The sequence below is a fragment of the Hydra vulgaris genome, chromosome 03 (genome assembly GCF_038396675.1).
Source record: "Hydra vulgaris chromosome 03, alternate assembly HydraT2T_AEP".
Lineage (NCBI taxonomy): Eukaryota > Metazoa > Cnidaria > Hydrozoa > Anthoathecata > Hydridae > Hydra > Hydra vulgaris.
The window spans coordinates 68367832-68512010 of NC_088922.1; the positions used below are offsets into that span (position 1 = coordinate 68367832).

General features: G+C 28.5%; 3 protein-coding genes and 1 long non-coding RNA gene across 10 annotated transcripts in view; 2 read left to right on the plus strand and 2 right to left on the minus strand.

Annotated features, from left to right (window-relative positions):
* The first annotated feature begins 13543 nt into the window (after positions 1-13543).
* LOC136078363 (uncharacterized) lies at positions 13544-78617 on the plus strand. 4 transcript variants are annotated; one of them, XM_065794081.1, is made up of 6 exons: positions 13544-13680; positions 46966-47038; positions 56099-56164; positions 70562-70658; positions 75699-75835; positions 76575-78617. In XM_065794081.1, exons 2-5 carry the CDS (start codon positions 46972-46974, stop codon positions 75796-75798), a joined length of 330 nt encoding a protein of 109 aa, XP_065650153.1. In that variant the 5' UTR covers positions 13544-13680; positions 46966-46971; the 3' UTR covers positions 75799-75835; positions 76575-78617. The 4 variants fall into 4 exon arrangements, with proteins under 4 accessions (XP_065650153.1, XP_065650152.1, XP_065650154.1 ...); XM_065794082.1 differs by lacking the exon at positions 76575-78617 and adding an exon at positions 36381-36469 and having other exon boundaries at positions 13551-13680; positions 75699-75924; XM_065794080.1 differs by lacking the exon at positions 76575-78617 and having other exon boundaries at positions 75699-75924.
* On the minus strand, positions 20787-21680 carry LOC136078868 (uncharacterized). The gene has a single exon (XM_065794684.1). The coding sequence runs from the start codon at positions 21678-21680 to the stop codon at positions 20787-20789; it is 894 nt and encodes a 297-aa protein (XP_065650756.1).
* A 56016-nt stretch (positions 78618-134633) lies between the features above and the next one.
* On the minus strand, positions 134634-138186 carry LOC136078364 (uncharacterized). The gene is made up of 2 exons (XR_010637766.1): positions 138112-138186; positions 134634-135002 (listed from the first exon to the last, which is right to left on the minus strand). It is a non-coding gene; the product is annotated as an uncharacterized LOC136078364 (long non-coding RNA).
* Positions 138187-138310: 124 nt separating this feature from the next.
* Positions 138311-144179, plus strand: part of LOC136078365 (matrilin-2-like) — a 102443-nt gene continuing 96574 nt past the window's right edge. For 2 of the 4 annotated variants that reach the window (XM_065794085.1, XM_065794087.1), the window contains exon 1: positions 138345-138559. In XM_065794085.1, the coding sequence (XP_065650157.1) occupies positions 138490-138559 (70 nt within the window). In that variant the 5' untranslated portion in view covers positions 138345-138489. Of the gene's footprint in view, positions 138560-144179 lie in introns of all 4 variants that reach the window. The other 2 variants (XM_065794084.1, XM_065794086.1) reach the window with 2 other exon arrangements.

The following is a 144179-nucleotide window of genomic DNA, read 5'->3' on the forward strand; positions in this document are numbered from 1 at the left end:
ATTACTAGTCTATCAAGTCTTATTCTTTTACTGTGACTCTTCCTAAGTGCTCTAAAAATTCTTATTTGTCTAGTTTAAAAAAAAAATTTAAACCATATAAAATATGTTTTACCAAAAATTGCACTAATTAGAGCTTGGTAACAAAATCAACATGTATCACTCGTCAATATGTGAGGAAAATTGTTTTTTTTAAATATTAATATGATTGCTTTAACTCGATAAGAACTTATTCAAGAATTCGAATTTTTTTTGTTTCATTAATTTAAGCATGTTAAAAAAACTAATTGGAAAAACTAAAGGCTGACAAAGATGCTGCACAAAACAAAACAATGTTTAGGTAAAGTACCATATAAAGTTTACTATTTTGAGGAGATTCTAAACTTATAACTTTTGAATGCCAAATGAGTTTTTTATGAAGCCTTAAATGTATTTAAAAAATGTAGTAACTAATAATTATATTAAAAAAATATGGTCTAGTCGCTTGCCTTTTAAAAAAAATTAGTTCCTTGTTATAAAGGCATGAGGAAGTTGTGAAAAACCCGCCTTGCAAAATGTTTTGTCGTCCTCAATTATGCACATACATTTATCCCCCATTATTATAACCAACTTGTTTGCGCGTCAAATTTCTTTCATTTTACTATTGAAGCTTCTCTTAGATGTATTCCTTTTATGAAATGCTTTAATTCCAGCCTTTTCTAAGTACTTTTTTATATAAATACTCAAAGTCTTAAATTTTCTTGATAGATCTTGCTGTGACTGGTTGAAATTTCCTGCTATTAAACTATGAATTGACTTTACCTTTACACTTCCAGGTTTTCTTTTGAGGCTTTGAGTAGTCTTGAACTTTTTTATAATTTCTATGACTGTAGATTTCGGGACATTTGTACGTTTAACAATCAAGCGATACGAAGTCGCACGGCATTAATTTCTTTCCAAAAATCTTATATGCCATCATCAAAACATCTACATTAGCATCTAAAACGCATATATATATATATATATATATATATATATATATATATATATATATATATATATATATATATATATATATATATATATATATATATATACATATATATATATATATATATATATATATATATATATATATATATATATCTATATGTATATAAATATATATATATATATATATATATATATCTATATATATACATATATATATATATATATATATATATATATATATATATATATATATATATATATATATATATATATATATATATATATATATATATACAGTGGTTCATAAATTTAGACGCACTCATTTCTTTTTACATATATGTAAGAAAATACTTAAAATAAAAATAAAAGGAAAGTGCTACCTCTATGTTTAACATATAATTTAATAGAGGCAGTGAGACTCTATTATAGAGTACCTTAACTTTTTTTATAGGATGTTTATTACTCATTCTATACCAATTAACACAAAAAAGTTAATTGATAAGCTTGATTTTATTTTATTCATAAATTTAGACGCCCAATGAAAAAAGTCTTATATCTTGTTAATTGATAGTTAGTTAGTAGTTTTTTCCCACTATTTCTCATTAATAGGCCTAAATTAATTGATTTTGTCCAAAAACCTTATACAAATTTGAGTTACCTGGAATTAGTTAATCATTATTTAATAAATAAACAAAAGTTAAGTTAGTTTTGCACTAAAAAGACTCAAAAAATGGGAAAAAGACGTATCACTTAAGGTGAAAGATGGCAAATTATGCTCTCATCAAAGAAGGAACCAAAAGTAACAGAGAAATTGTCAGGTTAATTGGAGTTTCTGAGAAATGCGTTCGGAGAACGAAGCAAAACTTTTCTTCACACTGGTGGTGCCAGCGAGAAAACGAGGTCAGGTTGACCCTTGTCAACCACCAGAAAAGACGATAGTGCCCTTTTTAGAGCTGTCAGAGTTTTTTCAAGAATTAGTTGCAAAGAATTGACCACAGAATTCAATACAACGCGAAATACATCTATTTCTCAAAGCACAGTCCACCAAATACTTATCAAATACAATACTGGAGTCAACTTTGCTTTGAAGAAACCGCTCCTGCGTCCATATGATAAACAAAGGAGACTAAAATGGTGTCGCGAAAGAAGGTACTAGACAATAGAACAATGGAAAAACATTATGTAGAGTGATAGATTAACTTTGAGCTTATCAATCGCAAATCTAACATAATAGTCAAAAGAATGGCTCATGAAAAGTATTGCGCTAGGTACATTAGACCAACTGTACAAAGTGGAGGAGGTTCGATAGGTCATTCTTCAACTGCAAAGGTGTTGGTATGTGCCAAACATACACCGGAAGAATCAACTCCAGAATATACGTAGAAGTACTGGAAAACAACCTAATTCCATCAATTTACCTGCTTATGCTCAATGATAAACCATGGAAACTTCAACAAAATAGCGCTACTGCACATAATGTATACTATATATAAGGAGTATACATAATGTATACTATATATAAGGAGTGGTGCAACGATAATAATAATCAAGACTATACCGTGGCCTCCATACTCACCTGATTTGAACCTGATTGAAAACATTTGGACTTGGATTGACCGTGAATTGGCAAAGATTCAAATTTCCACACTTTGCCAGCTGAAGGACGTCCTTAAGGAAACCTGGTATAGGGTCCCAGAAGCGATGTGCATAAATCTTGTTGAGTCTATGCCTAAAAGAGTTCTTTGTTGTATTAAAGCAAAAGGTAGATACGCAAAATATTGATTGGTTCATAAATTACGCTTCCAAATGTATCGTGCGTCTAAATTTATGAAAAATTTTTTTTGTCTTATTTTTTTAATACCATGTAGTTGAACCTAATTATTACTTAGTAGTTGTATTGTTTTTGTAAATTTTTTTTAAAATTTGTATTCTGTATGTATTTATATAATAAATAGAAAAAAAAGTAAAGCGAAATCTTTTTTCGTTATTGTTTTATCGTTAAAAAACAGAAAAAAAGTTCTATTCTCAAATATGAGTGCGTCTAAATTTATGAAAACCACTGTATATATATATATATATATATATATATATATATATATATATATATATATATATATATATATATATATATATATATATATATATATATATATATATATATATATATATATATATATATATATATATATATATATATATATATATATATATATATATATATATATATATATATATATATATACATATATATATATATATATATATATATATATATATATTTTTATTTATTTATTTATATATTTTATTTATATATATATATATATATATATATATATATATATATATATATATATATATAAATATAAATATATGTATAAACATATATATATATATATATATATAAATATATATATATTTATATATATATATATATATATATATATATATATATATATATATATATATATGTATATATATATATATGCATATATTTGTATATATATATACACACATATATTTATATATACATATATATATATATATATATTTTATTTTTATGTTTTTTATTTTTTTATTACATTATAAACAAGCATTTTGTTACAATATTTAAAATACAAATATATAATAATAAAAACATATATATATATATTCATAATATATATATATATATATATATATATAATATATATATATATATATATATATATATATATATATATATATATATATATATATATATATATATTTTATATATATATATATATATATGTAATAACTTCAAATACGAGAGGTCACAACATGAGGTTTCATAGACAATTAATTAAAAATCCAAAGAGGTACTATTTCTTAACAAACCGTGTCATTAACAGCTGGAATAATTTAGATCAAAACATTGTAGTGTCTAAAACACTTAATCAATTTAAATCAAAGTTAGACTTATTTTTAACATAAATTGGCTGTTAAAGCCTAGATTACCTAGGCTCCGTACATTGTACATTACACAGTTATTATTAAATAAATAAATAAATATATATAATAATCGATTATTAAATATATATATATATATATATATATATATATATATATATATATATATATATATATATATATATATATATATATTTAATAATCGATTAATTAATAAAAATTTTTCGACAATACAAACTATGGAAAGAAATAGGGGATGAATTGGTTTTATATTTAAACATAAAACAAAGAATATTAAAAATGTTAAGCTCATATATATTAAAAACTTTCATTTCAAATAATAGAGGCTTAGAATGAGTATAACGGTCTTTAAAATATATGAGACGTGCTACATGCTTCTGCTGACAATAAAGAGGTTTAAGTTTAATTTTCATTGCACTACCCCAAGCAATGTTTGCATAGTTTATGTGACAATAAATAAATGAGTGATATAATTGTACTAAAGTACGTTTATTTAAAACATTTCTTGCTTTGTACAATATTCCTATACTTTTTGAAATTTTACTTGATAAGTTTTTAATGTGAGTTTTCCATGTAAGATTTTCATCTATCCAAACACCTGGAAAGTTGCTTACTGTGACCTGTTTAATTTGTATATTGTCAATAACAAGATGAGGCATGTTAATTGGCAGTTTATGTTTTTTGATAAGAAAAAAAACCCATTTAGTTTTATCATCGTTAAGAGATAATTTGATAGTCTTAAACCAGCCAGATATTTTGATTAACTCGATGTTCAAGCAACTAAATAAAGTAGGAATGCTTTTGTGTGACATAAATAAATTGGTGTCATCAGCAAATATAATTGTTATCCGAGGCTTTGTATAAATCATTAATATAAATAAGGAAAAGAAGAGGTCCTAATATGGATCCTTGCGGAACTCCACATGTAATATTTAATAAATTTGATGATAATGTTTCATCGGCGTGATCAAATTGTTTGCGACTAGTTAAATAACTTTTTAACAATTTTAAAACATTGCCTGTTATACCACAACATTTTAATTTTTTAGCAAGAATTTTATGATTAATGGTATCAAACGTTTTCGCTAAATCAATAAATACTTCCAATGTGAATTAAGAATTATTAAATGAGTCTGATATACTTCTTGTAAGCTGAATAATTGCATGCTCTGTTGAATTATTTTATTTTAATCCATATTGCATGTTATATAATAATTTGTTTGATAAAAGGTGATTGTATATTCTGTTGTATAAAATTCTTTCTAAAATTTTAGAAAAAACAGAGAGGATAAAAATTGGACGATAGTGTTTAACATTAGTTTTTTCTCCTTCTTTAAATATAGGAATAATTTTTGCTATTTTTAAATCATCAGGAAAAACTCCCTGATTAATAGAATAATCTTTTTAAAATATTTATTACCTGGCAAACAGTTTGATTTCTTAGTGTAAATCAAATTTTGTGGTGTTAAGAAAAAATATATTATGGAGCAATGTTGACTTCAAGAACTATCGTATTGCAAAGTAGTGACATTTACTGATACCTATATCTTTTAAGAGTAATATTATTGGGATAAAAAAAAGAGCAGTTATACATCAATAATATGCAATTTGATATAAGAGAGTAAAGTTTCAAATGATTAGGTATCAGTATGTAGGACGCTAATACGCTGATGGTGATGCAACTCTTGTGCCAACTACTAAGTTTTCACTGTACTGCAAAATATAATCAGGACATAAAACATTCAGTACATATAACTTAACTAGTTTGAGAAAAAAGCAGTAAATACATATTTTTCTGCCTTTGCATTGGTAAACCTAAAAAAGTAATCATTAATAAGAGAATATAGCAAAACATTTAGGGGTGTTGTTACAATTCACTTAAAAAAAGCCGTAAAAATACTTCAATTTACCAATTAAATCTAATCAATAATTTAATAAATAGATAATTTCAGCAAATTATTCAGAAATGAGATTTACAATCATTCAAATTCCATTAAACTCATGAACTGTTAATATTACTCTGCAAAAACTCCAAGCTTACTATTTAGAAACCAGATTATGAATGCGATCCATAAACTAATATAAATCATTGCAAATTATAATAAGAATAGAAAATGTAAGAAACTTGTTCAACTAATAAATTCTAAACTAATAATTATATGCCACTAAAGTAAAGAAAAAAAGCGACTCTAAATTTTCTATAATTAAACAGATTTAAAACATAATTAAACACAATTTGGCAACCCAAAAAGTATTAAAACTGCATACAAATATTGCTACTTAACCATTTGCAAAAATAGTTGTAAAACATTTAAAACAGATCAGATACAAAATAAAGTAAAACATTTAGTACCAAATCAAATTAAATAAATTATAATTGCACATTCTTAAAACAATTTAGAAAAAATGACAAAACCAGTATTTTTAATTTAATAAACCACACCTATTTCTTGCCAACACATTTTTTGTGAAACCACTAAAGGCAGGAATCACACGCTATTGAGCCCCTAATGTCATTGCCCATGGATATACTTTTTTGGCACACTGCACAAGCCCATTTTTGTTGGTAAGACTTGATGTCAATTATTTCATTGAGCACTTTCCACCCATCTGAAGTAAAATATGGTTGCAGAGAAAAAAGAGATCCAAGTGCAGTTTCATCAAGAATTACTGAAGAAATACAATTCACTCTTTTTTCTATACAACTACTCTGTATAAGAATGCCGGAAATGGCTTTCTGGACATCATCCAGTTTCAAAGACCAACCCAGCATCAATAAATCAAAAATATATAACTAGTATTATTAGATTGGCAAGAAGAAAAAAGTTTGCTTGTACATAAGGAAATATCAATGAATAAAATAAACTACAAGCTGTAGTCTACAAAATTGGTTAAACATAATAGCATGCATTTAGACGGATGAAGTTTTAAAAAAGGTACTGGCCCTTCATGCAACTGACGTTGTTGTTTTTTTGGTAACCTAGTATAGTATTTAAAGTGGAACCTTTAGGACGCCAACGGTGTATAACATGTTTAGGCATGTGAATCTGTGCCGAGCAAGAATCTACAATAAAATATTCTTGAAGTCTAGAAATCTTCTTGAAGTCTAGTTCTTGAAGTCTAGAAATAGTTCTTGAAGTCTAGAAATAGTTTACTTCTTGTTTTACATATATTATCCTAAACACATAGTTACAAGAATATTGGAACAAATTTATCATTCAGTCGGCATCTGCATCACTTTTCCCAGATGTCAACTCTTCTTGCTGATATGGTACTTTTTCTGTAATTTTCGCTTACTCTGATAAAAAGTTGTTATTTAAAATTTCATATTGGGTACCTATCTTTGCTATAGATATACTTTCTTTATTGAGTACTTTGGAGCTACTAGAGCGACTTCCCTGTTCACATTTGCTATACATCTCAATGAACTTATTGAATCTGTGTAGGCAACATTTTTAGATGCACTCATTATAGAAGAAGTATTTGTTGAACAAATACTAGCTGGTTAGGTTGATACATCAATACTAATAGTTGAGTCAATTGAATTGCCTGTTCCAACTGCAGAAAATGTTGTTAAATTAACAGCATCAAAAACAACTAATTTTGTTGGTATTAATGATGTTCCTGGTTGTTTGGATATTTTTTTAGATGTTACTAAATCATCTTCTTCAATAAGTTCATTAACTACCATAACCTTTCCATTTGCCCAACCTTTACTTAAAGCTCACAAAAGACTGAGACGTTGTTCAAGTGTCTGACCCGTGGTAGCAGATACAAGAGTAGCAAGAAGTGATGCCTCTTGTACGGCAAATTTAAACTTCTCATGCTGAGAATACACTTTTACTTTTGTAGCAACATAAAAGTCTACAGTTGCAGACTTTTCAACCATTACTGGGGTATCAAAGGCTCTTTGATGTCGACGATAGGACTGTAATGCCCACCTCTCGGAACACAACTTATTATCAAGCAACTTTATCGCAAGCATCTGGCAAGCTGCAAATATATGGCGGCATGGTAAATTCATTGACTTTCGAAACATGCAAAAACAAAAATTTGAAGTCACTGTATGAATACCTTCATGGCTGTTCGCTATGAAAATAGCAAATTTCAAAAATCTAACAAAAAAAAGACAGCAGTAAGCAAATTCAAAATTTGTAACTAAAGTTATATAAATAAGTAATCAAAACTTACCAGCTTTATCTTCGCATAGCAGAATATATACTGGCTGAAGAATTTCTAATAGTTTTTAAGTTGCATCCATGCATAAAAATTCAGAAAATGCATTGAAGCACTGTGCATTGAAGTATCTTGGAAGAAAAGCCCTTGTAAATTATCTTCTGCATTTGTTATAACATCTACATTAGCATTTAAAACGCATATATATATATATATATATATATATATATATATATATATATATATATATATACATACATACGTATATATATATATATGTATATATATATATATATATATATATATATATTTATATATATATTTATGTATATATATTTATATATTATATATATATATATATATACACATATATATATATACATATATATGTATATATATATATACATATATATGTATATATATATATATATATACATATATATATATATATATATATATGTAAATTATGTTAGTGTATTTTACAAATAGAGTGCTCAATGTTCTTACAGAACAGAGCAATAATAAATTAGTAAAAAACACTTATCTAACTTTTATCTTCGACTTGAAGTTTCACCATTGCTGGATCATCACTCTTCCTGATGATCCAGCAATGGTGAAACTTCAAGTCGAAGATAAAAGTTAGATAAGTGTTTTTTACTAATTAACTAATTTATATATATATATATATATATTTATATATATATATATATATATTTATATATGTAACAATATGAAAATCAAAAAACGAAAATAATGATAACTATAATTCTTTACAAAAAAACTTTTGTTTTATGACTTTCTTACTATATTTTCCCTTTAAAGTCTCAACAAAACTTGTTAAATTATTTGTGTATCACTTTTGAGTGCAGAAGCAGCAGTATTTGATAAGTCACGAAGAGTTATCATTTTTTCAGTCTCCTTTGACAATTCACGTTGAAGTGACTTTTTGTTAGCTTTTAGGCGTAACAAGTTTTCTGTTTTTGCAATAGCATAATTAGGAAGTCTTCTTTGATTTTGTAAGTGCTTACACAAAATCTACTTTTAAAAGCAATTATTTTATTCGTTATAATCAAAAAATACCTACAACATATAATCTAATATGGTTTCTAACCACAATACTATTCCGGAAAATGTCAATCACAAAATTTTTTAAATTAAATTGCAGGATATTTGAAGAGTTTAATTCACTTATTTTAGGACATTTTATCATAAATGTTATAAGTAATTATAACTTACTTCAGATACTTCATGATTATTTTCATTGTTTAAATCTTGCAAAATTAATGTTTGCCCATCTTCTGATGCTTTAAAACTTAAGAAGAATGGACGCTTTTTCTTATAAGTTCTATTATAAACATGTTTAAAATCGTTTATTTTTTCATGAAATAAATATGCTATTCTTTGATGAATTAAGGCATTTAAATTAGAGCATTGTTTATTTCATATGCATAAATAAGTTATCAATTTATTTTTTAAACCTTTATTTATAATAAATTCTTCATTAATAGTAACAAATTTATAAAATAAAAAAAGTACTAACGAAGTTTGACATTTTTGATTGCCTTTAATTGTAAATTTCTTTCCACCATGTATACATGTATACAGTACTTTATATTGTTATACTTTATCTGTGGAGCTATTATACCAGTTTTCTTGGAATGGTTTTTCTAGCAGCTTCAATTGTTTTAGCGTCACGAATCCACAACTGCACTAAATGAGAATCTTCATATTTCTTAATAACTGATTTTAAATCTTCAAATGATAAAAAAGTATCTTTGCCTGCAAAACTAGTTGATATCTTTTAAGTATAAATGAAATTTTTCAAATATATGGTTTAAATATTTTCCCAATGATTGGAATTTAAAATATATGAAAACGGAACTTGTTTTGACACATGACTTTTCCAACCAATAAACGGGCTTCCGGCACTAAAAGCAAATTTCGTTGGAGTGCCGACTTTCGGCACTCTATACACGGCCCTTTTTTTTTTGCATGCTTGAATTGTAATTTCATTAAATATTTTTATGAAGGATAAATGTTTTACTTGGTTACATATTATTAAGTTATTATTAAGTTTATAAAGAAAATTAATACATTTTTTTTATTGAAAGACCTCCAGGAATGTAAAGACTGGTACTACTGTAAATAAAATGTATAAACAGCTACAAAAAAGTGTTTTAGGAACTATAATTAGTATATTCAAACGACTATTTGAATATTTTACATTATATAAGTAATGAACTAAAATGTTCACAAATTTTCTATTTTTAAAGATTTAAATATTTTATACTAAAAATTTTTTATACAAATGTTGGTGTATGTCTTAAAAATCTGTGTTTCTCTCATTTATATTCATAATATTCATTTATATGTTGCAAGTTCAAAAACAAAAACATTTTCTAGTTTAATTTTCTAAGTTGATAAACATCTGATACAAGGTATTGGATATACTTTGTATGAGGTTATAGTATTCTGATACAAGGTATCAGATTATTAAAAACCTTGATGTTTGTGTTAAGGTTATCTAAGTAAAGCCATGATCTAAGCAGGGATGCGGAGTTCCAAAGTGACTCCGGATTTGTTTGTCACAAAAAGATTACTTCAAGTATTGTGAATTTTAAAATAGGTATCACTGATGTAATGACTTGCAAGGTTGCTAAGTGTTATGGCTTTTTGTTAAAAAGTTTGTGCTGACAAACATCAAGAGTATGTATGTATAATGTATAAGCAGCAATTTTTTTGGTTTCGTTATATTTTTTAAAATCCTCTTGCATTTTGATTATTCCTCTCAGAAATTCCATTTCAGAAATTATGTTTGTTTAAATTAATTAGTATATTTTATTTATTAGTATATTTTATTTATATCAATTCAAGTTATTTTCATATAATTAGTATATTTTATTTTATTCAAATTAATTAGTATATTTTATTTATATCATTTCAAGATATTTTCATATAACCTTCATAAAAAAGATAAGTTATTCAAAATATGAAAATAATTTTATTTCTATTAGTTTTTATAAATATTACCTGTTACAAAATATAATAAAATAACTCAATATATTACAGACTCATTTGAAAAGTCCAAATTTACTTTAAGCATTTTTGTTGACTTATCAAAAGCGTTTGATATGATTGATCATAAAATCTATTTCAAAAAACTAAAGTATTAAGGAATCACAGGAAACTTTCTTAAGCTAATAAAAAGTTATTTATACAATAGAAAACGGTTTGTTCATGGTTTGTTATTTATACAATAGAAAACGGTTTCTTGCATGGACAATAAATTAATGAAAGTTTCTCAATGGTTTGAATCAAACAAACTTTCTCTGAATATTGAAAAAACAAAATGGTCTCTTTTTCATTCTAACTCTAAAAGATGTCTACTTCCAATCGAGCTTCCTCCTCTTCTTTTTGATGGCGTTCTAATTAAGAGAGCAACATGTACAAACTTTTTAGGAGTTTCAATTGATAAAAATCTCACATGGAAAAAACATATCGAAAACATTACCTGCAAAATTTCGAAAAGTATAAGTATATTATATAAAGCAAGAAGCATGTTAAATAAACATATGTTTTAACTCAACTAACCACTCATTCATTCATTGCCACATAAACTATGCGAATGCGGCTTGGGGTAGTGTTAATAAAAGTAAATTAGAACCTCTTCATCGCCAACAGAAACATGCTTCACATCTCATTAATTTGAAAAACCGTTTTTCACATGCTAAGCCTCATTTTATTGAAATGAATATTTCAAACATATTTTAACCAAATATTTTTAATGTACTTTGTTTTATGTTTAAATGTAAAACTCGTACAGCTCCGGTTTCTTTTCGCAACTTATATTCCTTAAAAGAAAAAAATAAATATAATTTGTGAAATGATAATTTCCTTCTTCTGCCAGTTTTCAAAACCAATTTAGGCAAGTTTTGTATTTCTTTTTGAGGGGCGTTTTTATGGAACAATAAAGTTTTGAAACATTTTCATTTTTCTCACGACTGGAACCTTTTCGCATTTAAAAGGAAATTAAAAAATATCATTCTCTCTATTGAAAACATACTTATATAATTTTAAATTTAGTTGTTTTGATTTGTTTATAATGTTTTTACGAATTCTTTTATGAAAAATTTTTATATGACTTTATACTTGTATACTTAAATTTTGTTTAATTAACTATATATTTGTGTATCATGTTAATTTAATTTATACATTTTATACCTATCAAGTCTTGTATTTTAAGTATTTATATAAAACGTTAATTTTTACATCCAACTTTCGTTTTATAAACTTTATTTGACTGCCTTATTTATTTTATACACATTATAAAATTGTTTTAACACGTAACGAATGTAAGCGGTTCTTAATGACAAGATCATCTGATCTTCTGCAAGTCTCCGCGTTCTTGTTTTATATGCAACAAAATTTGTAATTTTTTATTTATATACATTTTCTTCCATTTCATTTATTGTAATAGTTATTGTGGAGAAATAAAAGAACAAAAATATCAATAAGAACCTTTCTTAATGTTATGCTTTTCATATATTTTCGTATAAATTAAGGTGTAGATGTATATAGTAGTTCTATTGGTTTAAAGTTAAGTAAATATATTAGTTTAAAAATAAATTATTCTATTGGTTTAAGATTAAGTTAAGGTTAGCTATTTAATCCGCAACATATCTAAAGCTAGGCTGTTCAACAAGCTATGCAAATTTCAGTGTGTGTAGATTTATGAAATAGAATTTACAAGCTGAATGAAGATAGAACATATATAGTAAATTGATAGGGCAGTAGTAATTTTTTATTTTTGTTTTTTAGGTAGTGGCAGGCTGTACTTGACGACTTACTTTCCTGCAACGAAATCAAAAGAGCCTTCAACTACAAACCAATTTAAAATAATTGTTATAGCAGCATTTTCTTAGAAGAATTTCCCCTTTATTTTATTTACTAATTAGATTACTTATATTTTATAAGTTCTTTAAATTATTTTTGGAGATTTTAATTTTGGTGTTTTACAAAGTTTCAAGTTTAAAAAATTGTTTTACATATAGTTTGATGACTGTAAGTGTGAAAACAATTAAGATGCGAAAAAAAAAATTCACGACTTTTTTTTGCGCATCTCAATTTGTTTCCGAAACATTTTGCAAATCATTATTTTGTAAACAAAAGTTTATCAACACAAAAGTTTATTTTTATAATTTTATTTTTTATTTAAAGTTTATTGGATCAAAAATCTTTAAAATCATTAAAAGTACAAATAATTGTAATTATATATAGTAACTACATACATGCCACAATTCTTTTACTAGATTGGTATAAAATTGTTTTTGACAGTTTTAATAACTACAAGTAATTTATTTCATTTAAATAATGGAATGCTTTATAATAGAATAAATTAGCTGGTTACAATTATTTACAAGCTTAAAAAAGCTAAAACATATTTTTTCTATTTGTCAGTCGAATCGTGGATTAGTTCATTATAATGTTTTTTGTTAATTTAAAGTAATTTTGTATACTATTTAAAATTTGTATAAAGTATAAATATAAACAACAAAATCTTTAAACGTCATCAAACAAGTTCAAAAAGTAAGTTAAAACCTGTTACTACTTATTGCTCAATTTTAATATTTTTTATAAAAAGTTATATTAAGCTATAAAATATCAAAAACAGAACCGTTTTTAAATTTTTCTTTTTTGTAATATTTCGATATAATTTGTATAGACCATCATCAGACGTAAAATACCAATTGGTATTTAACGTCTTAAAAATGGACTTACTGCATTTCCCTTGTATACTGATGATATATATATATATATATATATATATATATATATATATATATATATATATATATATATATATATATATATATATATATATATATATATATATATATGTATATATATATATATATATATATATACATATATATATATATATGTGTATATATATATATATATATATATATATATATATATATATATATATATACATATATATATATATATATACATATATATATATATATACATATATATATATATATATACATATATATATATATATATATATATATATATATATATATATATATATATATATATATATATATATATATATATATATATATATATATATATATATATATATATATATATATATATATATATATATATATATATTTATATAAATATATATATATAATATATATATATATATATATATATATATATATATATATATATATATATATATATATATATATTCATATACATATTTAAAATAGAAATATTTATTAAAAATATGTATATTATTTTTTAGTGTGGTTTTGAGAGGTAACATTTTAGCCACACAGAGGCGATTCTAGGAATAAAATGAGAGGGGGCAAGTTCTTGAAAAGTAACCATTGCTATTTAAAAAAAAATTCAACTATATTTTTCAGAAAAGCAACTATAACTGGAAAATCGTATTTTTTTTTTTTAATTTGGTTAACAAGTTAATTAACAAACTTCAATTTATGCCAAAGTATTAATTTACAGGAAGTCATAAATGTGTTAACTACTGTAATATTTCATTTATAACATATGTAAAATATGTTGACATTAATATAACATTTGTAAAATATGTTGACACCATTATTAAAGAATTTTTTAGAACTAATTAAAAAGTTTCTGCATTTTTAAAGATTTCTTTACAAAGGATTTTTTAATTTTTATTTTGTTAGCTCATTTTTATAGTTTTGTAAGAGAAACTTTTTTTTTGTTATTAAGGTGCTCTAAAAAGTGTTAACGGTCTTATCAAAGAGCACTGTGGAATTACATTTAACTAGGAAGTTTACGACTCTTTCCTTACCAATGATGCATATATGGTCAAAGCCGGCTTAAAATCTCCAATTCTTAAATTATAACCACTACATTATGGCTACTACTTTTATGCCTGCGTTTTTCATGCTTGAAGTTAATTCTAATTTCTATTAAATAAACATTTTTGGTTTGCATGTAAAACTATTCAAAGTTTTTGTTAAAGGCATAATTTTTTTTGAAATGTTGTTATTTAGTATAGTAATAGTTATATTGTTAATATAGTGTAATAGACTATCTGAAGGAAGAAAATGGCCGAAAATTGTTTAAAATTGTGCTACAGTATTATATTTATTCCAAGTTAAAAAGGGAAGTTCACTAAGTGGCAAGATAAAATGGCGTCTTTGCGTTGATTAAGGAAAATTTTGAAATGTAGTTTGTAACCTTTGATTAGTATTGTAACCATTGCAGCTGTGGCGCAGTGGTAGCGCACTTGTTTCAGAAAGGAAAGGATCCGTGGCTCAAACCCCACCTCTAGGCAAGTTCTGCGACATTGGTTAGGAAGGAGGCGTGAACTTCCAATTAAATGCTCATCTGCGATGCTTTGTGATAAGACCGTAAGGACTTCTTGGGGCACCTAAATAAAAAAAAAAAAAAAAAAAAAAGTTGCTTTTTCAAAATTTGATATATAATTCGAAATTTGATAAACTATTCGAACTATCAAAGAGTAATTACAACAAAAATCACGACTTGCTTAAAGTAATCGTTTTTTGAATGCCTCGATACTATGTACAAATATCTAAATTTTCGACAATCTCTACTACTTGTTTGAACTATTTATTTTGCTTTCCCGTTTAGCTTTAGTTTTATTACGTTCTTAAAGTAAGTTTTTTGGCAAGGAAGCTATTATATCTCCCTAGGATTTTATTTTGTGTTCATGTTGTTTTTTTTGGACTTAAAAACAAGTTGCTTTACTTTAAATATAGGGGTATACCATTTTATAAATCCAAAAATTTTTATAAATTTACAAATACCTTTTTATAAATCCAGCAAAAAAACTAGCAACTGTTATCTAAACATTTATGATTTCAGTTCTTAAAAGAAAAATTTAAGAAAAATTGTTTACGAATTTTTTAAAACTTTTATCATTTTTTTGCAATTATTTGATTGCTTATGACATATTTGAATAGCGATTATCAATGAATAGTTTTTTTGAAGTAAAATGTGATTGGTTAACTTTAAATTATGATAATTACGCGGTATTTAGTTAAAAATTATTTTACTCCTAGTAAAGACTATTCCTTGAAAAATGATGTATTATAACTACGTTTTCACACCAGCAATATTATAACTCTTTGATATAATCATCAAGCATCGTGAAGCATTCGTGGTGCAGTGTTTAGATTTCTGGCTTCAGAAATAGAGTTCCGTGGTTCAAAACCTGCTCTGGCCATATATGCATTATTGGTAAGGAAGTAGGAGCAAACATCCTGATTTACAGATCACTAAGAATACCATATAAGCAAAATTAGAATACCTATATAACTAAATAACCTAAAATAACCTAAATAACCTAAAATAACCTAAAATAACCTAAATAACTAAAATAACCTAAAATAACCTAAAACAAAAACTTTAAAAAAAAATAACTTTTCATTTCTCATATATGGAAAAAGTACAAACACGTATTTGCACAGGATGTGTCTTTTAAGGACATTTTTATTTTTTTAAGGCTTGCTTATGATTTGCAAAACGTTTTTTTTTTTCCCATTCATCCTCTGCTAAGTCTCTATTAAGTCAGATTATTAGGTACACTCTTTGAAGGAAAAGCATATTTATATACCACGTTTTTTTGATAAATATTTTCCACTTATTAAGCAATTATTTTTTTGTTTACAATTACAGAGAAGGGCCAACAACGCCGGGGCCCCGGGGGGGCTCATTGCACTACAATGTCTCCTCATTGTATCTCCATTTAAACGGTTTTAGATGTGATATTATTTATGCTGGTCTATTATCTTAATTATTTGCTAATGACACTTATTTTGGAGTTCATGATCGGTTCCATATTGTCTCTATATTAACTGATGCATTGCTGGTTATTTCATTGACTTTATCATGTCTAATATGACCATCAGATGTCAATTTGTTCAAACTGATATAAGTTTTTCATGAATGCATTTTCATGCATTCGTTCAACGTATGCAGATGCATTTCATAGATGAGCATAAAGGTTTTACTAATTATTTGTAAAACATTTATGCTTATCCAAAAAATAAGATGCAAAATACTGTGCATATACTGTTATTGCAACTGAGTTTTAGAAGAAAGATAACAAATTTAGAAGAAAGATAACAAATTTTAAAAATTTGAAGTAAAAATCACTGTCGACTAAAAATCCCTAAAAATATAGAACCTTTTTTAAGAAGTAGACATTATTATTTTTACAAGTACAATACTGTTTTTATTATTGTTATATAAAACTGTAGACTAATATATTCGTCTGGAGATACCAATATTCTCATATATCATATAGTATCTCAACAAACCTTAAAGCTTTGAAATTAAAGATGTGCTGCACGCGTAGTTTAAAGCATGGCTCTCAGGAAGGCAGCAGAGAGAAATTGGAGAACACGCCTAAAGCCTTTTCAGAAAACGCCTGCAGTTTTTCTTCTTGAATGTCCGCGCATAAATATTTTATTTTAGACAACTAGGACACGGTTGTTTGCAAATTTTATTATACTATGCGTTGCAGTAGGGATGTGACTTTTTGGTAACTCCAGTTTCCACTATAAAAAACAAATGAACTTTGGTTTGAAAGTAACTGAAAAGTCATTTGGTTTTATTTAATTTTTGAAAAAAGTCAATCACCATGACCCTTGATTATACACTGGCTCCCGTATACCAGTGAACTTTTTCTTCTTGAAAGGTATTTCAACCTGGATCTCAAATGAACCAGAATTTCATAGAGATTTCAGAAACAAAAATGGTTTCAAATAAAAATGAATTGCATTAAATTGAAATTAAATTTTATATACAAATAAAATAAAAACAAAACAAAAAATAAACAACAATTTTCAACTAAAAAGTAAAAAGGTCGTTTTTTATGACATTTTGTTTGCAATATTTAAAGAAAAAACTATCAGTAGAAAAGATTATGAATTTTGAAATCACTATAAAATTCTGGTTCTTTTGAGAACCATGTTGATATGTTTTTAAAGAAAAAAAAAATCTATGGGAACCAGTGTGTAATCAAGGATCATGGAGGGTGACCTTTTTTAAGAATTAAATAAAACCAATGACTTTTCAGTTACTTTTAAACCAAAGTTCACCTGTTTTTATATTGGAAACTGGAGATACCATAAAGTTACCAAAAAGTCACATTCTAGTGTTTCAGTTTTTAAAAACAAAGAAAGCAAAACTAACGAAATAGGAATTTAAAATAAATTTAAATAGAAAACAAAAAAAAATTGATAATTTAAATAAATTGCGGACCATTTTTATTTTTGTTTATTTAGAGTGGTTGCTATTATCAGCAACAAAATTTGATAAGTTAAAGAAAGAAAAAAAAAAAAATTTTCCTACATTTTAATTATTTATTTTTAAATGAAAAGCGGAATTATAAGTTGCTACCTGTTTGTAATATATATTTGTAATTTTAATGTAACAACTATCAGTGACGGATAAAAGGGAGGGGGACGGGAGGGGAATTGATGAAGGGTATGCATCCTTCCTCACCCCCTTCCTTTTTCCCCCTCCCTTCCCCACTCCTTTACTAGTATATGAAAGTCCTAAAATAACTTTCCGTCACTGACAAGTCTATATGGATGGTTAAGCACCAAACCAGCCTATACAACAAAGTTGAAATAAATTAATTCATATTAAAAAATGATTTATGTAGTGTTTCTTTACAAACACCAAAATACTATTATTAAAATTTTCAAGTGCTCTGAACTGCAATTACTTTTATTTTTTTCAATTTAGTGACTTTTGTTAAAAACTATTAAACTTTGCTTCAAATTATCTCATTTCAGCATATTCGTCGTATAGGCTGATTTGGCGCTAAGTCACCCTATATTGTCCCTATATAAAAACATCTACGTAATGCATGTGTATACTTTTATGTAAAATCTTTTATTATTATTTTTATTTGCTCATATAAATGCGCGCGTTTAGCTTATTTGGATAAGGCGTTTACTTCGAATACGGAATGTCTCCGGTTCGAATCCCACCAATGCATAGCCTTCTGTACTACCTGGCGTCGCAAACACGTTTATAGAGGCCTGGGGCAAGAGACCAACAAAATTCTAAAGTATTTGTATTTAATAATTGCAAGCGACGTCTTGTCTAATTTTTTAATTAAAGTACAATTATTATCTAGTTTATAGATAAAAAAAAATGCTTAAAAACTGTTGTGGTAATTACAGAAAGAAAAATAAAGATAAGGTTTTCCGGGTTCCTCATGAAAAAAAAGAATATACTCGTTGGTTGAATAATATACCACGAGTCAATATACCTGACAGTTCAGATACAGTTGTTTGCAAAAGACACTTTCCATCTGGATATCCAACAGTAACCAAATTTGGCTATAAAAAGCCTTGTGATTCTCTATCAGTTTTTACTTGTGTCAAACCTAGTTTAATACCTACTCTTCCGTAGCCATTAACAACAACTTTAAAAGCATCTTCTTCTATCTGGAAAATTATTCCCGATAAATTTGATATATTTATAGTTGCTGATAAAATTACATTCTTTAGCTCATTACATCAGAAGTTACAAAGTAAAGAAATTGATTTTGGTTCAGCTAATGTAACTTGGTATTTAACTGGAAAACAGTTACTGATTATTCAGTCAACAGACTTTGAAAAAAACTCTTTCATTGTCAAAATTATGCTTAAGATCAAGAATGATCTTACTTTTGAGGAACATTTTTGTGGGATTAAACATAAAAATAAATCTCTATCTGAAAACAGGATTTTTATAATCAAACTTTGCTCAAAATTTTAAGAAGCTATTAATTTTTTAAATAACTTAATAAAATCTAATAAAATAGAAAATCTTTTGCAATACATCCATGGTATAAGTTCTATTACAGTTGGGAAAAAAATACACCTCAAAAAAGCAGTAAATAAACCAGACTCTTAAGCAACTACTAACTACTACGTTTTAAGTTTTATGTTAGTCTTGCTTTATGGAAGATTACAATACCTTAGCAAAGTTATACCAGTTTGTGAGCTTGATTTTAAATTTCTATTTGAACAAACTTTATTCCCTCTAAAATTTGTTTTAGAGGGAATAAAGAGCGCTGTTGGGATACCGGTTGCCATTATATGTAATAATAATCGTGTAAATCAAGCGCTATTTAAAATGTTTGAAAGTGTTGATCCATGGTTGACCAAAGACAATATGTTTTTGTTATATGACTTTGTGTATCTACTTAAATCTGTTCGTAATAACTGGATTACAGGAAAAAACCAAAAGCAACGTTATGAATATAATGGTGAAACTAAATATGCATATTGGTCTAATATCTTAAGTTTGTTCAGAATTGAAGAAAATAATATTGTAAAATTGTCTCAACTTACAAATGTGTCTGTTGCACCAAAACCTATAATAAACCAAAATCTAAAAATAATATTAAAGAAGCAGATGACCACATATCTTTTATTGAAATATTTGCGAAGTTCTGAAAAATTGTCACTACAAAAGGACTGTATCATCCATATAAAGCAGTGTAGTTTTTTCTCGTAATCAACAAATCAATAAACAGATAAATTAAATCAATAAACGATAATCTTTTCTCCTAACTAAAACTCTGCTATTTACAAATTTTTCCTCAATATATATACTCTATGCTTTTCCTAAAATATCCTTCAAAACACCGTCATAAATCACCGCAAAAACATATTTACAATTATTATTGGTAAACTCTTGATCGTACGGTGGTTTCTTTCTACAACTCCATTTGCTTCAGGATAATAAGCGGCTCTAAATCTAATTTGTACTTCCCAACTATCAAGGAAACTCCTTATCTCTTTAGTTTTAAATGTCGGCTCATTGTCAGTCAATTTTTCAGACGGTGCTCCACGTTCACAAAAAATAAGACGGAGTATTCGGACTATGGCAAGACTTCCGTATGAGCTTGATAATTGTCGCCACAACGCGTATTTTGAAGGTCCGCAATCAATTAGACTCAAAAACTTGTCAGTGCCATAATGCGTGATGTCCATGGCCAATCTCTCCCAGTTTCCTTCAACATCCAATTTCCCTTTTTCCCACCGTATTGGCGCTGGATCTATTGACTGACATGGTTCGCAACTTTTTATCACATTTCGAACATTGTTTTCAGTAGCAGTCGGAATTGCTTTACAAACAAAGTTTAACGTTCGATTCACTCCGAAATGTCCAGTTCTTTGGTGTATATCGGAAATAGATTCAGCCTTCGTAGCTACGATTCCCATACAACTATTCCGACACTCTGGCACAGTCAGTTTGTTGAGCCATCTGCTGCGACCTCTTGGTAATGCGTCAGCCAAATTATCTTTAGAAGGAATGAGTTTTACCTCAACGCTAACGATGTATTCTTCAATTAGCTGTTGCAACACGCTCAGTCTTCTTCGAATCAGCATTTCACCCGTCGCTTTTGATCTCAACCTTGGTTTTCCTGTAAGGGCGTCAGAAACCCAGTGGAAAACTGTCACGGAATCGGTAAAAACAGTCACTTTCTTCAGCTTCCACATCAGAGCCATATTCATTCCACGTATCACAGCGTCTAATTCTGCCATATTATATGAATATCAGACGTTTCTTTTCGCAGCCATGTTGCATCCTCCACAGTAGTTTCCCCATTTTGAATAAGAGCACCCATCGCTAAAGAACTGGCATCAACCCACACTTTTCCCTCATCACCACACACAGCCCAATCACCACAACCAGGCTAGCAACGTTCCACCTCAACAAATACTTCTTTAAGCACCCACTTAACATTCTCATCACAAATTTCATCGTCCCAACCCTTCGTCAGACTGACAGCTTTCCTCTTCAAGAGACTACAAATTACTCGCAGCCAACCACACACGGGTAAATGTCCTACCAACTGTCCACGGATTGAAAACACAACTCTCCTGGTTAACTTTTGCGAGATAGCATCAACTCGATTTCCTCTGGACCACATCAGTTTGTTACCAACCTTGCGCACACACAATCCTAACACACGAACTCCATCATTACCAATCTGCTCACCTTCTTTACTTTCTAAACCATATTTTAAAAAATGCCTCTTGACATAATCAAGACTCACCACACTTTCGTCTACGAAAATGTCGTCCACATAAGCGGACGTTCCACTCTTCACTAATTCGTCTTGATTAATGAGCGCACTCACAACGGATTTCATGATCATTGGCGCAACGTTCAATCCGAAACCAAAAGGAAGGACCAAAGAGATTTATCAGTTTTTAGTTGAAGATAAGCGTTGCGTAAATCAATAATTGCTGGTTTGTTACCCATTCTTCTCCATTCTCTAAGCTTTTCAACACACACATCTGCATCTCTCATGTATGTCTCAATGAAATCGTTAGCTTCTCTCCAGTCCAGAACAGGTCGGATTTTGTGGTCTTTGTTTCTCTGAATGACAGCCATTAAAGGAATCTGCTTATAATTGTAAATATGTTTTTGCGGTGATTTATGACGGTGTTTTGAAGGATATTTTAGGAAAAGCATAGAGTATATATATTGAGGAAAAATTTGTAAATAGCAGAGTTTTAGTTAGGAGAAAAGATTATCGTTTATTGATTTAATTTATCTGTTTATTGATTTGTTGATTACGAGAAAAAACTACAAACTAACCGGGCATGGAACCAATTATGAGATTATTTGATATGTTTGAAACGTATGATGGCACTTCGGATGCTGCTGTATGGATTCAACGAACGAAAGTGATTGCTGAAATTCAGAACTTAAAGCTTGAACTACTTTTTCCGATTCTTCTCAGAGAAGCTGCTTATGCAGTGTACGATGCTTTAACCGCGGAAGATAAAAAAGATGTTGTGGAAGTCGATCGTGTGTTATTAGCGGCGTTTTCTGTAGATGCCTATACTGCATATGAACTGTTTACAAAACGAAAATTATGTGACGGAGAAAAAGCCGACGTGTTTTTGGCTGATTTAAGACGATTAGCCTATCTTGCTAAATTATCAGAGGAGTCTGTGCGTTTGGCGTTTGTTGTTGATTTGCCAGAAGTTTTATCATCAAGATTTCGAGCCGTAATGGACCCGATTGATATAATGTTACCCAGAGTGAGAGCTGCTTTGAACTGTGCAAATGTGATTGACAGCGACGCTGTTGGCGCTGTATCTAGACGCCATGCTACAAAAACCGCGTTAGTGTGTTACAACTGCAAAGGTTTGAATCACATTGCAAAGAATTGTTTGCTTGCGAAGAACTTGTCACCGAAGACTGTTAGATGTTTTAAATGTGGCGAGGAAGGACACATTGCATCGAAATGCTGGAAGCTGCAAGGAAACAATTATAGGAGCGAGGAATCTGCGCTACCTCGCTCCTGAACAACGGTGGAATGAGCGCATTATCTCTTATTCGTTTAAAAGTTAACGGTATGGTTGCGACAGCTTTAGTGGACACAGGATGTTCGAAGACGATTTTGAATAAAAAATTCCTGCCCAAAAGTCAATGTAGGTACTCAAACTCTCAAAAGGTAGTAACGTTTGAAGGAAAAGTTAAAAAAAAATAAAATGAAGTGTTATTTTATTAAAAATGAAAAACGAACATTACGATGAAAGAAAAAAAGATTAATAAATTTCTTAAAAAACTGAAGATATGGATGTGTAACAACTAAAAATAATTGTGACTTTGTACAAAATTATAATCGGATATAAAAACTCGAAAAACAAATTTCTAGCTAAAGACACACAAGTTCTGAAAGTAAACATTTTCACCACAAACAAGTTATAAAGATAAAAATGTAAGCTATGTAAACTTTATTATGGAAATATAATAAATAAAAACTAAAAAAAAAAAAAAAAAAAAAAAAAAAAAAAAAAAAAAAAAAAAAAAAAAAAAAAGTTCATCAGTGCACTGGGTCAGCGGTCGTGATTCTTGAGGTTGATGGCATTAAAGCACGTGATGAAGTTACTTTAGTGGACTTCCAACCGTTTGGAGTTGATATGATGCTCGGAATGAGTTCCATTAAATTACTATGAGGAGTATCCATTTCTCCTTTGGGAAAAGCGAAGTTCGGATTGAGTTATTGTGGAGCATCGGCTTTGAACAAGGACAAAGTTAAGAAAATCGAAATAAAAAAGAAAGATCACGAAGCAGTTTTTAATGGTGTTGAATGGAGAGTCAAATGGAAACGGAGAGATGGAGAAAGCCCCGACCTATTGCGCAATAAAGTGGCACAGTACGGAATTCCACAACACGCTAGAGCAGACTATGAAAACGAACTACAGGATTGGATTGATCGAAAGTGGCTGTTAGAGTATGGCGAAAATGAATTGGGGCCGCAAAAACATATTTACAATTATTATTGGTAAAAACTATTAAAGCTATTAAATCTCTAACGTCATTAAATGTTCTAGAACTTTCCGGAATTACAAGCAGTTGTATCAATTTCAGAAGGATCCAGATAAAGCAGTTATATCAATTTTAGAAGATGCTAGACTAACGTTTTTACTTAGTCTACAATGGCAGAACAAATGATTAGCAAACTAGGAGGCAGACAATTTCAATTAATCAGTCTTACAGATCCAGCCTTAGGATCTGAAGGTACATATTTTATCAATGTGCAACAAGTCATTGAAAAAGTAAAAACTCAGCAAGAAAAAATAAGTCTCCATATCGGTACCCAGTGGGCACCTGGCCAAAAAAAGACGTCTTTTGAACGTTCAAAAAACGTCCGAAACGTTTAAGAGACGTTCAAAAGGCGTCTTTATTATGTCCCGTGCCCACTGGGTATAGATATTGATTTTTTATTTGAAGAAAGTGGACATGAAATGCTTATGCTTTCTTAGAAGTAATAATATTGATATATTTGACAACTTACCTGAGCTAGAAAAGAGTGCGCAAATAGATACAAAAGCAGGATTAGTTTATTTAATGTATATATCGCACGAAATAAAGTTTAAGAAGAAGAAGAAGAAGAAGCTGAATTTCATTATGAAGAATTTGGCGATTATACTGCTAAAATTAATCGCGTAGGTTTGAAAATACCAAATGATAGTTTGTTTGTGGACCATATTTTCTTATAATTTTTTTCATGAAATTGGTAATAATGTCTGCAGAACTTCACTCTGCAATATTTTAATATTAATATAATCTTTTAACTTTAATATGGAAAAGAAACATGCTCTCACTTTCAAACATTTTTTTTTAAACTATGCTAACTTATATGCACCAAGGTCATCTAAAACATCACAACAAAAGATTTTAAAGCTTTTAAAGTATACCTATTGTGTGAGTACCTATTGTGTGAGTACCTATTGTGTGTGTACTTATTGTGTGTGAACCTATTGTGCGTGTACCTATTGTGTGAGTACTTATTGTGTGACTACCAATTGTGTGAGTACTTATTGTGTGAGTACTTATTGCGTGAGCACCTATTGTGTAAGTGTTTTTTACTTATGACAGCTTTCATGTTACTTATATTATCTGTCTGTTTAGTGATTTTGGTAAAAAATTAGGCATTTTAATCTATATCTATGAAACATTTTTAAAACTTTGCCACAAACTTTGTTGAAACTAAATATTTTCAATTTATGGTTTTTTTGAAATTTGAGTATTTTAAAATATACTATATAATATTTTTTTTTGTGGCCTCTGATTATGTGATTTGGTACAAGATTTTGCATCTTATAAATGAATAAAATTTTGTTTTTATAGGCAATGTTTTATAGCTAAGGAATGTTACTTTATCTTTCTAGTAAACTTGTTATGAATGAATGAGTTTTAATTATTAAGTAAAATAAATAGGTTAGCTGTAGTTCATCACACTAAATGAAAACGTTTTTTTTACGAGCAAATGTTCATGCTACACTTAACTTTTCCCAAGTTGTTGTTGTTTTTTTATTAGCCCCCGGCTACAATTTGATATTTTAAATAGGTAACTTCCAGACATGGAGCTCATCTCCATGTCTGTCCATCACCATGGAACTCATGTCCATGTCTCACTTACTTCCAGACATGGAGCACAACTCTAAACATTTGTATGTTTACGCTTATGTCAAATAATGATGCTTGCAAAAAACTGCAATGAATGGAGTCCGGCAACAAAAAGCCTTTTAACTTCATCTAAAACGTGAGGGGCATCAAGTTTGTAAAATGGGTGTATCGAAAAACAACTTTTTTTGAATTTGAAATTTTAACAGGGCGGAAAGGTTGCATAATGCTATAAAAAGTATTTGCGCCGAACTTTTTTGTATATTTTTTATGTCTTCAGTTCGCGCTAGGGTTTTATTTTTCTTACAAAAACACGTTTTCTGACCTTTTTTACAAAATAAAAATAACAAATTCTATGCATATACTAGAATTGTAATAGAGTTTAAACATTACAAAATGACTAAGTTAGAAATGGTTACAATTTTTAAGAAAACATTTTAGTTTCTTCAGTTGCCGCTAGAGGGCTTTTAAGAAAAAACACAATTTTTATTTAAAAAAAAGTAATTTTAATTATGTTGTTGATGCTTTCACTTGTCGTCACTGTCACGATAATTGAGTAAAAGTAATTAAAATGTAATAAAGCAAACATTCTATGCCAATTGTTACACCGGTGATTTTTAAATGACATTAAAGTATGTAAAATGTCATACGTTATTTATTACCATTACCGTCAGCATAATTTACCACAAATTATGTCTATAATCAAAACATTTATTTAATAAATATTCAGACAAATAGCAAAAAGCACAGGTTATAATTTATTAGTTCTGATTATATCTGTTTCCTATTAGAATAAATTGAAATCAAAGAAAGTATTCTTTGATTTAAGATCGATACCTACTGTGTCTCATAAACACATTGTAAAAATGTTTCTTGATTACAATTAAAAGTATAGAAATATTATGAAGTCTGTTAACAAAACAAAACATACAGACAAGTTGAAGTCCAAAATAATAACATTTTAAAAGCATGCAGAAAATATTTTATTTGACGTTGCAGCATGCAAATGCCTAGATTTTTCTAAATGCGTCTGTGAAAAAGTAAAGAAGGTACCAGAGAAAGAACGTGATTTTTTCAACGATTAGAGATTTATGAGAATTATGTATATGGAAGGACTCGATATTCAAAGTACTTTAAGATTACGGCGAAAAGAAGCAAGAAAAAACATAGTAAATAGCCCCTTACTGTCTGACCCATCAACACAGTCTTTAGCTATAACAGGTATTGAAGCTCAAGCAATATCATCAAGCCGCATTCAGAATTCAATTTTTTATTCTATATCTCAAGATTCTGACTCTAATGAAACTGTGATTTGGAATACTGACTCAGAATCAGATGCTGATTATTTAGACACAGCTAAAAGCCGCAAGCGATAATGGAACGGAAAAGATAAAACTGAAAAAGTGAGATCACCGTTACTATCCTTAGCACAAGCCTGCGATAGAGTAGGTGTTTCAAGTAGAGGTGCTGCATTTATAGCGTGTGCTGTGCTGGAAGACATGAACATAATTTCAAAAGGAAACCAATCTAAAGTAATTGATAAAAACAAGATTCAAAGAGAACAAAAGAAAAGCAGACTTAAAATGTTAGAAGGTTTGTATTTTGATGGAAGAAAAACTATAACATTAGTAATTGATACAAACAAGGAGAAAAATATTCGAAAAACTATAAAAGAAGAACATGTAGTTTTAGTACAATAACCAGGTTCAAAGTATCTAGGGCGTGGAGACTGCACCAGGGCATAGATACAGCATTAAGACAAGTATAAAAACATTTTTAACTCAAAACAACATTGATACATCTAAGTTAGTTGCCATGGGTTGTGACGGGACAGCTATCAATACCGGATTTTTTAATGGTGTTATTACTTTGTTCGAATTAGAACTAAAAAGACCTGTCCACTGGTTTATCTGTCAAATACATGCTAATGAACTGCCTCTACGGCATCTGATTCAAAAACTAGACGGACCTACATCAGGACCTGACGGATGGTCTGGATCAATCGGAAGAGAAATTAAATTGTCTAATACCTTGCCAATAGTCAACTACATTCCTGTCAATGTCACATTGCCAAAAATAGACAGAAATCTTTTAGTTCTGACCAAAAACACTTACTTAATATTTGCAAAGCAATATCTACAGGTTATTGTCCAAACGCTTTGGCTAATCAAAATCCTGGAACACTTAACCATGCCAGGTGGGTGACCAATGCAAACAGAATGTTAAGATATTATGTTGGATGTAGCGAACCGTCACACAGGCTGAGAGAAATAGTTGAGTTTGTTATTAAAGTTTACTGCCAAATGTGGTTCAATATAAGATGTAATCCCACGTGCACGGAAGGTGCTAGACATTTATAGCTAACCATCAATTTATCCAGGTATGCCAGTAGTGAAATAAAATATTTTCAGTTATACAAAGGAATGGTTTTTTTGCGCATCCAGAAAGCATGCTTCTTGCTGTGATATCGGATACTCGCCCAAATGTGAGGAAATTGGCATAACAACTGATAATGAAACCAAGATCAATGAAAACAAACAAAGTCCGAAAGTCCTCTATACCAGAAATCAATTTTGAAGCAAAAGACTATGTAGATCTAATTGATTGGAAAAAAATGTGAACTGAATGAACCTCCGATTATCACTCATATTTCAGATGAAAATCTAATTGAAATGTTAACAAATGTTTATCTTCCAGATGAGCAGCATTTTCCATGCCATACTCAAGGAGTAGAGAGATGCATCAAACTTGTAACCTAAGCTTCAGATATAGTTTGGGGTTTGGCTAATAGAGACGGCTTCATTCGTGCAAGACTTGCATCGCAAAAAACAATGCCTTAATTCAACACAAAAAGACAGTTTGCGACAGATCCAAATGGATCAGATAGTTGAACTTTATTACAGCTAAACTTTAAACATTTTTCAAAAATATTTTCCACATTAAATTTTTTACAAAAACAAGTCAGAAAACGTGTTTTTGTAAAAAAGATAAAACCCTTGCGCGAGCTGAAGACATAAAAAATATACAAAAAAAATTTGGCACAATTACTTTTTATAGCATTATGCAACTTTTCTGCTCTATTACAATTTCAAATTCAAAAAAAGCTGTTTTTTGATACACCCTATTTTATATGATCATAATTTTTAAACGCTTTGAGATAATATCATGAAACTTAAAATTTATCAATGAATATAAGTCTAGTTGAGAATAGTACAAAATATATTTTATTAACTTTTTGCCCCTCCTTTAGGGGGGTGGGGGATGGGGAAGTAAAGTTAATGGCTTTTTCGTTCGCAGACTTTATTCATTCCAAGTTTTGGCAAAGCATCATGAATTGACATAAGCATAAACATGAAAAATGTCTGGAGTCTGCTCCATGTCTGGAAGTTAGCTATCTAAAAGTCCTGGACTTGTCACTCATAAATATATTTATATAATAAAAAAAGTAATACATACAAGTATACGCATGCACTTAGTAGATGTTTCTATTTAGGGACAATATATATTTGTTACATTAAAGTTATATAAGTTATTTTTATTTACATTAAAGTTATATAAGTTATTTTTACAAAAAGATAGTAGTTTATCTTAAATAAAATACTTATTTGGACAGGACGCAGACTGTCTTCAAGTAGATATAAACAAAGTTGTAGAATGATCATAGCGATAACTTATGAGTTCTGCCTTGATCTGCCATGCCTAATCAAGTTTTAATATATATATATATATATATATATATATATATATATATATATATATATATATATATATATATATATATATATATATATATATATATATATATATATATATATATATATATACATATATATATATTTTTTTGGGCATTTCAAAAAAAGGTTGTCTTAAAAAAAGAGAGCCCTCGCTTATCATCTTCCCAAACCATGATTTAGCACTAAAATATTTTTTTTAATTTTTTGAAAATCCTTATTGGGTTAAAAAAGTAAATTTTAGAGGCGTTTTGAATAACTTTTAAAACCGTTTGTAGGAAGTCTTGGCATTAAAATGTTTTATATTTTTTTTATATTTCTGTTCGTCAACACTTAATATGTCTGAGAATAGAGCTTGCAATGCATGAGAGCCAAGTGAATTCCATGCCTCAAACTTTTTTATTTACCAGTAAGCTTTCATATTCTTATAAATAATATTGTTTAACATTTTGAATTACTTCAATCAATAATGAGCACCCGTGAAATTTAAACCTAACTTTGATGATACAACCGTTAAAGTAAGTTCAGCTAGCTCATGGTATTCTTTTTTTACATTTTTGTCCTAAAAGGTTTTTGATATATTATAAGTTTGTAATTAATGTTACTTTTTAAAAATTAGAATTAATAGAAATTAATAGAAAAAGTTAATAAAAATAAAAATATCATCTTTTTACTGATCTTTAATCTGATCACATTATGGCAAAACTGAGCAGCAGCGAGTTTTTGATTATTTATCTATGTTCCAGGTGGTATTATTATTCTTTTCAGTTCCTTAGTTTAGGCATCTATGCTATTCCAGTTTTGTTTTAGAACTTTAAATAGCTTGTTTTCTGGACTGGAAGTTTCGCTGCTTGAGTAAATCTTCCAAAAATGGGCTATGTTTATGATGTCTACATGCAATCATCAACAATGGACGTTGAACTTGTTAAATTTATCTCATGCAAGTACCTTGCAATTTTCCTGTATTTGCTAAAGTTGTGTCAAAACAGAGACATTTAACCTTATCTTTTAATCCAAAAAACTCCATCAATTCTAGAATAGCTTGCTTTTGATTAACCCCAGAACTAATATCTATTGTAGGAATGTCAAGTAGTTCTGTTTTCGCATCAATCTTTACCAAATCTGATATTCCATCTTTTTAAATTGCTTTCCTTCTGTTAATTCATTAACTATTCAGTTTATTCTGTTAGTTAATTTTCCATCAATGTTTATAGTCATTATAGCATCTGATGATATTACAGTGTTTTTTATGTACTCTTTTATTTTATAGCCCTGAGAGATACCATGTTCTCTGCGGCTCTCTAAGATGTGGATTTAGAACAATTAAAGTTTGCAACAGAGCCACCAGCGAAGACAATAACACTAGTAATCAATGCTATATGTTGGTGGGGTTATACCTTTATAGGAATATTTTTAGAAAGAAGAACATAACTTTGAACATTGTGATGCTCGTTAAAATCAACGTCAACATCTGTTTCCTCGCCTAATTTATCGCTAGCGTAGAACTTTGATAATTTAAATCATTCTTATATTTTGCTGATGGAATTCTATTTAACTTAGATGTGCTTCTTTTACTTCTTACTACAAAATACTCATATTTTTTATCTCTACCTCCAAGACATTCTTTCCTTTCACTAAGCTGGTCTTTTAAGAAAGCAATATCTTCCTCTTAGTCTTTTACTTTTCTCATTTTATCTTTTAATATTTCTTCAAACATAACATGAGGATGTTCTCCAATCCAAAATAATTTATTCATTTGCTCTTCAAACGAATACCTTTTTTTTTAATTCAGCAGGATTTGTTCTGTATCTTTGATCTTTTAATTTCATCCACTTCTTCAACGATTTATTAACTTTAATCCTGAAAAATATTATTTAACAGCGTAATTATAGATTAAACATGGATTATAATAATTTAAAACTCATTGAAAATATTACTCTAGCTTTTGTATTGTACCATGAATATGTGTTTAAACAACATCTCTGACGTCATACTGAAATAGCTTGAAACTTACTCAATAAAAGGTTTTAAAGAAACTTATTACACAACATAATGGAGTCTTTGATTAAGACGCTGAGAGAAAAAAAAAGACAAATATGTTAAATTCTCTGGCTCAGAGATGTTTTTTTATATTTATGCTAGAATTGTTAAGAGGAGTTTCAGAAAATTAATGGATATAGCTTTAGAGGATAACATTAAGTTTGGTAAAAAAAAGTCAAAGAGGCTGTTCAAATAATACGTGATTATTTGAACAGCCTCTTTGACCTCTTTGACTAACACCCCCTCCCCTATGTGACATTTTGTGGCATTTTGAAGAACCCCCATCCCCCCACCCTGTGTGACGTGGCAAAAAATTTTTTTTATAAGTTTATATTTTAATTGTAATAGTTTATTTTTATAAAAAAATACAATTGATGAATATCTGTCTAAACCTAAATTTGTTCCCAAATCGGACTTTGACATTCAGGTATTGGAGTTCCAAGTTCTTCAATAATTTTTAAAGGCCAGTTGAGGTCAGAGGTATCAACATCATCTTGATCATACCACTCGATTGTTTCTTTGTCCGAATTTAAAAAGACACACATGAGTTCAGATAGAAGTTAAGCAACTAAGCGTTGAGGTCTAACTTTTTGAATTTCATTCGAATATCCAATACTTAAGCAAACTGTTTTGTGTTGTTTCATTGATTTGATAGTTGCAAAATATAAACTGCAATTGGTACAAACTCTTTTTGGTAAGGAATTTTGAATGCTTGGACATAAGTAGTCGTATGGCAATCCATTGGGATACTTTTTTGTAACTGTCGTGGGCAAAAATGTTTTGCAAAGTGATAAGTTTAAAAAGAGAGATACAAAGTTGTTCTTTGTATTATTGCATTCAAGACCATCTTCTCCTTGGAATAAAGAAATTGGTGGTGGCAGAAAACCAGTTGGAATAAGATGAAACAGTGAGCTGCGACGATGACCACAGCATTTTTGATCATTACATTTTACAATTTGAAGGAAGTATTGACTTTCTCTGACATGTTTAGCATCCCACTCTGCTCCAAAATATTTTAACTGTACACCTTTTTCACTATTTGGTTTCATGTACTCGGCTTTAGTTTCAAATCCATCAATGACTGTGCTAGACCAAATTTGTGCAAGAACTTCACCTGCTTTGGCAAAGTTTGCCTTCTCCATAACTTTGTCTGTTGTTTCTCCTCTTGAATTAAGATGGCTTCCAAAATGATCAAATGGAAGTATAATTCCTAGGTCATGGCTTAGCGGAGCCATTCTTCTCTCAACCCTGTTAAAGGCACTTCTTCCAGGAGCATTAGTGGCCACAAACATTGCATCAAGATCATGTTCTTTGAAATAAGTCTTGGCACAAAGTTCTTTGAAATAAGTCTTGTTTTTTCATATCTTGAATTTTTACCTGGTTAGTATCACAGTTATAATCATGATTGGTTTGCTAACTCCATCTTCAGTAAATAAGCTGCTTTTAAATGTAGGAAGATGGTTTATTCTGTTCATGTATTCTAAGTGACTAAATGCTGTTGATGAATCATGTTTTGCAGTTCTGATTGCTATGTATGTTGGGCCAGAGTATGTGACTGTTTGTTTTTCCATGCAATCTTTTTTAATTTCTATGGCTGCAATTACTGAAGGAATAAGTTTGTGTTGAGAGGCAATTACAAAATCATGATCAGCTAAAGTTACCTTGTACTCAATATGCATCATCATTGGTGCTTGTTTGCTTGCAGCTGTCAATCCAATTGGCACCCTAGCTTTATCATCCTGGGAGTGAAACGTCACTTCTTTAGGACCCAAGACTGCCGCAAGTTCTTTAAGGGCACTAATGGATGATTTGGCAAATTTTGTGTCTGCATGATATTTATGCTCAGAATTTTGTGCTCTTATTAACCGGACAGGTTCCTTACAACCATTACGTTAAATATGTATATAGTAAAGATATTATTAATAATAACATTAATAATAGTACAACTATTTAATAGTAGTACTAAAATTGTATATCATAGTAACTAAATAGCTTAACATATAATAAAAATGATAACGTAACTAAAGTAGTTCGACAAACTCATTAGAGTGACACAAAACATTAAAAGTAATAATAACAATAACATTAAAAATTAAAGTATTGTAAAACTAAAACATTTATAGATCAGATGACGATCAAGAATAATATTTATGTTTAAAGATCAAATTTTAAACAACTATTAATTTTAAAATTTTTAGTATATTTATACCAATATTCGTTAAAAAATAAAATTAGATTTTTAACGGTAACTTAAATTGCTTTTAAATAATCGCCCACTATCTGGTTTTTCTTTGTTTGTAGAATAAAAATTTCTTTTTATGTCTGCAATTACCACAAGTAACTTAAAAAAAAGCTAATTTAATTTTTTTATTTTCATTTTATAAGAATCCGTTAAACAATAAACGCTAGCTTGTGAAGTCGTTGCATAGCATTTTTCTTGAAAATTTTCGTATTGTATATAATTATCTCGGAGTTCGCAATTTTAAAAAATTACGCAGTGATAAAAAATTTGATTTAAAAAGTTATTTATCACGTCACACTGTAGCAAACCACCACCCCCTCCCCCATGTGATATTTTGTGACACTTTCCATTACCCCTCCCCCCCCCTCCCTAAGACTGTCACGTATTATTTGAACAGCCCCAAATGAATATATTATATTCATACTGCTTGATAAAGGGGAACTATTAAATTATGTTGCAAAGTTCTTTATAAAATATACCAATATTTAATATGAAATTTTTTCAAAACTTTTATATTGAACGATAAATTTTAAATGCAAATGACATGCTTATTGGTAAATACGCGTTAAAAATTAAAAATTTTATTATTTATTTTAGACCTATAGGGGTTATTGAAGTTAAAGACAATAGTAATTTATATAATTTATATTCCTCTTGTTTTTAGGACTTTTTATCTCTCAATAGAAATGTTTTTACAAAACTGTATATAAAATGCTTGCTTTTTGAAGTTTATTGCTGTATTATAATAATGACTTACTTACTAAATTTTAACATATTTTTTAAAGACTTCTTTGTTTTCTTTTATTAATGCCTCTTTTGTAAATACTCTTTTGTCAGAATTGCCAACCAATCCAGCAACATCATGTATGTGAATAAATTTTTCAGAATTGAATAACATTCAATCATTCATTGTTTGTTTGTGGTGGCTTATGTATGGGTCAGGAAGTTGAGCATCTATGATATTTATCACAACTATGCATTTATCACAACTATATAAAAGTTATTCTCTATGCATAAACAACTATGCAAAAATCACCATTTGTGCATAAATCTAAAACTTGAATAGTACTTTTGTTTTCATGTTTATCTGGAGTTAGAAGAACTAGTTTCTCCTTTATCAGTTTTACTTTTAAGAACTAGTTTCTCCTTTGTAATGCTTTATTTTTATTCTAATAAGTGTCTTCATTTTACTACCTTGTTGTATTTTCATATATTATATCGTAAAACAAACAATTATTTCTAGAAAAAAATTTAGGAGTACCGTTTAGTTCAAGTTTTCATCATTCATCAAGGTTTCATCGTTCACGATTTCATCATTCATCAAGGTTTCATCATTTATCAAGCTTCCATCTTTCTAGATTTAGTTTGATATAAAGGTGTGATATTTTAGGACTAACAATATAATAATGTGTTTACATTAGTTTTGTTGATGTTAGTTATCAAGCATAAATCATAGCTTTAGGTTTGCATAAGACTTTGGATAACGTTTTTTTAAGCCACGTAACAAATTTAGCATTAACTCATTCATTGAGAACTTGCATTATGTCTTGAGTTTTTTTTTCTGAGCTTTTACATGTTGGAATATTAGTTTTTAAAGTATTTTTTTTGATACTGTTCGGCAATATTAGAGAAGTGCTAATTATTCTGAATAATTACCTAACATCAGTCCTTTGTCATTTATAAACCCTTTTTTTACAGGATATTTTTGACTACTATAGGTGAAATAAGATTGTTCTTCTAATGTTCTTCTTTAGCTCTAATGTATATCCAGCTTTATATTGTCTACTTACAATTGAGTTGTTCAAGTCACATGATTCCTTATTGAATTTATGTTTTTCCAAAAGTATTTTCCTTATAATAAACACAAAAATGAATTAACTTGTTTTTGTTTTTAACAATTAAAACTTTTTTATTGAATGATCATATTTACAAATAATATTATTTAGAAACTGATCTCAAAGATGAAAATTTAATAATTAAAAGACGTCATTCAATGTTCATTTTTTTTTTACCTTAGAAAGTCCTGAGATTTAACGATTTTGTTGGGGTTAGTTAAATAGATTAAAAATCTATCCCATTAAAAAAAGTAAATTTCAAAGTTTAATACAAAGTCTAAAGTTTTGACACAGAATAAAGAAACATAAATAGAAAAACAACAAGAACGAACAGCAAAAAATTACCTACCAATGATAAATTTTCTTTTATCACATCTTGTAATAAAACAATAATATGATATAGATAAATAATAAACAATTTTAAATTTTCTTTTATCAAATTCTTCCACAAATTTCTCTGAATAGATGCAAGTTACACTAATCTCTAGTGATAAAAAAAAAAGTTTGTTTGGTCTACTACACACAGATCGCATAGCAACGCAGCTTGTCTCAAGGTAAAACTATTTAATGGTACAACACTCTCTCCTATGCATAGTTTTATAAAATATATAATAATATATGCAATTAGAATTTTTTATATTATTTAAAATAACTTTTACACTCTTTGGATGTAAACTTGGCAATAATTTGAGCGAACTCAAATAAAGGAAAAATAAAGGAGAGTTAACTCGTGATGAGTTATCCACATATTAGGCATTTAATTCTCTTCCAACATAATAGAACAAAATTAATTGTTCTCTTTTGATATAAGCAAACAGATTGGTTGAGAGGTGACAAACGGAAATATTAAGTGTAAGTGTATGCGAATGTGTGTGGGTGTGAAGGAGGGGGGTGGGGGAAGGGTAGCTAAAATGTTTAGAAAATTTTATAAAAATTTTAATTTTCAGTTAATCTTAAAAGAAAACCACATGTATTCATTTTCATTAGTATATAATATCAACTACAAACATATTTCACTAAAATTTACCGTCAAAAAAAATTACTTCAAACAAAATTAAAATAAAAAAAATGACGTTACTTAAGAAATATTTTAAATTTAAAGATTTCCAAAGTACAATATTATGGTGTCGTTACTTTTGGTGTTGTTACTTTTCGGGTCATTAATTTTAGTGCTGATACTGTTTTGCATTTATAAATTTTTTGCAATGGTTTTTATATCATTTTCTGCGGTGTTCGATTTATAAAATTGAAAAAGTAGATAGTGATAAGATCAACTATGTGACTTCATCATTTTTAGATCGAAAAAAAAATTGCTCAACTTTGCAGGTTGCCATTAGTATTTCCAAGAAAACTTAAAAAGTTTTGAAATATCGGAAACATTATTGAGACTCCTTAAGTGTTATTCAACTTATCACATACAGTTACTATTGGTGTAAGCAGCCGTGGCGCAATAGTAAAACATTTGCCTCAGAAACAAAGGAACCGAGATTCAAACTCCACCTCTATGCAAGTTTTGTGACATCGGTTAGGAAGGAGGCGTGAACTTACAAGTAAATGATCATTTGCGACGCTCTGTGATAAGACCGTTTGGACTTCTTAATTATAAACCGTAAGGACTTCTTAAATGTTACCTGTTTAATGTTCATTTTAAACGTAATATTACAAGCTTCTAATTTATCATAAACTTTATCATTTTTTAGGAAATATTTTAAAATAATATTATAAAGGTTTTTGTAAAAATATTAAAATATTTCAAAAAGTGTTATGGAATCAAATATTGCTTAAGAAAAGTTATTATTATTCTCTACAAATGATGAACCAGGCATAAAAGCTTTAAATATTATCTAAAGCTTTTACTACTGTATCACCATTTTTAGGAAAAAATAATAAATTTTCTTAAAAGATTGATGATACCATTGAATTTTCTGGAAACCGATGTTTTAAATGACTTTCTATAACGTCAAGTACCTTATAATACTAGACTCGGTAATAATCCATCATGTTCAATTTGTAATTGTTTCTGAGCATTTGACAGAGTTTTTGAACAGAAAATTTGTCAGAATAGAACCATATGATTTGGACCAATTGGTCGCCGTGAAGCGAGTTGGACAATCAATCAATTAATCAGTATAATTTCGATAAAATATCTTACAATCGAGGTCATTTACAAATAGTTAAAAACTAATCTTAAGTAAATACCTTGAAAAAGTATTTATAATACAAATAATAATGATAATTTTAGGGCCGACAACACGGGTTTTGAAGTGGGGGGAAGGGGGTGGGGAATAAGCAATTATCAATTTGTAAGAAATGTCCTCCATATCTTGATTTTTCTTTAAAAACAAAAAAATAAAAAGATCTTTTCAAAAAAAGTGTGGGTGTGTGTAGGAGCAAGAGGAGGGGGGTTAAAGGCAGAATACGTGGCCACCCGTGTCGTCGGCAGTTGAATATTATGCACAGACAGGAAAGTTGCTAACATATATATACAACTACTGCAAAAAAAGTAACAATGATTTAATAAATCTTAATATCAATAATCATAATAAAAACAAAAAAAGTAATAAAAATATTTTATTGAATATAACAATAAATAAACAAAAAACTTTAAAATAACAATAAATAAACAAAATTTTTTTCCATAATACTCACAAATTAAAACGTGTCACAAAAACACAAATATTAAGTCACAAAAAGTATAGAGTTTTCATAATAAATGAAAATACCCAGCAAACGCATATCGTCCCTCAAAATTAATAAAGTTATTATTAATAAAAATTATTATTTTTGTTTCTTCAAAAACAGAACAATTTTTATATTTTATTTCAATTCATTTTATTTATTTTATTTTATTTATCCATTTTCGAATGTTTTTTTTCTTTTAACTTTGGTTTTTGTCTTTCTTTTTTCTTTTCTCGTTTCTTTTTTTCTTTTCTTTTTCATTTGTTAGTTTGTTTGACTTGGTTATTTTATTTTTGTTTATGTTTTTTGCTTTATTATTTCTTTCTTTTTCTTTTTTCAATTTCTTTATCTTTATTTTATTTATTTATCTTATTTTATTTGAATCTTATTTTTTTAGAATCTTTTTTTAGATTTTTTGATTTGCTTGTCACCAGAGGCGAATCCTGAGAAAGTCCCGACTGGCTTCTTAAAAAAAAAATTGGTCTTCAAAAATTAAATTTACCCTACTGAATTGCATCAAATACCCGACTAATTTCGTAAGAAAACCGGCTATAACTTGAGAATCGCCTTCTTGGGGTGGAGGGAGGGGGTGGGGTAATTCATCTCACCCGTAAACCGCCTCAGCTTGTCACCATCGTCAAGTATATCACATTGTAATTTTCTAAGTCTTACCAGGCTCATTGAAACTAAATAAATAAAGTTATGCAATTGCTAGCACAACTCCTGTCCCTCGTTTAAATATCTAACTTATTTACAAGCATTTTGGAGATGAAGGTTGAGCTGATATACGTAAAAATGTATAAAATTGCTTCATTGACATCATCTTTCATCAAAAGGTTTTATCGCGCGTTAGATTGATGAAGAGAGGCTAAACCTATTGCTCTGGACATTTCTAAAGCTTTTGATAAAGTTTGCCGCGCTGGTCTTCTCCAGAAGCTTTTTTCCTACGGAGTATCTTGTAACTTCTTTAAGATTATTGAATCCTTCCTCACCAATAGTAGTGTAAAAGTTGTTCTTAATGGACAACAGTTTTCTTCATATTCTGTAACTTTAGGGGTTCCTCAAAGTTCTATCTTTGGCACTAAACTTTTAAATTTACGTTAACAATCTCTCAGAAATTCTCACATACAACATGGCATTGTTTGCTGACAATACTGCCATTTATTATTGTCTTGATAAGAAGCCAACACTCTCTGATTGCTTGGAGGGAGCCACTTTCTTAGGCAGGATTCTATTTCTTATCTCTATGAATTTGAGAACCGTCCTTGTACAGAATACTGTTGCCTTATCTGGGGCGGTTCTTCCAATGATACCCGTTCTCTTTTATACAAGGTGCAAAAACGCCATGTAAACATATTTGAACCTGCTCTTGCAGCCAACCTCAAACCATTATCGTAATGTAGCATCTCTTTCTCTTTTTTAAAAATACTGTATTTGGCACTGCGTTAAAGAGCTTATGTCTCTTGTGAAATTCATTATGGTGTTACTCATCGTACAAAATAGTCTTATCCTTTCTTTTTTGACTGTCCCTAAAAGCTCCAAAAATTCTTATTTGCCTAGTTTTTGTAAGTTTGGTGCAGAAAGTTTAAGAACGTTATATGATAATTTCGTGGTTTCTTTTCGTGTTAGTGGCTTTTAATTATTATAATTGTAATTATGTATTTAGTGGTTTTTGTAATGGAGATCTTTGTGGATAATTATTTGATTTAAGTGGATGTAAAACTCTCCTAGAGATGAGTTGAATTCAGATAAATAAATAAAAATTTGGAAAGAAAAGAAGTTTTGTTTGAACGAGAAAATTAAATGCTAACCGGGCATGGATTCAAGTATTAAATTGTTGGATCAGTTTGAAACGAAAGATGGAACTTCGGACGCTGCCGTTTGGATACAGAAAATCAAAGTGATTACAGAAATGCATAATGTAAAATTGAAGTTTTCTCTTTTCAATTCTTCTAAGGGGAACTGCTTATTTAGTGTACAATGCTTTAAACGCTAAAAACAAGAAAGACGAAGAAAAAGTCGAGCGTGTCTTGTTTGCAGCATTCTCTGTAGATGCTTATACGGCGTACAAGCTTTTTGTTAAGCGAAAATTAAATGTTGGAGAGAAAGTTGATGTGTTTTTGGCCGACTTGAAACAATTGGCTTATCTCGCTAAATTGTCAGAAGAGTCTGTGCGATTAGCATTTGTTGTTGGATTACCTGAGGATTTATTATCAAGATTTCGAGATGTTTTGGATCCAATTGATGTTATGTTGCCCAAAATAAGAGCTGCTCTAAATTGTGTATGCAAAGTTGATGCTGTTGGTGCTGTGTTTCGAAATTAAGCTACAAAAGTTCCGTTAGTGAGTTACAACTGCAAAGAGTTAAATTATATTACGATATTATATTATAAACTGCTCCTTTGCAAAGAGTCTTGCTCTGAAGAAGATGTTCCGATGTTTTAAATGTGGGAATAAAGGACACGTGGCTACAAAATGCTTTAAGAAACGTGGCTGCAAAATGTTTAAAGACGCAGGGAAACTAGAGCAGAAGCGAGGAATGTGCGCTACATCGCTCCTGAACAAAAATGGAATTAGCGCATTGTCTATTATTCATCTAAAAGGTTATGGTATGTTAGCGACAGCTATGGTAGACACGGGATGTTCAAAGGCAATTATAAATCAAAAGTTGGTGTCAAGAAATGAAAATAAATCCTAGAATCCTCCAATGATAGTAACCTTTGACGGTAAAGTTCATCAATCTTATGTATCATTGCTTGCCACTATTGAGGTTGATGGTATCCAAGTACGAGACGAAGTTATTTTGGTAGATTTTCTACCGTTTGGAGTTAATGTAATGCTTGGAATGAGTTCCATTAAATTGCTAGGAGGAATTTTTATTTCCCCGTCTGGAATGGCAAAGTTTGAGTTGAATTTGTGTGGAAGAGCAGTCTCAAAGAAAGATAAAGTCAATAAACTTGAAATTAAAAAATAAGATCATGAAGCAATATTTAATAGTGTTAAATGGGAAGGTAAAAAGAAATGGAGAGATAGAGAAGGCCTCAACCAATTATTTAACAAAATTGCCAAATACATCATACCAAATTATGAAAGAGTAAAATATGAAAACGAACTTCGGGATTGGATCAAACGTAAATGGTTAATTAAATATGACGAAAATAAGATGGGACCACCCTAAGGCTAAATTCCTTTAATGGCTGTTATCCAACGAAATAAAAATAATTAAGTCAGACCCGTTTTGGACTGGAGAGAAGATAACAGTTTTATCAAGATGTATACAAGAGATGCAGATGTTATGCAGATGTTACCAGTAATTATTGATTTACACAAGGCTTATATCTAGTTAAAAACTCAGGAATCTCTTTGGTCATTCCAAACAGCGGTTTTTCGAAACAAAAGGTATTGTTTGACATAGCTTGGTTTTGGATTAAATGTTGCTCCAATGATGATAAAATCTGTTGTGAGTACCATTGTTGATCAAGAAGAATTAGTAAAGAGGGGAGCCTCTGCTTACGTTGACAAAATATTTGTCAATAAGGAAGTAGTGAGCCTTGATTATGTCAGAAGACATTTCAAAAAATATGGTTTGGAGAGGAAGGAAGGTGAACAAATTGGATGCAATGGGGTTTTTATATTAGGACTACGTGTGAACAAGGTTGGTGGCAAGTTGATGTGGTCCAGAGAGAATTGAGTTGATGCGATTCCGAAAAAGTTAAACAAAAGAGTAGTGTTTTCCGTTTGTGGACAGTTGGTAGGTCACTTGCCAGTCTGTGGTTGATTACATGTAGTTTGCATTTGAAACGAAGAGTGGTTAGTTTGCCAAAAGAAGTTTTCACAGATTCTGTGACAGTATTCCATTGGATCTCTGACGCTCTCACTAGTAGGTCAAAATTGAAATCAAAAGCAATGAGCGAAATATTGATTCGAAGAAGACTAAGCATTCTGCAACAATATATTGAAGAATATGGTCTTAATGTTAATATAAAACTTGTTTCTTCAAAAGATAACTTAGCTGACGCATTGACAAGAGTTCGAAGTAGATAGTTGAATAAATTGACAGAGGCGGAGCATTTGAGTAATTCTGTTAAAATAGTAGTTGCTGAGGCCAAATTTATTTCTAGCATGCACAAGAGAACTGGGCTCTATGGAGTAAATCGAACATTAAACTTTGCTCATAAAGTAATTCCAACCGCTACCGAAAATGAAGTTTGAGATGTATATAAAAATTGCGACCCATGTCAGTCAATAGATCCAACACCTGTACAATGAGTCAAGGAAAAATTAAGCGCTAAAAAAAATTGGGAAACAGTAGCCATGGATATCACGCATTTAGGTACAGAATAATTTTTAAATCTAATTGATTGCGGACCTTCAAGATACGCCCGGAAGTATTGCCATCACTCGAATATTACGCCTTATCTTTTGTGAGCGCGGAGCGTCATCTGAGATTTTGACAGATAACAAAGCAACTTTTAAAACTAAGGAATTGATAAGGTTTCTTGATGGTTGAGGAGTGCGCATTAGGTTTAGAGCTGCCTATTATCCAAAAAGAAATGGAATTGTGGATAGAAATCATCGTACAAGTAAAAGAATTGCAGAAAGATTGAAAATGTTAATACCGGAAGCAGTATATTGGTAAATGTCTCAGCCGACAAAAACAATGCAAGTCCGATGAAGAAAATATACAGGTATCGAATTGACGTGAAAGGATTGAGAAAAGATAATCTTCCGGCAAAAGCTGGCATTAACGAATTGTTTAAAAAAGGTAATAACGTATGGTTGAAACCACCGAATGCAAAGTGCCATACTAAGTGGCAGCCAGCAAAATTAACTAGAAATATTTCGAAACAATTTGTAAAAGTTAATGGAGTTCCGCGTCACGTAAAACATATACAATATTGAAATGACACTCGAACATGCAATATTCCTATAGTCGAAGTAGAAATGAAAGCATACAGTGGTCATGATAACGCGGAAAACCATGTTGCACAAATTAAATGTATGTTGAAGACGAGTCAAAATGACGTACAACAAACGAACGGTGAAACCAAGAATGGATTTCAAGAAACAGAAGTGCCGTTGCCACGAAATACTCGAGGATAATGCATGCCCCAAAAATACGACGAATACTATTTGTATGATCCTAAAGGACCAAGAAGGAGTGTAAGTTTAGTGCAGGAAGTTCAAGAACATTCTATGACAATTACGTGGTTTCTTTTTGTTAGTAGTTTTTAATTATTTTAACTGTAATTATGTATTTAGTGGTTTTTGTAATGATGATCTTTGTGAATAGTTATTTGATTTAAATGGATGTAAAACTTTTGTAGAGATAAGTCGAATTCAGGTGAGTAAATAAATATTCGGAAAGAAAAGAAGTTTTGTTTCGAGCGAGAAAATTACTGTTTTTTCCCTCGAACATCAGTCCTTTGGAGTTTGCTTCCTTGATTGCTTTACTGATTTATATAATCTTTAAAGTTGTCTGTTGACGGTTATCTTGCTCTACAAATTTTATATTTTATCTTTAAGTAACTTCCATTTCAAATAGTTGTAATTTGCAGCCTTGTTGGAACTGAAGATGTTGATTTAAAAAAAAAATCTTTATATAGTTGAGGAGTAATACTTAGATGCCTTATTATGTAAGGGGCATCATAGTAACTTTGCCCACGCACCATTTTATTGTCTAACCTACATCCTCTAGGTGGCATCAACTTCATAAAGACCACGAAAACTTTTGTGAATTGGAAAATTTTGAGAAACAGATTCAATTCAAACAGACATTTGCTCAATACCAAAAATGTCTTGAGTTTCATCACATGTTTTAGCAAAAATATTTCTTTATTTAATAGTACTAAATACACTTCTTTGTACATAGTTTTTTATTAGTTCTATCCTCTTGTTAACAATGTAGTAAAAGTTACTTTCTGTTTAAAAGCTAACTAAGTACTCATTTAGAGTTAGTGGTTAAGATGCAATCAATTTCATTGTCAAGTAAAAAATTTAATGCGAAGATTCACAAAATCCACATTCTAATGCTCATCGCAATGCTTATCATGGATTTTGCATATGATTTGTTGCATATTTTTTAAAATGATGCACGTAGTGTCATTAATTTTTCCTATCGTCTTATGAAATGAGAATAGGTCATGTTTTTGCAATACTTCTACAGCTTCTACAGCTTCTACAGTTGTCATAAATAATGACAAAATAATGTCTTTCTGGAATGACACGGATGGATTCAAGGGTAATCTATGATTCATTTTTCATTGAAAGTTTTAAATTGTTTGATATTTTTTGTGGTCGTTACAAAATCGGCAGGATTTGCTTCTATTTATTTAGTATTCCACTCGCAGCAGGAACAAGCAGGAATAGATTTTTCAAAACCTTTTTTTCTCAATTAATTTCTTCCATTAATACATTTGCATAGAAAGCAGTGTCCTTTGTTTTTTATGAGATGATCTTTTTTGTTACTATCCGAAATAATCAACAAAGCAAAATCATATACTCAACGTACACATTTACTGTGTAGGTATTCTTAAGTTTCCAATTGCAAATTTATTTTTTATTTATTGGGTAACTAAAAATGAAACCTCTAATTAAATTAAAAATCTCATTAATGAAATCTGTAGTTAAATCAAAAATCTCATTAAAATCACTCTTACAACTGAAAAAAGCATTGGTCCTATATTCATAGCTTTCCTACATTCCTTCTTAAACTTATTACAGATATTATTTTTTAGCCTCTCAGCACTATTATGAATACCTCATTTCAATATGGTTCATTCCCAGATGCTTTCAAAGTTGCCAAAGTCATACCAATATTTTATATACCGACCGGGAGACGGGTTCTTTCTAACCTAAGCAAACTTTTGAAAAAGCTCTACATATAAGGCTCTACAAATTCTCGGATAAATTTAAATGCCTTCATAGACACCATTATGGATTTTGTGCTACTCACACCACAACCCACTCAATTATTGAACTCATTGAATCAATTAGAAAAGCTAATAATAATAAAAACTTTGAATGCGGTGTCTTTGTCGATCTACAAAAAGCTTTCAATACATTTGATCACTCTATTCTACTCAAAAAATTAGAATATTATGAAATCAGAGGAATTCATCTCAAATGATATACTTCCTATTTTCATAATAAATAGCAGTTTATTTCCAGTAATGACTCAAAACTATTCAAATAAATTGTTCTATTGTTGTCCTCTGATAGAACCTCTGCTTTTTCTTCTATACATTAATGAACTTACTAACTCCATTAAGTTTGCAACCGCTTGTCATTTCGCTGATAATACTAACTAGCTTATTATCAACCAAGTCTTAAAAAGAAATTAAAAAAAGCATTAATCATGATCTTGCCAATCTAGTTCAGCGGCTTCGCTCAATTAAGCTTACTCTCAATTGTAGCAAAACTGAACTGGTTTTATTAAAACCCAAAAAATCAAAAATCAATATAAACTTAATAAAGAATAATAAAGCATATCAATAATTAACTTATTAACCCATATTAATGACTTAGCCACAAAATTAAGCAGATCAAATGGAATGCTGGCTTAAGTTTGCTAATATGTCAATCTGCAAACAATCTTTAACATATACCATATATCCTTAAATATGGTATGTTTTAGCTCTCATATGCGATATGGTTGTCAAATATGAGGACAATCCCAACAGCAAGCTAGTATAAGGATATCTCATCTTCTAAACTTTGTATTTTCAAAATTACAAATTTAATCTTAATGTATTTTATCTTATTTCTAAGATTCTTAAACTTTGTAATCTTGTTCAACTCTTAAATTGCCAGTTTGTCAGGAATCACCAAGACAAAAACCTAACTCTTACCTTCAACACCTTCTTCCTTAAAAGTGCAAATAAGTGATACTTTTGTCAATCCATTAACAATTTGAACCTAGTAGTATTAAAACATTGTTCTGCTACTTATGGAGATAAGACCATTAAATATCAAAGTATACAATCTTGGAATAAACTTCCGTATGACGTAAAAGCTTTCCAGTTATACTTTTTTTTTTAAAAGCAAGTTATTTTACTTTTTCCTAATATATTTAAAGTATTTCCTTATATATCCTTTCCTAATATATCCTTTTAATATATCCAAAAATATGTGTATGTATACAAGTGTGTGTGTGTGTGTGTGTGTGTGCGTGTGTGTGTATGCGTGTACTTTATGTATGTATATTACTAGTATTATTAAATAACATTTTTTTTTCATAATTATTGTTATTATTATTATTAATTTTATGGCTGCTTGCTTTTAATTCAATATTTTGATCTGGGATCTAGTTCTTATAATTGTTATTTGTTTGCGCTTTATTTTATCGTATATATTTATTATAATATCTTTAGATAACCATGCTGGTATCAAATAAAAATATAAAAAAAGTACATTTTTTATTAATTCTCTTCACACAACTTCAAGGTCAGTTTTAAATTATTTAAATATACATGTTACAAATTATATAAAGTTTATAAACTATAATATAAAGTATAAAATATTATTTCTAGTTTAAGTGTATATACCAAATATAAATGTAGTATAAATATACAGAAAGACTGAAAACAGTTGCATTGACACTTTTCCTGTTATTAAAGATCATCCATACCCAGATGTGATTCTACAAATAAAATGAGGGGGTGGGGTGGGTGAATCCTTTAAAAGTACCCGATTGGCTTCTAATAAAAAGGTCCTCAAAACTACAATTTACCCAATTAAATTGTGTCAAATACCCAACTAGCCGACTGAATTTGCAATAAAACCGACTATAACTTAAAAATCACCTTCTTTAGGGGAGGGTAGGAGGGGGGAGGTTTAACAGCGTAACAAAAGACGTTGTATAGATGTATTTTTAACGTTTTAGACGTCTTTCGAACGTTCAAAAATTTTCTTTTTTATTTTCCGTGTCGACAGGAAGACTAAAGATTTCTACCCAAGGGCCATCACGAAGAAAATCGCGGAAAGAATCCCAGTCAGCTTTACTGTAGTTGTAAGAGGTACAATAATAGGGGGATTCAGGTGACGAAGAAGCATGAGATATTAGTTTTAAAGAGATCAAACTGTGATCAGGAGCACCAAAGAGTGAATGTGGAGAAACTGAGCATGACTAAAATCAGAAACAAGGCATAAGTCGACTAGAAAAGGTAAATGATTTGGGTTGTCAGGAAAGCGAGTTGGAAAGTTGACTATTTGAGTTAGGGATTGAGAAAGGCAAAAGTTGTGGGCTTTAAGGCCTGTAGAGTTACTGACGCTAGAGCCATGCCATTCAGAGTGGTGAGCATTAAAGTCACCGACAACAACTATATTAGCTGATAGATAAAAAGAGAAGGCTTGGTCAATTAGATCAGAAATAACATCAAAAGGAGTGCAGTCTTGAGATAAAGGAGAGAAATATAAAACAAAGAGAAAGGCAATAGAGTGAAGTGGTGCTAAACGAAAGCACATGAAAGAATAATCTCTGGATTCAAATCTAGTTTCACGACAAATGGGTGAATTCTTACGAATGTAAATGCCCAGGCCAAGCATGTGACTATTGGAGTCTTTACGAATTATAGATAACTATCAACACTAAGATCGGAAGATGAGACAGCTGAACTCAAATTAGTTTCACAAAGAGCAAGTAGGTCTGGTGAACTTTGCGAGAGATAAGACTCAACAGAAGAAAAGTTACTTCGAAGACCACGAATGATAGTGAATGATAGGTTTAGAGAACTTGGTGATAATGATGGTTTTTTGTGTTTTATAGTTTTTGGTACTCTAGTCATTTTTAAATTAGATTGAAGAACTTGACTCAGAACTCTGTTTAATAGCCCAAGCAATTGCCTCATTACTACTAATAAACTCTAAGCCGTAACAAAGGGCTCCAAATGTGGCCTCCGCAATGCACACAAAAAGTACAAACAGGGACACTATTCATGCGCAACATGGCACTGTTAAAATTTGATATTTTTCAACTGTTGATGGAATCAGCTTCTCTGAGAGCTACCACAGAGTTCGGGAAACCTGACTACCAGCCAGCCTCAGAACCATAAAACTGAGTTTTAGAGCTGTACCCTCATTAGGAGATAATAGAATGAGTTGCCTAGTCATAAAAACAGAGACACAAGCAAAACCCATGCATTGAGTCAAGAAGATCCAGCATTCAACATCATAAAGTGGAAACAATGTATTAAAAATACATCTTAAAGTCACAAGAAATATTTCGGTATTATATAAAATTAAACCATTTCTCAACATTTCATCTATGAAAAAAAATATACTTTTCATTTTTTCATAGTTTTATCTTATTTATATTGCATGGGGTAGTACGAGTTATGGTAAATTAAAAAGCTTTATAGTAAACAAAATTACGCATGCAGGATTATATTTGGTACACTCAGAACTTTTCATTGCGAACCTTTTTTAAAGAAGCTTTGTGCATTAATTGTTTATAAACTTAATATACGCCAAGTTCTTCAGCTCATGTTGAAAACAAAACAAGGACTTTCTTTTATGGTATTTAACTCAATTTTCAGTTAATAACGTTTTTGTTCCAAAAACTAATTTAAAACTAAGCTCTTATCAAATTCAATGTCGTGTACCGTTTATATGAAAACATTTTTTAAAATTTATTACTAAAAAGAATAATGTTAAAAATATTTCTTTAAAACAGTTTAGGAAAGGACTTAAGAATAATGTTAAAAATATTTCTTTAAAACAGTTCAAGAAAGGACTTAAGAATAATGTTAAAAATATTTCTTTAAAACAGAATATGGAATGACGGAATTGGATTAGTAAGGATATAGAAATATAAATAATATATAAAGCATCCTGGTAAACCAACAAATGTTTAAAGGTCCATCAGTTGATCCAGCCACATGGAAAATATTTTCATCAAGCTTTTGAATGAATGGTTGTTTGAGTTGAAATAATATGTGGTTGAACTTAAATCTGAAGTTGAAAGTCTTCGTAGCAAAAATTAAAAAATTTAACAGTAAAATGTTAAACTTTTAAATACTACTCAATCAACGTGACCTTCTTATCTGGGTATTGCCTCGTCATTAGCAAACCTGGCACCCCCATAAATCTTGCAATTACAAAAGCATATCAGTAAACTCAAAAATTCACGAAAATAAGTCCAAATAAGCCATATTTATTGTCATCTCATCAAACAAAAGTAATCTATTTGTTATTAATTATTAAAATCACGCTGCGGTTAGTATATGCGAATAGTATAGTTTAAAACACCTTTCGTCTGCATTTTAAGCTTGCAAATACAGATATGGTATTTTTTAGGTCGATGGAATCCAATACCCGGTTTTTTATTTGAGCAATAGAAAGATCTGTCAGACATTCCTGAAAATCAGCTCCAAAATGAAGACATTTGTTTAATAAGTGAAAGCTAAGATCAGTAGGGTATTGGTCAACAATTTTTTGTGCATTGCAAGTAATCTTCAAGATGTCCATGCTACCGAGATTCAAAAGAAAACCAAACAGAGAATTCGATCCAAAATAGGCTTTCTTTCTTTTATCTAGATTACTCATTAGTTTGTCCGTGATCTCATTAACGTCAGCAAGCATTTAAGATCGCCAGAAAACACTGTAGTTTCCACACTGTTAATTTCATCATTGTAATGCCTCTTACGTGCTCTTGGGAGCCTTTAAACATAGACATATTCATCGCAAGTAAAATATGTTTTTATTTGATTTTCTAAGAAATTCTTAATCACCTTGGAAATAGAATAAAAATTTTTAATCGCTAAACAAGCATCAGCACGAGCTAACCAACGAGTTTGTTAGAGAGTCTAGGAAACCTTAACTCGTATTCCAGCAAGGAACTTTGACTTTAAGATTAGTTGATGCGTTGATGCAAGGAACTTTGACTTTAAGACATTGATGCGTTGATGCAGAAAAGAAGTTATAAATTGAAGAAAGTGGATTCATTTAGCTTTCTTGAAGAGAGCTAAATAAATTCACTTTCTTCAATTTATGATGTTGGATTCCACGGCACTCACTCCTACGAGGTTTAAATTGTGAGCAGCACATGGAATGTATTCGGTGAGAACGTTGATATCTTTAATTCTTGATTTTAAACCAAAGTATTTCCAGACATATTACTAGCATAGTTGCGTGGCTACGGTAATTTTGAATGTTGATTGCATACTAATCTAACTTTTTCAAAACAATTTCAAGCATGGAAACTGCAAAACGATTATGCATGGGAATGAATGCTAAGAACCGCTCAATTGGTTTTCCGTTTTGATAATCCTCTGAAAATGAACAATAAATAAATCATCCAATTATTTAAAGTTTTTTTTTTACCATTATGTTATTAAATTTTTTTAAAGCTCTTTTTTCATCATTATGTTCGAACTAAAAAGTTCTTTTAAGTCGTAAAAAAGTAAAACGCCCAGTTTGCAATACGTCGTATGCTTTGTTTTTGCAAAGATTAAAAATCTCTGGGAAATAAGATAAAGTCAAGGGTAGAGGCCAATAATGATTTTTCGATCAAATTATATACCTCTCAAAAATTCACTTAGATGCTCTGGCCCCTTGACCTCCGTGGTCTCCCGGCATGTGTCTAGTGTGTCCGTTGGTTAAACCGGCACTGGCAACCAACAGTTATAGTTGAGTTTGAAAATAAAAATGCACGCAATCAAGAAAATGCAGCTGCCAAATTCCTTTGTAAAGGTATATATGAAAACTTCCATATTCGACCTGAAAGAACTATAGCTGAATAAGCTGAGTTTGTTAAGTTATTCAAAGCAAGACAGGAGGCTAATGAAGATCTATGCAAAAATAGTATACTTGATCAGCCCTTTAGATTTGTCATCCGCGGTGAACGGGTCCAATGCGTAGATATCTCACAGACCCTTTTATTTAACGGAAAAGAAAAACATCTATTCACTAATACCTAAATAGCAGCTGATGCTCAAAAACCTCAACAACTACAAAACTGTTTTTTGGGACTATTTCTCACATGCAACTTTAATTATCCAAATATTTTTGGAATGATGACCATTTGAAAAACTTAAAAGGACCAAGCAAACCAATAGAATAAACTTTATTGACACACTTAATAATTCGTTTTCGTATCAATGCATACACTCACCAACATTTATATTTAAGAAAGATAAATGCATTAACACATTGGATCTTGTTATAACATACTCTTCAGACAAAATATGTAAAATAACCTTTGATCTTCCTCTCTGATGTGCAACGCAAGGTCATTTACTGCTTAATTGGAATCTCAATATTGAAAAATCAATTTACTCAACCCCATTTTTCTCTCAAAATTATGTCATAAAAAAGGTCATAAACTGTCATGTCATAAACTATGCAAAAATAAATGAAGCTTATAATAGTTATGATTGGATTGTTATGTTTAAAAATTTGAGTATTAATGGTTCCAACAAATAATGGTCAGATATATATCATAAACTACGTGTTAAGTTCAAACCTCCTATATCAAAACACACAAAAAAAGAACATCAACCTTGGATCACAATTGACATTATTAAGTTAAATAAAACATAAAAGCAGCCATGGTACAAATATAGAAATACATAGTGGAAAGTTCCATATTTAGTTAATCTTTTTAATACAGTTCGTAATCAAATCAAAAGGTATACTCGTTCAGCAATTAGAATCTTAGAAGAAGATTTAGCTAACGATAAATGAAATCCAAAAAGGCTTTTCAAATATATTAGTTATAAATGTTTATCATCAAGCCCTGTTAATGCATTGATCACTGAATCAGATATTAGCATAAAAAAATTGGATATAGCAAATGCACTAAATTTGCGATTTCAATCTGTTTTCACAACCGGAAATGTACACACACTGCCGCATTTTCCTAACAGAACATCAAACACAATCCGTTCATTAAAAACAGATTATTAAACGCAATCGTTTCATTAAAAATAGACCAATCTCTAGTAGAATTAAATTTACTCAAACTAGATTCAAACAAATGATTTGGTACCGACGGCGTATATCCATAAGTTCTACAATAGTGTGCAAAACCATTAGCCAAACCATTATCATTTATATTTCAACTATCAATTAATCAATCTGAATTACCAGAATTTCGGTTAGAAGCTAATGTTACTCTATTATATAATAAAGGCTTCATGTATCATAACATTTACCACATAATAATCTTATATCTTCTTTTCAACACGGATTTGTTACAAATAAATCATATATCACAAATTTTTTGGAAACTATGGATATTATAACCTTTGAAAAATCAAATAAAAAACTGACAGATGTTATACTCCTTGATTATGCTAAAGCTTTCGATAAAGTACCATATAAATCTTTATTGTTTAAACTCAAAAAATACGGATTTGCTGGTGAACTTTCTTCTTGGATAAACTCTACTTTCAATATGTTTGAAGACCAATAGGTATAGAGGAGATGCCTTTAATAGAAATAATACCAAAGGCAAAACAAACTTAAAAAATCTCTGCGAAACGTACAATTAAATTGATTTATATCAACAATTAAATCTTCTGCAAAGGGATTTTACTTGCGAAAAAATGGACAGATCCTAAAATAGTAAAATAGACTTTTATACGTCACATCAAGTATTGCAAATAAATGCTTATGGAATATAATTGATTCTTACCTAAGTGACTCTTACACCTTCGTGTGCCATATACTATGGGAGTTCCAAATATAAGCGGATGAGGCTACTGGCAGAATTTACTAAATATAACCATAATAGAGGACAAGATTTTTGGTAAAAAAATTAAAGAGTCATTATAAAAAATCTAAAACTCTAAACCCAAATGTGAAGGAAGAAACCAATTGTGGGACATCTTCTAAGAAACCGTCAAAACTTCTTTATCAACTAAAACAAAAAAAAACAAAAAAACAAACAAAAAAACAAATTAGTGGCGGAAACATAATGTACAATGATACAAAAAACATTATAAAAACTTATACTAACTACTATCAAATTCTATACAAGCAAACCAAGGTTTTTATTACTAACCAAGGTTTTTATTATTAACCAAGGTTTTTATTATTAATCAAGTTTTTTATTATTATTAACCAAAGCTTTTATTATTATCTAAGGTTTTTATTAAAACCAAAGTTTTTATAAAAACAAAGGTTTTTATAAAAACAAAGGTTTTTATAAAAACAAAGGTTTTTAGAAAAGCAAAGGTTTTTAGAGAACAAAGGTTTTTTGAAAAACATAGGTTTTTAGAAAAACAAAAGTTTTTAGAAAAACAAAGGTTTTTAGAAAAACAAAGGTTTTTAGAAAAACAAAGGTTTTTAGAAAAACAAAGGTTTTTAGAAAAACAAAGGTTTTTATTCATAACCAAGGTTAAGAATGAAAAGTAAAAAAACTTCTAAACAACATATTATTCCCTCTTAACAATCTGAAAAATGAAGAATTAAAGAAAAAACTTACCAACAAAGAACTACTAAAAAAGTCCCTAAAAAAAGGAAAGATACCGGGTGTATACGGCATTCCAATTGGGTTCTTTGAAATATTCTGGTATTTTCTTGGCAACCAACTGACTAATGTAGCTAACTTTTTTGAAATAAATGGAGAAAAGAGTTGGTCCTGAAAAAAGTTGGTGATGAAAAAACAGCTCTAGTTAAATCTTATACCGTTAGATAGAGACATCAACCTTACTCATTAATTGCGCCCAATATCACTTGTCGGAAAGCGGAGACGCTATCCCTTAAAATAAACCAAAACAAAAAAATTGAATGACAATTATTTTTTAGTAAAAAAAATAAATTAAAGTTGCAATAACTTTAAATGACTCTTTCCGCAATTAACTGTTTAACATCTTTATTTGGAATCCGAGCTCAATATATAAACTTTTCAAAGTACTAAATAACTCTATGACCACAACCTGAACCAATAAAGGAAAAACACGAACCCAAGCTATAGGTGGTTTTAACTATCTAAACTATGATGAATACTATAAGAAAAGATACTACCATTAAGATACCATGTCGATCACAATATAATATGGTCAAATGTTACCGGTCTTAAAGTTTTAGGCATAAAGTCTCATGAGGATTCACTGCTAATAACAACTGGTTGGCAGCCATAACAAAATTACAAGTTAAGATTGAAAACCTTAAAAAACCTTAAAATTGAAAAAAAAACACCTTAAAATTCAAAAAATTAAATGTTGTTTATACTTAGTGAGAAGGTTTAAAAAATAGAACATTTAAAAAAAATTGAATTTGTGTTTTTAATTACTGAAGAAAATTAGAAGAAAACTAGGATAAAAAAAAACGGCAAAAGTAAAAAGTGAAAATAAAAATTAATTGTGCAGCTCCAGTGCCGTAGCTAGTGGGCCCAAGCACCCCTAAAAAAAACCTATCATTAGAACCCCAAAAAGATCGAAAATTTTCCACTAGGTATTGCTTAAAATAAAACTAAAAAAGGCTCCTGAAATTTTGAAAAGAGTTTTTTTCAAAATTTAAGACGGAAATTTTTAAAGTTATTTTTTAATAACTTTAAAAATCATTTAAAAGTAAAGACTTCCATTTAAAAGTATAGACTTCCATTTAAAAGTAAAGACTTCCATTTAAGAGTAAAGACTTCCATTCAAAAGTAAAGACTTCTATTTAATTTTTTAAGTTCATTGCTCATAATCTTTTTAGCTTTGATTATTCATTTGTTTATTTAAAATTTGTAAAAGTATATAAGACCTTAAAATATCATCTTAAAATAACAAGTAGTTGATAATAATCTTCAGTTTGTTACACTCTTTGCAGCTCTTGGTATGTTTTTAAAAAATGATTTAAGTAAAAATCTCTTTTTACTTAAAATATATTTTAAGTATATATTCTTCATTTTTTTTAAATACAGACATATTTTAAACCAGAGGTCGGCAACCTAATAATAGGTTGCCAACCTTTGGTTTAAAATATGTCTGTATTTAAAAAAATGAAAAAAAAAAAAGTCATTTCAAAGATGTCTAAATAAATGATGTCTAAATAAAAGATGTCTAAATAAAAGATGTCTAAATAAAAGATGTCTAGAAAATTTTATTCAAAAGACATTCTTATAAATAAACGTCTTTCGATATAAACGTATAAACGCCTTTCGATCCAGAGTCTACGAATGCGCATTTAATATTTCTTAAAAGACTTCTTTTAGACGACTGTTAAATGTCATTGTGTTAATTGGCACTGGTAAAATAATTTTTGATTGTGTTTGACTTAAATATTTATAAGGAAAATTTTTAGCATATATAACTATTAAATAGTTTTAGTAATCAATAATAATAAATAAATGCATATCAAACTTTAAAAAAAACTGAAAATTAAAAAAAAGTATAAACATTAAAAAAAATAAACCTTAGTATAAACCTAAAGTGTAAATCTTAAACCATTCGAACTAGATTATTCATTTAACTTATCTATACAGATATGATGTATAAAATAATATGTGTATAGTAACTTCTGAAACAAGTACCTATTTATTTCTACTCTTACAATCTATTTGAAACTTATTTTTAGGAAATGTAGTATGCGACTGTCCACATGGCCATGTGTTGCATTCTGATGGAGTAACATGCGTGAAAGGTAGTTTGGCTTAAAATTACTTTCAACGTGACGTTGTGTATTTTAGATTTTCTAAAAATGTTTAACGTAAAAAATAATTTTAAAATGTACGTAAAATGTGGTTTTAATCCTTTCAGATTGGAGGGTTGAAAATGGTAGTGCTTAATAGAATAAGTAATTAAATATACTAACGTCCAGTTATAGAGAATACAGGTTTTTTTAATATATCAAGATCATCTTTAGTATAAAAACTAAAGTGGGACTAATATTTCCCGTCAGGCAATAAAAACTAAATATAGAAAAAAAAAATTATTATTAAATACATTTTAATTAGTGACATGGAGTTATGATAATAGGTATATTTGCAATACCCAGTCACGAGATATTGTAGAAGAATCAAATGGTACTTCCAAATCAGGCCCTGCATTCCGTTATTTTTCCGTTATATAGGACCAGTTAAAGATCATGGATTACTGCAAACAAGAAAATTACTTGATTTATATACATTGAGTAAATATAATAAAAACCTTATTGAAGTTTGTAACTTCTTCCAGCTCCTATCATTATCGGTATTGTATTCAATTTTAAAATCTATTTCTTTAATTTGAACTCCATTATAATTATCAACCAACTCATAGTCTAAACTAAACTTCAAGTATTTAGTTACAAATTAAACAAAATCTGAATAAGCTCCCAATAAAAATATAAGTATGTAAAGAACATTATAATATGTTTGCTTTTTCAAAATAAACACGCCTAATTTCCTTATAAGCCATATTTAGACACCAAAACAAAAATGATAAACAATTAAACATAACTTTGAAGTGCGGCTAAAAACCAAATGAAACGTTACAGTGTGTTTTTACATAAAATTAACAACCGGTTTTAGAGAAAGATAAGAATTCAGCGGAACAAATAAGTCCCACAAAGGGTTATAGTAAACGTAACTTCCCTCATGCATATCATATGACCATGAGCTTTGTTTTCAGTTTTAGATCAGCAATCTTATTGTTTTTATTTGATCTATAAAAATGATATTCAGTTTTGTCTTCTCTCTTTTTTGAAAAAAAGATTGTTTAGAAAAAGTGTGAAAATGATAATGGTTTTACAAAAGTTTGTAAAATCACTAGGCTTGTATATTATAAATTCTCTTCCTAAAATAACTTAAGTTAACGACTTATTGCATAGACAATTAAGTGGTAATGAGTAAACTCAGGACCAAATCCTAACAAATTCAGTAAAGATATAATAAAAATACACTCATTGTTCTTACATTTAAAACTTAGCTGAAGTTAAAGTGACTTTAACACATCATAAAGTTTATTGTTTCTAGTATCGTGAATTTCGAAAGATTTTTTAAAGATAAGTAAATGATATTAAGAAATGTTTCTAAACGCATACCTCTTGCTTACCAGTCAGCGGCAACTGATTAATTTTTCTTGCTTTTAAAAAGCAACACCTTAGAGTTACCGCTAAAATATAAGTGGAGTGGTATAGACCCCATCAACGAAATTCTTGTTTCTTATTTTATTATTTTTTCAAAAATGAATCCCAAAATTACATTAGGAAATAATAGGTTGTTTTATAGCTTTTGTTTTTGAATTAAATAAAACTACGTAAACATTAGACATCCTTTTTAGAACACACCTTCCCAGCCAGCACAAACACGTGTTTTTAGAATCTAAAATGTTAACACCTATAGACGTCTAAATTCAGATAACTATAAGACATCTAATTGTATTTATCTTTAAGACGACGAATAATAGCTGTCTCAAGCCGTCTGAAAGATGACTACTAATAGATGTCTTATTTTTATCTAAATTTAGACATCTAAAAGTGTTAACATTTTAGATGCGAAAAAAAACCGGCGCAAAAAAGTCTAAAAGATGTGTTTGTGCCGGTGACGCGAAATGAAATAACTCTCCCGGTTAAAACATTTTAACTCCACGGTTAAATTATTTCGAAATAAATTAACCCCGGGAGTTGAGTTATTTTTAAATATGGCAAAATGGATTAACTGGGGGCTTAAATATTTCTAAACCCCATCGTAATAAATTAACCCCTTTTTATACGCGTTTTGAATTATTTAGCTTATAATAAGTTCTACAAAACTGCGAATGTAGTTTATTTTAATGTGTGTTGTGTTGAATAAAATTATTGTGTAACTGTTCATTTTTGACAAGTTTGTTTATTGTTGTGAAAATAAAAAGGAGATCAAAAAATAATAATATTGCATGAACCTCAGTGAACCTTTCTCTTTTCCTAATAATAATGTTTGAGGTTATAGAGTTTATATAGCTAAAACTATATATATATATATATATATATATATATATATATATATATATATATATATATATATATATATATATATATATATATATATATATATATATATATATATATATATATCTATATATATATATATATATACATATAAATGTATATATATGTATATATATATATATATATACATATATATATATATATATATGTATATATATATATATATATATATATATATATATATATATATATATATATATATATATATATATTTACCGTAAGATTGGGTGGCTTTGGCCCTACTGGATGACTATAGCCCGAGCAAAGTTTTTGTTTAAAAATGGTTTAAAATCGATACCTCAAGGTATGCCGGTTAATGTTTAGTAGCAAATTGTGGGAAATTTATTATTTATTTAGTATGTATATATATAAATAAATAAATAAGTAAATATATATATATATATATATATATATATATATATATATATATATATATATATATATATATATATATATATATATATATATATATATATATATGTATATATATATATATATACATATATATATATATATATATATTTATATATATATATATATATATATATATATATATATATATATATATATATATAATTTTTACTGCTCTGTTCTTTAAGAACATCGAGCACTCTAATTGTACAATACACTAGGGCAAATTCCACGCTCAAGTGAGTTATTTTGATAAAATAAATAAATTTAAACAAAAACGAAGTAATCATTTGGTTGCCATATGTTTATAAAATTTTAAATTTTTTTATTTTTTTGTTTAAAATTTCAAATTAAAGTTGTGCCTCATACTTTTTATATAAATTGTAGCTAAACTACATTTTGATAAAAGCGTAAAATTGTCCCCGTAACTGTATAGTTAAGAATTATTATTATTGTTGTTAAATTAATATTTCTTCAAACTGTTTTAGTCAATAAAACGTTAAAAAGCAATAATTCAATTATTGTCATTTATCCTTTGAGTCCACAACAATTTTATTAACTTGTTAATTATTGTGTAACAAAAAACAAATGGACAAAGCTCATGACATGATACTAGAGGTTATGTTTTACAAAGCTAGAACTTACGTATCTCCTCAAAAATATTCTGAAGATTATCTATCCTTGGTTTACCAAAAACCTACTTTTACAGCACCTGTTTCTAATGACAATACAGAAATTCTCACCACATCTGCTTTATTCCTAACAGTTACAACTCCTCAAAAAAAAAGTTTGCTTCTTTTGTGGAAACATTGTGCATCCTAGATATAAATGTCCAGTTTGTTGTGATCTATTATTGAGAATGAGCCATTACAAACCCATGCATCTAATACAGCTATTGCAGGACTTGTTAATCAAAATGGCAGACCAGTTGCTTTTTTTTGCAATTGTTATATCGATCTGAGGTAAAATATCCCCCTATTGAAAAAGAGGCATGTGCTGTTATAGAATCTGCTCGCATTAGTGCCATCTACCAACTGGGAAGCGTTTCAAGCTTTTAACTGATCAATAATCTGTAACAATCTGTAACAATCTGTAACACGCCGTTAATATATTTTATCATTCTTAATTTTACTCGCATTATTCTTATTAAACATAAACAATGTTTAATAAGAACAACGCGAGTAAAATCAAGAATAATAAAATACATTAACGGCGTCTTGAGCTTTTTTGTTACAACTTTGACATGTTTACCAAAAAGGAATACAATATTGCATCTGATACTTTTGGCTGTATGTACTCTTCAGCAATGAGCTTGTTTACTCTATTGTCTTTACACAACTCGTTATGCCACCCTGGTGTTACCAGAATGATTGCTTTTCGCAAACTACCATTCTCAGTAAATGTTTTGAAATCTGTTATTAGCAACTGTCGAATCTACTGCACACCTGTTACAAGAACCAGATAAGACTGCACACTAGTTTCAAACTTAAGTCTTACCTTCAGTTAACTCGGAAACAGCGAATCTAAGTTCATCGGAACAATCTACTGTACATCATAAAATCTACTCATCTTGCCATGTCCAATAAGGTTGACAATGATATTTTACCGTAAAAGACGATCAACTTGAAAGTGCATGGCTCCAAATCGGTTAGATCTTTGAACAATTGATTACTTAAAACTTAAAGTTGTCGGGGAGAATGTGATGAAATTGAACATTATTGTTGTTATATTAATACTTCTTAGTGTTTTAGTTAATAAAAAGTTAAAATTAATCATTTATTTATTTTCATTTATCCTTCGAGTCCACAACAAGCTAAAACAACCTTTTGAATAATTTTATGCAGAATAATAAACTCCTTAACTTAACTTAAGTAGCCAGTTTATGTAGGTTAAATATTTGGCTCGAACTATTCAATTGAAAACAACAGGTTTAATGCAATGCTTATTTGCGTCTCATAAGTAATACAGCATATAATCAACTATAAATCCTAAATTTATAATAATTGAACAGAATTTCAATATACAGGAAAACAAACAAATGATTTTGACATGATTTATATATAATCATCTGATCAATATATAAACATCATATCTGTTAAAACAAAAAATATATATCTAAAAATGTGACTAGAAAAATCAAAATGTTCCTTAAGTAACAGTGGAGTTGCCTATCAACATAATTTATATATATATATATATATATATATATATGTATATATTACTACTAACATAATTTATATATATATATATATATACATATATATATATATATATATATATATATATATATATATATATATATATATATATATATATATATATATATATATATATATATATATATGAATATATATATATGTATATATATATATATATATATATATATATATATATATATATATATATAGATATATATATATATATATATATATATATATATATATATATATATATATATATATATATATATATATATATATATATATATATATATATATATATATATATATATATATATATATACACACATATAATATTATATTGCAGTTTCACTTAGAAATATCATATCGCTGATAAAGCTGTTTCTCTATTGTATAAGATCATAAGCATTTTCTTGCTTAACTGTAGCTTTTTTATGTCGCCTGTAACACACCATCTCCAAGTTTCCAGCTTCTACTTTTAACTTTTTCTCCTGAAACTCTAAGCTCTGGACGCTACTACATGATCAACTGCGACTTTAAACCACTTTAATCTTCCCTGATGCACCCGTCAGGTACACTCACTATTCCTAATCTCTATATAAGATTACCACTACTTTTCTTATTTTCCTAATTGCACCGCACATCTATCTGATTGTTGCCTTTTCAACTTTTTCCAAATAGAGAACATCATTTGATGGACATCACCTTTATTGCATATGTTTCACTGCTACGTATCATTATACTCTGGTCTCACATAATGTATATTTTTTCTTTATTCTTTAATAATACACTTCTTGCTATTAGAAGTGGAGATTATTCAGATAATACTTTCACGTTAACTTTAACTCAGATAATAACTCAAATTTAACTCAGACTTTCTAGTTGTAATTTTATGTTGTAGAAGTGATTATATATATATATATTTATATATATATATATATATATATATATATATATATATATATATATATATATATATATATTTTATATATATATATATATATATATATATATATATATATATATATATATATATATATATATATATAAATACTAAATGTTCTTAATCGAACAGAGCAATAAATTAGTAGAAATTATAGATAGTAGATAGATAGTAGTATTTGATATACATATATATCGAAGTAAAAATATTTAAAAAATGCTTAAGATATATATAGTGTTACTGTTATTATATCCATATCTATACTAATTAACAGATATAAAAACAAACACATTTGGAAAATATCAAGTTAAAATGCTTTTTCCGTAATTCGTATAGATTGTTCCAAGGGAGTTAAAATATCATAAGGGAGTTAATTTGTTTCGCCGACTGGGGTTAATTTATTTCAAGAGGAGTTAACCTATATCGAAACAGATTAACTCCCCGGGTAATTTTTTACGCTGCGGGAGTTAATTTATTATGGGGGTTAATTTATTTTATCACACCGACTGGGTTATAAAGAACGCGTCCTTTTAATAGCATTAAAATGGCACTTTAAAGGTCAAATCAATGTCTGGTCCTAGTTATATAATTAAAGAAGTTCTGTTTTGTTCTCATCGTACGTAGTAAAACTGTTGGAAATAAAAAAAAAAAATTGTTTATTTATTTTACATTTTTTTGGTGAATACTTTTTATTTTTTTACTTTTTTACCCGAAAAGTTTTACTATAAGGAAAAAAAGCAAAGATCTTTGAGTTGTTGGAGGTAAAACACCATGTTCCAAATCATTACTATAAAACCACTTGTTGACATCCACTGGTTGACTGATTGTTTACTTTATTAAAACCTTTTACGCTTCTCTTTAGATAATTATTTTATAAAAAATTCTTATTGATTTTATAGATATTTTTTTTAGTAGCATGCTTGTCGGAAAGGAAACCCAGAGGATGTTAACCAAATTTGGTTCAACCCCCCAAATGGCAAAAATGTTTCCACTAACATAGAAAAAATGTTTTTAAAATGGTTGATAAGCATTTGCCGCCATCTAATATATTATATAAAACCTTTAAACGAAATACAATTAAAGTTAGCTACAGTTGCACAAAAAATATTAAAAGATATAAAAAATAATATTATAAAATATTACAACTTTGCTAAATAAAAAAGAGATCCTAAATAAAAAAAGAACTGAAAATTGTAATTTTACACAAAAAAATAATTGTCCAATGAGTGGAAAATACTTATCAAAAAACGTCGTATATAAATGTATTGATTCCTCTAAGAATGTACCCAGTAAACGATATATTGGCTTAACAAAGGGTAAATGTAAAAAACGTTTTGCCAACCATAAACTATCCTTTAAAAATAAAAAGTATTCAAAAGACGCCATGCTGTCAAAATACATTTATAAATAAATGAAAGACAAAAGTATTGATAATTTTATATTAAATTGGTCCATCTTTAAAACAGCACCTGCATATAATAATATTTCCCAAACGCATACTTTTGCCTTCAAGAAAAACTTGAAATAATCACACATGCGAACCGAGAATGTTTATTAAACAAAAAATCAGAGTTGATTTCTAAATTTAGATATGAAAATAAATTTCTCCCCAAAAAAACTAAAAAAAAAATAAGCTCAAAAAATAGTTATCATAAATCCCCTCTTTAACAAAATATTAAAAAGAGCAAATATATTAATATGAGCAGGATCGCCATATAAAAAATATTAATATGAGCAGGATCGCCATATAAAAAATAATAATATGAGCAGGATCGCCATATAAAAAATATTAATATGAGCAGGATCGTTATATACAAAATATTAATATGAGCAGGATTGATATATACAAAATATTAATATGAGCAGGATTGATATATACAAAATATTAATATGAGCAGGATTAATATATACAAAGTATTAATATGAGCAGGATTGATATATACAAAATATTATTATGAGCAGGATTGATATATACAAAATATTAATATGAGCAGGATTGATCAATATTTAAAGGTGGGATAACAAAGTTAAAGTTTTGTGAGAATATTGGCATACGAGAATTTTGCGGCGAAATGTTTAATATTTTTGCAAAACGAACCCATTTGGGACAAAATAAAAATAATATTAACATATGCAAATAAACAGATTTCAACCAATAAGTAAAAATAAATATTTTTTGTCAGTAAGTATTATATAGTAAATATATAACATATATATTTACTATATTGTATCATATTTACTATACAACGTAGTTGTATAGTAAACATAATACAAATATAATAGAAAGCTGTAGTTGTTCAAAAACTACGAGTCAAATTAGTTGTAGTTAATTTCACTTTGACGGGATATACATTGTGTAGTTATTCTAGGTAAATAAATTAAATTATAAACTACAAATCCCGAAGCTCTAAATATTTCTAAAACTCTAAACATTTATCAGTGCGAGTTTTCAATAAGTTCAAGATTTTACTTTTGATGATAAAAGTTTGTTCCACATTAAAGAGACAAATATTGCAATTTTGAACAATTTCTGTTCTGGTTTTGAAGTTATAGTCTTTTGTGTTGGACTAATACGAGGCAAAGATATTACAACCTAGTTCTAAAATATTTATTTTTTTATAGTTTGTACATTTGAATTCAGTTTCCTTATTTACGTCCTTTTTTCCATTGTGCTTAAGCCAAGTATTTTAATTCTTGTTTCATAACTTTGTTTTCGAATCTGGGGTACCCATTTAGTAGCATAAAGTTGAACTTTTTCAAGTGCAATAACATCACTTTTAAGGTAAGGGCACCATGCTTGTATCTCAAGATGGAGTCTTATAAATGTTCATAATGGAGTCTTATAAATGTTATAAAAGTTTAAAAAATATAAAAGTTCAAAATGGATTCTTTTAAATGTAACGTATTGTATCTTAAAAACTTTTGTTGTTGATGTAATGAAATATTTTTTTCAACATTTCAAGCATTGAATAAGCTTTGATGTACATGATTATGTGACTTATGTAATTGGCTGTGACTAATGTAATTGGTTATGCGACTTTTCGATTTGAGATTTGATGAATTTTTAATTTCAAGATCTTTTTCGGTAGCAGATACTGCTAATATTTTGTCACCTAGTTTATAAATAAAACTCGTTTTGGCTGCTGCTTTTGGTGTCTGTATGGGACCAACAAAAACTCCAGAAATTCTTATCTTCAAATCATTTCAAGCACAGTTGTCATCCATTGATCAAGACAGTTATAAAGATGCATTCTCAGATGATGTCAACTCAATAGCTGATTTTTTTGGGAAAGACACCAAAAAGGAAGAATTTCCTCGCACCTAATCCTCGCTCGTTGGCAAAAGCCATTTACAGCATCAAAATTTGGCTTTTTTGAAGTCAATTCAAGCTTTTTTTTTTATTTTGATTTTATATTTATGTTTTTTATTTCATTTTAAACAGCATGTTGTTATAAAATATAAAGGTTACAAGATTACAAGATGAGAATAAAAAAGTAAACGACAATAAAAAATTTACAAAATTAGATCGATAAAAAATTAAAAAACGCGGGTACTCGTAGAAGACCGTTAGCTCTTGTCGTCAAGAACCTCTATCATAAACGTGATAGTTTCTCGTATTATTGGTAAAAGATAAACAAGATAATTACAAATTTTTTTCTTTACAGAAAAGTCCGTTGAAATTTTTTAAATCTGATGTATATGCTATATATCCAAAAAAAATGCATAAAAGTCTTAGTATATATACAAATTTTGAAAAGTTTTTTGATTAATAGAAGGTGAAAAGGCGATATACAAAAAAATATATATATATTAAAAGTAAATTACCAAATCATCAATTGTATAAATTAATTCTTTAAGTTTTCGTTTAAATGAGTTGAAGTTACATTGTTCAAAAAAAATTGAGAAAAATTTTTTAAACTCTTTTATTCCATAAAAATGGTCCGCAAAAAGCAATGCAAAACTTACTATAATTTGTTTGAAAATACGGCTGCTTAATAAAATTATCGTTGCGTAGAATGTATTTACTTTTATCTTTTGAAAAATACAAATTATGAAAAGTAACTAGGGAAGAAATGATTTTATGTAAATACATAAAACATAGTACACTATAAACATTAAGTTGATATATATTTAGTGCATTCGTTTTTCTTAATAGAGGTTTTTGCATGGGTAAAACGTTCACTAAAATTTATTAAACGTGCTATATGCTTCTGATGACGATGAAGAGGTTCAAGTTTGTTTTTGTTGGTACTAGCCCATGCAGTATTTGCATAGGTAATATGGCTGCGAATAAAAGAGAAATATAGTTGAGTTTGAATTTTCTTATTCAAAAAGCTTCTTACCTTCTACAAAATTCACATACTTTTTGAAGATTTGTTGCATAAATTTTCAGTGTAAATTTTCCAAGTAAGGTTATCATCAATATAAACGCCTAAAAGTTTTATAACATTCACTCTGTTTATATTGACATTATCAATGAAAAGGGATAGCATTTTATAATGAACTAATTTTTTTTAGAAGGTGGATGAAAGAAAATCCAATTAGTTTTTTTAATGTTAAGCTAACGATGCGAGAGTCTCGGGGTCTCCGACGCGTGAATGTTCCTAAAGTTTATTTAAAGTTTTGGTTTTAGGCACCTTAGGCTTCCAAAGCAGCCGGGAACAATTTTCAACTTCTTCAACTATTTCATGACTACCCCGATTGGTAAATCGTAGTAGTAACATCACGGAAGCTTGCGGAATACCTTCGCCAAAGAGAATCAAATCTTCCTATCGGCGGATTTGACTCTCTTTTTCCTCTGCGATCCCGAGGTGAATTTCAATACAAAGGGTCAACTTGTTAAAGGATCCTCAGAGAAAAAAGGAGAAGATGAACCCTTGAAACAAGTACATGAGGATTTGGTTGTGGCACCACAAAAAACTCTTTCTGATTTTGTTTCCAAGAGGAGTAGGAATATATTTGCTACTCTGAGCATGCCAGATACATTCATAGCTGAAGATCCGGAAACATGGAACAGACAAGATGAATTCAAAGCTGCAGAGAAAATTGCTAAATCCCAAGCAGTAAACAAACGGCCATGTAGAAAGAGGAGTTGCCCTGATCCAGAATGTAGCAAAGTCTGATCGATTAAAGTACAAAGAGCAGCTGCAATGCGCACTTCAAGTTATTGAAGAAAACAGGGCAAACTTTACTTATGCAAAGAAATCGTTTTACAAATTTTAAATTTTATACAATTATTTCTTAGCGTTCAAAACTTTGACTTTATAAAATTTTTAACCCCATAAATTTTGAGGGGATGCAAACATTATATATTCATAGTTTTTTAACGCTAATAGATAATAATATGAAATTTAAAATTTGTTGTTGAATATAATTTAAGTTAAAAAAAGTGAAAAAAACTTTTTTTTATCAACTTGTTGCTCTAACATTGGGGGCAGTTGTGGCCAGAATTTCAGGGTTATTTGTTCCCAGACTCATCGTAATTTTTTGCCAGGCCTCTTTATTTGACTTAAGTGTAAACATATATATGTTTAGAGTTTGCTCATGTCAGGAAGTTAGCTTTTAGAAGTCTCAAATATATATATATGTATATATATATATATATATATATATATATATATATATATATATATATATATATTTATATATATATATATATTGAAATTTTCGAAAGTAAAAATGTTGCACCTCCCAACCCCTGATCCTGTTCCAATCAACTAAATAAGGAACTGTGCAAAATTTCAGCTCAATCGGACAACTGCACGACCACCCTCAAACGCCTTTAAGTTGGAGCAAAATATGCATAATGATTAATTCCATTTAAAAGCGACATACTCTTGTCTATATCGACCATGTGCTTATTTACTACACCAAAAAGCTATAAGGCAAAAGCATTTTCATGCACAACAATAACGTCCATAGAATCAAAACATAATGTGAACCAATGAACCTTGAACATTACTGTTTCATAAGACAGGATTTAGTAGCAGTTGGGTACTTTTTACGGTCTTCGGCAACAATCTGTAATCGGAAAGAATGTATCTCTTGACTTAATTTTTTCTTCCTCCGCTTCCTTATCTTTGTCGAGCAAAACTTTTTGAGCCATATTTGTCTTAACTGCTGGTGGAACATTGTCAGCAAATAAGGCGAGAGCAACAGTTTTAGGAACTAAGTACCAGAGGGAGTTGGAAAATTTCTTTGCAGCAGCCTTACTGACTTGTGGATCTATGTCTCGATAATTAATCAGTTAGCACATGAATAGGAAATCATGATATGGTGCTGTTATTGCTTCTGATGATAGAAACCAGGCTTGAACGTACATTCGAGCAAGGAATTCTTCTTAAAGAGTTTTTCTCCGTATGTAATAGCTGAAATTGATTTTGAAACAGGTGTATCTTGAATGCATAAATTGCCTTTTCCATCCATCTAGGATGACTTACGGCTCCTGGTATACGAAACGATATTCCGTTCTTTAAAATGCCACCAATAAAAATCATTGTTAACTCCAACAGTTCTCGGTAATCGTCTCTCTGCTTTTTTTGTGTAGAAAGGAAGTGTTCAACAAATCCAAGAATGGTAGAGCGGACATCATCAGGTACTTCATTACTACCAGTTATGTAAACGTTCTTGTCGAGTTTCGTCCAGGCTTCTCTAAATCTTTTGAAAAGCGCCATGTCGGGAGAAGAAGTTGCACCCATCAGTGATTTGAAACAGCTCCTCAAAACTAACTCAAAAATTAATCACCAGGTTTTCAGTATCACATCTGAAAGCTTCTGCAGCAGCCATTATTATGTAAACCCCATTTCTGTCAGTAATTTTGCACCTATCAAAAACTTCTGCGAGACGGGAAGTGAAAAATGGCAATGTATCTCGTGTTGTTGGAACTTTTGCAGCTGCTCCTGCTGTTGATCTTTGCTGAACGATGGCAGGTGAACTTTCACTGTTGTCACCACTATCAATATCTTTACTGCTTGATGCTGAATAATCAGTTTTTGATGTAGAAAGCTCATGAGTGCCAAAATATTGTTCAATTTCTTCATAAGTCCTTTTTCTCCTGACAGTTTCCATTGCAGTACGCTTCAGTGCCTTTTATTTATTGTGTTTTAGTTTGTGAACCACACCAAGCATACACCCTGGTCGTCCTTTTTGGCGCTGAAGTATTAAGAAATTCTTATCCTCTTCATTTTTGATCTGTTCCAAAGCTTCTGAATGAGCTATGTAAAATAGATCATACATATTGTCTACAAAATCTCTTTTTTCTTTGTCTTTGCCTGCACCTTTCGTCAAATTCTTTCGCCAAAAAATGGAAACTTCTTGAATCACCAGTATTGCACTTTCCTTTGTTGTAAGCTTTACAACTCTTACATTGTAGAATAAAACGCATAATGCTTGCTGGTTCAAAGGCAATTTGGCTCCGACGACTTGATTTGAAATGTAGCCAACAAGACAGACATAAAAATCTTTTCTTAACTTCTGTGACAAACTCCCAGACGAACTTGATGCCATTTTAAGGTCTAAAAAGAAGACAATCTAAAAGTCACTTTACACGGGCAGCACAAACAGTTTTGAAAACAGTTTTTAAACCTTTCACCTCAAAAATGACTCTTAGGGCAAAAATTTCGAAACTTTATGGACGATGAGGGTCGACTTAAAGTTGTCCGATTACGCTAAAATTTTGTTTAGATCATTATTTTCATGATTGGAACAAGAAATGGGGTTGGGAGCTAAAAAAATTGAAAGTTTAAAAATAAGGGTTACCCTAATATATATAAATATATATATATATATATATATATATATATATATATATATATATATATATATATATATATATATATATATATATATATATATATATATATATATATATATATGTATATATATATATATATATATATATATATATATATATATATATATATATCAGGCCTGTAGCAACCGGGGGGTACGGGATAGCAGGGGCCTTTGTCCCCCCCCCCCCCCCAATAATTTTTAAAATAAATAATTAAAAAAAATTGATTGTAAAAATGATTAAAAAAAAAAGTCCTTAAAACTAATTCGGGGCTCTTAATCCAGCACTGACCCCCCCCTCAATATAATTTTTGTTCTAACGGGCCTGTTTATATATATATTTATATATATATGTATATATATATATATATATATATATATATATATATATATATATATATATATATATGTATATATATATATATATATATATATATATATATATATATATATATATATATATATATGTATTTATATATACACATGTATACATATATATATATATATATATATATATATATATATATATATATATATATATATATATATATATATATATATATATATATATGCATATATATATATATATATATATATATGCATATATATATATATATATATATATATATATATATATATATATATATATATATATATAAATGTAATGAACATTTTATTTGGCAAGAAATATCAATAATGAATTTTTTTCCTTTAAATTTTTTTCAGATCTTTCAACTGGTAATATCGTTCTTATTTGCCTTGGAGTTATATTTTTTTTATCAATTTTACCTTGTTGTTTGTTAATTCATCGACTAAGAAAACGGTAAGATGTTCTATAAATTTACTTATGTGCGTATGTAATATCAATTTTGATTTAAATTTTGTCATTTAATAAAATATGCTCAAGGTGGTACAACAACAATAACAAAAACAACGACAACAAAAAATACTTTGAAGTTTTTATTTTTGATTCAATTATGTGTTTAATCCTAATAATTGAGAGACATAACTAGATTGATAGGGATATTCTCCCAAGAAAGAAGCTCAATTTTACTGTAATTTTCAAGCCTTACATGCTTAATAAGTTTTTCTAGACGATAAGAATATCAAAAAGTATCATGGAAAGCCGTGTCTCTGGAAGTTATAAATGATTTTTTCAAAACATAAAAGAAAGTTTCACAACTTTAGGTCTGTTTGACCTAAATTCTTCACTAGTTCATCAAAGAATTAAAAAGAAAGAACTAAATTAAATTAGAAGCTATTAAATTTATTTAACAGATGGATTTTGGTTAATGATCAATCAATCTTTATTTTTGGTGCCGATCTCGATAAATTGACAGAGAAAAAAATTGATGTCAAAGAAATAGGTTAAAACCTTCGTTAGAGACTTCGTTAAGACCTTAGTTAAAGACTTCGTTAAGACCTTCGTTAGAGACTTCGTTAAGACCTTCGTTAGAGACTTCGTTAAGACTTTCGTAATCATCACTTAGATTGTACTGGGTTTAGATCTAAATATAGATATTATTACACTGGATTTACTACTTGATTGTAAAACATTCTCCTTAACAACGATCTCTTTTGGTATAAAGTCTTGAACAAGTACATCAAAACTCCGTCAATATTAAATCTTCTAAGTGCTTTGAAACATCTGAATTGTTCAATGATAAATTACTTATCGATTACATCCTAATACTAATACTATAATAATACAATATAATACAAGGACTTTTTATTTATTATATTTTAAAGCCATAATTCTTCATAATTCATAAAATAAGGGTGTAAACTTAAAAGTAAAAAAAATAATCAAAACAAAAGTAAATGGAAAATCCGGTTTTTTTAAAATTGTTCTTTTTAAAAACATTTTTAAAAAAAATTGTAGTATAAACAAAATAAATCTTTTTATTTACCATTATTTATCAGAAAAAAAGTATAATAACAGAAAAAGTTGACTTTATTGCAATGTGTATATTTTCTTTATTATTTTTCTTGCAAACTTATTGTGTTTTGATGCACGTGAGCTTTTTTGTACAGTCATTAATCAGCTAAGAACCACAACAGTTACTCATTAATCAGCCAAGAACCACAACAGTTACTCATTAATCAGCCAAGAACCACAACAGTTACTCATTAATCAGCCAAGAACCACTAATAAGATTAGTAACATATTTTTTAATTAATTTTCTTGACAGCAATACACTGAAAAACCCAGCGGGCACAGAATGTCCGCTAGACATCTTAAGGACGTCCTACAGATTTGAAAGTCCATAAGACGTCGTATACACGTCTCACGGAGATCTGTGTCTGCTGGGAAGCGTATTGTTTAAAAGGCAATATTGCAAAACATTGCTGACATCGTTATTATCAGTCAAATTAGATCAAGAATATTGAAATTAGGAAAACAATTTATTAATAAATTTCTTCAATAGCATATATTAGAAAAATTACATAATTAATAAATTACTTCAATAGCATATATTAGAAAAATTACATATTTTTCTTTTAATCAATTATAATTTGATATTCTTAATGTAATATCCGTTGAAGTTACATAAAAAGTTGTGTGTTACTTAAATCATTTTTTGAAAGTGATTTTTCCAAAGAGTAAGTTAACATCGCACTTAATTTTTTTTAGTAAATGACAGTATACACTTTTATAATAGCGTTACATTTTTAAACTTTTTGCAAATATTTTAGCTTTATTTGTAAGACTATTATTCACAGTAAGTTTTCGTAAATCAACGAGTCTAGTTTGAAAAGTGCCTAAGTTACAAAATGCCAGGGTCGTTTTATCATAAATAAATGTTTTGTAAATAAACATAATTTAATACAAAATTTTTCACAAATTAAATTGGTTAGCCTTTTTAAACAGTGAAAAATAATCTTTAAGTAAAAAAAAATTAATTATAAATCTAAACTTATTTATATTCCAACTCATTAAATTCTCATCCATTATTCCCTCTCTCATTTTTTTCCTCAACTCTATCCTCTGTAAAAAATTTTTGTAAATTTTTTTTCAGCACACGTGTTTGCAAAGATTAATAGTATCATTTAACTTAATTTCATAGACTGATTTTGATTTTAATGCTAATAATGAAATTAGTTGTTGCCCACCTTTGGAAAGATTTGTTTTCTTAGATCATGTCCGTCAGTGTATGTGGAATATAAATATTTTTAATAAAAAACACCTGTCAAATTTAGTCTTGTTTGTTAAAACCGTATCAATCAACAATAACATTGGTACGCATTATGTAACATTGTTTCTTCTACTGATCGGTCTTTGTATGGTTATTTTAAAGAATTGATTGTGCTCTTATGCAACGCATTATTTTGTGAATAAAAAAATTAATTATGATCATTTTATAAAATATTTTTTATTTGTGAAATAAAAAATATTTTATAAAACGATCATTCAGTTTGGTATTTTAAAGAATTGTGTTTTACGACTATTTTTGTTATTAACTTGTATTTATATGTTTTTGTCTATGAAGTAGCTTCATAGACCAACACTTCTTTTCGCGGGTTATCTGTCGCCAAATTTCTTTCTTTCGTTTAAAGTTTAATTATACTTATATTTTTAGATTATTTTATATTTTTTGGATTATTTATCTTTTTAAACTTTTTAATTATATACAATTTATGTAGGCCTAATAACAAAACCTTATGATTTATTTTTTTATCGCATGGCGCATAAGAGTGTTAGGTTTTTGTGAATCAGACCAGAAAATTGGTTTTTGTCATAATGAAAATTTTCTTGGTTTTATTTTTAGCTGAATATGACCCGTTTTTAGTTAAACATATAAACACTCAAGTAAGCCAAAGTAAATGTAGCACTTCCTATCTATCAGCTAACATTTGTGAAGAGTTTATCATTTTATAAATAACTGGTTGTTGTAAATCGCTTTCATATTCTTATTTCACTTTGAAATTGCTTAAAAAAAAATCATTGAAAAGTTTAAAATAACATTTTTTATATTGTCAAATTTCATTCCTTTAGTTATTGAACTTAAAGCTGCCAAATATTATTGAATTATCGTTGATTCAACCACAGACGTTATGCACGTAAATTAACTAATTTTGTCGTTCGGAATGAAATGATCGACGGAATACAGTTTAAATGAGAAGTCACGAAGCAGCTAATATGTTTAATCTTGTCAAAAAGACATATGAGATACAAGGCATCAACATTAGTGATTGGCGTTGGTAGTCGTATGAGAATGCTTCGAATATCTGTAAGATCTACACTAATAAGGTCTACAGTTGAAAGCCAATTTTAAGAAGTAAAATCCACTATAAGAATATGTTTCATGCACCGGCCATTTTTTGAATCTGGTTGGTGTTGCAGCAGCTGAGTCTTGTGTGGTACCTGGTTCTTTCTTGGGCTATCTTCAACAGCCAGATAACTTTCTTTCTGTTTCAATGCATCGCTTAGAAGTCTTGTATCAAAACTGAAAAAGAATGAAAATGTTCTTAGAGTTCTCACACAAATTAGGTACTGTGCATGTGCAAATGCGTGTTCTGCTATTCAAATGGATTTTATTGGTTAAAAGTATTTATCAGAATCAGTTCAGAATTTAAGATAATTATCAGAATCGTTTTTTTTAGGTTCTTTTTTTAGCACTAATATATTTTGAAATATGCGTGAATATATATTTAGAATAGTATTAGAATAATATTTTTTGAAATTAGACTTATAAGAACTAAAAAATGACAAAAGGCAACCGCTGAACTTGGTAGTAGAAGTTAGCAGACTTCTCAGGGAAGAAAGAAACCTTATGCTCTATTTATCTATCGGTTTGGATTTCTTGTTCTCCTTCCTGATATGGATTCTATTGTATTTTCATTGCTCGTCCTGAGCCTTTAAAAATTTACACAAACAATGCGGACATTTAATTTGCAAATGAATACCTGCATTTTAAGAGCTTCGTTTCCATTTCAATTGATTTAAGTGGAAACGAATTGGTGCTGGTGATCAAAGAAACTTGAATCACATTACCTAATATTGATGATGTTGTAAGGATGTTTCTGTCTGCTGCTGTTACAAATTGTATAAATAGAAAACAAAGATCTGATTTTTCAATGCTCATTCTTTAGACTACATTGTTATGACTCCTTTACTTGTTGGTTTTCGGTCTTGTGAAGTAATTTATTATGTAAAGCATAAAAAAAAATCGTTTTTGCGTACATATTTTAGTGTGCGAGGGAGGGGGAAGGGGAGGCTGGAGAAACCACAATTGTTATTTTGCTGGGAGGCCAGTTTAACCTAAAGACGGGCCTGATTGTCTGATAGAAAATATAAATCTTTCATAGTGTTATTTATAAGCAATTTTAGATATAAAAATGCTTACAGAAAAGACTTAAATTTATCATAAATAAACTTGAGTTGAACATAAAACAACTTACCATAGTTATATAAAAACCAAAAGCGTAAATTATTAAAAATAGTAATCTTCAGTCGGTGTATATTAAAACTATTTTCCTTTTTTAACTCGTATGACGAGTAACGATAAACACATATGACGAGAAATTATGATGTTTAAAAATATTTTTATTGGTGTTATTATATAAGATTTTTTATTAATTTTATTGTTTTTATAAAAGTTTTGTTTATTATTATAGTCATTATTTTTTTATTTTTATGCTATTGTTAATGTTATTGCTATCATTGTTATTTTATTTTTATTATTATTTTTATTGTTAATATTACCGCAGCTTTCAAACTGATTTCTTAGCTTATAAATTTTCTACGCAACCTTTAACTCTTACATTCTTTTTATACACGCATTTAGTTTGTGTGTGTGTGTGTGCATGTGTGGCTGTTAATGTGTTTGTTGAAATTTTTATTTACTGCTTTAACTTTTAGAATATTAACAAAAAAAGGTGTTCGATTTACCAACGAAATTGAAAATCCGAAAACTAATGAATTTGGTTCAGCTAGCATTACTATTTCCAATCAGTTGTAATTGACTCCAACAAAATTTCAAGCTACCTTTATTGCATGTAAATATTGAATAAGTTTTTAGAAATATTTGAAGACAATTTGTATTTAAACAGTTTTAACTATCAATGGTATATTTTATAAACATTAAGTTATTGTTTTTTTAAGATAATGCTAGGGTTATGTTATACCATACTTTTGATAAAACATAGTTTAATAAAATAATAAGTAGAAGCAGTAATTAATAATTTTTATGAGTACATGTACATGAGTACACGTGAATCAATGAAAGGTTATTTATGGAAGACACCTAAGTAAGGGCCACTGTATATAATTGAATGCATCTTGATAATTTTATTTATTTTATAGAAATCGTGAAGTTTTCTGTTACTTTTGTGATATATTTGTTGGTGTTGAGTTGAATAAATTTATTAATAAAATAGTTTGGGACAAGTCTAAGCTTATATTTGAGGATAAATAGAATATTTTGGAGGATGTTAGATTGATAGTTATTTAATTTATAATAGTTCACAGATTCATTAAGATCTTAAATTGATGCAACTAACTTTTTGTCATCAATGAACATTGCATTAGTTTTATTAAGGATTGTAAGGTACCATCATTAATCGTGTAAAACGTTTTTAAAAGGTCTTTAAGAGTTTCTAAAATAACTCGTTTTTATCAAAAGTATCGCTTATGCAGTTAACTTTATCTAAAAATAAGTTGATATAATGTAATTGAAAACTGAATTATTTTTTATTTAAGAATTTGTTTTTAATTAGGCATACATATTTTTTTTAGAAAGTAGAAAGTATTGAGATGGGCTCTAGTTGGTTATTAGAGATGTTTGACCAGTTTTAAAAACTGACTTTAGCTATTTTATAGATCTGGTCCTGCTTGAGTTGACATTTTGAATATTTTGAAAACAAGTTTGCAATTGCACGAGAATAATTGCCATTAAAATGAGAGTTTATAAACGTAAACCAGGTAATCGATCATATTCATCGTATTCAGCTAAAGCCAGGCAAAATGCCTTGTTGGATATCTCAACGAAAAGAGTGTAATTTTTCAAGACATTAAAGTAATATAGTATACCATATGTTACTCTATACAACAAGAGTAAGCCGAGACATAAAAAAACCTGGAATGCAGACCAGATTACAGCCCCATTCTAAAGAAAAGATTAAACAAGTTCTTGGCATCCTGACAAGTTGAAAAATACCTTTAGATGGCATGGATATACGTCTGCTATTGAAAGATTATCTAGGCAGAATAAGAGTCGTCGATTCAAAATTTAAAAGCAACTTGCATGTCCATGATTGGATGAAATCTTTCACTGTTCACAACAATCTGACATCTTGAATTGCTGACACTGTAAAATTAGCAAGAGCGGAAATTGATCTAAATTTGGTTTGTTTGTATATTGATGTATTTTGATTGTATATATCCATTACATATATTGATGTGTATTTGATTGTATATATCCATTACACAACAAAACGTTCCTAGTACTCATGTATTCAACTATGATGAGACAATTGTGAGCAATAACCCAGGCTCTAAAACAAGAGTTAGCAAACGCGGCCTTAAACGTGTAAAAAGAAAAACGCAGCATTTTGAAGGAGCTGTTAGTATTGTGTACTGTGGGAGTGCAGCTCTATCTCCCATGTTTGTTTATAAAGCTGCAAACTGTTACTAGAGTGGACTCGTGGTGGCCCACGTGGAAGTATATTCAATAGTTCAAAAACTGGTTGGTTTGACTTTAGAACATTTGAACTTTGGTTCACAGAAATATTTATAGCTTAAACAGCATCTCAGGAACAAAGATTGTTATTAGAGTTAATTCGGTTTCACATTTTTCGCTAAATGTCATCAAAGCATGCTCTGAAAATATTATCCGCTTCACATGTTTATTCACAAATGCCACACATCTGCTGCAACCGCCTGATATTGCAGTTTTCAGATCGTTGAAAGTTGAATGGAAGAAGATTTTACAAACATGGCGAAGAGAACCAATATTCAAGGATTCAATTCCAAATAACCATTTCCTTACACTTCTCACAAAGTTTCAGAAATCTCTGAAAGAGAGAACTTAATTTAATAAAGAACTAAAACCAGGCAAATTAATCTCTGTAGATGACATTGACAACGGACAAATATCAAAACAGAAAAAATCAAAGAAGCAACAAATGGAAGGCAAAAAATCAAAAGCAACCTCAAAGGATGTTGAGTCTTTATTGCCTCAATCAAAAGACATCGAAGACAGTTGTAGTGGTTCTCCCAGTAAGATTAATGGAAGACAGATATTGATTTAAACGATTCTGATTAAGAAGAACATGAAGTAAACAATTTTCTAACAACAGGGACTTGGCATGTTGTCGTATACCTAAAAAAAAACAAGAAAAGTGTAACCTTGAATTAAACTGGACGGACTGTCGAGGTTTTTTCTTGACCCAAAATACTTAATATGAGAATTCTAAAGAAAAATGAAGGATCCAAAAATCTGTTTAAATATCCAGTTGCAAAGGACATTGTTTTTGCTGTACCTTTCTCAAACATATTGCAACATCTTCAACCACCGAAGACAAATGATAGATATCAGTTCCGATCAACCGAGACAAAAAAAAGCCGAAGCCGAAATAAACCGAAATTTTGGATACTCTAGTTCGGTGCCAAAACTAAAACTGAAATTTCTAGAATAAACTAATTCCACTAAAAAAATTTATTTAAAAAGATCCAATTTTACCTTTGTTGCTTTTTTATACTCGTATTATGTTAGAATTGATTATAGATGTATCACAAATTGAGATTTAATACAGTTGGAAATATAAGTTATTAGCAAAAGTTAACAACTATTTGCTCTGAAAACAAGATTTTTTTGAGTTTTTTTGTGAAAATTCTAAAAATTTATTTAAAAATTCTCAAAATGTTTTGTAAGATTTCTCAAAAACAACTGGTTTTCTTCATTTAATAAAAATTTAAAATCTTTCAACTTTTTCGGTTTTCGGTATGTTTTTCAACCAAGTTTTTGCTTTTTACTGAATTTTTGGAAAGTACCAAAACCGAAATTTCGGTATTGGTTCGAATTGAATTTTTGGCCGAAAAACAGATTTTCGGTCAATCACTAGATCAGCCACTGTTTACAAATGCGAAAAATGTTGATAAAATGTCCTAAATGTATCAATTATACTATCAGCAGATAGAACATTACCATCTAGTATTTCAAACATTGGTTTGAGACTAAATGGTATTAGACTAAATGCAACTTTTGATGCATTTGTGAAATTTATTCATAAATAATGCAACATTTTTCCTTCAAAACATTACAAAAAATTAGAAAAGTTAAGAAGCGCAATATTTTATTGTAAAAAAGCACAAAATTGAACTGTTTAAGTATAAAAACAATTAAATACAATGCAAAATTAGGTTTTGATGTTCAAATGTCAATATGACTTAATATTCGCATTAATAAGACTAAGGTAAAATTACAATAAAAATGCAAAAAGTAACAATAGAAAATGAAATAAATTACAATGGAAATGAAAGTTCGAATAGTTGAAACATGTCAGTTAATATTTTGTATGGTTTCCCTTATTTTTAAGCAGTGCCTGGATCCTTGAAGGCATTCCATGAATAAGTTTTGGGTAAAGCTTACGAATTTCGTCGTCATGATGCCAGGCATTGATCAAAGCCTTGGTCAGTTTCATCTTGTTTTTTGGTTTCATCCCTCCTACTCCTATTTTGACAATTTCTTACAGGTTCTCAATGGGGTTCATGTCAGGTGAATTACCTGGCCACTGCAGAAGCTTAATGTGGTTGTCGCTAAGTATTTCTTGACTGTCTTCGCAGTGTGACAGGGTGCTCCATCTTGCATAAAAACGGTCTCCGTCGACACCATTTGCCAAGTTGAGGCAGCAGTTGTTTCTTAAGTTTCTTCTTGTATTGAACTTGATTCATGGTGCCTTCAACAATATACAATCGTCCAGGCCCATGAATAGAGATAACTGACCAGACCATGACATACGTTGCGTGCTTTACTGTCTCTGCAACACAATCAGGATGAAATTCTTCACCGGGTCTTCTACGTACATAGGCTGCTTTCTTATCCATGATGTAAAAGGATGGTTCATTACTGAAACGCACCTGACTCCAATCATTTTCAGTGAAATTCTTGTGTTGCTTTTCCCATGCCAAATATTTCTTGATCATTGCTGGAGTTAGCTTTGGTTTTCTGCATGGCCGTCGAGCTCGAAAACCATTTACAACTAATTGTCTTCTGACTGTTCTTGTACTCACATGTACATTACTTTTTCGCAATTCTTTCTGCAACATCTTGCTTGTTGCTTTACAGTTTCTTATCCAGCATTTCATGAGGTACCTGTTGTTTCGCACAGACATTGATTTTTTTCTGCCACAATTGCCAACACGGTTGCCTCGTAATTTTTCACCAGTCTGCATCTTCTTCTTCATTCTCGATAACAATTTCTGACTTATTCCAACAATTTTAACTATCTCATTTAAAAAAACTCGCGCGAGTGATGTCTCTCGTAGATAACCTCAACTCTGGCCAATTTTGTCGGTGACAAGTCAGCAGCTTTTCCAATCTATTAAAAGGACATAAAATGCTTTATTAATTAAACATGCTTCTTTATTTTTAATGTAGAAAATAAAAATAAATAAAAGATTGACCTTAATGTAATGTCTTGCAACTCTTATTAATGTACATTTTCCTTTAATTTCTGCTCATAAACATCAAACAAATAAGAAAATACTGATCTCTAACAGATAGCAGGTGACTAAATTTTAATATTCAATTTACAGTTAAAATTTTCAATAAAATCTTGAGCAAAAATAAAAATAAATTGCACTTATTATCACTTAAGCAACATTGGGCTATACATGCTATAACTATATATACATTAATTTGATAACTAATTAGTGCCAAGGTAGGTACATTCGAAAAAAATCTCGGTTTTCGTTTAATAATTTGGCCAGCACTGTGTATATTATAATATTATATTGCTAGGGTTTAGCATATTAGGATTAAAGTTTTTTTTGTCCATTTTGTGGATGTATTCAATAACCAAACTTGTTTTCTAAATTGATAGTTTTACCAATAATATTTTATAAATTTGCTTGTAAGTGGTGTCCTAATTTAGTAAAACTTCAAAAAAAGTATTAATGGCACTTGTGAAGAGGGTTAAATTAAAAAGCCACAAAGAATTAATATATTATTATTTATTAAAGTCACCCCAACAAAAGGGTAAAATTGATCAAAGTTTGTACTTAAAATAAATACGGTACTTTGAATAGCAGGGTAACTTTAAATACAAAGCTATTTTTTTTAAGATGTAAATATGGCAAGAATTTTTATGAAACTGCTCAAACCTCAAATATCAAAGTATTAAAAATAGTTTATATTTTGATTATTTAGAGTTTTACTTTGTTTAGTGGTTTTTATTGTTCGTTAAAAAATAAATTAAATATTTCGGATATTTTTTTCAGAAAAATTAGTTAGAATACTTTGTAAACTGCCTCAGCTAGTTTAGCAGCTTGTTGACTAAGTTGTATAACTTTTGTTTATAAATATACATAGCATATAAAATCCAAAGAAGTTTGTTAACCTTCTGTAGTTATGTCCCATTGCTATAGCATAACGTACTTTATTTTATAAAATTTTTCGCATTTGGGGTAACTTTGAACAACGTTTAAAGTGCCCACTACATCAATAGTCAGAAGTATAAAACAACTTAAAAATTTCCTCTGTCATACATGTAGTATATATAATATTATTATGATTAAAAATTAAAATATCAATTTTATAAACAGTAAGCCACACATACACACAATGTTTCTGTGTGTGTGTTTATATATGTGTGTGTGTGTGTGTGTGTGTGTGTGTGTGTGTGTGTGTGTGTGTGTGTTTGTGTAGTAATAGTTTTCACTGTGAAGTCTTTCTCTGTGATTTGCTCTTGGTGGAATTGTGGTTAGGGGAAAGTGCCAGTTGATTATGTCGATGTTGTTAATAATTTTATATTTTTGGATGAAGTCACCTCGTTTACGACGTTCAACAAGAGAAGATAGGCCAAGTTGTAAACATCTGGACTTGTAGTTCAACTTTTTCCGTTTGTCTGGTATTTTTGTGGCTCTGCGCTGTATTAATTCAATAGTTTGTTCATCCTTCACCAAATGTGGGTTCCAAGCTGGAATTGCAAACTCAAGTACAGGACGGATGTAGGTGGAATAGAGTTGTTTCCATAAAGAAGCATCACGAGATTGGAAAGTGTGTTTTGGGATGCCTAGCATTTGATTTGCTTTAGATGAGGCAATGATGGATTGGGTTTCTACTTTAAGATCATTGGTAATTTGAATTTCCAAGTCACGCTCAGAGGTGGTTACTTCCAATGTAGTTCGAGTTGTTATTGAACAAGGGCCTACTTCCTCCATTGAGTACTTGAAAGGAGTTAATTTTTTTTGACCAAAGTGCATGACCTTGCATTTCTTTGCGTTTAGCTACATATGCCAAGATTTAGTCCGATGAATAATTTGGTACATATCTGATTGGAGTTGAAGTTGAGCAGCAAGTGAGTTGACAATGCTTAGGATTTTAGTGTCATATGCATATATCTTACAACCGGCAGATCATTGATGAAAATTACAAATAAAATTGGACCCAAAAATGATCCTTGCGGAACTCCACTTGTCTCGGGTAACCAATTTGATTGAGTATCGCCAAGGATGACTCGTTGAGACCTGTTGAATAGATAAACTTTTATCCAATTGAGAAGATTGCCTTCAATTCCGTACATTTTTAATTTGTAAAGCATTCGTTGATGTGGGTAGCTTTCTGGCTATATTTCCAGTCAAGAAATCCATTGCTTCAAGGAGATTTGTAATGCATGCTTTTTTCTCTAAAAATCCATATTGACTATTTGATAAAAAATTGTTTGATTTTAGATGCTGCATGATTGTCTTTTTAACTAATTTCTCCATTATTTTACACGGAATTGAGGTGAGGGATATTGGTCTGTAATTTAATGGGTAGAGTTTAGATTCCTTCTTAAATAAAGATTTTACATTTGCTTTGGACCATGAGCTTGGAATTTCACCATTGTCAAATGACTTTTGAAATTTTTAAATTTTTGAAATGAGTTTTGAACTTTTGTGTGTATACTTTTTTTGCAGAACACTAATAAATTTTAAATCTTGTATATGTAATATGTCATATATTATGTGTGTGTACATTCAATATTGTGCTGAATTAAATTTGTTGAAAGTACTGTTACTCATCTTTAAATATGTTTTTATTTAGCATTACACAGCAGTATTATTCCACTCTTATAGAAAAAAAAATTGATACAAGGCAGTACACTAGTTATACTGAGTGCCAGATTTCAATTTTTATGGTAGCAATAAACATTATTAGATGAAAACATTAAGAAGTGTTTATTGGGTGCAAGTTACTACTTTGTATAATAAAGTTTAAAAACTTAATCCGAAAACACATGAAAAATCTATAGTTTTTACAAGTATGCAAAAATTAGCAATTGTACCAAATGTTATCTTATGTCAACAGAGGCATTAACACAATCATGTTAATGCCTCTGTTCAAATTGTTTCTGGTTATATTTATAAAGCTGATCATTTATGGACAACAAGAACCAAAAGCAGACCATCTAATGTACGCTACAATTAAAATCACGACGGTTTGATTCTATTCACTTTTTTGACTGGTTTGTTATTGTTTTTTTGTCAAATTTTGTAATATTGTAAACAACATAGATATATATATTTTTTTTGTGACGTTGGAAACAACACAGTTGATTTTATTATTTATTGATGAATAGTAATTAATAAATCTTTTAAACAAAAATAAGTGAAAAAAAAAATATTACAAAAATTATAACTTTTTATAAATATAAAAAACTTATTTTAAATACTGAAAAATCTTAATTAAGAAAGAGTTATTGTGAAAAACTTTGACAATAAGGATGGAAAAGGATGTCGACTTTTACATGATTGCAATGCGTATCACAAAGTTGCTATGTTAGCAGCATCAGATTTCTTCAGAACATATGAACACCCATCTACAGATGTACTTAATTTAGTTAACGAAGGAAGACTTAAACAGGCTGAAGAAAATCCAGAACGATTAAAGCCTTTTATTGAATCTATAATATTTTTTGGTCGACAGAATATCGCTCTGCGAGGTCATCATGATGATGGGCAGATCTTTTAAATAAATTAAAACTCTTCAGTAATTAATGATGGCAAACTCAGGAATTTCTTCGCTTCCAAGTGAGCACTGGGGACAGTATTTTAAAAAACCATTTAAATAACTGTAATTCTAAAGCAACTTACATAAGAAAAGTATTCAAAATGAAACAATTGAACTATGCGCTCAACAAATTCAGGACTTATTTAAAACAAGAATTTTTATAGGGAAATTTAACAGCATTATATTTGATGAAACAACGGATACCAGTCATAGTTCTCAAATGACAGTCGTATTAAGATATACTAATGTTAATACCTGTGAAATCCGTGAAGATTTTATTGGTTTTATAAACTCCCATACTAAAAATTATTCTGATTTTACTTATGAATCTGTATTAACTGGAGAGTTGCTAGCAAACACAGTCGCAAATACATCGATTTGCGACTGTGTTTGGTAGCAACTCTCATTGAAAATTTGGCTTCAATTTAAAGGATTGTGTTGGTATAGGTACTAATGGAAGCAGCCTTATGTCAGGTGAAAACAACGGAGCAGTCACGAAATTACAGAAGATCCTACTAAACGCAATAAAAAGTCCATGTTACAACTATGCTTTAAACTTATTAATTTTCAAATGTTCGTTTGTGCGAGCTGTAAGAAATACAATTGGTACAATGAAAGAAGGAATATAATTTTTAAAAGCTTCGCCGTTGCAAAGTTACGTTCTTAAATATATAAATAAGGGAATGATTACATGCTTATGCAAAACGAGATGGATTGAACGGGATAATTCTGTGTTAAGCTTTAGATCTTGTTTAATAAGTAAAGTAAAAACACTTGATTTGATATATCAGTGAAATGGACGGGATTCTTCAACAAAGGCCGCATAAAAAATGCAATATCTGAGCCCTTATTTGCAATAATACTTTGTTTATTAGCCAATGTGTTGAATACCACAGTTTCTTTAAGTAAAGCTTTTCAAAAAAAATTATTGGATAAGGAATATGCGAAAACTAATCTTAAACATGCCATAAAAACATTAAATAAAAGACGACAGAATGAAGAAAACTTTAATGCTTATGACTGCATCAACGTTACTAAAAGACTTTAAAAACCAAGGTTTCACGAACTACAGAAAAAACAAACTAATCGCGCAAACTTCAATAACAACGATCCTCTAACTCTCTATAGAGTCAATGTTTATTTACAGTTATTTGATAGCATACCTCTAGATTTACAGTTCAGATTTTCTGATGAAACCTTGAACTCTTTTGAATTTAATGTAGCAATACCTAGAAATTTGTTCAGTAAGACAAAGACAGAGTTAACAGCATCCATAATTAATAATCTGAGTTTTATGAAAAGGCTGCTTAAAATAAATAAAAGCTTTTTCAGAATTCGAATTTTGGGAGATAAAATGGAAAGACGCAATCTGAAAACAACAAGAGTAGTATAAAGTTTAGATTCTGGGCCAAAAAAAATAGGCTTCATCATAACCAAAATGTATTGATATATTATGGTTACATCATAACCATAATTTCAAAGCCAAAATAAAAAATATATATAAAAATTAAAAAATGAAAGTTATGGTTGTATAACAACCATAAATTCTTATCTAAATTATGTTTGTTATAAAAACATAATTTCTGACCAAATAAAAAAAATTACATCAAAGCAATTTTTTATGCGTAATAGCAAAATTGTCCAATTAAAGCATAAAAACTTCTAGATTATACAATTTTTCAGAGTTTAATGTAACCACTAATCCTAAATATTTTTTGATTAGTTTTTTGCAGTTCTTGTTCATAAAAAGTACCTTATATAAATCTTCACCATTATTGTCAGTTATTTTATAAGTCGGTGGATCTGTGTACTGAATCTGTGAAACAGTAAAAGCCTCCTCAGTTTATCAAACGTTCCCTTATTTTTAGTTATCTTTACTAAAAAGAAGGTAACATGTGATGATCTTCATATGCACCAGTAGAAGTTAATCGTTCATATAAATTAGTACCAGGAACTGCAAAGTTCATACCAGGTAAATGCATTTCACCTGGTAAGTTTGACCATGGTAGTTTTATTTTACTTGTTGCTGAATTAATTGAACTAACTAAATCATCTCCTGTTTTTGTTGATATAAATTTAGTTTTTTTTGTTCCACAATATCCTACGAAGTTCTACGAAGCATATTTCTTTTGCTTTTACCAACAACATTTTGTAAGTTTAGTGTATATGTTTTGTTTTAACATTTAACACAGTACATTTTTTATATAGAGTAAATAAAAAAATGGATATTATAGATTTATCATGGAATGTTAATAAAAATAAGAGAAATAATAATAAGATGTTACCTAAAATTGTAGGAGGAACAATTGTTGGAAAGTCAGGTTGCGGAAAAACTACTTTATTACTGAGTTTAGTTTTAAGACCTGGTTGGTTAGACTATAATAATATAGAAGTTTTTGGAAAATCTCTTTTTCAACCAAAATACAAACTATTAAAAAAATCTTTTGAAAAAAAATAACAAAAAGAAGTTCTTAAAATATTTAAGTTACAAGACAAAGTAGAAATATTAAATGCAAACCTTGAGTTTATAATTGGAGATATTTCAAAAAACTTGAATGAGAAAACAGATACGGAGTGCAAGCTTTTTGAAACAGCTAAGGATGTTCCAGATCCTAAAGATCTTGATATTCATAATAATAATTTGATTATATTTGATGATTTACAATTAACAAAGGAAAATAAGTGTGAAAAATATTATATAAGAGGAAGGCATAGTAATGTAGATTCTTTCTATCTTGCACAAAATTATTTTATATTACCTAAGCAAACTATACAAGAAAATACAAATTTTGTTTGCTTATTTCCGCAAGATTAAAAGAATTTAAATCATATTTATAAAGATCATGTTTCAAGTGATATGAAAAAGGCGAGTTTATAAGATTTTGTAAGGATGTTTTGTCAGAGCCTCATGGATTTGTTATTATAGATCTATCTTCTAAAAGAGATTATGGAAAATATAGAAGTAGATTAGATAATATTTATATAAAAAACTTTTCAATTTTAAATAATTTTTTTTTCTTGTATATAAAAAAACAAAATGTATTTCTATATATTAACAAATGGAAATAGCAATAACATAAAAACTAGGTTTGCTCCTATTATTCAACATAGACAAGATAAAGAATATGAAACGGCTCAAGACATATTACAGTTTTCCTAATATTGATTCTTCAAACAACAATTTTAGATATACCACAAATAATGGAGCAACTTGGCATGATATAAACATTCTAGAAGGATGTTATGATATTTCTGATATAAATGAATATATTCAATTGATTATGTCAATATTAGCGCAGGAGTTCAAAATGGTATTACAATTGAAGGAAATAATAATGCATTAAGATCAGTTTTAAATAATTCATCTGGTTATAAAGTTAATTTTACAACTTCAAATTCAGTTAATTACAACTTCAAATTCAGGTTTTAACAATCAAGTATATTCATTAGGTTACAATCAATCAACTGATATAGTAAACATAATAAGTGTTAATAGTATACGTGTTGCAAATGATATAATCGAATCATCATATATAAATGGAGGAACAGAAAACGTTATATAATCTTTTTTCCCAAATGTAAGTCCTGGATTTGAAATTGTTCAAGAGCCGTTAAACTTATTTACTTACCAGTAACATTAAAAACAATTTCAAAAACGGATACTAAATTGCTTGATCAAAGTGGAAATTCGTTGAATATTGGAAAAGAAGAATTGTCAATTAGATTTCATATATGAGAAAAAAAATAATTTTTATAATACAAAGTGAGTAAATATACTTATATTATAGTAAATAAGGGGCAGTGGTAATTAGAAAAACTTAAAAAAGCAATTGAAGATGGTTATGAAGCTAGTATTATTTTCTAATATTCCATTTTTAAAATGATTCTTTGATTTTTTTTTTGAAAGTTTTTCGACATATATAAAAAGAAATTTTTGTATTTGTTTAATAAAATTTCAAGAAATAATCCGCCAATGCATAAATTTATAAACAAATATAAAAAAGTTGAGCTTTCTAAAATACTTTTTAAACCACACAAAGATTTAAAACACCCTTCAATACTGATAGATGAGAAGAGATATGAGATTTTTGCACAACATGACATTACAATAAAATCTCTATCACAACAAAATATTGTTTTAAAGTTTGGCCTATCAATTAATAAAGTTATTGCGTTAGTTTTACTAAAACAAGAACTGAAATGAAAATGTTAAGTTTGCAAGATTCTGTAATATCTGAGTCTGTTGTTGATATTGTAGTAAATGTTGTTAATAATTCTGATTCTGATGTATTAATTAAAAAGGAGTTTAGAGGAGGATGTTTTATTAATTTATTGTAATAAGGTTTATGTTTTAATAATTTATTGTAATAGTTTTTGAACTTTTTTTTTTCTTTGTTAAAAATGGAACATAATTGTAATAAAGTATACCCAACTCTTGTAGATGCCCTGCTGAAAATCAGTCATTTGTTGAAGACCAAGCTCATGTATATCGTCTACAAAAAATTATTAAGGTTCAAAAAGAAATATAGCGTGAAAGAGAAAAGAGAACTATGTTAAATATATGTATTATAGAGCTGCACAAATAATTTCAGCAATTATAGTGCATTATTAGCAAGCACTATGGCACTTGGAACTATTGGAATAGATTTTTTGACAACAATAATTGCAGCTCCAGTAGTTATTGCAGGTGAGGGTATAGTGTTAGGAGCAAGTGTGTTATCAATGATAGGTGGACAAATTAATAAAAAATTAAATTTAAAAGCATTAAAGCATGAAAAGATTACGGTGCTTGCTAATTCAAAACTAAATAAAATAAGTGCTTATACTTCTAAAGCATTAGTAGATTGGCATATAAATGACAATGAAAATGAATTAATACTTGGTGAACTTTAAAAGTTTCAAGTTTACCAAGTATTAATTCTATTAATTAATTATTAATAAGTAATTAATTGAATAAATTAGAACAAAAATAAAAACTATAATTAATGAACAAACTAAGAAATCATTAATTAAACACGGAAGAAATTACACAGTTAATACACTCCAAAGTAGATGTAGTAAAAATGTAAACTTAAAAACACAAAATAATTTCTTAAAATATAAAGGAACGTGTTACGTTTTTTTATTTATTATTACTGTGCTTTATTTATTATTGTTGTGTTTTATTTGTTATGATTGTGTTTTATATATTATCATTGTGTTTTATTTATTATTGTGTTATTATTATTACTGTGTTTTATTTATTATTAATGTGTTTTAACACAATATAAATCTTTATTATTCTGTTTTTTTATTTTTAATAGTAAATAAAAATGTCATTTTTAAAAATTGAAGATCCTGAAAATAGAGATCAAATTGTTAAAGAATTCTTAGATTCTTTCAAATTAGAATTTGAATCTTAGAATCTTTGAAATTAGAATTATACTTTTATAATTCTTAGATTTTTTCAAATGCTTATCCTGAAATAATTGATGGGCATTCATTTAAAGAAATAATGCCTTCTCGTGAAAAAAGGCTTGAGTTTCGAAAAAATTGCAACAGATTATCTAAGATGTAACGTAATAGTAAAAAGTCTACATTTACTACATTTGGAATACATTCTAGGAATGAAAAGTTATACATTGGAAAAAAACGATATTTATTAATAATGATGATGTAACTATTGATGGTAAAACATACAATGCTACTCCTAGTCTTTGGGAGTTGATAACAAAGTTTAATCGTAATAAGGAAATATATGATAGAAATGATCTTAAAAATTACGAAAATGGATTAAAACAAACAGATACAGTTACTACTGAAAACCTATACAAACCGAAGTCATCTAGGAATGACAAAATACAAAAAAATAATAGTTCTAATTTGGAGACATATAAAGAAAAATGGAAAGCACGAATCAAAAGGAACAGGATTACCAACTAAAAGTCTTTCTAGTGAACCTGATGCAACAATTGAAATGCTTGAATAACGTATATCTGCATGGAAAGCAGGTAATACTGGATCAAGAAATGAAGCTGTTGCAACTTGATATGAATTATTACGGCAAGGTATTATAATTAGAGGACAGTATAAAGCAATACAAAATAATTTATAAAAGTAGAAAGTTTGCATCTTTCTACTCTCTTACAAAAAAAATATATATAGTATATAGAAAGATGCTAATTGTTCAAAATAAGAGATATATTTAAAAACATTTTGCTGGAGAAAGTGGTTTATTCGACAGTATAAAAATTTTATTTAAACGAGCAGCAGCGTCAAAAGCAACACGAGTATCGTCAGCTATGTTGATTAGGTTGGCTGCTAGGGAATTAGGAAGAACTGAAGTAATTGCTGCTAAATTAGCAGAAAAAAATTTTCAACATCAGAAACGGAACCTGCTAGAAATGTTGCAGTTGAAAAAGGAAAACAATTAATTGATAAAGCATCTTCAAAATTAGTTTCACAACCAAATACTGCTATTAATCCAAATACTGCTATTAATAAAAAAAGTAAAAATCATTTCAAATTTAATAAATAATGGAACTGATGAGGTAACAACAAATATAATAAATTAATGATGGGGGCTGCTATAAAAAATCAACAGAAAAAAGTGTCAAATGAAAATGCTATAAGAATAGAAAATCTAGTTATAAAAGGACGCGGTCTTAGGTTAACAAAATTTATTTTTTGTATACAATACAAAAAAATTTTTTTTTTTTAATATTGTATATAAAAAACAAAATGGAAACTTCTGAAGTATTAAATTTTACAGAAATCCCAATTGTAGATGAAGGAATTGAGAGATTTGAATTTCATGAATATGATCCAGTGGCTCGTACAGATCTAAATAATTCTGCAGAAATAAGAATCAACGTTGAGCAACGAGATTTGTTCACACTTCCATCTGAGGCTTTTCTATTGTTTGAAGGAAGACTTCTTAAAGCTGATGGAACAGCTTATGCTAATGCAGATGCAGTTTCACTTACAAATAATGGTATAATGCATTTATTTAGCCAAATATCATACCAATTATCAAACCAAAAAGAAGAAGCTGTTTATCATACAGGTCAAGAAACTACAATGTTAGGAATGTTTAAATACCCAAACGACTTCCAATTAGAACAAGAATTTAATCAATTGTGGTATAAAGATTCTGCAACAACAGCAGTACTTGCTGATAACCCAGGGTTTGTAGTAAGACAAACATAGATAATTCAGAAACCAACTTCAAAAGGAACAATTTTATTTAGCATACTTTTAAGACACATTTTTGGGTTCTGTGATGATTACAACAAAATTATTTATGGATTTAAACATACAATCTTGTAAGAGAAAGTGATGATAATGCAATTTTTAGACCTGCTGCAGCAGCTGCAGGAAAAGTTAATCTTAATAAAATATAATTGTTTGTACCACATCTAATCCCAACGATGTAGAAAGGATTAATCTTTATAAAACCATTGAATCAAAAGTGGCTCTTCCAAAAACTTTTCGCGCGCGGCAGTGTGACACTAAATCTGTTCAACAATCTACTACATTTTCTCGGAGATTGAGCGTAAAGACATATCCTGAAAAATCAAGATACATTATTGTCGGATTTCAAACAAATTAGGATTGAAGTCAAGAACTTATTCCTTAAACACTCAATCATTGTGACTTGAAAAATATGTTTTCTTCTAATAAAAAGATGGATTTAAATATTATTGAGTATAATCCTATTAAAGCTTAATCTTACATTCCACTTGATATTATTCTTACATTCCACATGATATTAATCTTACATTCCACTTGATATTAATCTTACATTCCACTTGATATTAATCTTACATTCCACATGATATTAATCTTACATTCCACTTGATAATAATCTTACATTCCACTTGATATTATTCTTACATTCCACATGATATTAATCTTACATTCCACTTGATATTAATCTTACATTCCACTTGATATTAATCTTACATTCCACATGATATTAATCTTACATTCCACTTGATATTATTCTTACATTCCACTTGATATTAATCTTACATTCCTCTTGATATTAATCTTACATTCCACTTGATATTATTCTTACATTCCACTTGATATTAATCTTACATTCCACATGATATTAATCTTACATTCCACATGATATTAATCTTACATTCCACTTGATATTAATCTTATATTCCACTTGATATTAATCTTACATTCCACATGATATTAATCTTACATTCCACTTGATATTAATCTTACATTCCACTTTATATTAATCTTACATTCCACATGATATTAATCTTACATTCCACTTGATATTAATCTTACATTCCACTTGATATTAATCTTACATTCCACTTGATATTAATCTTACATTCCACATGATATTATTCTTACATTCCACTTGATATTAATCTTACATTCCACTTGATATTAATCTTACATTCCACATGATATTAATCTTACATTCCACATGATATTAATCTTACATTCCACATGATATTAATCTTACATTCCACTTAATATTAATCTTACATTCCACATGATATTAATCTTACATTCCACATGATATTAATCTAACATTCCACCTGATATTATTCTTACATTCCACATGATATTAATCTTACATTCCACATGATATTAATCTTACATTCCACATGATATTAATCTTACATTCCACATGATATTATTCTTACATTCCACTTGATATTAATCTTACATTCCACATGATATTATTCTTACATTCCACTTGATATTAATCTTACATTCCACTTGATATTAATCTTACATTCCACATGATATTAATCTTACATTCCACTTGATATTAATCTTACATTCCACTTGATATTAATCTTACATTCCACATGATATTAATCTTACATTCCACTTGATATTAATCTTACATTCCACTTGATATTAATCTTACATTCCACATGATATTAATCTTACATTCCACTTGATATTAATCTTACATTCCACTTGATATTAATCTTACATTCCACTTGATATTAATCTTACATTCCACTTGATATTAATCTTACATTCCACATGATATTAATCTTACATTCCACATGATATTAATCTTACATTCCACTTGATATTAATCTTATATTCCACTTGATATTAATCTTACATTCCACATGATATTAATCTTACATTCCACTTGATATTAATCTTACATTCCACTTTATATTAATCTTACATTCCACATGATATTAATCTTACATTCCACTTGATATTAATCTTACATTCCACTTGATATTAATCTTACATTCCACTTGATATTAATCTTACATTCCACTTGATATTAATCTTACATTCCACTTGATATTAATCTTACATTCCACTTGATATTAATCTTACATTCCACATGATATTAATCTTACATTCCACATGATATTAATCTTACATTCCACATGATATTAATCTTACATTCCACTTAATATTAATCTTACATTCCACATGATATTAATCTTACATTCCACATGATATTAATCTTACATTCCACCTGATATTATTCTTACATTCCACATGATATTAATCTTACATTCCACATGATATTAATCTTACATTCCACATGATATTAATCTTACATTCCACATGATATTATTCTTACATTCCACTTGATATTAATCTTACATTCCACATGATATTAATCTTACATTCCACTTGATATTAATCTTACATTCCACTTGATATTAATCTTACATTCCACATGATATTAATCTTACATTCCACTTGATATTAATCTTACATTCCACTTGATATTAATCTTACATTCCACATGATATTAATCTTACATTCCACTTGATATTAATCTTACATTCCACTTGATATTAATCTTACATTCCACATGATATTAATCTTACATTCCACTTGATATTAATCTTACATTCCACTTGATATTAATCTTACATTCCACTTGATATTAATCTTACATTCCACTTGATATTAATCTTACATTCCACATGATATTAATCTTACATTCCACATGATATTAATCTTACATTCCACTTGATATTAATCTTATATTCCACTTGATATTAATCTTACATTCCACATGATATTAATCTTACATTAGACTTGATATTAATCTTACATTCCACATGATATTAATCTTACATTCCACATGATATTAATCTTACATTCCACCTGATATTATTCTTACATTCCACTTGATATTAATCTCACATTCCACATGATATTAATCTTACATTCCACATGATATTAATCTTACATTCCACATGATATTATTCTTACATTCCACTTGATATTAATCTTACATTCCACATGATATTAATCTTACATTCCACTTGATATTAATCTTACATTCCACTTGATATTAATCTTACATTCCACATGATATTAATCTTACATTCCACTTGATATTAATCTTACATTCCACTTGATATTAATCTTACATTCCACTTGATATTAATCTTACATTCCACTTGATATTATTCTTACATTCCACATGATATTAATCTTACATTCCACATGATATTAATCTTACAAGTGGTGCGTCACAACAGCATTAAATCCAACAGATAATCTTACTGAAAAAATAAATTATGAACTTAAAAATCAAGCTGAAAAAATACATTGGGAAAAAAAAATGGAATTTTCAGTATCATTAACCAAATTACACAGTATGAGAAAAATAATACAGATATCTGTGTCAATGTATTTGGATATAAAAATTCATCAGTTCATATTTTACGTATGTTGAAAAATAATAATCGTAAACATTTAATAGGTTTACCATCAATCTCAAATGGAGTTACTAATCATTATTGTTTAATAAAAAGTTTAAGCAGATTACTTTCTTGACAAACATCTAAGAATAAATGGACTATGCCCTATTTCAAAAATTGCGAATTAGGATTTAATACTAATGAATCTTTATCTAATCATAATTTGTATTGTGACACACATAGTTCAGTACGTATTGAACTTCGAAAACCAAATTCAACAATGCAATTCAATAACCATAACAGATTTATAAGAGTACCATTTGTATCATATACCAACTTAGAAAGTTTTAACACAACAATCAACACTTATTCACCAAATCCAAATAGTTCCTATACTAAGCAATATCAAAGACATATTCCAAGTTCATTCTGTTATTGTATAAAATGTTTTGACTAAAGTGTTTATCAAAGTAGTCCAGTCACATTTATTGCAAATAATGGAATAGAGGATGTTGCACAAAAATTTGTTAACAGCTTAGAAGAAGATATTAGGAAAACTTTTGACACGATTAAATTTCCAAAAACGATGAAATATACTCCTAAAAACAATGATGATTTTAATGACGCACTATTATGTCATATTTTTAGAGAAGATCTTATTAAAGATAAATTACGTTACCACTGCCATATTACTAAAAAATATAGAGGTGCTGCTCATTTAGGTTTTAATTTAAATTACGTAATTCCAAAACTCTTTCCAGTTGTAATTCACAATTTATCTGGTTATAATTGTAACTTGTTTATAAAGAAATTATCAGGAGGAAAACTGAGTTGTATACCAAACAATGAAGAAAAGTATGTTAACTTTTTAGAGAAATTAATGTTGGTGAGTTTATTAAAAATGGTAAAAGTGTTGAAGTTAAACGTGAACTCCGTTTTATAGATAGTAATAGTTTTATCCCTTTTAATTTATATCTAATTATATTCAGGTAAAAAATTAGATTTGTTACTAAGAAAAGGTGTGTACCCATATGATTGGGTTGATTCTATTAATAGATTTTCTGAAACACAATTACCACCATAAGAATAGTTATTTTCAAAATTAAATGATGAAGGTATAAGTGATGATGATTACTCACATGCACAAATTGTAAGGAATGAGTTTAATTGTAAAACATTTAGAGATTACCATGATTTGTGCAACGTTTCAGATGTGATGTTACTAATTGATATATTTGAAACTTTTAGAGATGTTTACATTAATTGTTATAAATTTGATCCTGTTTGGTATTATACATCACCAGGATTTGCTTGGGATGCAGCATTGAAGAAAACAAAAATAAAATTGTCGAGTGACTATGATTTGATATTGATGATAAAGCAAGGAATAAGAGGTGGAATTAGTATGATATCTAATAGATTAGGAGTTTATAATAATAAGAACATGGGTGATGCGTATTACCAAAGCAAACAATCAACATATATACAGTATCTAGATACTAATAATTTATATGGATAGGCAATGAGTAGGCCACTTCCTACACATGATTTTAAATGGATGGATGAAAACAACTGGAAATCAGTTTCCTGTATACTAGAAGTTGATTTAGATTACCCAGAAAATCTACATGATAATCATAATTATTATGCACCTGCACCTATAAGAATAATTTTTAATTTGAAATTTAATAATGTTGAAAAATTGATACCTAACTTGATTAATAAGTTAAAATAGTTCCTGATAAAAATCTTAAATTGTATGAAAGATTAGGATTAAAGATTACAAAAATTCATAGAGTTATAAAGCTTGAAGAAAGAACATGGTTAAGTGAATACATTGAACTAAAACAAATCTAAGAACTAAAGCAACTAATGATTTCAAAAAAGACTTTTTTGAACCAAAGAATAATTCTGTATTTGGAAAAACAATGGAGAATATTGAAAACAGAGTTAATATTAGATTAGTAACAAGCAAAGATGAAGCTGTTAAATTAGCATCTAAACCAAACTATGAAAGTAGAACAATATTTGATGAAAACTTAATTGCAATACATATGAAAAGAACAAAATTACTTTATAACGAATCAATTTTCTTAGGTATATGTATATTAGATTTAAGCAAAACACTAATGTATGAATCTCACTATGATTACATAAAAAATAAATATTCTGATTGAGCAAAACTATTATTCACAGATGCAGTTCTTTAGCATACGAAATAAAAACAGAAGACTTTTATGCAGATATTTCTAATGATGTTGAAAGCAAATTTGATACAAGTGAATTTGATCCAAACCACCCAGCAATTAATAATATAGGTTTTAAATTTGGTGTTAATAAAAAATTATTAGGAATGTTTTAAGATGAATCAGCAGGAGCACAAATTGAATAATTTATAGAACTCAGATTAAAGTTGCATACTTACAAAATACACGAAAAAGATAACAAAAAATGTAAGGGAGTTAAGAAAATGTTGTTAAAAAATATATAACACATGTAGATTACAAAGACTGTTTATTAAGTAATAGGAATCATATTAGGGAAATGAATGTAATAAGATCATATTCACATAAAATTTACAGAAAAAAGATCAATAAAATAGCATGAAGCGCAGAAGACGATAAAAGAGTTATTTTAAAAGATGGCATACACTCATTTGCATTCGAGCACTACAAATTAAAATAAAAAAAAGGAAAAGATTAGGCATACACACACTAGCAGGCATTACAAACTAAAAGAAAAAAAACAATAATTTATATTTAAAAATGGAAAAGAATAATAACAATTACCATAAACTTATCAGTGTTAAAGGAATAATTTTACTTAATGAGCTATTGACAAATTTTTAGTTAATCAAAGCAGCTAAAAACTAAAAATAAAACATTTTAAAGGTTTATTTGTAAGAGATGAATTACCTAAAAATAAACAAAAAAAAAAAAGAATGCGGAATATTAAATACCGGAGATTCAAGTACAAAAGGATTTCATTAGATTTGCTGGTACAAAGACCGAGATAAAACTTTTAAATGTTTTGACTCTTATGTCTATATCCATTACCAGTTGAAATTATTAATTATTTAAAAAATACCGTTTATTATAATAGTGAAAGAGTTCAGTTTGGAAATACCTCATTCTGTGGACACTTGCGTCTATATGTTTTAAAAAAACTAGATGAAGGATGTGATTTTCAGTTGGAGTAAAATTACAGACTTTTGCATTACATACAGGTACTGTTGGAACAGCAATTTTTATTCAACCTACTTGTCCTGGTATTCTCAGAAAACTATAGTTAGCAATTGCAGGAACAACTACTACTGAAAGTGTGCCAAGTAACGTATTTATTAAAATATACGCAGATAATAAACTCTTCACTTAGCATAGAAAACTCTTCTTCTTCTACAAATATTAACGGAATAAATAATATAGGTTTAACTGCTTATTTTTTGTTTGCTCCACTTGGTGGACAATTTTATCCAAACACTTTAAAAGGCTGTAATGCGTTTATTAATAATGCATTAGGAGGATACTTTACACTTGATTTATCATTTAAAATCTAGCAATTCAATTGCTTATTAAAATTGGTAGTACACTAACATATTGGATACTATTTTTTATTTCAATAGGTTCAATAATTTCATCTCTTAAATTATACTCATCAACATTTAGATACTCGAATACAACTTATGGTAAAGAATATATGTTATTTAACACTACAGGCAATGGTAATAGCTTTTATTTAAAATATGCTAAATTTCATGTAGTTGGCGCACGTATGACGCAATCAATTCTCCTGTAAATACTAACTCTGTTATACAACCTTGGACGCCATGTAACTATAATAGTTATACAGTATTTCCTGGATATGATGTTGAAAGTAAATGTTTTTACTGCTCATCTGGTTTAGAAGATTTTTAACTTTCTTCATAGAACGGTGCTAATATTACCTCATTTAATAATAAATCAGCTGGAATATTGTATCAATCAAAAGCAACAATCGATTCTACGACTACTACCTCATTTTACAGAAATTATACTAAATCCGATTCTATGCCCAGCGTTACTAATGGAGGAAGATTAGTGGTTACATTAAACTCCGGGGATGAAGAATTAGACAATCTGGAAGGTTTTATGCTTTAATAGGACATTTTTACTATTACACATAAAAAATTGTTCTGATGTAATTTTTTTTATTTGGCTCTGAAAATTGTGCGGCCGTGCCGCACTTGCTTTGATAGAGCTTGCTTTGATAGCAAAAGATCCTGGTTCGAAATGAGTTTTGGAAATATTTTCGCGTCACGGTAAAGAAGGAGGCGTGGACTTCCTGGTTAAATGCACTTCCGCGGTGCTCTGTGACAAGACCGTTAGGTTTTCTTGGGGCACCTATATAAAAAGAAAAAAAAAGAAATTAAGTTTGTATGACAAACATAATTTAGATGGTTATAATACAACCATTATATTATTTTTTTATTTTTTATATATTTTTTTTATTTTGGCTCAAAAGTTATGGTTGTGATGTAATCATAATTTAAATATAGATTATGGTTGTTATACCACCATAACTTTCATTGTTTTATTTTTTATATTTTTTTTTATTTTGGCTTAGAAATTACGGTTATGATATTTGTTTGATTTTTTTTGTTTTGTTATTCACCTCCTCAAAGCCAAGAAGGCCACTACAGATGAGGAGGCTACTTAATAGTGGTTTTAACCCTCTCTCAATTCTATAACTCTGAAACACGAACCTTGACGAACAAGGCCGCTACGCTAAGGAACAAGTTGAGAGCGGTACTACCAAGGACGTGATCGGGATCGAACTCGGAACCTCTCGCTTATGAAACGAGCGCTTTACCACTACATCATTACCGCATTAACCATAATGTAACCAAAATATATTAATAGATTATGGTTATGGTCAAGCCTTTTTTTTTTGGCCCAGAATCTGGACTTTATACCACTAACAAGACTTATCTGAATGTGTAGTGGAAGCATATAAGTAATGTGATGGTAATGTCTTCACTTTAATTAAATGTATTTTGCAATTACTTTGCACTCTTCCTGTTACCGTTGCTTCAGAAGAACGAAGTTTCTCGGAAGAACGGAGTTTCTCGAAAAAACGGAGTTTCTCGGAAGAACGGAGTTTCTCGAAAAAACGGAGTTTCTTTGGAAGAACGGAGTTTCTCGTTTTAAAAAGGCTTAAAACTTGGTTAAGATCCAAATAACGGACAAGAACAACTAAATAGCTTAGCTATGATGTATATCCATAAAGATTGCAGCAAAAATGTCAAAAAGATTATTGATAGTTTTGCATCTTCAAAAACTAGAAAGCTCAATTTTATTGTGTAGCTTATTAAATTTATAAAAGCCTTTATTGAATAAAGGAATATACTAAAGTTATTATTTTGTCATTTGTTGCACAAGACCAAATTAGCCTATAGGCAGATAAGGCTGCAGCCTGTACACCACGGTTTTAGCAGGCTCGATTTTTAAATAGGGTATCGTGGAAAAAAAAATTACGGCATTTAGAAATGTTTAGGGCCCAAAAAAAATTTTCTGCTAGAGCCCTCCAGAATATAAATCCGTCTCTTATTACAGACAAAATTTTTGTTTTCAAGAATGGGTTTTTTCAAGATATTTATATACAGATACATTTAATATATTTATTAGCAAACTTTTCTAAAAACATTCTAAATAATTAAATAAAACAATGGTTTATCTGAAGAAAAGTGGATTTTTTGTTGGTCAAGTTACCCTCCCTCTTCCCCCTAGGATAATGACCCTAATCCGCCAATGGTGAACATATTATTATTTTAGCGAAACTATAATTAACTTTTATCATATAATTGTTATTTTGTGAAATAAAAAACTTTAAATTAATTTAAATTATAATAAAAATTAATTGAATTAAGTTTTAGCGGTAATTCGATCTATTTAAACAGCGCTCTTAACGCTCCTAATATAAATCTGATTTTTAGCAGACAACACAGTTTTTTTTTTAAACCAAAAAAAAAAAAATTTAATTATAAAATATAAATATGTAACATATTTACCAGACAAAGTTTTATAGTATTTAAAATAAACTTTGATCACTACAAAAAATAATAATAATAATAGTAAAATTAAAAACAACAACAACAGCAACAACAACAAAATAAAATAATATCAACTTTATATTTGCGAAAATAAAATTAAATAAAATTAAAATAAATAAATCTGTTTAACATAGTACACCTATTTGTTAGACATGGAGTGATGGTCACAAATTGTAAACTAGTTACCGTGTGGCCATAGGTTGCAATGGGTAAGCAAATTTTACAATGAAAATATAGCTGGACCATCGTGTGACCATTTTGTTATTGTCACAAGATGAGTAGCTTAGTGTATTGTAGTTTATTCCGTCATCCGGCTACTTGCCTTACTGACGTCCTCATGATAATTTACAAGGTAAAATTGTGAAAAAAATAATAATAATAAATAAACTTTTTACAAAGATGTCCATTGGACCCGTTTATGCATAAAAAACGCCAGATAATAGAATCCATTTGTAATAAAAAAATTTAAATTAAAAAAATAATAATAATAAAAACTATACGCAATAGTCACAAACATCTACTATTAAAATTAATTTTCCATTTTTAAGAATATCTATAATTTCATCTTTAATAAAGACTTTATGTTAGTCTTAACATACATAAAGACTTTATGTTTGTCTTGTTTATTTTGTTGTTTTAGATAAGTAACTCATTTGTAAGAAGTTTTTTAATTTTTCCATCAAAATTTTTTATTAATTATGTTTTCGTATATATTTTGTTTTCATATTGACTTCTCATTCTGTTAAAATATTTTGTAACAATAATATTTTTTAATAACAAACAGCTAAAAAACCTCTGGCCTGCATTTTCATCAAACCCCAAAAAACTAAATTTAAAATTGTTTGCACGAGGATATTCGGTAGTGCAGAGCTGGTCTAAAATATCTAGAACATAAAAAATGAGTGGTTGTACTTTATCACATTCGTACATCATATGGGCAGTAATTTAATTTTTTGCTTTATACTGCGGACAAAGTTATTTTTTCTAATCTTAAAATCAAACATCTTTTTGTTGGTTATTTTCAGTCAATATAATATGTGCTGGTTTAAAAAGAACTTGAGTTGCTTTATTGTTGGTGTTTCTTTTATAAAGATTAAGAAAAAAATACTTCCAATCTTTTTCATTTAAATTTTTCATAATTTGAAAAGATGCTTTTGAATTATAAAACTTATATTTCGAATTGTTTATTGGTTTATTAAATAAATTCTATAATATTAAAACTGTTTTTTATATTCGTACTTTGCTTTTCTTTTGCATATATAAAAAAATACTTTTTTATAATCATAATTTTGAAATTCCGAATTTTATGCTGCCATTTCCTTGGCAAAGCTTTTTTAATATTTTCGAACTCGTTTTGATTCAAGCTTATGCTTTTATGGTTTAAAAAATCTGGCTGAAATGTTTTAGTAACATTGGCTACAATTACGATGTCGTTTTTTACCTGTGTTTTGTTTGGATTTAAAAACTTTTCAGGGAACCTTTTAATCACTGTGTTAAAAAAAAGAGGTTATTTCAAAATATTTTCAATTTCAGTTAAAGGTAAAACATACTGTTCTTTTTATTTATGCCAAATGACTAATAGCTAAGGGTAAAAAGGGGGTAACAGATTAATCTGAATAGGGATAGTTTCAAAAATGTATTTGCTTTGGTTCGCATTTCCATCGTACTTTAGTATGTAAAACATTGCATCCTTGCAAGGTCTAACTATATTTCATTGTAAAATTTGCTTACCCATTGCAATTAGACAGCCTTAAGTTTGTTGGTTAAGCTATTAATTCCCCCGTTTTTTATTTTTTGTTATGTTTTTGTTTTGTTAAATCTACATATTTTACCTTCTCAAAAAAAATTATTAAATTTTGTCTCTCTTTTGTTAAGGATTCCTTTGCTCGAAAGGGGCGCTGTAAAAGCTAAGCGTATTACTTACGGGATTATTAAAGTATTTATAATTCTTTTTCTGCTTTTAAAGGTATTTTGTCTTTTTCCCATTTTTTCAAAAAGCTTTCTATTTTGTTAAAACGCTACTAACATTGGATATCATATTGGATATCATAGTTTCATTTTTTTTGAAAAAAATATTCCTAAACTTTTATAAGAGTTCTCGTCCCAATTGAAATTTAGATTTCAATGGGACGAAAACTCTTATAAAAGCTAAGGATCATTTTTGTCTTTGAAAATATTTTAACCATATGCTTTATAATTTAGTATGGTTTATTTTATTGCCTCTGGCTTTTTGATTGAGCTTTAAAGCAATCCCTACTTCACTAATGGAATCATAACTGCATATCATATATCATAAATCATTTCTGCATATCATATATCATATACCATATCTGCATAACATATATCATATCATATATGCATAACTGCATATCATAATGGAATCATAACATAAAAATATTGTCGTCAGCGTATTGTTGTATTTTTGTTTCTTTCCCTTCAAAGTATTTAACTTTAATATTTTTGTTTTGCCAACATAGATTTAAAAAATTTTTGCCTGAATAATGTACTGTATTATTGACAAAGGACAACCTTGCCTTACCCCTCTTAAGACATCTTTTTTTTCTCATAAAAAAAAACGTTTATTTTAATTTTAGCATATATATTTTTATAAATAGTTTTCACAAAATATGCCAAAATGCGGAAGTGCTAAAATTTTTCTAAGGATTTTATAATCTACATTTGTTAATGATATGGTCTCGAATTTTCTTCATCGTTTTTGTTTCTTTTTTTAAAAATACATCAGAGATTTTTTTGAGTTTTGTCATTTCCTTTAAGTTTGTATAAGTTTCTATAAAAATTTTCAAATTCTAATAAAATTTATTTGGTTAGGTTTTGATCTCCGCCGTTTATTTCAGGGACATATTGCTCAGCTAGTTTTTTTTTTTTCTTAAACGAAAAAAATTCATCGCATTTTTCACCTTCTAACCTCCACTGAATATTTGCTCTTAAAACCGCGCCTTCAGATTTTTCTTTTTCAATAGCTTAAAGTTTTAATTTTAATTAATTTTAGGGTACCGTTTGGCTTTCGTCACGCATTTATTAAACAAATTAAAACTAAGTATTCTGGGATCGAAATGCGGACAAACAACTAAAAAATGTATAACAACAACAATACAAATGATTCTATTTTCAATACAAACTCTCAATAATTTTTTCAATTCTTGTTTAGTGTTTAGTAAATTTTTACGAGCTGATTAAAATTTTTATTTTGATCATATTGTTTAAACTTGAGATTTTAAATTTGATTACTCCAAGTTTATATTTTTTTTAGTAAAAAGTTCTCTTTAACAATAAGTGAAATTTAATGAACAAATAATTTTTGAATTACGTCACGCAATTTTCAAGCGATTTTGACCTCCCCTCCTCCTCACAAAATTGTTACACTTTAGTAGCAAGTTTTGTATGAGTCATCACAAAACCACCAACCCCCTTCTCCCTAAGAGTGTGATGTATTTTATGGACTACCCCTAATGAATTTTTTTTATGCTCAGGGTAGGTATACTTTCCAAAAGTTAACAAGTTACACGTCCTTTATATTATTCACCTGAGAGTAAACGCTTAAGCAAAAAAGCTTAAAATTCAACTCTGAAAAAGGATTAACGTCTAACTAATATATATATATATATATATATATATATATATATATATATATATATATATATATATATATATATATATATATATATATATATATATATATATATATATATATATATATATAACTTTGCTTATTGTAATATTTTATAAGTTATTAGATAACTATGAAGCAAGGTTGATCGAGCTTAATTTTTTAATATATAATAGGTAAGACACTAACGATACGTTGGTGTAAAAATGTGATCCATATCCATGCCAATCGTTTACACACGATCAGCTTGGCATGGATATGGATCAAAAAACATCAAAGTAGGACATACTCCTATGTTTGAAATGGTTTTCAATCTTTTTAATTTTTTTTTTTTTTTTGTATTAGTACTTGTATTAGGATTACTCAAAAGAATCTTTATATTCACATAGAAATGAAAATTTGCAACTAGCGAAAAGAAATTATAAAATAAATAAATAATTAAATTTGAAAAACAAAATTTAAGTCTTACAAAGATATTCAAGCACACAATAAGTTTACTAAATAAACAACAAATTTACTAAATATATAGTAAACTAATTGATATGAAGTAACATAAACTAATTAATATGCTAGTGCCAACCCAGGAAAAAAAGTTCTATAGAATTTTTATAACATTTGAAACATATGGCCGATAGAAATTTTATAGAATTCTATAGAATTTCTATGAAATCTTTGTTAATTTCTATAAAAATTAGACATTCTATAGAAATTAATAAACATTCTATATAGACATTCTATAGAAATTCATTAGAATTTCTATAGGCCATATGTTTTAAAATTTTTTAGTAATTCTATGAAACTTTTTTCCTAGGAAAAAATGAAACATTACTCCATCAAATAATCTAAACTTTTGATTGAATTGTTTATTTTAATTTGAATCTAAATATGTTCATTGAATCGTTCAAGGAAAACTCTATCTTTTAAGAATTCTTTTTGATTGCATGGCCTTTTTTTTTGTAAATTTTTGACACACTTAAAATTAGTGCAATATAGTTAGTTGCTTGCTTCTATAAAAGCAATTCCTTTTATAGACTAGAAAAGAAACTTGAAATTTAATAAATTCCACATTTCCACACTTCTAAAATAAAGCCACATCACTAATGCTACATAGATATAAAACTTGATACATGCTTATGTATTTTTACAGACAACTATTAAGACTTTGTTTTAAGCTTTACACTTCTGGAGCTGAAATATAAAATTGCATGGTCCAAATCATTGTCCATGGAAAATCCGTGGGTTGTCCATGGAAAATCCTTATGTTGTTCATGGAAAATCCCTGGGTTGTCCATGGAAAATCCGTGGCTTGTCCATGGAAAATCCGTGGCTTGTCCATGGAAAATCCGTGGCTTGTCCATGGAAATTCCGTGGTTTGTCCATGGAAAATCCGTGGCTCGTCCATGGAAAATCGTGGCTTGTCGATGGAAAATCCGTGGCTTGTCGATGGAAAATCCGTGGCTTGTCGATGGAAACTCCGTGGCTTGTCCATGGAAAATCCGTGGCATGTCCATGGAAAATCCGTGGCTTGTCCATGGAAAATCAGTGGGTTGTCCATGGAAAATCCGTTGGTTGTCCATGGAAAATCCATAGTGTTGCTAAGAAAATCCATGGTATTTCTAAGAAAAATCCATGAGTTTTCCATGGAAAGTCTATTAGTTTTCCATGGAAAGTCCATTAGTTTTCCATGGAAAGGTGTTCAAATACCCATGGAAATTCCATGGTTTTACCATGGGTTTTCCATAGTAAAATAGCATGTTTTGTTTTCAAGTTTTTTGAAATTTAATGTCATTTCAATTGTCACATAAAACCATAAAAAGCAATTCTTATTTAGCAAGTTGTTAATATTATTGAGCTCTTTTCATCTATAGGATTGCTCTCCCGGAACAAAACCAATAAACAAAATTAAATTTAAATCTTGTTGAATCCAACAAATCTTTAAAAAATAATAGCTATAATGCACCTAAAACATTTAAGTTTGACTTTGCCAAAATATTTAATACATGCATATGTATAAGTATACTAAAAATAAATAAAACAAATAACTACAAATACGAAGATTGTCCCAGAACTTCCAAGCCTAACGAAAAAAACACAAAAGTTTTGAAAAAATTTATTTTTATTTCTCAACATAGTCCCCTTTGAGCTCGATACACTTTCCCAGCAATGTTCAATTGCTTCGATACCTTGTTTATAGTAAGAACCATCAAACTCTGCAAAATATCTATCAACCCTGGACTCTAACTCTTAATTTGTAAATAATCTTCTCCACCAAGCCATTTTTTTAAGTTTGGAAACAGAAAATAATCTGAGGGGAGTAAATCTGGTAAATAGAGTGCGCGAGGAGCAATTCAAATTTTAATTTATAAATTTTAGCCATAGCAATTACAGATGTGTGAACCGGTGCATTGTCTTGATGAAACAACACTCAAACAATTTCTTAACTCGAAAGCTGCAATTTCGACGGCTTTTTCTTTTTGACGATAATCAATGAGAATTATCCTACGCGCATCCCAAAAAACTGACGCCATAATTTTTCCAGCCATTGAAGTTGTTTTTGGATTCTTTGGAGAAGTTTTTTGGTCAATTGTAAGTAAACGTGGCACTCATTGTGCGCACAGCTTTTTCTTGTCCAAATATTCAGTCAATATGTTATGTTCAGCACTTTTTACATTTACAGCACTCGCGCACTTTCAGCTGACGACTGTCAAATATGATTTTGTGGATTTTCTTAACCATTTCTGGCGCAGTGACCTCATCTAGTCGACCACTGTATGATTCATCTCGACAGGTCATATGGCCTCTTTTAAACTTTTAAATTCCACAGTTGCAAATGAGGGAGCAGACTCCCCTACAATAAAATGTAGTACACTTTTAATATCGGTTGGACTGAGACCTTTTAAATAAAAATATTGAATGACATAACGAGTCCCAATTTTTTCCGTATTAAATTTACTGAAAAACATATACTGAAAAACTTTATTATTAATGGTCGCGAATCTAAAAAGAAAAAAAAAAAAATTTAATTTCACAATTAAGCTTTCAAAAATTAAGGCTTTCAGCCTTAGATATTTTTTTTTCAAAGTTTTAGCGTTTTCTTTGTTAGGCTAGGCAGTTCTGGGACAACCCTCGTAGTATCGTACTATAAGTGATATACATACGGTGATAAACAATTTCAATAGATTAGGAAAACAATTTTTACAGTAAATATAACAATTTAAATATATTATTTTATATAAACTATTTGATAAAAATAGTATATATAAAATTGATATATAATAATTTCAAGCTTCAACAAATTAGAAGAATCATTAATGCAACATATTTAATCCAAAAATACATTAAGGCCATTTATAAGCGCGAAAGCACCGCCAACTGTAATTGCCGAACCAGGTAATTGTCAAACAAATTACCATTTGAATATTCTTTATTGTTTTCACATTTTAATATTCTTTATTGTTTTCACCGCAGTTAGTACCATTGTCTATTTCACTAATCTACACAATAAATCATACAATTAGTATATACATACTGATTAATTTTCTTTATATACAAGTTTATTTATAATTATAATTATTATCTATTATAACTTACTTTATAATTACGCATCAACACACAACATTTTAAATGCTATATATAAACGTTGTCAAATTTTGGGTAACACTTATATAGAAAAAAATAGCAATGAATATATCATTATTTATAAATTATAGTTATAAGATTATTACCACTTTTTAGCTCGAGCTATCTGCATCGTGTATAACATCATTATATTGCCAGTCAAACCTTCCTGCCTATAATTAATGAAATGATAAAGTTAAAATAAAAAAATTTATGCACAAACTAATACATGTATAAATGTTAACTGCATGTTAGTAAAATTTATATAGAACAAGGCAGCAACAAGTATAGTATTACTTATAAATTTTAATTTAAAAAACAATTATTTCTTTGTCTGAGCTATCTGCATGATGTACAATATCATTTATATTGCCAGTCAAACTTGCCTGCTGATAATGTAGTATATTAAATAAAATGATAAAGATAAAATTAAAAGATTAATGTACATGTATCAAAGTTACCTTTATATTGGTAATATTTACATAAAACAAGGTAGCAACTGATATATTATTACTTATAAATGGTAATTTAAAAAAAGATTTCTTCTTATTCGTCCGATCTATTCAAGATGTAAAACATTATATCTACCGCCAGTCAAACTGGCCTACTTATAATGCACACACTACTAAATTCAAAAATTTATTATATTTTTATTTTCCTATATAAAACATAACAAATATGATAAATTTGTAATTTATTAAGTACAGTAATGTAAAATCATAATAAATATAAAAGTGTGTGCATAAAATAAGTTGCAACTACCATTGCCATTCCTCTATCTATTTTGTTCGAAATGTCAATGACCACTTATACTATACCTAAAACTTGGAAATCAGCTATAATTTATCCAATATTTAAGAAAGGCAACCTTTCTCTACCATCCAACTACAGACCTATTTCAATGACCTGTATCGTTTGCAAAGTTATGGAGCCAATCATTGCTAAAACCATAAAAAACTATTTGTTAGAAAATAACTCTTTTTCTCAACACCAATTTGGTTTTATAAGTCACAAATCCAGATGTTCACAAATGCTGGCAACTTTAAACGAATGGACCACTGCCGTAAATAACAAAAAAATAGTTGGCATCATCTATATTGACTTTGAAAAAGCTTTTGACTCGGTAACTCATCCTAAACTAATGTTCAAATTGCATTACTATGGAATTAACTACGAACTATTTAATTGGATTAAAAATTTTGTTACTAATCACCTTCAATGTGTGTGTGTGTGTTGGTACCTTATATTCTGAAAACACTCCAGTTAAGAGTGGAATACCACAAGGAACTGTACTAGGAGCTATATTGTTTTTAATATTTATTAACGACAGTTTATTGCACTGATGGAGACTGTAACATTAAGCTGTTTACAGATGATATGAAGTTGTATCAATTATTTGATTGCAACAACATTGATCTTGTAAACACTTTTAAAAAAATCTTGGAATAATTCAATGATTGGCAACTAAAAGTAGCAACCAACAAATGTTTTAATTTATGCTATGGAAGATGTAATATACCTTCTTATCCTTATTCATTAAACTCCGTTATCAATATTGAAACTCTTTATTCAATTCAGGATATTGGAATCACCATGTCCTTTGAAACGAAGTTCTCTAATCACTGCTCTCGTATTTTAAGCATAGCATACTTTTGTATTTACTTACTTTTAAAATCCTTCTAACAATTCTCAACTTTTGTTAAAAGCTAACAAAGTTTGTGTGGCTTGTATTAAAATCTTGCACCCCAGTTTAAATAATAAACGCTCCTCATCTTTTAAAAGGTATAATTTGCATAGAAAAAGTTCAAAAACATTTCACCAGAATTGTCTGCTAAAAGTGTCATATTTCATACACTGGTTACTTATCAAGACTTTTTGTTTTCCTACTAAAATCTCTTGCGTATCGCAGAGTTAAATTTGATCTTTATATGACTAATCAATTGTACATAATCTCGTTGATTTACCATTTCCAGATGTTTTTACTTTTTCTAATTCAAAATATTTTACTAGAAGTCATTCACAAAAGTTTAATCCACGAAAGAAATACATTAATGATTCTAGAAGAATTTTTGTAGCGAAAGAATCATTAAAGTATAGAACTCACTTCCTGACCACATATTGAACTCGCCCTTACTGTCAGCATTCAAATTTAATTTAAAAAAGTATTATTTAAAATGTCTCGCAGTCTACTAACTTGGTTTTCTTCACATTTACTCATATTGAATTTTCTTTTTTGTTTAATTTGGTGGTACATAAGCGTAATTTAGTATTTACCTGTCTCACCATTTTGTATTTATTTATTTATCTCACAGATAAATAAATAAATGCATTAATTTATTATTACTTATAACGAACTGTAATAAAATATCACATTTGCCTAAAATATAACTTTTGAGTTAGTGCACTTAGAAATGTAGCAAGTACGTCCGAAACATTCAAGTACATAAACAATATATTAAAAACGTAACAAGATTCATAAAAGCGTTTTGTTAATGATAATTATAAAAATTAGCATAAAATGGTAATATATTTTAAATTCTTACTTTTTAAAATTTTAATCGTAATATATTGAATGAAAATAATGTTAAAGAATACACAGGGGGAATGACATATTCTAGATATCAAATACAAATTGATGAAATATTGTATAAATTACTACGGGGATGTAATATTTTAGATAGGGGGATAATATATGCATAGGGGGATGTGATATTTTAAGTAATAATTTCAGCTACTTTTGCGATATATACAAAGATTACACAAGGGGGATGTGATATTCTATATACCAAATACTAATTAGTTTGAAATATTATATAAATTACTTTAGGAAATGAAATAACACCTCATAAATGAAACTTTGGATAAAATTTAAAAATTAATATTTTAAGAACTAATAAGTTTTATTATTCAATATTTCAACTGTTTATATGTTAGTATACGTTGCTTATAAATATATTAAAATAATTATTTCAAATACCATATTTAGCAGTATTATAAAGTTTTTTTGAAAGATGTTTTATTTCAGTAAGAAAAATTTCTTTATTCATCTTTGAATAACAATATCTAATTCTTGCTTCAAGCTCTTCCAAATTCTCAGCTCTCCAATTATTCTCGTACACTAGCCGTTTTAAATCACCCCCAAAAGTTATCAATTGGTCCTGCTTCTGGAACGTTAGCTGGGTTTATATCTTTGGGTACAACCTTGATTTTTTTCAATTTCAAAAAGTCGATGATCGACTTTGCGTAATGTGATCGAGCTATATCAGGCCAGAAGATGAACTCATAGTCTTTTTTTTTTATATTCTGATACTAAAGGAAGTAAAGTTTTTTCTAGTCTCTCCTTGTAAGTGTATTGGTTGATTGCCTGCTTTCTGTGATAAATATTAAGAGGGCTTGTTCCACGGAGGATGATGCAACAAGAAACTAAGAGCTTGTTCTCGTACTTTTTATGCAAGTTGTACCTTACTTGGTCAGAACATTGAGAAGGATCAGCGGCATAAAACCTATCATTACCAGCTAATGTGCTATTGCTTAAGGTAAAGTAACTTTCATCATCCATAATAAAATCTAAGTTTTTATAATTTTTGTACAATTTACGACATTTAGGACGCATAGCTTTCTTCTGCTGATAGTTACGATTTGGACGATTTGTTTTTTGAAAGTTCGAATGTTAGTCATTGTTTTTAATACTTGGGAAATTCGAGTTTGACTACAGTTAAAAACTAGAGCTACTTCCATTTGGAAGCACCCTGACTTATTTTCATAAAATGCAGCAATCTTTGGAATATTTTCTATAGTAGCTACCTTAAAGATTCAACCACTTCCAACTTTTCTATTTAGAGATCCAATTTTACGATTTTATCGTAAGCAGTTGATCTGGGGAAACCCCATTCGATAAACTGCTTAGCAACAAACGCTTTACCTTTTTCTCGATTTTTTTGGAAAAAAATTTCCATAATTTTTTCGATGTGGGGCTGGCTAGATATCAACATAGTTGTTTCATCTTTGGAAAAAATTGTCTTTTTTCCATTTTAAAACTTTTATGTTAAACTTAAAATGTTTTTAAATAACTTATATGGTAAGGCTGAAATAGATTTGAATAACTTCTATGTTGAGGCTTTCTATGTTAAGGCTTTCTATGTTACGGCTTTCTATGTTAAGGCTTTCTATGTTAAGGCTTTCTATGTTGTATGTTCACTATTCCTTTTTTACCTTTTCGACACTATTCATAAGATAAAATAAGAAAAACACTCACATATATAAATATAAGCATATATACACTTACGCATATATAGATGCGCATATATATAAACTGCTAAAAATTAAACATAAGCTAGGATCTGAAAGAACACAAGATCTTGTCGTCAGAACATTATGAAATACAAGCAAGCAAAATAAAGACAATAACATACAATAAAATAATTTAAAATTATAATAAAAAAGTAATAAAATTCAAGTTAAATAACAATTTTCAAAATATTAGAAGTATCTAAGTATATTATCAAGTGAAAAAATTTTTTAGATTGAGCTTGAAAAAATAAAAGGAAGTTGGTTGATCGAAATTCCGCAGAACAATGTTATTCCATTGGTGAAGTCCACGAGAAGCAATTCAAAATTGATAAAATTTTGTGTGACAAAACGGCTCATTTAAAAAATGTTTCTTATATAGTATTTGTTGTTAGGTTTGAGTTTGAAAGTATTATTAAAAGCAGTAGGGGATAAATTATTTCTCCATAAATATACAAAACATAAAACTTTAAAAAGATTGTGTTCAGATAAATTTAATAGAAATTAAAGAAACTATTGTGGGTATTAAATCATTCCACGGAAAATTAAGCAACAATTCAAATGAAAATAAAAGAAAAAGAGTCGATCTTGAGGATCGAAACCGACGTAACAATCGAAGAATTGTCGAAATCAAAAAAGCAAATAACGAAACTTTTAATGATGTTTTAAAAAAAGTAAGCCTACTATTTAAAGAAGACCTTCAAATTGCGGATCCAGTTGTTATAGAAAGAGCACATCATGCCGGTAAATTTAATGGTAAGCCTAGAACTATTGTCTGCAAAATATTAAACAAGCAGGACAAGAAAAACATCTTATCTAACGCTCGTAAACTCAAGGGAAAAAACATATTTATCAACGAAGACTATAGCGATGAAACAATGCAAATTCGTAAAGAGCTTTTTGTCCAAGCAAAAATACATCGTGGTAACGGAAAATACGCGAAAGTCATATATAATCGATTAGTGGTAAGAGAAGTGAAAAACGAGAACGAGGGTGTTAAAAGCAAGTAATTTATTTATTTACGTTTTGATTATTTTATTAAGTACTAAATTAAGGTTTTTATTAAGGATTAACAATGAATATATCTAAAACAATGCCTAACAATGAAGCTAATTGACAAAATTAATATCACCTATTTTTGAAACTTTAAAATATAACAAAAATGATTATAATTTTTTGACTGAAATAGATATTAACTGCTTAAATAATGAATATTATAAACCGGAAGAATTTAAGAGAGAAAACGTAACAAAGATTTAAACATTTTCAGTATTAATATACGGTCAATGAACAAAAACTTTGAATCATTTAAACATTTTTATTATTCTTTAAATTATCTTTTTGATGTAATATGTATATCAAAAACTTGAGAAGATGCAAATTCGTCCATGCCCAAAAATTCCCTTTACAATTTAGATTCATATAAAATGATAAGTCAACCACGTGTAATCAGCAAGTGAGGTGGCGTTGCAATATATCGACTGTATAGAGCACAAACGTAGTATGTCCAAAAACCAAAATATGGAGAAAAACGGATTTCAATTTTCAAAACCATTTGTAAAATATAGCAAAGTATTATGTGTTTTGTGTTATATCTAATGATGGATATCACTTGTGGACATATAACAAATGTCCTCTACAAGCTTAATTACTGCCAATAAGAATATAGTAAAACATTGATTTCATAAAAATGTGGACATACTACGTTATGTATGTACGTGGTCTATACAGTCGATATATTCTTGATAAATTTGAATTAAAAAAAAACAACACATTTTCAAAAACAAATAGCCATATTGAAACTTTGTGCATTGAAGTGTTAAATACTTCTGGTAATCGTTTTTAATCTCCTTATTGTATCGTCCGCCATGCGGTAAACAAGTTAACTTCCTTTATATCTTAAGAAATTTTATGTCTCAAATAAGTAAACAAAACAAGCACGTTTTTGTCGCGGGAGATACAAATATGGACGCATTATGTTATGAAAAGTTTGCCAACATAAAAAACTTTTTCAACTTACTATTTGAATTTAATGTAAAACCCACCATTTTTAAACCCACACGCATTACTAACCAATCATCTTCTGTGATTGACAATATTTTAACAAATAGTTTCCTAAATACTAAATTTGAATCAGGCCTTTTTATTGCAGACTTTTCTGATCATTTTCCGGTTTTCCATATAGCACGCGAAGTACTATCTAATATTGACAATAAAAAAATCTTTGTGACTCACAGAAATCTTTCTATAAAAAACCTGAATAATTAAAAAAAAAAAACTCTAAATAGAACGATGGGACAACGTTTATTCATCAACAGATATTATTATTATATTATATATCAACAGATATTATATTAATATTGCTTTTGATAATTTTTTAAGTACATTTCAAAATATCTTTGATAATATATGCCCAAAAATAACTACAGAAATAAAAAACAAAGGATATAAGAATCCATGGATGACAATAACTTTAATTAAAGCATCAAAAAGAAAACAAAAACTTTACGTAAAATTTTTAAAATCAAAAAATAAAGATGATGAAAAAATCTACAAAAATTATAAAAAGTTTTTCCAACATAATATAAAAGAAGCAAAAATTAGATATTTTTCTAATCAGCTTGATAAGCGTAACGGGTGATGCGGAAGTTGGTGAAGTCGGACAAATCCTAATTTCATTATTTGAGCATAATAATTAGTTTTTGTGGTTTTATGCGTAGGCATAAACGTTCTATAAAATATAAACTTTATTTTTTGAAACACAATTATTTAAAATGAGGTTAAATGCAGCTGAACGAGAATCTTTTCGAAAGCGACTAAAAATGTTTTTTGTAATAAACCTAATATATAAAAAAAAAATCGTAAATCATTTTGAAAAGAAAGGATTTGCTCGAAGTACAATATATGATAACCTAAAAAGACTTGAAACTGTTCAATCGTTTTCTGATAGAAAGCACCCTGGTCGTCCGACATCCTGGACTAGAGAAAAAAAAGCCGAATTAATCGAGACTTGTCAACAATCGAAAAGAGGTCAGTCAGAGAAAAATAGGTATTAAATTTGGTGTAAATCAATCGACAATCGGTCGTCAGTTAAAAAAAAATGATTATTAAATATAGAAAACGTGAAAAGACTCCAAAATACACTATAGAACAACAAATAAAGGAAAAGAAAAGAAGCAGGAAACTAGTTAACCAACTCTATAACACAAAATCGCTTCTAGTCATCAATGACAAAAAATACTTTTGTTTTGCAGGGGACAACATGCCTGGAAATTCTGGATACTACACAAACAAGAAAAAGACATGCCCAGAAAGTGTTCGTTTTATAGGAAAAGAGAAATTTCCAAAAAAATTATTAATGTGGATAGCTATATCTGACCGTGGTATGTCCGAGCCATTGTTTCGCACTTCCAAGGCTGTAGCGATCAATTCATCAATCTATATTAATGAATGTTTAGAAAAACGACTTCTTCCATTTATTCACAAGTATCATGGAGACTTTAACTATTTATTTCGGCCAGATTTAGCAAGTTCTCATTATTCTAAAGATTCTCTAAATTGGATGGACCATAATGTCTATTAAGTTGATAAAGAATCCAATCCCCCAAATGTGCCTCAAGCACGACCAAATAAAAAATTTTTTGGCACAGAAGCTTTACGAGGGAAATTGGCAACCTTCAACAGAGTAAGTTTTGATTGATCGCATTAAACTAAAACTACAAGAAATTGATTTAAACTTTTTACAGTCGCATTCGAAAGGCGTCAGAGCAAAATTGAGATCAATTGCAGATGGTGGTTTTTTTTCATATAAATAATAATATATTTTTATTAAAAGATAAATGCTTTATTTAAAAAAATATAATAGTAGTTTGTTTTTTTATTTATAAATAAGTTATTGACGTTTTTACTTTGTCCGATAACTTCCGCATCACCCGTTAAATTCGATATAAATAGGACTTGGGCTGTTATAAACCAACTAACAGGAAGACAAAAAAAGAAGCATGCTTGCTTACCACAAAATTTAATTTCTGATAAAAAAATTATAACAAGTGAAACAAATATATGTCAAGAATTTAACAAATATTGTGTTAATGTAGGCCCCTCTCTTGCATCTAACATTGCGCAACCAAATAAAACATTTAATAATATTTTGGGAAAAAAACCCAACACTAGTATAAATAATGAAAAGATAACTAAACTTGAATTTAATAAAGCAATTATTGAACTTAAACGCAACAAGTCATGTGGATATGATGGTATTTCCAGTAATGTAGCTATTTATGTTATGGACAGCATTTGTAAACCATTATTTTATTTAATATCATCTTCATTTGAAAATAGTATATTCCCTGACAAACTTAAATTAGCCAAAATTAATCCCATTCTCAAAAAAAGTGATTGCAATAATGTTTCTAACTACCGACCTATTTCTCTACTCTCAGTTTTTTCAAAAGTATATGAGAGAGTAATTTATAATAGAGTTAATAAGTACTTTACATTAAACAATTTATTATACAAAAATCAGTTTGGATTTCAAAGTAATTGCTCTACTGAACATGCTATTGTTAAACTTGCTGACAAAATATACAAGTTGTTTGATAGTGATGAACTGGTATTTGGAGTTTTTATTGATCTTTCCAAGGCCTTTGATACAGTTGATCACAGTATTTTACTTTCCAAGCTAAAATATTACGGCATAATAGGCTCAACATTTAAATGGATTCAAAGGTACATGTCTAACAGAAAGCAAATTGTACAACTAGAAAAGTCAGGAGCCCTTGATATTACAACCTCTGGTTCCTAGCAAATAAATTATCCCTAAATTGTAAAAAAACTAGCTTTACTCTATTTCATAAAAAAAAACAATCAATTAATCTTCCGTTAAAGCTGCCTAAACTGTTTATTAATAAAAATCAAATTAAACGTGAAAAATACACAATATTTTTGGGAGTATTTTTTGATGAAAATTTGTCACGGAGAAACCATATTGGTATTCTTGAAACAAAGGTATCCTCTGTAATAGGTGTTTTGTATAAGTCAAGACCTTTTCTCGATAGTAAATCACGTAATATGCTTTACTTTAGTCTTGTACATAGTCAGCTTTTGTACGCAAATATTGTATGGGCCAGCACCCATAAAACCAAATTGCTAAAATTGCAAAGTCTGCAAAACCATGCATCCAAAGCAATTAATTATTTAAATAGGTTAGTAAACCCGGCCCCAGTGATGAAAAGCATGATGGTTCTAGATATTGAGAAACTTAACACTTTACAGATATTAATTTTTATGTATAAATATAAAAACAATTTTCTACCAAGCGTTTTTTCAGATAACTTTCTTATACCATTTTCTGAAAAATATAATCTGCGTTCAAATACCAGGAACGACTATCAATTAGGAAAAATTAAATCACAGCAGTCAAGTTTTCTAATTACAAACCGTGGTCCATCAATATGGAAACGTTTCCAAAATAAAAAAATTAAAGACTTAAAAAGCATTTCATCGTTTAAACAACAAACTAAAATGCATCTCCTTAATTCCTGACATATATATTATAGTTTACAGTATTTGTTTTCAGATTTTTTTGTTTTTTTTCTTTTTATTTATTTTTTATTTTTTTATTTTTCTTATGTGTTTTAATTTTATTAAATTTTTTATTTTTCTTAAAAATTAAAGTGTTTTTTTATTTTTATTTCAATGAGTGACTAAAAGGGCACTATGAAAAGGTTGTGATGCATGTGACGCATCATCCTTACCTTCTTTGAGTCCCTGACTGATTATAACAGTATATATATATTATAAATTAAAAATTAAAAAACGTTTTTTATAAAGGATTTTTATGTTTACGATGTTATTTATTTTATATGAAAAATTGTAATATTGTTTAATCAGCAAAATAAAAGTTAAATAATAATAATAATATCATTTCAGTAAAAAACGGTTTTGTATGTGTAAAACGATCAGCATAGTTAATTATGTGGATCGCATGTTTTTGACGACGATAAAGAAGTTTTAACTTACTTTTTACAGTACTCCCCCAAGCAGTGTTAACGTAATTTTTGTAACTATGGATAAAAGAGAAATAAAGTTGGCTCAATCAATTTATATTAAGGTTGTCACGAGCTTCATATAAAATCCCAATGTTTTTTGAAATTTTAGTAGATACATATTTAATGTGTTGATTCCAGAAGATGTTTTCATTGAGATAAACACCTAAGAATTTTGTAACGGAATCATTTTTTATTTCAATTTTGCCAATATAAAGTTGCGGCAAGTTTGTTGGTAAAAATCGCTTTTTTGCATACAAATGGAATAAAGCCCATTTTGTTTTATTAACATTCAAAGTTAGCTTATTACATTTAAACCAGTTTGATATATGTTTTAATTCTTTATTCATAGTGGTAAAGAGTTCTTAAATACTACTGCTTGAGAGGAATAGATTGGTATCATCTGTGTACATGATACTTATAAGGTTAGAAGCTTTATTCAAATCATTTATGTATATCAAAAAAGGTAGGGATCCGAGGATTGAACCTTGAGGAACACCACATACGATATCAAGATAATTATTTTGATAAACGTCGTTACTAATTACAAACTGTTTTCTTTTTGTTGAGTGGCTTCTGGACCGTTTTGAAGCAGTACCTTTAATTCCATAATATTTAAGTTTTTGTAGTAAAATATAATGATCTTCTGTTTCGAAAGCTTTTGATAGGTCAATGAAGATACCCAACAAGTACTGTAATTTTTCAAAAGATTTCGAGATTTCATGCACAAACTGGATTATTGCATGTTCTGTTGAGTTACCTTTTTTAAAGCCGAATTGTTTTGTTATATAATAAGTTATTTTTGTTGAAATGTTTGTATATTCTATTAGACATTATTCTTTCTAAAATTTTTGAAAATGCCGAAAGAACAGAGATGGAACGATAGTTGCTAATATTTGATCTGTCACCCTTTCTAAAGATAGGAGTAACTTTAGCAACTTTTAATTAGTCACGGTAAGGAAAGAGGCATGAACTTCCTAGTTAAATGCACTTGCGTGGTGCTCTGTGACAAGACCGATAGGTCTTCTTGGGGCACCTAAATAACAATTTCAAAAAAATATTCCGTGATTAATAGAAGTTTTAAAAACTTTAAAAAGAACATGTTTTAATATACCGAAACAGTCTATAAATAAATTTCCATTAATTTCATCTGCTTCTGTTGCTTTGTTTCTTTTCAAAGAATTCAAAGCTACATCAAATTCCTCAAAAGATAATTCTGAGGTGAACCCATCATAACAAATGCAATTATCCAAAGGTACGAGAAAATCAATAAAGAAAGCCGTCGTATTTGGAATCTTATTTGATAGGGAAGGACCTATCCCAATAAAAAATGTATTAAATTCATGGGATATGGTTCTTAGGTCATATAAACTTATGTTATCAACTTTAATCATCTGCGGCAGAAAATCTAAGCGTGATTTTTGTTTTCCAGTAATTTCTTACATAATTTGCCATATGCGTTTTAAGTCGTTTTTACATTTATTTATTAGTTCTGAGTAGTAATTTCTTTTTAGGCTTTTAAGTATTTTTTTAAACAGATATTTGTAGTTTTTATATATTTTTTCGCTACAAGGTGTTTGTTTTTTTAGATATTTAATTTATATCTTCCGTTTAATTTTTGGCGATTTTTTTAATCCTTTCGTAATCCAGGGACTTTTTGAGCTTTTGTTTTTTTTTATTATTTTTTCAACTATAGGAAAATTAGCGTCGTAAACAGAAAACAATGTTTTATAAAATGTTTCGTTGATGTTATTTGCATTGTCATTAAAATTAATATGATTCCAATGGAGTAAAGGTCTTTAAATAATTCAAGATTTTTTTGTTTGAAAATACGTTTTTTAACAACTATTGGGGTGTTAATATTTTTTTCTAAATTTATGTTTAAAATCAGGAATGTAGGAAAATGAACGGATATATCAGTCTTTATGATACCTTTTTGAATATCTTTATTAAAAATATCTGTTGTAATGATCTATACCTTTAATTAATCACCCTACTAGGGTAACAATAAACTCGGCTACCCTAATAGATAATAATCTATTAGGGTAGCCGAATTTATTGTTACCTAATTACCCTAATAGTAGGGTGGCCCTAAAAACAATTTTTTTGAAAAAAATTTGCTCCCACCCTTAAAATGTGTTCTATATAATACAAAAACACTAGGTTTAAAATTTTGTTGAATAAAAAATATTTTTAGAGGTCCCCCAAAACCCTTTAATATTTAACGGGTCCCTAATATTTTAAAAAAAAAAGTTTCTCGAAAATAGGTCAACCTGGTACTCAAATGAAGCAAAATTATATAAAAATTTCAAAAATAACATTCATTTTGAAATAATAAAGTTATTTTAGGTTTTAGTACGTAAAATTCTTGTTTTTTAGCAAAAAATGAAATAAGTGAATTTTTCATGATAATTGTGATAAATAAGTTTAAACTTCAAATTTATTTTTCAAAATGAATAATATTTTTGAAATTTTTATATAATAGCGCTTCATTTGAGTACCAGGTTGACCTATTTTTGAGAAACTTTTTTTTTGAAAATATTAGGGACCCGTTAAATATTAAAGGGTCTTGGGGGACCTCTATAAATATGTTTTTTTCAAAAAAAATTTAAACCTAGTGTTTTCGTATTATATAGAACACATTTAGGGGTGGGAGCAGATTTTTTTAAAAAAAGTTGTTTTAAGGACCACCCTACCTAGTAGGATGATTAATTAAAGGTATAGATTCTGTTTCAAAAATTGTGTCATAAAAATTTTTAACTTTATGGTCATCGTTATAAAGAAAACAATTTATATTAAAGTCCCCAATTACAAAACTTTTTTTTTTCTGTGTCACTTGTTTTCACGATACGTTGTGTAAACATGCTAAGGTTTTTGCTCGCGCGGTCAGGTGGTCGATAACGACAGCTTATAATAATATTTTTTGTTTTTTCAAGTAAAAGTTCTATTAGTAAAACTTCTTTATCGCCATCGGAGACGCTTAAATCATTTCTCAAGATATTTTCATGAACATAAATGAGAAGTCCTCCACCTCGTTTATTCGTTTTTCTTTCATGTGAGATCATTTTAAAATGAGGAATAATAAAATTGTTGTCGAAATCGTTTAATGTAACTCATGTTTTAGTTAAACAAATGATATTGAAAAGATTTTTTGTTTCTTGTGAAAATCTATAAGTTGTTCAAAATTCCGATTTAAAATGTTTATATTGTTGTGGAGAATTCTAATTCGATTTGAACTTTTTTTTTTTGCATTTTGAAAAAGAATCTTCAAATTCTTTAGGCTAAAAATAAAAACAATCCGTAAATGTATCGCAAAAAAAAGTTATTATCTGGATCTACGTTTTCATCAGAGGAAAAGCGGTTTCCTTTGAAAAAATTAAAAGTAATGGATTCAAAATCATTTAATACAGCCATGGTTTTTATAATTAGGTTACGTAAGGTTGCTTTTTAAGAATGCATAATTCGATTATTTGTTTAGTGCGTTTTTAAAAAAATTATTTTTAAAGGAAATAATTTTTGCGGATTGAACCGAAACATTCTCACCGTTTAAACGTCATTCTTTTACTTCCGCAAATAATTTTCTTCTCATTGCAACCGTTTCGCGAGAAAAATCCTCATTTACATAAATGTTTGTTTCTCTGAGACGAGTTGATTCTTTTAAAACTTTAGCTTTGTCATTGTATTGTTGAAGTTTTAAAACTATTACCCTCGGACGTCAAACTTTTTTTTGGCCCGGTGCGATGTGCACGTTCAATTTCAATGCCCTTTAAACCCAGTTTTTGTAGAAAAAATGAATGAACCTTTTCTTAGGTTGCCTCCTAAGATTCGACTTCGTCTTCGCAATGTCCATCAATTCTTAAATTACCTCTTCGCGATCTATGATCGAGGTTACGGATTATTTCGTTTAAAAATTCATTATTAATTCTTTCTTTCTCTCAATTGTTTGTAATTGATTTTGTTAAATAAATGTTTGTTGTTAATTTCAATCTTTTTATCAATTACGTGTTCGTTGAAGTTTAAACTTTCTTTTATCTCTTCAAGCTCTTTTTCAATTTTTTTTATTCTTATTTGGATTTATTTATTAATTTTATTTATTCTTATTATTATTCTTATTTGGATTAGCAATGATATTTGTCCAATCTTTCGTTGAGTATTTTTGTGTTTGCACTAGCAATAGCAATTACAGATTTTTCTTGGATTTTAAATATAACATTCATCATTTTTTTTATTTCTTGGAGTGTAACCGCCATACAAAAAATTAATAAGGTCTTTTTAGTTAGTGGATTCGTAGGTTTTTTTAAATGTTTTTATATTATCTTTAAAATTATTTGACTTTATTTATTCACTTTTTCTTATTACACAGGGACTAAAAAGTTTCAGTATGAGTTTTTTTCTGAATAGTTTTAGTATGTGTCTTTTTCTGAAAGAAAAAGAAAAGTTTCAGTATGTGTTTTTTTCCGACTTGTTTTTTTATGACTAGTGTCAAAAATAAAAAAAGGAATAGTGCTGCATAAGAATTTAGTGAATTGTGTCGAAAATAAAAAAAAAGGAAATGTGTCGCAAATAGTAAAAAGAATAATGTCGCAAACAGTAAAATCTTAATAGTGTTGAAAACGAAAAATAGGAATAGCGTCGAAAACTTTTAAAAGGAATAGTGTTGCAAATAGTAAAATTGGAATAGCGTCGAAAGCATAAAACGGAATAGTGTCACAAATAGTAAAGCGGAATAGTGTCACAAATCGTCAGTTCGGAATACAAGTGTCGTATCGAAAATTTATTAAAACTATCTATAAATATGAAGTTATCTAATTTATCTAAATTTAAAGATATGTAAATATAAAAAATTATTTTAGAATAACGTTACAATATAACGCTATATTGAGTGGTGCAGAGTAAACGCATGTTTATCGAACTGCTAATACGCGGCGACGGGAGGGTGTATTGACCTTGAACGAATGTTCGCAGACGGCCCAAACAATGCCGTTTCAGTCGCTATGGAGCATTGGAGCGTACAACATCGTGTGTTCGTTGTCGAGCAGTTTTTTAGAAACAATAATTCTGTAGTCACAGTGCAACGTCTTTTCCGTCAATATTTTAGAGTTGGACGTCGAGGTGCAGTGCCTGATCGAAATACCGTATTCTGATGGGTTGCAACGTTTAGAAGTACTGGTTCTGTGATGAAAAAGAAACCACCTGGTCTTCCCCGATCAGTTCGTACTCCGGAAAAAGTAGACCGAGTCAGAACAGCAGTTGTTACTAGCCGATCGACTAGACGACATGCTTTAGCGTGGGTATGTGACGTCGTTCGCTTCACCGCATCTTACATAATGACCTCAAGTTCCATCCGTACAAAATAATGATCATCCAGCAGCTTAATGAAGGGGATTTTGTACAGCGCAGAGAGTTTTGTCGCTTGATATATGAAATGTTTACGGAAGATCCCGATGCTACAGTCTTCATGAATGATGAAGCACATTTTCATCTTGACGGTTACGTCAATTTTCAAAACTGTCGGTATTGGGCATTGGAGAACCCACAAGAATTACACCAAAGACCTTTTCACAGTTTAAATGTAACAGTGTGGTACTGCATTTTAAAGTTGGGGATTGTTGGACCCTATTTTTTTGAAGGGGAAGGAATTGCAGTTACTTTTACATCAGCTCGCTACGTTGAAATGTTTAACAACTTCATTCATCCAGAACTTGAAAGGCATTAAGTGAACATGAGAGGCATTTGGTTTCAGCAGGATGGTGCCACAGCTCACACGGCGAGAGCATCCATTGAAGTGGTTTGACAAATGTTCCCAGTTCGACAAATGTTCCCAGGACATGTGATTTCGAGATTTGGCGATGTTCACTAGCCCTCTCGCTCACCCGACCTGTCGATATGTGACTTCTTTTTGTGGGGATATTTGAAATCAAAAGTGTACATGAACAAGCCTCGCACACTCGATGACCTTAAGAATTTTATTCGTCAGGAAATTAAAGCCGTGTCGAATAAAATGTTGGAGAGAGCCGTCCATAATATTCAGAAGAGGATTCAAAATTGTATCCAGCAAGAAGGACGCCGTCTCATAGAAATTATTTTCCAAACCTAAATATGGTATGTAATTTCAAAAACTGCATTAAAAAACCTATCATTTAATACTTGTTTTTATTATTTTACACACATTGTGTCCCAGTAATTCAATATTAAAAAACATGCGTTTCTCTGCACCACCCAGCACAAAAATAATTTTTTTCATTAACATAATGTTAAATTTTCATAAATTAGATAATTACATTTTTATAAATAATTTTAATAAATTATTGATACGATACTTGTATTCCGAGCTGACGAAGTAGTAAAAATGCAATAATGTCGCAAATAATAAAAACAGATTAGGGTCGCAAATAGTGAAAACGGAATTGTAGTCAGAGAGAATTAGCGAAAAATAGGGTCAAACCCAGATAAAAATAGTATAAAGCTGAAATTTGGCAGAGAGATAGTGCACAGTCTTCAGGTGGGCGTAAAAAAAAAACCAGTTGATTGCGCTACAGTAATATCGCTTTTAGGCAATTTTAAGGGGCAAAAAAGGGTCCATTTTGGCACCTCTAAAATTTTATAAACTTTATACGGTTGGATAGAGAATGTTATCTTGATCAATATTTATACAAGAATTATGACTTATAAGCAATTAATTGAAAAATTATTTACGTTTAAAAATGTAAAAGGTCCATTCGACGTTTTTGCTGCGATAAACGTTTTGTCATGATGTTGTCAAAATATTGTCAATATCTAGTCTGAAAATTTCCGTCACCAATACATGTAAATTATTGTGGTGTATAGTATTCGAACCATTTTTTATAAGTAGTTCATCATTAGGAGATCGATAGTATTGATATACAGTTCTAAGGGCTCTTTCGAGTATTCTTTTAATAGGACTGTTAAGTTTTCTGCTATGAAATAACCAAACCATTAGTTTGGTTATTTCATATAAGATAATAAGAAAAATGAGATGAAATAAAAGCGTTAAGTTTAAGTTTTCTTTGATTCAAGACATAAAAGAAGCGAGTCTGGAGAGCGCGTTAACTTTATGACTTGCTGATTTACATAAATTGTTAACATTATTTATTATCAAAGGTTATCAAAGGAAATTTATTATTAAACATTATACTAAGTAATTTTTCATTATCAGATAAGACTATTTATCAATCACAGATGTTAACACTTAGTGAGTTTGTTTTACTAATAATAATATAATATTTATCTGGATTAGCTTTCATAGCATTATTTTCAAATCATAAAGAAAAATGATATGTTGCGTTTTGCAGACCACTCACAATAGAATTTAAGTCATTTTTTGCACGGAAAAGAGTGTTATCATTAGCATATCCTGCAATATCAACATTGAGTAAAAATAGAAACAGATCACTTATAAAGATATTTAATAGTAATAGACCTAAACTTGACCCTTGTGGAACGCCAAACAAAATATTAGAGTAAGAGCTGTATCAATCATTTATTTTTACTCTCTGTTTTCTATTACTAAGGTGCGATTGAATGAGCTATAGTGCGTTTCTGCTGAGACCAAATGCATTCAATTTAGCTATAAGCAAAGAATGCGGAATGCAATTAAAAGCTTTTTAATAGTCTGTAAGCAAAGCCCCAAAATGTCCTTTTTTTATCTGGGCATTTTCTCCATTTCGCAGTCATAGTTTATAGAATAAGATCGAAATAGCTTAAAGAGAATAATCTCGAAAAGGGAAAATAAATTCCAAAGTAATATCGAAATAGAAAATAAACCGAAATTGTGAAAATAGGAATATTATCAAAAATGGCAAAAGCAGAATATGCTATAGGTCTTGCGTTTTCTTCAACATATTGACTCCCAATATTCAAATCTGCGACAAATCTTGCGGGTTGGTACTGATAAGCCTAACCAACGTCGGTCATTATCAACTTTGCAGACTTTAAAAAAATTATGTCAATTGTTATTGCTTCAGTTTCTTTTTTTATAAAAATTTAAGTTTCATAAAAATTTTACTATGTACTCTAAATATTATAAGGTATATACTGGTTTAAAAAGAAAGTTTCAGGATTATGAGATTTGCGTGTTGATTTTTAAATATATATATATCTTTGGTATACTAAATATTTTACTATGGTATTTAAATTTTGTCTATCTGTAACATTTTTTTTTTGCAATTGCAATTGCATTTATTTGTTTGCATTACTTTTATATTATATAAAAAAAATTTTTTTAAAGGAAATTATCTTAGTTAAAGTCGGACGTTCAGGACCTATAACTTTTATTTTTGTTTATTTTTTTACATAAATTCTAATTAAAAACGCTTTATATGCTTTAGTTTTACGACTTCGATTTTTTATCATTTTAAATTATGGTATATGTTAAGGGACTTAGCGATAAGACAATTTGTCTTCTTCTTGCCCCTGCTATTTGTAGTTACATATGTTTACGATATGATTAAAATATACGGCAAGAAAAAAATAATAATAATAAAAAAGTACATGTTAGTTTTGAAAAAAACTAGAAGAAAAACTGCCTAAACAACATTGAGACTGGAAACTATATAATTGTATGATAAAATCCTCAACAAAAAGTACATCTTGATGCTTTATTAACTATATATATATACCTTTACTAGCATCATCCGCTAAAGATAGGTTGTTATCTACATCTGAATCATCACAATCACTTTTCATTTGAAAGTATTCCGAATCTGAACTGTTTATATTTGCCATGTTAATTGTGGGATAGGCAACTTTTCCACAATTCAAAATTTATTTTTCTATTAAAGTAAATATGATTATAGGTAGAAGCAGTGCCAGCTATAGTGGGTGGACGGGGTAGCAGCTCTTTATGGTTAGGTTTTGGTGTTTGGTACTTTTTCCACAACAAACTACATACTCAATTTATTGTTGACAGTGATTATTCGCAAAATTTTTAAAATGTGGGTTAAACCACTTTTCCACTAAACCCCTTGAATAATAATACCCATTCAATACTACAGGAAAAACAGGTCGCTATCAAAGGCTTTATACAAATGATACAAACAATGCAAATATTTTATCATTTAAGGAACATTTATTTGAAATTTATGATAAAAACTTCCCGAAATGTAAACAAACAAAAGTTTAGAATAACCATGATTAATAAAGGTCTTAAAAAAACCTCAAAAATTATTTAATAGCTTAAAACAAAAAAATATCAAACATTTTGAAAATCAAAGATATTACCTTAAATTTATTTGCGACACTATTCCGTTTTTTTGTTTTTGACACTATTCCTTAAACTAATTTGCGACATTTTTCCGTTTTTTTGTTTTCGACACTATTACTTAGATTCATTTGCGACACTATTCCGCTTTTTTGTTTACAACACTATTCCCTAAATTCATTTGCGACATTGTTCAGTTTTTTTATTTTCGACACTATTCATTAAATTCATTTGCGACATTATTCCTTATTCTGTTATTCGACAATCAATCAATGCGACAATTTGCAGCACTATTCCTTTTTCACATTTTCGACAATCAAATTTGCGGCAATAAAAGTTTGCGACAATAAAAATTTTGCGACACTATTCCGTCACACCGCCATAACTTTCGAACTTTAAAAGATGATCGTATGAAATTAAAATTTTATCGATGAATATAACATTAGTTGAGAGAAGTAAAAAAAAAAAAATTTACCAACTAGTTGCTCTCACGTTTGGGGCAAATGTGGCCAAAACTTGAGGGATTTTTGGTTCCAAAACTCCAACCATCATAATTTTTTTCAAAGTATCATTATTTGTCATAATTGTAAACATAAGTGTTTGGAATTTGCTTCATGACTACAAGTTAGTTTTCTCAAATAAAGCTAATAACCAAGTCGTGAATTTTATAAATACACTTTTGCAATACAGCGTTTTTCCCATGATTAATAAGCCAACACGTGTGACTAAAACAACTGCATCTATTATCGATAATAATATTACTAATAATTACACAAGGACTAAAATCCAAAGTGGTATTATTAAAACAGATTTAACTGATCACTTTCCAGTTTTTCTGATAATAAATTCTGCAACCCTTGAGAATAAAATAAAAACAAAAACGGTATACGTAAGGAAAATAAATAATGAATCAATCGCCACGTTTCGTGATCTCTTACATGAAGTAAACTGGGAACTATTAACTGATTGCAATGACGCTAATGATGGCTACAATTTTTTTATTCGCATGTTTACAAGACAATACGAAAAGGCCTTTCATAAATTAAAAAAATTGTTAATTCTAAAAATTTGTTAAGTCCGTGGATGACGAGAGGACTCATTAAGTCATCAAAAAGGAAACAAAAACTTTACCAAAAATTTAAAAAAAAAAAAGACTACAAAAATGAAATAAAATACAAAAAATATAAAAATTCTTTTGAAAAATTAAAAAAGCAATCCAAAAAAAAATACTACTCTTCGTTACTTAATAAAACATTTGGAAATGCAAGGAAAACATGGAATGTAATTAAAGAAATAACAGAAGTGGGAATTGTGAAAAGTGATAATCTTCCAAAAAGATTGCAAAGAGATGATAATAGAGGAGATGCTTTTGTTAATAAAGAAATTGCTGAAACATTTAATATCTTTTTTATAAATATAGGAAAAAAGCTTGCCGGTGCAATTCCTGAGGGAAAAATATCATTTAAATTTTTTTTGAAAACATCTGATTCCTTCATGGAGGAGTCGGAGCTTTTAATTGATGAACTTCGACTAGCGATTTTTTTTTTTCTTTTTTTTCTTTCTCTGTTTTAATATAATATAAGATTTTACAATTTCGTAATATAAAATTTCAATAAATAAAATAAGCATAACAGTTAGGGGCTCAAAGAATAGAGAAACCTCTTTTTAAAATTTTTAATCTTTCCCTAAAAAACGGCATTTTTCTTGACCAACTAAAATTAGCAAAAATAATTCCGTTATACAAAGGCGGTGATGACTCAATAAAATCTAACTACAGACCAATTTCCATACTTTCTTGTTTTTCCAAAATACTAGAGCGTATTATGCGCAACAGACTGTACAATTATCTTGAAAAAAACAACATTCTTTATCATAAACAGTTTGGATTTCGCAACAACCATTCCACGGAAAATGCAGTAATTGATCTTGCCAACCAAATTTTAAATGGTTTTGATAAGGACAGTTACACACTCAGAATTTTTCTAGATCTATCAAAAGCATTTGATACTGTCAACCACAAGATTCTAATTTATAAACTACACAATTATGGAGTAGTTCACTCCAATATAAAGTGTCTGCAATGTTATTTACAAAATCGTAAACAAGGAGTACCATGTGACTTAACATATTCCCCATTTGAATTAATAAATTGCGGAGTTCCCCAAGGATCAATACTTAGACCCCTGCTGTTTTTAATTTATATTAACGATATTTATTTGTCTTCAAAAATACTTAATTATATTATTTTTACTGATGACACAAATGTTTTCTTTTCTGAGTCAAATAATATTTTTTATATTGTAAACACAGAATTAATATATCTTAATGAGTGGTTTGAAGCAAATAAACGTTCATTAAATATTAAAAAAACGAAATATATTTTGTTTGCTAAGTCATCTAAATCCGAGAACCTTCCACTCAAATTACCTGAACTATCAATTAACGATATTAAAATAAAAAGAGTTTTTTCAATGAAAATACTAGGAATAATTTTTGATGAGAATTTGAATTGGAAAAGCCAAATAAAGCTAGTCGAGAACAAAGTTTCAAAGACCCTGGGGATTATGTACAAGACAAAACATCTTTTAAATAATTTATGTTTTAAAAATTTATACTTTTCATTTATACATAGTCATATTAACTATTGTAATATTGCCTGGGCAAACAATCATTTATCTTTCCTAAAAATTATTTATCCAAAACAAAAGCAAGCAAGTAGATTAGTTTTGGGCGCAAGTAGATACGAAAGTGCCGAGCCGTTACTCAAGGAAATAAATGCTCTAAATGTATACAAACTCTAAATGTATACAAACTAAATATATACCATAACTTGTTGTTTATGTTTAAACTTCAAAATGAAATGATTCCAAAATATTTTTTTTAAAGTTTCACTCGAATTAGTCATAAATATGAAACAAGACATTCAATGAGTAATTACTACATCCCACTAACATCACTCAAAAAATCTGACTTCTTGACTATATGCCGGGGACCACGCTTGTGGAATTCGGTTCTTGACGAAAATATGAAAAAAATAAAATCTATTGCTACATTTAAAAGAACTATAAAAAAACACTTACTAAATTTAAACATTACGTACATTCTCTCATTTTTAAAAAAAAAATTGAAATAATTTTGTATTTTTAATTTTTTATGTACTTTATTTAATTTCAATATTGTATTGAATATGTATATGCATATGAAGCGAATTAAATTTTTTTGCTTTTTGTTTATTGTCTTTAATATGTATACGAATATGTACAGATTTGTAATTTTTTATTTGTTATTTTATATTTTAACTTTATCTTAAATTTCTTTTTTTTTTAACTTTAAGTTCTTTTTTTAACTGTAAGTTCTTTTTTAACCTTCTAAAATTTCTAACCAAATTTTTATTTTTTTTTAAACTTATTAATTTCACTCTTTTATGTAATATTGGAAGATGTAAAATTTAATTGTATTTTTTTTGTATTTCACAAAGGGGCTTGATGATAAGTAATTTTGACTTCTACTTGCCCCAGTCAGCTTGTAATTATATATATTTGTTTAAATTTATAAATAACATTGTAAAATGTGTAAAATGACGAAAATAAAATTAAAAAAAAAAAAAAATCAAAAAATCAAAAAATGCTGGAAATGTGTTGTTCACGTTTCATTATTATTTTACATGTAAAAAATTAAAGAACTATTAATTTTTAAGAAAAAATAGAATATTTTATAAATAGAATGAAAAATTTTGAATCAAAGTAACTCGTAGTATTTCTACAGAATATTATTTAAATGAATATTTGCCTTTTCAACATTTTAAAAAGGTGTTTAGAGACCTGTATTAGGCGTAATAAAATTACGCCTTTGAATGGCTTAGAGTTTCTGAAACGAAAGTATAACAAAGGTATCTTTAAATCAAAAATGTGTGGGCTTTTATCCCCGAATAATCTATTTATTATTATAGTTTCACTTCATTTTGTCTAAGCCCATTCCTTTCTTAGTGCTCACTTTTATTTAAAAACCCATTCCTTTCCTGAACTGCTCAAACCGAGCTGCTTGGTTCATAATCAATTTTTAGTTTTTTTATTCTTATTTTTATTTTTGTTTTATTTGCCATCTAATATTACTTACACCAAGATTTATAATACCATACGGGCAGGACTTCAAGAAGATCGTAATAACCTTATCAGGAAGCCCTTAATAAAACTCTATTTTCGTCTACAAAAAAAATATGCTATATTTTATATAAAATAAATATATACCGAGAATACATAATCACTAAATATATCATATATTTAATTCTCTGCATACTTCGGAAGTGAAACTCAAAATAAAACATAACAAATCGATATGCAGTATAGCAACTGAAAATATTTTTAAAGAAATCAAGAATATTTTTTTTTGAAAAAGTGATTTTTTTTTTAATAGATTGTTTGAAAGTGGAATAGGTCAATTTAGATGAAAAAACAAAATTAGGCCGAACTATTTCATTCCAGAGAAAAGGTCCACGACAAGATATGCAAAATTGAGCTTGTTTACTATTGCAAAAAAGTTTTTCTAAAATGCTATTATTACGTTGGTAACATTTGTTTTGGGGTTTAGTTTTGTAAATATTTACGAAAACATCGGGGACATAAGTTCTTTACATTTGTGCATAAAACACAAAACATTAAATACATTTAGTTGATAAACATTTAAGGCGTTCATTTCTTAAAATAGCGGTTCAGAGTTCGAAATATGATTTTTAAAATTTATTATGCGAGCTGCGTGATTCTGATGCCGATAAAGAGACTTCAGTTAAGTTTAATGTATACTTCCCCATATAATATTTGCATAATTGATATGACAGTGAATAAAAGAGTAATATAATTGCGTTAATTGCTTTTTGTTTAAAATCCCTCTAGATTTGTATAGAATTCCAACGTTTTTTGCAATTTTTTAGAAATACTATTGATGTGTGATTTCTAAGCCAGAATTTCTTCAATAAAAACTTCTAAAAATTTTGTCACTTTTTCTTTTTTAGGATGACATTGTATATAAAAAAGGCAGGCAAATCGGCAATATCGGTTAAACGCAATATCGGTTTTTTATAGTTTGAATGGAAAAATATCTATTTTGTTTTTTCAATATTTAAAGATAGCTTATTTTTTTTGAACCAAAATGAAATTTATTTAAGTTCTCTGTTCATTTTATTAAAAAATATGTTTATATTTTCATGTGACTGAAACAAGTTTGTGTCGTTTGCAAAAATTGTACTCTTAAAATTGGATGCTTTGTTAAGATTATTTATATATATAATGAATAGAAGTGGTCCAAATATGTGGGACACTATATGTTATGTTCATTGATGTTTGAGTTTAGAAATCTTTGTTAAAAACAAATTGCTAATGGTTGAATAGATAACTTAAATTTTACCTGCTATGCCATAACATTCAAGTTTTTTGAGCATATTATGATCGACCATGTCAAAACCTTTGACAAGTCAATGAAAGCACCAAGTGTAAATTTTAGATTTTCAAAAGATTCGTTAATGCAACGTGTTAATTGAAGAATAGCATGTTCGGTTGAAATGCTTTTTTTGAAACCGAACTGATTTTCATTAAGGAGTTTATTGGTAATTAGGTATCAGTACTAGGGTTATTACTTTTTTTCAACCCCATACTTCTGTAATGTAGTTTGATGAACTTTTACCTAAAAGGAAATGAACTATTATTTTCATATGTTTTGAAAAAAGTTCACCCTGCCATTGAAAAATCGATTTTTAACTACGCAAATCGTTTTTATTGTCGTATTAAAAACCAATTTTTCCATGGCGCGGTGAACTTTCTTCAAAAGATATACAAGTAACAGATCATTTCGTGCTTTTTAGGTAAAAGTTCACCAAACTACAGTGTAGGAGCATGGGGTTGAAAAAAAGTCATAACCCTAATGTGTACACTCTGTTATACATTATTCTTTCTAACATTTTTGAAAAAACTGAAAGAAAAAAAATAGGTCTGTACGTTATTATATTGGTCGGATTACCTGTCTTAAAAATAGGAATTACTTTTGATATTTTTAGCGAGTCTGGGAAAGAACCTTGTTTAACGCATGATTTAAAGATTTTGTGAAGAATATTTTTCATGACGTTAAAAGAGTCTATCACAATATTTCCATTTATATCATCAGGTACTACTGAATTATGAAAATGTTGTAATTAAGAACACTTTCTGTTCGGATATTTTTATTATGGCGACGCGTTGGTACTAGACTCGTTAAATTGAAATATTCTTTAGTATGCCAACTAATACAGTCAATTTTATTACATAACTTTATCTTCTTAATTAAACCACCACTCTCACGTCTCTTTTTTAAACCTGTTGACTTCAACTTCCAATCTGTAATCATAAACAGGATTTTTAATTGTTGGTGAAATCCACTTCGTACTAAGTGGGACACGCTCTAAAGCTTTATTAACTACATTTCACTTTTTGTATTTAGTGGACTAAGTAAATGAGACTTAATAATAGCCAAATATTTTAAGTGCAGACAAAAAAAACGTATAATTGCTTAATTGTTTTGTTACCAAAATGATTTAAATGTTTGAAAAAGCATTCTGATGACGCTGTGGGCTTAAAATAGCTATAATCAAGATATAGTTTTTATTTCAAATAAGTAAACTGTAACGTCAACCCTAAATTTTTTTTATGTATTTCTTCTTTTTCATTGATATTTTTTGCTTTTCAATCCGAAATGCATTATTTTACATTTATGTTAAAAAACATAGGCCAATTTTTCTGAAGTTCTGTATAATTAGACTAATTGTGAAATAGACTGAAGTTTTATCTCACTGAGCCGACTTAACATGGAGTAACTCTATGAAGGCTCAAGAATTAGAGGCACCTACTGTCATACCAAACCACCCAAATAAACTTTAATATGTCCCCATAATTCTTTAAAATTGTTCGTTTAATGGAGAAAAAGCTTTTTTTATTTAAAAAAGCCTCCAAATATTTTCTAGCCTTTCCCCAATGCCCAAAGGTAGGCGTAAAGGAGATAAATGTAAAAATTATTAAAGAATTGAAACATGACAAATCGTAATAATTTCTTCAAAAATCTTGGTAAATTTAACCAAGTAAAATGTAAAAATGTTCGAAGATGTATACAGAATATAAGATGAATACAAGCATAAAAATTGTTTTACTTAATTTTTTTGAATCTTTAGAATTCTAGAAAAAAATCTTTAGAATTCTTTAACTCGTACTTTAAAAGTCTTCTTTTGATGAACAACGTTCTTTAGAAGTCTTTTTTCGATGAAAAACGTCCTTTAGAAGTCTTCTTTCGATGAACAACGCTCTTTAGAAGTCTTCTTTCGATGAACAACGTTCTTTAGAAGTCTTGCTTCATTGAACAATGCATGTTTTAAATGTTAGCTCAATCGAATCTAAATAAAATAACTAATATTTTAAATATTAATTTAAACTATAAAAAGCCTAAAAAGACTAAAAAGTATAAAAATAAAGTTCTTAAGTTAATTGAAAGCTCTTTAATTAAATATTTTAATTTTTAACATGTTCCCATCCAACTAGGCTGCAAGAAATAAGAAATAGCTACAACTATGTGTAGCATATACCTTAACTTAAATATCACATCCCCCATTTGCAAGCGTCTAGAATAATCCCCATTTAATTAATTATAATTGTTTAAGTAATATATAAAATGTTGCAATTTAAGTATCTTATAATATTCATATTTAAGTAATTTATAAAATATTGCAAACTCTTAGTATTTGGTATCTAGAAAATCACATCGCCCATGAGTAATCTCAATATACAATAAGAAATTATGTATTGAGATTACTTTAAATTTGTTACAACTTTTAAATAATTTGAATGTCAACTAAACCACCTAATATGTTTTGTAAAGTCTACTATAATCAACTTATGCATTTTTGAAATTAAACAAGACGACTATTCAAGTCAATATAGTCGAAATATAGGGTAAATTTTTTTTTTTTTTCCGATGAAAAATGTGATAAAAGTAATAGAGTAATTTTAACTAATTTTTTATATTTTAAGATCATATCATATAAATATTAATAGAACAAAACAATGAGAACAGGGTCACTTCAATGAACCTCAACCTCAACGATTTAGATTTTAATTACACAGGTCAACAAAAACAAAATTTTTTTCTGGTGCTAAGAAAACAATTTGTTTTTTATGTAACAAAAAATTTAAAAATTTTCTAAGGAAAAATTTTTATGTTTTTTAAAATCTCTATGAAAATATGTTTTTTTTGAGACCCAGGTTTACATGCTTTTAAACAACTTTTTTTTGACGCTATTAGGAACTTTACCCCAAAGACTAAAGATCTGAACCCAAATATCTTTACAACTTGACGTGATGGTAAAAAATGAGTTGCATATTTAACATCAAAATAAGAAATGCAATCCAAAAAATAAATTGTTTGTTCGCTACCAGAAAATTTTTTTTTGTTGACTTGTGTTATTAGTCTTAAATATACTTGCTAAATATTAAAAAGTCATTGCAATCATATTTGCAATGGGATTATATAAATGAAATTTAGATTTTAGAGTTTCACAATTAAATTTTGCCACAGTCCCCAAAGCCAGCTTAGAATGGCCATGTATGAAAATATATTTGGAAATCACAAGCATAGAATAAACAAACAAATTATTAAAATACATAACTGAAAGTTTAATTGGTTATAAAAATTAATAATATGCTATGAATTACATAAAACTTTAAGTTCCTAAAATGACATTTGGTCAATTAGTAAGATATTTAGAGACAATTATATTGACTATTTGATTTTTCGAAGTCAATTATTTCCAATTTCTACTAATCAACTTTTAGTAGATTTCAAAGTCGATAACAACAATATATTTATATTTTATTACAAAACACTTCACATTAGTTAAATATAAACAAATAAATATAAGTGTATTACAAATAACAGTATATTATTTAAAAACATTGCTTTTATGGGCTTACATTCAATTAATGAAATAAAATCTTGTGCATTTATTAACTTCGCTTTCTGATTTTAACAATGGTAATGTTTCTGAAACATTTCCATAGCTTTCCTTCTCCACTTAGTTGTCCTTGGAACATCATTATAAGTTGAATCCTTGTAATGATGTTCTAAGAAACATCTTTTCTGGTTAATTCAAACTAAATTCATCATTTGAATTAGACGGCTTTCGAACTAATTTTAAGAATATTAGATGCATATAAAAACTGACAATGTTTTAAATGATACAAATGATGAACAACATTATTTATATTGCTAGTCAAACCTGTTGGCTTATAATTACGTAACTTAAAATAATAAAGTAAAAATAAAAGGATTTATACACAAACTATTAAAATGAAATAGTTTGTGCATAAATTCTTTTATAAAGTTGTTTTTGATTTTTGTTGACGCAACCATTCTAGTTGGGATTTAGTTAGCAACCAGATCTGGTAGGGATATTTATTATGTTTTTCTTTACTATTAAATAGCAGAATTACTAGAATATGTAAATAATGTAATTTACATTATTTACATACTTAATAGTTCTGCTATTTAATAGTAAAGAAAAAGATAATAAATGTTTCTACCAGATCTGGTTGCTGACTAAATCCCAACTAGATTGGTTGTGTCAACAAAAAGACAAAAATAACTTAACAGAACTAAAATTGAATAAAAACATTTATCGTAAGATAAAGCATTTTAAAACTTAATAAACATCTACCATACAAGAAAGTGTTTCAACGTCAAAAATTTTTTTACAAACTAAAGCTATTAGGTAAAAATTAAAAAAGATAGTACTAGTTATCTTTTGTACATTAGTTATCTAATTTTATCAGATACACTGCTTATCTAAGCTTACCTAAGCTACACACTGGTTATCTAATGTACATTAGTTACCTAATGTTATCTGATACACTGCTTATCTAAGTTTATCTAATACTGAATAATAATGGCCATCTAATGTACATTAAAACTAAAATACGTGTAGTAAACAAAATAAGCATTAAAAATCCAACTGATTCAAACGACATACTTGCTTTACTATTACAAGTTATGTAAAGTAAGAAAAGCTATTGGCTAGAATAAGATAAATATATGCATTTTAGAATGCATCACAATATGATAATATCCAAGGACGTAAAGACAGTTAAGGCAAAGACCAAGACTAAGACCAAGACATTGGAGTCTTGGTCTTAGTTTTTGGACTTTGCTTCAAGACCAACACCAAGACAATTAAATATGAGTCTCGATAACCAAGAATTAAGTGTCGAGAACAACATCTCTGATAATATCATATTATGATGCATTATAATTTATATAGCTAAAATATGATAAATTTTATAATACAAAAAGCATTTATCATATTATAGCTATTGCAATTGTGCGTAGTTGTTTATATCTGCGTGTTTATTTTGAATCATATTAAATAAGATGCATAATAAAAAGTGTAATTTATAATCTTATTAGATACATAAAAACAGAAAAATGTAAAAAACATTATTTCCTCAAGTTACATATTGATATAGATTGTAATCCTACAAGTGACGACGGCATCTTCAAACGCGAACTTGTTCGACCCACGGTGTAACATGAGCTATGAAAAAAAAAACAACCATGGAAATTTCATAGGATTTTAATTTTCGTGGAAATTCCAACATAGGATTTCCATGAAATACACTTGTAATATTTCCGTAAGGTTGGTTTCGACACATTATTGTTAGCGTTTCATTATGTTTACGCCTACCTTTGTTTTTTTAACTTTTATTTAACTAGCGACACTTGTTTTGCTTTATATCTTAAAAAGATATTAAAAATCTCATAAATACCTTTATTATAGAATTGTATACTTACTTATATTAGTCAAATTTAATTTTGATGCATTGAAAGTTTTAATGGCATTTAACGGATTTGTCAAAATAATAAATATACTTTTTTTTGGCCTACGTCAAGTTCAACTTCAAAGTAAGATATTTAAACTTTATTTTTTATTAAAAAGAAAAAAGCAAATAAAAAAACTTATTGTTCACTTGACGCTTGCTTTTTTGATGATGCAAGTTGTGTATTTAATAATGCAAGTTGCGTAAAATTGGAGTAGCCCATTTGCAAAGTCCGAGTAAACTGATTTTGAGAAAACAACAGAAATCGTACATAAATCAACAGAAATCGATATTTTATTTGTCCATTTATAGAATCAGAAGTTTTTTAATTAGTCTAATATTTAAATAAATGATAGACTTCAGTGTTCAGACAATAGTATATGTGGAAATGCAATCAATCCAAAATTTTTATTTTTGTTACTTAGCGCGTTTTGCAGATGGGCTCCTAATATGAAATGTTGCACTCCAACAAATGAATAACCCTTTAAATCAATTTATGCATTAAAAAATTAAACTTGATATTTTTACCTCACTTTAATAAAACTTATAAAGAATTTCATCTTATAAAGCAATTGACTATGCATTTATTTCTAGCATCAGTGTATCTGTAATTTATTTCTAGCATCAGTGTATTTGTATATAAATGTTAAGTTTTATGCATGTTAATGGTATTCAAATCAACTTGTTTCTCTGCGCTGCGGCCTTGTTTGTCAAGGTTCGTGTTTCGGAGTTAGAGAGATGAGAGAGGGTTATAACCACTATTATGAAGCCTCCTCATCTGTAGTGGCTTTCTCAGCCTTGAGGAGGTAAATACCAAAAAAAATAAATAAAAAAATATCTGTTGTAATCACTAACAGTATATTTGTAGTATACACAACGTTTAACCTTTTAGTTACAACCACTAAGCATTCTATATTGTTAAGTATATTTTAAACTATTCATATATATATATATATATATATATATATATATATATATATATATATATATATATATATATATATAAATATATATATATATATATATATATAATATATATATATATATATATGTATATATATATATATATGTATATATATATATATATATATATATATATATATATATATATATATATATATATATATATATATATATATATATATATATATATTAAAGGCTGTTTGGTATTATAATTACAAAACAAAACTCATAGTCGTAAAAGAGTGTTTAATATTAAAAAGATATTTCAAATATGCATATATATTTTAACGAAGTAAAAACAACTTTTTCTATGGTACTTTAAGTTTCATGCCTATCCTATCTATATGCCTATCTAAAACATGCATCATCTTTGATACACTACTTTGTTGAAATACGAATTTATTATTATGTTAATTTTCGCAATCATGACTTAGCTCATGCTATAAAAATTGTTTGTATTATTCATAAATAGTAAATTATTATATTTAGTTAAAAAATGTTTATTCATTTTTTTGAAATGTGCTAAATTGAAATTGCAAGTTTTTGATATGCTTAACAACTTTTATTTCATGATTAAGATGAGGAATACATTTATAAATACATTTATAAAAGCATAAAAACGCAAAAATGAAAGCATTTTAACACTAGACCCAGTAAAAAAAGTTTTATAGAATTTCTATAAACTTTTGGAACATATGGTCTATAGAAATTCTTTAGAATTCTATAAAATTTCTATAGAATCTCTGTTAATTTCTATAGAAATTCCAATAGAACAATCTTGTTTAAATTTGGACAAGCTTTTTTTTACCTTATCAGGTCTATATAGAGTTTATCAAACTTTAATTTGAATTTTTTTAATCTGTAAGTCCAAAGTTTGATGGATCTTTAAATAGACAGGCTGGTCTTCAAATCTTTACAATTTTGTTAGACCTTTTTATTTATTGAGCAAACCAACTTGATATAAAAAGTCTTTTATTATCTGCTTTTATTTTTATCAGTTGAAAAAAGAAAGATAATGTACAGTAAAGTAAAAAGTATTAAAAGAACTTTTTGAATCTTTTTTAAAAAAAAATCAATATATAATATATCATTATATTTTAAAAAAATGAAAAAATATTAGAAGTAGAAAAAAAAATGTTTTTAACGTATATCAATGAGTTAAAATGTGCGGATTTTTTTACTTGCAAAAAGATGATTTTATCTAAGTAAAACAATTAAAATTAAATTTAAAATATTTTACTTTGCCTAAATTTTTTAATTTTCAAAAACTGAAAAATTGGTCTTTGATTGGAAAAGTACAACGTAGACCATTTGTAGAATACAATTTTATTCCATTTCATTTGGTTAACAAGTTCATCCTATATTGAGTAATCTAAAGGATTGAGAACGGGGGAATTTGGAGGCCAGTAGTTTTTGTCAATAAAAGCAGGAAAATTATCATGACACTATTGTTGAGTTAAATGTTGCGTATGTGAGGTTGCTCCATCTTGTTGAAATGTCCAATCATCACCAAACATCTCGTTTCCATATTTCAAGGCCACTGGCAACACTTTTTTATATACTAGTCATGATTTACTGTATCTTTGTCCAAAATAACCAGTGGTGTAACACCTTTTGAACAAGCTCCCAACCAAACCATTACCTTTTGAGGGAATTTTTGCTTCTGTTTAATACCACCACCTTTATCAGCTTTATTGCGATTAGTGGACCATATGCGATGATTTTGGGCATTGTACATACCATTTAAATCAAAGATTTTTTCATCTGAAAACAGAATTTTCAGTGATTGTTCTTTTCGAAAATAGTTTCTTATCCAACTTGCAAATTTAATTATCTTGACTTTTTGACCATATGTAAGCAGTGGTTCAACTCTGTATTTATATGCCTGCAAATTGAGATCCTTTTGAAGTATTTTTTGAACGCTGGTTCTGGAGATATTGAATTCATTAACTAATTTTCGAGATGAAATCCTCTTTTTACGTTTCAGATGACTTCTGATTTTTTGAATGTTTGCATTTGTTCGAACTGATCTTGGACCACCTGATGGACATTTTAACTTGATAGAGCCCGTCTCTCTTATGATTTGACACCATCGATTAATTGCACGAAACCCAACGACACCCTTAATATCAGCAAATATTTTTGATGGACCATCACCATTTTGGTATTTAGAAAGTACAAGCTTTTGCAAATCTTTAGATTTCATTATCTACAAATAAAATTAAAAACCATAAAACAAAGCCATCAAGACAGATTTATAAAGAATTTAATAATAAATCTTTTTAAATATTTTTACTGTTCTAGCTAAAAAAATAACAAAGTTATAATAAAAATACTACATATGCCATTTATCATGGGGCACCCAACCCTCGGAATTAGGGTCGGCACTCGGCAATGCCGACCTAACTGCCGAACTCGTTTTTATGTTTTATGGTAAGACCTTTGTATCAATTAATTTTTGCCGACCTGATGCCGACCTCTAAAAGATTGAGGTCAGCAAAAAATTGCCGACCTCATTTTTCCTAATTCCGAGGGTTGGGCACCCGTTATATATGTATATATATATATATATATATAATATATATATATATATATATATATATATATATATATATATATATATATATATATATATATATATATACATATATCTATATATCTATATATCTATGTATATATATATATATATATATATATATTTATATTTATATATATATATATATATATATATATATATTTATATTTATATATATATATAATTATAATTAAAAACGATAAAGAAAAAACTTTTATTATGGAACTTTAAGTTTCATTCCTAACGGCAATCATCAGCCATATATTACAAAATATAAAAAAAAACGTTAAATTACATTTAGAATTACGGTGGCGTGAGTTCTAATGACTCCATGGAAACAAAATTTTAACGCATATGTAAATTTAGTATAACGTGGCGTAAACGTGACGTAAACCAACTAGGATCAATCATCGGTATCAAAAGAGGAGATAAGGAACTTATTTTTGTGCCTGCACTTCGAGATTATTTCGCTTCTTGTATTTAGTAGGTTTTCTCCTATATACATCAAAATTTGGAACTTCTCCATCAAACAAAGGTTTCAAACTCTTGATGTTGGGTTGTATGGTTTGCACTTTTTAACAAACCTCAATCTGACAAAAGGTGTAAAGTTATTATCTTTTAAATTCCATACTTCTTTTGATAGCTCTGTATCATTCTTGTACCTAACTGCATTAAAAGATTTTAAGAAGTTTGCATACCGAACTTTAAAAGGTGTTTCGCTAATTCCAAAATACACTTTTTCTTTATATTCCGGAATATTTGAATAGATGGTGGCCTGATAAACAATGTTGTTGGAAAGACAATGGATGTTCATGGGACACTTGGTTTTTTCAATGCAGTTGCATTTCATTTCATTAGTTTTTGCCTCCTTATGTAAAATGCTTTTGTTGTGTTGAGTTAATAATGGATTTTATGTTTGGCATGCAGGAATAACTTATTTTGATCGTGTTTCTATTAAATATTTTACGAAGTCTGTAGTTAACTGGAAAGTGGAGGTCGATGAGGTTCAAAAAACATTTACCTATTTTTGTAACAACATTTGCACTGAAAGGAGGATTATACCAAATTATATTGCGTTTATGGTTGCCGTTTGTTGATTTTATACTTGGGTAATATGCAAGTTCGCAATTGTAACCCGATTTTTTCAAGGCTTCTTGATAAGGAGAAATACTTTCTTTAAAAATCGGTTCACTCGACGATGCTGCTGATAATCTTAATTCAATATTCTTAGGATTACTTTTAATTACACTCGGTGGATGGTTAGAACTAATATGTATATAATTCAGTATATCATCTGGTTTGCGATATGGCTGAAAAGAACCATCGTTAAGGTTTAGCGTTAAATCGAGATAGTTAACTATTTTCAAATTACATTTAATAGAGATAAGAATATTGTTATTTTAAAAAATTTGTACAAAATGTTTCTTTATCCTCTCCATTTCCTGACCACTTTTATTCCTAAGCATAGCTAGTCCGTCATCTCAATATATGCCAAAATTGCTTTTATCATAAAACTGCGAGATTTGTTGCAAAATAAAAATCCCAACTAATTCGCAAATCTCCGCGCCATCAAAGGCCCCCATAGTGACATCGAATAATCTTCCTATTTTCTTAATCCAAGCAGTTCCATTGCTAAATAATAATGATTTTTTTGCATGGTGTATAAAACTCTTTTGTTCGCTATTTATTGTTAGATGTTGCTCTGCAAAAGTTATTGCATTTTTTAGTAGGTTTTCATTAATTGATGGATAAAAATCATTAATATCAAAGACTAAGAACTTACAGAATTGCGTTTCTTTTATGGTTTGAAACCAATGTATAACAGTTAAAGTTTTTTTCGAGGTTCGTATAGATTTTAGATCTTTTGTTATTTTTTCTTGAAAAACATTGTTGATTTTCCGAAATTTGATGGTTTTAACAAGATTAATTAATTTATTTTCGAAAGCACACATTTCCTTATATTGCGGAGGACATTTAGAAGAGTTAATACCATTGATAGTCAAGTGCCATTATTTACAACAATCACAATAGTGATGAAGTAATTCAGAGGCGCTAAAACAAGTTGACTATGAGTTTGAAAAAGCGTTTATAAAAAGTTCATATTTTAGTCTTTTTTTAAATGTTTTTAAAGAGGTTGAGTTTCGCGTGTTCATAGATAAACCGTTCC

What these genes read in the sequence shown, in the direction of transcription:
- LOC136078868 (XM_065794684.1), bottom strand. Translation starts at nt 21,680, where the DNA reads ATGGCAGAATTAGACGCTGTGATACGTGGAATGAATATGGCTCTGATG.
- LOC136078363 (XM_065794081.1), top strand. Translation starts at nt 46,972, where the DNA reads ATGCTGGTATCAAATAAAAATATAAAAAAAGTACATTTTTTATTAATT. An exon ending in TCTCTTCACACAACTTCAAG is followed by an intron (nt 47,039 to 56,098) that starts GTCAGTTTTAAA and finishes ACTTATTTTTAG; the next exon opens with GAAATGTAGTATGCGACTGT. An exon ending in ATTCATCGACTAAGAAAACG is followed by an intron (nt 70,659 to 75,698) that starts GTAAGATGTTCT and finishes TTTAACTTTTAG; the next exon opens with AATATTAACAAAAAAAGGTG.